Source organism: Vulpes lagopus, chromosome 1, assembly GCF_018345385.1.
Source record: "Vulpes lagopus strain Blue_001 chromosome 1, ASM1834538v1, whole genome shotgun sequence".
Lineage (NCBI taxonomy): Eukaryota > Metazoa > Chordata > Mammalia > Carnivora > Canidae > Vulpes > Vulpes lagopus.
The window spans coordinates 148,610,552-148,754,730 of record NC_054824.1 but is presented as its reverse complement, the minus strand read 5'-3'; the positions used below and the strand labels follow the sequence as shown (position 1 = coordinate 148,754,730).

The window sequence follows — 144,179 nt, the reverse complement described above, 5'->3', positions numbered from 1 at the left end:
CAATCAGAACCAAGCACGGCTTGGTTTAGGGTTTAAATTCAGAGAGTTTGGTGGTTTGGCTGCAGTCCTACCCCTGCAGGGACGCTGCCCTCAGGGCCCCGCGGCTCCCTGGTTGACCGGCTTTCCTCCCGCCGGTCCTCCCGCCGCTGACCCCTTCGTTGGCCAGCAAAGGTCTAAAAGATCACGAGAATACACGGGAAGCCTGCCGCTTTAGTGACGTGGCCCCGGGGCTCCTGACGCTGCAGGTGAGGAAAGCTGTTTCTTTTTTTTTTTTTTTTTTTAATATTTTTTTTATTATTTATTTATGATAGTCACAGAGAGAGAGAGAGAGAGGCAGAGACACAGGCAGAGGGAGAAGCAGGCTCCATGCACCGGGAGCCCGATGTGGGATTCGATCCTGGGACTCCAGGATCACGCCCTGGGCCAAAGGCAGGCGCCAAACCGCTGCGCCACCCAGGGATCCCAGGAAAGCTGTTTCTGATCCCGTTCAGTGACTGCAGTTTATTTCCTTCCCCTTGGAATAAAAATATCTAATGAAAAAAATCCATTTTGTGCCAGCCCCCATTCAAAGGCCCCAAGTCATTGCCAATTAATGTTTTGGTGCAAATGAAACTTAATTTTGAGGGAGCTTGATGAGGACAAGGAGAGAATCACATACAGGTCATAAACATACAGAAAAAAAATTAATGTTTATTCTAAAAAAATAAGTCATACAGCTGCTTTGGCTTCCAGGACTTCTGTGCAGGAAGGGGTTTGCTCGTGTGAAAAAGAATTAGTGGTCTAATGGACCAGCACCAAAGCCAATAGTGATAATGTGACTCTACATGCTAATGACATGATTCAGGCTGCATTAATAAACACTGTATAAAACCAGGATTGTATGCTGAACACAGTGATGTCCTCCTGGGGTCCCCTTTAAGGACAGACCTGGTTTGCCTCTACTGATGGTGTGCTAAAGAGACATGACTCCGGGGCAGCTCCAGCTCTAGTTGGGCTGTGATGACTCCCTTCCTTCCTTCCTTCGTTCCTTCCTTCCTTCCTTCCTTCCTTCTCCTTCCTTCCTTTCTTCCTTTCTTCCCTTTCTTCCCTTTCTTTTCTTCTCTTTCTTTCTTTCTTTCTCTCTTTCTCTTTCTTTCTTTCTTTCTTTCTTTCCTTTCTTTCCTTTCTTTCTTTCTTTCTCTGTGATGACCCTTAAGGATGGTCCCTCAAGATAGCTCTATGAGTCTGTTTCGTAAATAAGTTCTGCGGCAAGCTCACAAAATAGATTCTTTTTTTTTTTTTAAAGATTTTATTTATTCATGAGAGACACAGAGAGAGGCAGAGACATAGGCAGAGGGAAAAGCAGGCTCCCTGTGGGGAGCGGGATGTGGACTTGATCCCAGAACCCCGGGATCATGACCTGAGCTGAACACAGACCCTCAAACACTGAGCCACCAGGTGCCCCCTCAATAAAAAGTTCCAAAGAGGAGATGGGCCTTGACTGAGCACTTGGTCTGCCCATATTCAGTGGTGGATCAAATCCATCTCAGCCCAGAGCAGGACAGCTCAGGAAAGTACCTAGCTCCAGAGAGCCCTGTAGGTTGGCCAGGGCCATCCTTGAGTCTGTCCTAGAGCTCCATTTCTCCTGCCCACTCCTACTTTGATGCCCTCTCTCCCACAGCTGTTGATCTTAAGTTCACTCCTTTCTAAACGTCCTGCCAGCTAGCCAGCACTTCCTGGGGAACCCAGCCTGCAAAGACATCATGCCAGTTCTCTGCTCCATGCTAGTTCGATTTACATTTACAGAGCTGCCTTCAGAATTTGGACAAAGATTTGGTACAATCTACAAAGCTTTCTACCAGTAAAAGCTGCCTGAAATGAAAGAGACATCCCACATCTTCAGAGAGGAGATAGATGCTCAGAGAAAAATGCTATTGGAAAGACGATGGCTAGGTGAAGGACTGGAAATAAAAAATACTCTGGTTGGATGGGGCACCTGGATGCCGCAGTCGGTTAAGCATCAACCAACCTGGTTTTGGCTCAGGTCATGCTCTCAGAGTCCTGGGATTGAGCCTTGTACTGGCTCCATGACCAGCATGGGGTCTGCTTCTCCCTCTCCTTTCCCCTCTGCTCCTCCCCCTCCTTGTGTGCATGTGTGCACATACATGCACATTCTCTCTAAAATAAATCTTAAAAAAAAAAAAAGGAATAGGGTGGATAGACTGGATGTCTTCCAGAGTCCCTTCTTACATCAAGACCTTAATATCCATAATAGGTCACTAAAGCTGCCATCACAAAATACAGCAGATAGGGTAGAAAATACAACAGAAATTCATTTTCTCTGGAAGCTAGAAGTTCATGATCAAGGTGTCAGCAGGTTTGGTTTCTTTTGAGGCCTCTTTCCTTGGCTGTGCTCTCCCTGTCTTCGGATCCTCCTCCTCCTGTATCTCTGTATTAATCTCTTCTTCTGAGGACACCAATCATAATAGGTTAGGGCCCAGCCACATGAACTCCCTTTTCCTTAATTACTAAAGGCCCTATTTCCAAATACAGTCATATTCTGAGGTACTAGGGGCTTCAACATATGATTTTGGAGGGGACACAGTGCAGCCATAACAATATTCCAAGGTCTTATTGTATCCCAGATATTTAATACCTGTTAGCACACATTCAGCCCTATCTTATTATAAAAGACCAAAGTCAGTATTTAACTACATAACACAGGGTTGGCCAAAGTCATGTTTTAAGGAGTAATCCATACTGTAACAGAATTTGAACTGCTAAATGAGTAGTTGGTAGCCTTTTAAAAACAGAGCTACTTTCCTAAATCTAGTTGCTATGAATATCATTATATCCACCCTACTTAATCCAGATAATATGAATATTGGCCAGAGAAGCCAGAGTACACACACATTTATACCAATGTAGGTTCACACACAAACATGGACTCCATACCTAAGGAACAAGGGGACTTTCTAGAGATAATAGGATAACTGAATTTTTCTGGGGATAGTACTGAGTATAGAAGGAGAAAAAGTGGGGCAGCCCATGGGGCTCAGTGGTTTAGCAGCATCTTCGGCCCAGAGCATGATCCTGGAGACCCCGGACTGAGTCCCGCATTGGGCTCTCTGCATGGAGCCTGCTTCTCCCTCTGCCTGTGTCTTTGCCTCTGTGTGTGTGTGTGTGTGTGTGTGTGTGTGTGTCTCTCATGAATAAATAAATAAAATATTTTTTAAAACAAAGAAAGAGAAAATGTACTATGATGGCTTTATCTCTATTTTTTTTTTAGAGAGAGCAAGTAGGAGAGTTTGAGGGGGAGAGAGAAAGCATTTTAAGCAGATTCCATGCCCAGCGCAGAGCCCAACTTCAGGCTTGGGGCTCAATCTCAAGACCCCGAGGTCATGATCTGAGCTGAAATCAAAAGTTGGACACTTAACCAATTCAGCCACCCAGACGTCCCAATGGCTTTATCTCTTGTATTCACTCGATAGTCATTTATTCATCCATTCAAGCAATATGAATAAGGTTCCAATTACATGAAAGCATGTGCTAAAGGATTTGGGAAGAACAACTTTGTAAAAAACCAAGTCCCATAAGCTGTGCTGCAGTAATGATGATGCCATAAAGCATGGGCTTTGTCAACACAGGGATTGGGCTCAAAACCAAGGTCTATCCTGTGTCAGCTATGTGACCTTGGGCAAGTCACTCACCCTTTCTAGGCCTCAGTCTCCTCATGGGTACAATACAGACAATAGTAACACCTTATCTGTTGGTGTCCCTAGTGGTGGCTCGGGGAAGCCTTTGTCCATCCTCCATAACTGTCATCAGCGTCCTCCAAAGCCACCTTGAATAAGTGTGAAATCTAATTAAAACTAGTACCTTTATTTGACACTTGCATCTCCCTCTTGAATAAGATGGCAGTCATGGGGTTGGGTGGCTCAGTTAGCTGGGGACTGACTCTTGATTTCAGCTCAGGTCATAATCTCAGGATCCTGGGATCGAGTCCCGAGTTGGGTTCCACACTCAGTGGGGAATCTGCTGGAGATCCTCTCTCTTTCTCTTCTCTCCCTCTGCCCCTCCCCTTGCTCTCTCTCTCTCACTCTCTCTCTCTCTCTCTCTCTCTCTGGAATAAATAAATAAATCTTAAAAAAAAAAAAAAAGGTGGCAGCCCTGAAGGCTCTCCTATATTGAAATCTTAGAGCTACCATTTGCCTTATGCACTGTGAAAATTAAGTGAGGTAATGCACACAACATGCTTTCTCGTGTAATTGGGTGATAAATGTTAGCCATCATTAAGGCATTATGTGGTAAGTACCGTAAGGATGTGGTGACTGAGTCATCATGATTTCCCCTCATCCATCTCAGGACACCCACCCACCACAACCCCAGGGCCAGACAGACCTCCATGAGGATGTTAAAGGATGTTACATGGAAGTGACATAAGATTCAGAAGGAGAAAGGATCACTTCCAATTTTTTTTTTAAGAATGACGAATACTTTTGTGGAGGGTAGGATTTGATGTGGTCCCTGAAGGATAACAAATCCAAATGAAAAGAATGGCATAAATGAAGATATGTAGATGAGGAAAAGGAAGGCATGTTCATGTAATAGGCAGTGCAGTGAGCGTGAAGGCTAGGAGGGAACATTGGTGCTGAAAATCCAATGAATCCTTCTAGCCTGGAGAAGTTGAGGTTGGGATCAGTAGTCAGTGAGGAACTGTTGAGAAGTCTAAGTGGATATGTGAGATGATCAGAAGTGCTTCAAGGAGGGGCGCCTGGGTGGCTCAGTTGGTTAGGCATCTGCCTTTGGCTTGGGTCATGATCTTGGAGCCCTGGGATCGAGTCCCACATTGGGCTCCCTGCTCAGTGAGGAACCTGGTTCTCCCACTCTCTGCTGCTCCCCCTGCTTGTGAGCTCTCTCTGTGTGTCAAATAAATTCTTAAAAAAAAAAAAAAAAAAGATTTTTTTTCTCTCTCCCCTTCTGCCCCTTTACCTCCTCTTTAAAAATAAAGGATACAATTCAGTGATTTTTTATTTATTATATTCATCTAGTCTTAGGTATCAAATTTCCCCCATAGTTATAATTGTAATATGTAAACATCATCCTGCTCTATCTGCTTAATTTTGCCTAATTTTATCCTCATGTTTCTGTATTTCCATATAGTTGTCACATTTATTTTGAGTTGGAGAGAGTCCATACAACTTCACTTACTGGACCATTTTCTATTCACTGGATGCTTGGCCTTTTTACTTCTTAAAGTATTATGATTGTTAAGCATAGTAATTTATTATATATAATATTATAGCAATTATAATTGGGATAATTTAAATATATAGTATATTATATACTTATTAATTCTAATAATTGATATCACCATAAACATTATTGTACAGATAAATCTTTGTTTTGAATCATCTCCTTAGGAATATTTTTATATCCAGAGGTGTTAGATTATTTAATAAAGGGATGGGATTTTAAGGCTCTTTAATATATTCCTCCAGAAATCAGAAACTCCTCAGTAAACTGAAGGGGACCAGCAATGTTTGCGTGTGTCTGTATCAACACCTGGCCAGCACCGGATCACACCATCTTATTTATTTTTGCCAGTATATGTAAAATGGTGCAATGAAATAATTTTAAATTTCATTTAAAAAAATTAATTACTGGGGAAGAAGCATACTTTCCTGCACAGTGAACAGAAGTATCAAAAATGGTCTTCATGTTGTAGAACTATACTCATCATATCACACCACTGCTCAGAACTCACCTTAGCACCTTATTCCCATTTGTTTCTAATCTAAACATAGCACATAAAGGGAGCTAAAATACCTTCTGGTTGCTTTATGGCTTCTAAATCGAAACTGAAATCAAAATAAATCAAAATAAGCATTTCTGCAATGGAGCATCATTATCGTGGGTATTGCATGGTTTACTGATTTAGTGATTCAGCTCCGAATTATTCACCCTTTTGGATTACAGTGTGAAAATGGATCTGGGCCTTTAAATATTTTTTCAGTGGAGCTGGCACTGAACTTTATCAACAGAGGGTGACAGTGCAGGAAGAAAAGCGGTTTATTTGCCTCCTGGTTCCTGGGTGCACACTCTGCAGGTTCCTGAGCGTGTGGGGGTCCTCTAGTGCCAGGCTTCTAGGACACTCAGAGCACCTCCAGCACCCAGCTTCTGCCGTGGACTACACCCAGCAGCAGGCAACAGGCAGCATCTGCCCTGCACCCTACTGGGTATCCCCTACATCTTGCAACTTTCCGGCAGAGAGCCTGGGGGGCTCAAGATGATTCCCTGTAAACAGCTTTTCTCCACACTCCAGAGGGCACATTTCCACAAACTTCCACTGCATGGCTGGGAGACTGGGAGTCTCCACTAGGGAGACTCCGGGGCTTTTTGTACAATTATGGCTGGAAATCAGGGATCTCTTTTGCAAAGCATTCCTGCTGCTTCTTCCTCCAGAGGTCAGACCTGGATCTAACTTGGATGCAGCCTGAGAAGTTCACTCAGATCTGTGGATGTTCTGCACTGCCCTCAGGGTTTTCTTCCAGAAACAAAGTTTTTCAGTGTCTTCCCTTCAGAGTAAAGTGCAAAGTCCTCTCAAGACCCTCAACACAAGGATCTTTCCCTGGAACCCTACGGCATTACTTTTTCTGTGTCCTGTTGTTTGCAATTGATGAAATTTAAGCTATTTCCAATCTTCTGCTGTTGTAAATATTGCTTTAATAAATATTTTTATATGCAAAAAAAAAAAAAACATCATAGCATCCCTACTATTCAGTGAGTGTGGATCTCAGTCTGGGATGGGAGATCTCAGCTCTGTGGGTAGTAGTGGCTGGTTCTTATATCTGCCAACCCTTGTTGTAGTTAGAAACTTTATATTAAATCTTCCCTGTTTACAGGACTGTGATTTCTTTCTTTTCTTTTCTTTTTTAATTAATTCATTTCAGAAAGAGAGAAAGTGAGTGAGAGCAAGGGAGCAGGGGGAAGGGCAGAGGGAGAGCATCTCAAGCTGACTCGGTGCTGAGCAGAGAGCCTGATGTGGGGCTCCGTCTCAGGACCCTGAGATCATGAGCTGAGCCAAAATCAGGAGTTGACCATCCAACTGACTGAGCCACTCCAGTGCCCTACAGTACTGTGATTTCTCCCTGATTGGACTGACAGAGCTGTTCCTACACAGAATTAGTTTTTTAGATCCATTACAGCACTCAGCTACCTGAGAGCCATTTTGACAAAAAAGTTGATGGGCCTTGGGCAGGGAGTAGCTCTTCCCTTCTCTACTTACACAGTTTGGGGAAGTTTGGGGGGGGCTTCTCCTCTTCCTCATCTCGGGGATGCAGGGTGTATGGTCCTGCCTCACACATGCCTCACAGCAACTGGCCCAGGAGCAGGTGATCCCAGCCCGATCCATTCAAACCCAACCAGGAGGTTTCCTCCATCCTGAAGCCAAGAATCTATCCCTTGAACTGAAATTGGCAGAATGTGAAAAAATGACTTCAGAACTGCTAGCAAACACATCCTTGCCCCGGAGGAGCCTAAAATGAGGTCTACCCACAGATGGACACCACGGTGACAGGTGGCAAAACAGAGAGTTACTCCTAATGCCATCTTGGGGTCTCTGAATAATTTTGAAGACAGCTTTAGTCCTCCCTCCTTGTGCAAGCTAACGAACCTTGCCTCTCCCCATTGTCTGACCTAGCCTCGGTCAACTTAGGTTTCAGCCTCTGACAATTGAGAAGAAACCTTCATGGAACATTTTATAGACTTCCCCGGAACCAGTTCCTGCTGCATTATTAGAGTCTGTGTAACCAGAAAAGATAAACAGAAACAACATTTCAGGCTAAGCAGAGAGAAAACTTGGAGGTCAGCTCATCCAGGTTCAAGACATTTTCTATTTTTTAAAAGCTCCCATCAATCCCTGGGTGGCGCAGCGGTTTGGCGCCTGCCTTTGGCCCGGGGCGCGATCCTGGAGACTCGGGATCGAATCCCACGTCGGGCTCCCGGTGCATGGAGCCTGCTTCTCCCTCTGCCTATGTCTCTGCTTCTCTCTCTCTCACTGTGTGCCTATCATAAAATAAATAAAATTTAAAAAAAAATTAAAAAAAAAAATAAAAGCTCCCATCAGAGTACCTTCAAATCCTCTTCGCAAAGCCATGAGTGCTAGGATTTGACACCCTTGCTGGTTTCCCATGACAACCCTAGGCAGCTATGATAATACCAAAACAAAACCCAGAGGTCTTGGTGCTTTTACCTTTATTTTGTGGTCAGATCATCACCAATTTTATTATTTTTTAAGATTTTATTTATTTACTCATGCGAGACACAGAGAGAGGCAGAGACACAGGCAGAGGGAGAAGCAGACTCCCTGTGGGGAGCCCAATGTGGGACTTGATCCCCCAACCCCAGGATCATGACCTGAGCCAAAGGCAGACACTCAACCACTGAGCCACCCAGGCATCCCAGATTATCACCAATTTTACCAGAAAATGTTCAGTCCCCTTTATTCCCATCTGTCTTATGTCTTCAGTTTTGTCCAGGAATGTGAATGGGTTAACAAGAGGCCTCCTCTCACCATCCTGGGGTTGTGTTCTCCTTCCAGATGCACATCCTCCGACTCTGGCGAGATTACTCTGTGACCTAGTTCCAGTTACACAAGTTGCACTAGAAGGATTCTTGAGCACAGTTGCTCAAAATAGCTCCGTGAATCTGTGTAGTAAATAAGCTCTGTGGCAAGCTCACCTTATTTTTTTCCCAAAGAAGCGATTCCAATGGCCAGCATCTGGGTCAGAGGCTGTTGGTCTCATGGTTGGGACAGAGGACACAGAGCTTCTATCTCTCAGGAACACCCAGCTCAGCTCTCCGATCCTCATGGAGCCCTCCTACCTTCTGTTTGCCTTCCCAGTGCTCCCCTGGGAGGCCAACCTCCCGGGACGGTTGTACCTGCTGATGATGTCATTGCATGAGGCACCAGGTGCTTGGATTCTCACATCTTGTCCCCCTTCCAGCCTCAGCTGGAAGAGCTCCAAGTATCTGAACTTCTCTGCAGCACATTACAGCTTGTGACTGGGATTGGATCACCTTGAGGGCTGAGAGACGGGTTTATACCCAGCCTATTCACTGCTGGAATGGTTTCAACCTAAATTTGATAGATACACCTCTTGATGGAGGGAAGAGAGCCACCTTTTACTTGTGCTGTATGCTGTGTGAGGTGCTCACAGGCTGGGAGGCTGTATGGCAGGGTAGCCATGGGCAAGAGCTCCATCATCAAAAAGACCTGGACTTACACCCTAGCTAGTGCATAGGCCTCATTCGTTCCTTACCCGTCCTCTGCCACCGGTCTCTTATCTGTAAGTGGGAATAATGATAAATCACCCCATAAGGTTGTTATTAATAATATAATAGTAATATAATATTATAATAGTATACTTATCAATTATTGATAATATTAATATTAATCATATAAGCTGATGCATACAAAGCATACTGTCCGGTAGGGTGACAGTAGACATTCAATAAAGGTTAGTTAGTAGTAGGAGTAGTAGTAGAATTCTCTGGGAGCATCTCATGTGACATCATCATAGAGAAAGTTTAAGTCCTTAAAAGGAAAAGTTCCAGAACTTATAAGCCTGAATATACTGGCTTCTGGAACATTGACTGATGTTGGAAGGGCCAACATCTGAGTATCCTGGCATTGGCACTTGGCACAGAGATCTGTTTATTCTTTGCTTACTGTGTGCCCGGTGCTAGGCAACCTGCTCCATGACCTTATGAAGCTCAAAATTTTGTTGTGGAGACAAGGCCAGCAAACATAACATCTGTGAGCAATATATGGCTAAACTGTCTTTCTGGCAGAAGTGCAGCTCTGTGAGCACCCAGCCTGCCCTGGGCCCTGGATTAAAAACATCACCTTAGGGAAGCCCAGGTGGCTCAGCAGTTTGGCACCACCTGCAGCCCAGTCGGGACTCCCTGCATGGAGCCTGCTTCTCCCTCTGCCTGTGTCTCTGCCTCTCTCTCTCTCTCTCTATCATGAATAAATAAATTAAATAATTAAATAAGTAGTTGGCTGAGCTGGGATTTGACTGTGGGTCTGGGTGCCTGGTCCCAGGTGCTCCCTTCACACCTGACAGCCTGTCCAGCACTTCCAGTGATGCCAGAGAAGGGCACAGAGAAGGGCACAGTGAGCAACGCCTCCCAAGGCTCTGGTTGCTGCTGCCCTTACTCAGGGCTGTGAGGCGCCGACTGGGCCTCCTGAGGATTTGACACTGAGGCCCAGGGCAGCTCATTCCAGGCCACTGTCCTCACTTCACTTGCACCCTATGCCTTGGAGAAGCCCACAAGCACCCTCTATTCCCAGTGCTCATAAAACCTACTCATATAAGCTGGGTGGCTCAGCGGTTTAGCGCCTGCCTTTGGCCCAGGGTGTGATCCTGGAGTCCCGGGATCGAGTCCCATGTCAGGTTCCCTGCATGGAGCATGCTTCTCCCTCTGCCTGTATCTCTGCGTCTCTCTCTCTCTCTCTCTCTCTCTCTCTCTCATAAATAAATTAAAAAAAAAAAAAGCCTACTCATCCCTGGGGGCGCATTGGGCATCCCACTCGATCTCGGTTCAGGTCTTGATCTCGGGGTTGTGAGATGGAGCCCCACATCGGGCTTCCTGCGTGGAGCCTGCTTCTCCTTCTGCCTCTCTCTGTGTCTTTCATGAATAAATAAATAAAATCTTAAAAAGAAAGAAAGAAGGAAAGTGTGTGTAAACAGTCAGTGCTCCAAGAGATGGAAAAATCAATCAAAACTCTAGCCAGTGGGGCTGGGCGGGGTGCTTTCAAGAGGTGGGGGGGCCTGGGCTCCGGCGTTGGTGCTCGGCGCGCCACCTGCTGGGCTGCAAGAGGAACTGCGGCAGGTTGGGCTCCCGGGCGCCGCGGGAGCCACCGCGGAGGGAGGAGGCGCGGGTCGGGCCCCGCCCAGCGAGCAGGCCGCGCTGTTTTGCAAACCTCTCCTGGGGTCCCAGCGCCTTGTCTGTTTTCGCCATCTTCTTTATGCAGGTGCCCAGCCTCCCAGGAGGAAGATAACGCTGAGGAGTGACCAGAAGGATTTTCCTGCGCCCACTCGGAATGCAGAGAAGAATCCTGTGGAAAATCCAAATGGCATCCACGGACCAAGAAATTATTCGAGAAACAGATGACCTGCTCTGGACTCATCTTCTCTAGCTGATGGTGTGAGGCTGAAACAAACCCTGACGGCTGTCACCCACGATGAGTAAAGGTGGATCCCAACGCACCTGCAGCGAAGGCGCGCTCCTCGCGCACCTGCTCGCTCCCCTCCCCCACTGCCTTCAGGAATGAGAGAGGAGGCAGCAGGCCCAGGGCGGGAGCTGGGAAGGCAGAGCGTGGCCCTGCAATCGCAGGTGAGGACCTGGCCCAGCAAACACCACGCCTCTTGCCAAGAACCCTGAGGAGCACAGAGGTGACCCAGAGAAGGCCCTTTCTAACCCAGCCTCCAGCTCAGCCTCTCTATTAAATTCTTCATTGCGGTCACTGCGTCCTTCAATTCTAGGATTGCTGCTTGTGTGTGTCTTTTTAATGGTTTCTAGTTCTTTGCTGAGTTTCTCGTTTTGTGCATGCATTGTTTTCCTAAGTTTGCTTGGGTGTCTGCATGTTCTTGCAGTCTGCCGGCTGACCTTCTGTAAGAGAATTATTCTTCATTATTTGTCAGACAGGTCATAGATCTCCATTTCTTCTTCTTTTTCTTTAAGATTTTATTTATTTGAGAGGGAGTGAATGCTTTTGAGAGATAGGGGCCATAGAATGTCCTTCAAGGCTGCCGGGCAACTGTGGCCATGTTTTCCAGAGGGGCAAGACTGGAGGCTATGCCGGGCAGTTGGGTGCGTTGGTGAATTTGCTTTCCTGCCCAGGCAGGATGTAGGATGTGCTCCACATCGGGTTCAGCCCAGCTGAGTGGGGGTCAAAGTCAGACAGAACTCCAAGTCAGTCAGGGTCCCTGGCCAGAAGGGGCCACCAGCTTAGCTCTGCAGATGGGCAGAGCTGCTGCCTGGTATCTGGTCGGGACACTGCTGCCAGCAGTTATGTGGTCCTCCAAAATCTAAGCACTGGTTGCTGTGACCCCTGCCCCCTTGTCCATCTCTCTCTGATCCCCACTGGTGGAGCCCCATGGGTTCCCCTGGTGATCTCCATGAGGCAGTACCCAGTGGGCTTCCCCAGAAGCATCCCAGAACATTGGAGAGCTGGATGTCCGCTTTAGGTTTTCTTTTACTCGCTGGGAAAATGGTGGGCCCAGGGTGCCCCCTTGGAGCTCTGCTGTGTTGGCCAGGGGAAGGAAGGATGCGATCAAAATGGAACCATTCCTCTTGGGCTTCCAACATGGTTGGGTGAGGTCTCAGACTGTGCTCACTCTGACAAGTGGGGCTTCTTCACTATGTTCCAGGGGCTGTTTCAGCCTCCCCTACCCACCCTCCCACCCCGTGTTCTGGGATTTTTAGTGATAATGTCTTGTCCATGTTTAGTTGCTAGTTGGTTTTCTTGTGAGGGAGACTAAGGTCATAAACAACCTATGTCTCCATCTTGATGCTAACCTTCTTCCTCATTTACTTTTATTCTTACTTAATTCACATAGACAACCTAATATGGACAATTTGGGTCTCAAGATACCTAGCAGATGTGTTTTGATGCTGGCTTGCCGAGGTCTTGCCACTAACATCAGTTTCTCTGCCTTGGTTCTGAGGAGTGTGGCTGGAGAGAGAAAGAATTTGAATGAAATGGGTCTGTAGAATTGTGTCAGCCAAGGAAAATGGTCGTCATGCCCCGCTATTACTGTTCCTCTACTCCTGGCAAGGTGCCCAGAACTCATTCCTACCCACTGGTGACCAAAGACACACTCAAGGGCTGGCTGATGGTGCAAATACTTCTCTACTCTTCTTCTTAGGTGACCTTCCACTCTTCAGGTGCTCAGACCACCTGAAGCACCTGCCTCCTCTTCTGCTCCCTCTCCCCATCCTGCCTCACTTCCCATGGCCTCCTTCATTCCAACCATTCTGGAGAACACCTCCCTACTTGCCCCCAGCCATGATACTTCAGAGATGAGCACCAAGATGACAAACCTCCTTCATATTAATGTTTATTGTTAGATATTGGTAAGTGTTTTGATGACGTGTGCCGATGCCAGGAGACCCACACCACTAGAGTGAGGCCAAGGCAGGTCACCTGTGCCCCTCCTGCCACATGTGCATGAGATGACATTAGCAGGTATAAGAGCAATGCCTGTAGTGTGTTCCTCCGTTCCATCATCAGGGTTCCTTCCGTGGCAGCAGGCTTTCAAACATGACAAAGACTAATGAGACTCACATTTGGTAAGTATCTCTGCCAGCCTAAAAATGTTCATTTTTATGTGTGCAAGGATGGTCTCAGAAAGAGAGTGAAACACACATTGGGATTGTCTCCCAAGTGACTCCCAGAAGATTAAAACATGGCTTCGGCTAAGGGCACTGGGGTGCAAGAGCTGCTATTTATAGCCAAAACGGTGGAAAGGGTTACTCTGAGAATGCCCAGGGAAGTTTTTAGGGGAGCACAAAAGCCAATCAAAACAAGCGGCCTCTGGGTGAGAAGAGCACAGGGGTGCACCTGGTGGCCCCTGCACATCCTGTGCCTGGTCAAAGTCTAGGGCAAGGGATCTCGATCTTGATCCCTCTTCTCACAGAAGGTCAGAAAGAAATGCCTTGGAAAGAAAACACAGAGTGCCCAAAGTATCACTTGGTTTGATGTTATAGCATCTTTTTGATTACGGAACACTTATTAATTGAAATATTCCAGTTTGCAATAATTGTGTGGGGGCTTTTCTCTTCCAGAATTTAGGGAAAATCTTATATAAAACAACATCATTGAGTTCAGAGAAAGTGTAAAATGTAGACAAAATTAATAAGAACTATGCTGGAAGGGAAGTTTATGCCTGTGCGTTTGTTTGAATGCCAGTGGAGGAGGGGGAGAGCCCAAAGATACAAGGAATAATACAAAGCAAGACCTAAAAATCAGCAAAACCCACCATCTCCTGGAATGTTCACAACTGTTAGGCAGTCTACATGTATGTTCATGGAACAAAGGCAGGCCTGGGTCTAGATGAGACCAAACCTGGATCCTCATATGTCTGCTGACATTCCTGGAAAGCAGAGATGAGGGCGCCTGGGGGATTCGGTGGGTGAAGCATCTGCATTGGGTTTAGGTCATTATCTCAGGGTCCTGGGATTGAGCCCTCCCCCGCCAGTGTCAGGCTCCCTGCTCAGCCGGGGGTCTGCTTCTCCCTCTCCCTCTGCTGCTCCCTTCACTTGTGTGAGCTCTCTCTCATGCTTGTGCTCTCTCTCTCTCAAATAAATAAAATCCTTAAAACATTTTTTTTTAAATCTTAAAAAATAAAAAGAAAGCAGAGATGAGAAACATCATCAAGCCACCAAACACAGCCCCGCCATGACTCTGCGTCAAATGTTTGGAGGTGTCTCCTTCATGTATGGATAGCAGATGGCAGCACCGAAAAGAGCGTGTCCGACAGCTACATGTGGGAGTGCAATTAGCTGGAGTCAATGCACAGCTAAGTGAGCGTATGTTATTCAATGTAACACGTTAACCTTCCTTCCTCATCTTGAGGATATTTTAATTTTCATGACATATTTATCCAGATTGAAGAAATAACCATTATAGTTGAAATACAAAGATGTTTTAACTCTTGATGTTGATATGTATCCCAGATTATTTTGAAGCCATCCCAGGCATCATATCATTTTTTTCTGTAAAAAATTCACTATATATAAAAAAAATCACTATATATATCTCTAAAAGATAAGAATTTTTAAAAACTAGCAATAATACCATGATTACATTTAAGAAAAATAACATTAATACTTTAATATCATCAAATATTCAGTGTTCAAATTTCCCCCACTCAGCTCATCAATTTGTTCAGATGTCACATTTGTCACAATTTTTATTTTATTTTACTTTTTCAAGTAGGCTCTATGTCCAATGTGGGGCTCCTACCCATGACTCTGAGATCAGGAGTCCCACGCTCCACAGACTGAACTAGCCAGGTGCCCCTACGAATTTTAAAATATACCTATTTATTTCAACAAATGCTGATAGGATCACTGGATATGTGCATGGGGAAAAAAAGTGAATCTTGGCACCCTAATAAAATGTTAAGATGGATCATGGATGAAAATGTGTCAGGTAAAACAATAATGTTTTAGAATAATGTACAGATTTGGAGTTCATAAAGATTTCTTTCTCTCTTCTTTTATTTATTTATTTTTTTAGAGAGGGAGAATGGGGTGGAGGGGCAAAAGGAGAGGGAAAGAGAATCCCAAGCAGGCTCCAGACCCAGAGCAGAGCCCAATATGGAGCTCAATCCCACGACTCTGAGATCATGATGTGAGCTGAAATCCAGTTGGACACATAACTAACTGAGCCACCCAGGCGCCCCCAGGATGTGAAGATTTCTTAAACAGAAAACAAAAGGCGCTAGCCTTAAAAGAAGAAAAGTGACAAATTGAGCTTCATTAGAATGAAGCCATTCTGTTCCATAAAAGATACTATTGGGACAGTGAAAATGTTAGGCACAGACCAGGAGAGACTCCTATCGAGACTGTTCTGATGCTCACCATACAACCACTGCTGTTGCTTATCCAGCAAAGGTCATCAGTGGATGTGAAGTCAGCGAGCCAGATACTCATGTGGTCTCCCAGTCTCTCTCCACAGATCACTTAACTGGGACAAAGGGGAAAGGAGCCTCTAATGTGTGGGAAGTATGTCAGGTTCCACCTTAATCAAGTGATCAAATTTAACATCACCAAGAAGAAACAACCATGGGAGGACAGGGAATTCTTAATAGGTATCTCATAAAAGAGGACATGTAAATGATCAATAAATATGTGAAAAGCCAATCTGTATCATTAGTTACAAGTAAATACAAATTAAAAACAGGATGAGGTACCACTACATACCAACAGCAATGGCTTAAACATGAAAAAGACTGACAATACCAAGTGTTGGTGAGGATACAACTAGAGCTCTCTCTGAAGCCACTGTCTACAGTGTAAATAAAACAGCCACTGTTGAAAACTGCTTAGCAATATCCACAATGGCCAGAGTCCAGTCTTTTTTTTTTTTTTAAGATTTTATTTATGTATTCATGAGAGACACACAGAGAGAGGCAGAGACATAGGCAGAGGAGAAGCAGGCTCCCTGCGGGGAGCCCAATGTGGGACTCTATCCCGGGACCCCAGGATCATGCCCCGAGCTGAAGGCAGACACTCAACCACTGAGCCACCCAGGCGTCCTGAGTCCAATCTTTCAATACAGCAATTTCATTGATAGATACATATCTCAAGACATGAGTCTACACGACAGTAAGAAATATGTACCAGAAAGGTCAGAGCAGCTTTATTCCTAATGGTAAAACTAGAAATGACCTAAAGGTCTATCAGCAGAAGAATAAAAACCAAGATTTGGGTTGATGCATGCAATGTACTATTACACAGCAATAAAAATAAGAAATAATACATTCCTGGTACATGCAGCAGCATGGAAGAGTCGTACAGATATTCTGTGAAAGAAACCAGGTACAGAAGAGTATATACTGAATGGCTCCACTTATATGAAGTTTGAGAAGTCAGAAGAGAGAGTCCCCCTGGAAAGGGTTGTACTGAATGAAAAGGATCTCAGGGAACCCTCTGGGGTACTGGAAACACCCAAGAGCTTGATCTGAGTGATCTGAGTGGTAGTTACTGGATGCATATATGTGTTAAAATTCAACATCTGTATATTTAAGGTTAGTGGAAGTTGACTTTACTATGTTTATTTTATACCTCAATAGAGAAGAAAAAGCATGCATAAGCTAACTCAAAGGGAATCCTACTGTTCAAAAAATGGGACAGTTTGAACATAAAAACAATTTTGACTGTGATGTGTTGAAGCATATTAAATAAAAATCCATGAATTTGTAGGAATTCTAAAAATGTTCATTGGTCACTGTTATTATTCTGAAAAAAATTTTTAAAGATTTTATTTATTTATTCATGAGAGACACAGAGAGAGTGGCAGAGACACAGGCAGAGGGAGAAGCAGGCTCCATGCAGAGAGCCCAGTGTGGGACTCGATCCCAGGACCCTGGGATCATGCCCTGAGCTGAAGGCAGATGCTCAACCATTGAGCCACCCAGCTGCCTCTATTCGGAAAAATTAATGAAGGGAAGGAATCAAGCATTTCTTTCATTTTTAAAAAAAGATTTTATTTATTTATGGGGGGGGGAGAGGGACCAGCAGATCTCAATATGGGGCTCAATCCCAGGACCCTTTTATCAGGACCTGAGCTAAAACCAAGAGTTAGACACATAACTGACTGAGCCACCCAGGTGCCCTTCTTTCTTTCTTTCTTTCTTTCTTTTTTTTTTGACCAACAATATTCCAGGGTAATCATAGTTGATAAGGCATTTTTTTTCTCTATACAACAATTACAGCACAATATTGCAGAAGGAACAACAGAATTCGAACTTTATGGCTTTAAAACACTAGTGAAATAAGAATTATCAATGCCTGCCAATCAGGTGAATGGTGCATGTGGCGTTTTGTAGTGGAGGAATCAAGCTGACCCCACCTCAACCCAACGACTGAACTGATCCCTACAAGTGGGAGAGTCTAATGCTCTGTGCCTCATGATATGATATAATACGGAGCACACAGTGCCAACCACAAAGCATTCTCCTTCAAAGAATTGCCCTGAATGTAATCAAGAGTCTTGGTCTACCTATTCATGTACAGGAAATTGGGGGAATAAAGGAAAATGTCAAATGACATATTGAAGTGCAATCAACCAAATCCAGAATGTGGGTGATTCTACAGGACAAGAGATGTGATTTCAGCAACAAATAAATAGCATGAAAATACATGAGGGTAGAAGGCATCGTTATAGATTAAGAGACTTACAAAGTTTATAAACAAATAATGTATATTGTTTGGAAGCTGATTAAAACTGAACTTACAGTGTGAGGTAATCTTGAAACTTAACCATGAACTGAATATGACATTATATTAAGGAATTATTGTTAATATCAATTGTGGTGAGACTTTGGGGCTTAAGACTTTTTTTTTTAAAGTAGGCCCCGTGCCCACCCATCTCAGGGCTTGAACTCACGACCCTGAGATCAAGATCTGAGCTGAGATCAAGAGTCTGACACTTAACTGACTGAACCACCCAAGTGCCCTGAGGTATAAGATTTTTTTAAAAAGGGGTTGCCAGATCATGACCTCAGGGTCGTGGGATTGAGCCCCTTGTCCAGCTCTGTGCTGGGCATGGAGTCTGCTTGAGGTTCTTTCCCTCTCCCTCGGCCCCTCCCTCTGCTCTCTCTCTCTCAAACAAAGAAATAGATAAATCTTAAAAAAATTTTTTTTAAATTCCTTGTTGATATAGGAGCCAGTGTGAAAACCTCTTCCTGGCTAAATATGGAACGATTTAAATATTAGCATAAATAATGATAGTAAAAGCTTATAAGCCATTGAATAAAATAAAAATGCAGGGCACCTGGGTGGCTCAGTGGTTGAGCATATGCCTTTGCTCAGGTTGTGATCCCCAGGTCGTGGGATCGAGTGCCTCATCATGGTTCTCCCTCTGCCTATGTCTCTGCCTCTCTCTGTGTGTCTCTCATGAACAAATAAATAAAATCTTAAAAAAATTGCACAAGTCCAGGCTGATACCGATAATGTATACAATATACATACATGTGTATTCAGGGCAACGCAGTATCAGGTCGGCTACTTATTTTTGATTGGTTTTGTCATGTTCTTCTAGCTTTTCTCTAAGTGTGTGGTTTCCTGATTCTGTCCATTGAAGGGCAGCCCTGGTGGCCCAGAGGTTTAGCACCACTTTCAGTCCAGGGCCTGATCCTGGAGACCTGGAATCGAATCCCACCTCAGGCTCCCTGCAGGGAGCCTGCTTCTCCCTCTGCCTGTGTCTCTGCCTCTCTCTCTGTGACTCTCATGAATAAGTAAATAAAATCTTTAAAAAAAGAAAAGGCTTAGAAACAATGATATCCCAATAACAATGATAACGTTCAGATCCTAAAGTCTAAATACAACTTCTCATTTAAAGAATAGGGGTCCTTGGAGAAATGGCTGATTCCAGGGCTAGTGTAGAGATAATGTGAGCCAGAAACCTTTTCTTGTGCAAGGAAGGAAGTGCCCAGAAACATGGAGACACATTAAAACGACATGGGAAGAACAAGCAGGATTAATCTCTGTGTAGGAATCAGAATAGGGGATTGACGCCTATTGATGAAAGGATTGATTGACAAAGGGTAATAGGAATGATTCTGGGATGGTAGAAATGTTCTGTATCTTATTTAGGTGCTGGTTATATAAGTCTTTTTTATTTTTAATATTTCAAATTGTGGGGCAGCCCTGGTGGCTCAGCAGTTTAGCGCCACCTTCGGTCCAGAGTGTGGTCCTGGAGACCATGGATCGAGTCCCACGTCGGACTCCCTGCATGGAGCCTGCTTCTCCTTCTACCTGTGTCTCTGCCTCTGTGTGTGTGTGTGTGTGTGTCTCCATGAATAAATAAATAAAATCTTTTAAAAAATAAAAAAATAAAAAATAAGATTTCAAATTGTACACTTAAGATTTATACCTTTCGCTGTCTATAAGATTTGCCCCATTAAAATAAGAAGGCATAGAAGTAGTTTCAAGAGGCTTGCACTGTCATATTTGGGGCAATTTTTTAAAAAGATTTTATTTATTTATTTATTTATTTATTCATGAGAGACAGAGAGAGAGAGAGAGAGAGAGAGAGGAGAGGGAGAGAGGGGCAGAGACAGAGAGAGGGAGAGAGGGGCAGAGGGAGAAACAGGCTCCATGCAGGGAGCCCAACGTGGGACTCGATTCCGGGACCCCAGGATCGTGCCCTGGGCTGAAGGCGACGCTAAACCCCTGAGCCACCCGAACTGCCCTATTTGGGGCAATTTTGTGTTAAAAACAAGATGTTAATGGATTCTACATTTTCAGTGAAAACATAATCCACAAATTTTTAGTAATACTAAAACAAAGTTAAATGAGGGAATGTAAAAAAAAAATGAGGGAATGTATGGCTCTTCTTTTTTTTTAAATTTATTTCTCTGAGAGAGAGAGAGAGAGAGAGAGAGAGAGAGTGTGTGTGTGTGTGTGTGTGTGAAGGGAGAGACAAAGAGAGGACAGAAGCAGACTCCACTAAGCGTGGAGTCCAATGCAGGGCTTGATCTCACGACCCTGAGATCACAACCTGAGCCAAAATCAAGTCCAATGCTTAATTGACTACACTACCTGGGTGCCCCTGCATGGCTCTTCTTTATGAGACAGTTCCAACTAATCAATGTAAAAGGAATGATAGAGTAAAAAAAAAATCTTAAAAAATAATTATTTTTGCAAAAATCCATGTAATAATTGATCCAAGCCAGAATCACCACACTGTTGAGTGAAAGGAAGAAAGTCATTGGGGGCACAGTCTCCAAGTTTTACATGAAAGATTATCTCTTCATTCCAGAAGGAAAAATTTCCTTAACCGAGTCGTAACTCAGCATCACCAGCAATGAGACAAGCTGACATTGTGTTCCTTTGGGGGTGCTGCAGTAGCAGCAAAGAAGTATACAACAGCCAAATGCAATGCATGATTATCAGCTGGGTCCCAGATGTTTAAAAAATCCTGTGAGACATTTTGGGGACAATTTGAAATTTAAATATGTCCCAAATATTAGCTAGCATAACCATAACAGTATAAGATGTCTTGGGTGTGATAACAGTGTATGGTCATGTTGAAGAATGTCTTTGTTCTCTGGAAATAAATGCTGGAAAATTTAAGGGCAAAATTTATTATGTCTGCAACTTGCTTTGAAATGATTCAGCAAAAATACATATATATATATATATATATATATATATATATATATATATATGAGGATAGACAGAAAAAGTGGCAGAGTATTAACAACTTATGAAGAAGATATATGGGTGTTCATTGTATTATTTTTTAGTAGGTTTGAGCAATTTCAAAAATAAATGTTGAGGTTAGAAGAACTTAATATAAAAAATATTTTTAAAAGATTTTATTTATTTATTTGAGAGAGAGAGAGAGCATGAGTGCAGAAGGGGCAGAGACAGAGGGAGAAGAAGGCTCCCCACTGAGTGAGGAGCCCTACACACTTGGGGCTTGATCCCAGGACCCTGAGATCATGACCTGAACTGAAGACAGATGCTTAACCAAGTGAAATAACCATGTGCCCAGAAACATGGAGACACATTAAAACGACATGGGAAGAACAAGCAGGATTAATCTCTCATTAAAAAAAAAAATCTTAATGATATGTTTTTTTATACTCTTGCGAAAATATTATTTAAAATAGTTCTTAAAAATTAAATAAAACAAAATAGCTCTTTCGGGGTGCCTGAGTGGCTCAGTTGATTAAGTGTCTGCCTTCAGCTTAGGTCATGATCCCAGAGTCCTGGGATCAAGTCCCACCTCGGGCTCCCTGCTCAGTGGGGAGTCTGCTTTTAACTTCTTCTTCCTGGAGCTCTCCCTGCTTGTGCTCTCTCTCTGTCAAAAAAATAAATTAAGTCTTTAAAAAATAAAAATAAAATAAAATAGCTCTTTCAATAGTGAGACAGTACTGAAAGAACAGCACATGAGCAGGCACTTTCAAACAATGCCTGTGGGAATCCTTCTCTGCCACATAAAATGGGAGTCAGAATCTTTTTTCTTTTTTTAAAGATTTTATTTATTTATTCATGAGAGAGAGAGAAGCAGAGACATAGGCAGAGGGAGAAGCAGGCTCCCTGCAGGGAGCCCGATGTGGGACTTGATCCCAGGACCTCGGGATCACGCCCTGAGCCAAAGGCAGAAGCTCAACTGCTGAGCCACCCAGGCGTCCCAGTCAGAATCTTTTTAACAAGATTTTGTTTTGGGGCAGGTATCTTGGCAATGGCTATAAAAAGCAGTTCAGGTTTATATAATACTGACAGGTGTAAACAAGTTCAAACCACACCCAGTTAGGAACCTTTGATAAACACAGCACAGTTAGAAAATATATATCAAGAGCTTCGACTCCATAACCTTTGGTTTGGAAATTTATTGTAACAAAATTATGCAAAAGAGTGAAAAGTTTTATCTATGTGAATGCATACAGCAGGATAATTTACAATAGTAAATTGACAGATGAAAATTCTCTCCGTGCACATCTACAGAGGGCTGCTGTACTTAAACCGTGTCTATCAGGGGGCACCTGGGCAGCTCAGTCTTTGAGCATCTGCCTTCAGCTCAGGTCATGATCCTGGGGTCCTGGGATGGAGTTCTGCATCAGGCTTCCCACAGGCAGCCTGCTTCTCCCTCTGCCTATGTCTCTGCCTCTCTCTCTCTGTGTCTCTCATGAGTAAATAAACACAATCTTTAGAAACAAACAAACAAAAAAACTCTATGTCTATCAGTATTATGTGGATTTTTTTTCACAAATTTGAATATAGTATGAAGTCCGAAAAAAATACTCATCAAAAAATGTTAAGAAGGAAAATATAGAGTTTAAAGCTGTGTTCACACTCTGCTTCTGACCATGTACAAGTCATGCACATGTGGATAAAGATTAGAAGGAGTGAGGGATCCCTGGGTGGCGCAGCGGTTTGGCGCCTGCCTTTGGCCCAGGGCGCGATCCTGGAGACCGGGGATCGAATCCCACATCGGGCTCCCGGTGCATGGAGCCTGCTTCTCCCTCTGCCTATGTCTCTGCCCCTCTCTCTCTCTCTCTGTGACTATCATAAAAAAAAAAAAAAAAAGATTAGAAGGAGTGACAAGCAGCTACTTTGAAGGGATTGTAGGCATAATTCTTTTGCTAATTAAAAATGTTAGTATTACCGTTTCCTCTGCTAGACTAGAAATCCTTGAGATCGAGGAAGTCTATCTGCCTTGCTCCTCTTTGTATTCCCAGGGCCTACCACAGGGCTTGAATCATTTATTTAAAGGAAGGAAGGAAGAGGGGGTGAACAAAAGAGGGAGGGAGGGAGAAATACTTTTAAATTAAATAAAATGGTAAAACAGAGGGGCTCTCTTATAGGAGAGTAGGAAATTCCATGAGTTTCAGAACAAGGAAATTACTAGGTTAATATATTGGAAAAGTTTATAAGGTCCCAAATTTTGGTTTTAAAATAAAGATCTTTCGGGGTGCTTGGGTGGCTCAGTTGGTAAGTGTCTGGCTTTGGCTCAGGTCATGATCTCAGGGTCCTAGGATCGAGCCCCACATAGGGCTCCCTGCTCAGTGGGGAGCCTGCCTCTCCCTCTCCCTGCTTGTGCTCACTCTTTCTTGCTCACTCTCTCAAGTAAATAAAATCTTTTAAAAAAGAAAAAATAAAATAAAAACAAGGTTATTTATTTATTTATTTATTTATTTATTTATTTATTCTTTAAAGATTTTATTTATTTGAGACAGAGAGAAAGAGAGAGTTCCAGTCGGGGTGGGGGGGAGAGGAGCAGACTCTGCACTGAGCAGGGAGCCTGACTTGGGACTTGATCCCAGGACCCTGGCTGGGATCATGACCTGAGCCAAAGGGAGATGCTTAACTGACTGAGCCACCTGGGAGCCCCAGGATATAGTTCTTTTTTTTTTTTTTTTAAGATTTTATTTATTTATTTGAGAGAGAGGGAGAAAGAGGTGATGGAAAAAAAAAAAAGAAAGAAAGAAAGAGGTGATGGGAAAGGGGCAGAGGAAAAGAATCTCAAGCAGACTCCCAGGACCCATGAGATCACAACCTGAGGTGAAACCAAGAATTAGATGCTCAGTGACTGAGCAACCCAGGCACCCTCTATTTTAATGTGTTGATGAACCTCCATACTGTCTTCCGCAGTGGCTGCACCAGGTTGCATTCCCACCAACAGTGCACGAATAGTCTTTTTTCTCCACATCCTTGCCAACACTTGTTGTGTCTTGTTTCCTGATGATCAGTGATGAGCATCTTTTCATGTGTTTGTTGGCCATCTGATGTCTTCTTTGAATAAAATGTCCATTCAGGTCTTCTGCCCACTTTAATCAGATTATTGCATATATATATATATATATATATATATATATTTGGTCTTGAGTTATTTAACTTCTTTATATATTTTGGATAGTAACTTCTTATTGGATCTCACATTTAGGTTTTTAATCCATTTTTAGTTTAATTTTGTGTATGGTGTAAGAAAGTGATCCAGATTCACTCTTTTGCATGTGGCTGTCGTTTCCCCAACACCATTTACTGAAGAGATGGTTTTTTCCTTATTGTATATTCTTGCCTCCTTTGTCACAGGTTGACGATATCATTGTGGGTTTGTTTCTACGCCCTCTATTCTGTGCCATTGATCTATGTGTCTATTTTTGTGCCAGCACCATACTGTTTTGGTTAGTACAGCTCTGTAGTATAGCTTGAAATCTGGAATTGTGATACCTCCAGCTTTGTTCTTCTTTTTCAAGATTGCCTTCCCCATTGGGGTCTTTTGTGGTTCCATACAAATTTTCGTATTATTTGTTCTAGTTTCATGAAAAATGCTGTATTGGTATTTGATAGGGATTGCATTGAGTAAGATATTGGTCTTAGTCAGCTGGATGAATGTGTAATGGGCTGATAATTTATGTTAGTGACAGAGAAACCTGATATATAACTTTCTCTTCTCAGCCCAAATTGGGATCCAATTGAGGAATCAGGCGTGGATTAGTTTATATCAGCTTTCTAAAGAGTGCTGGGTGTGTGACCTCAGTGGGCTCCCTAATCCTTCACCCCTGAGTTAGACAGATGTTGTCATCTGGGCACTGACACAGTTAGACATGGTGGAGAGTAAAGCAGAATCAGCTCTGCACACAGACGTCTGAAAAGATAGAGGGAACACCTTTTCCTTCTCCTGACTCACCAATCAGATAAGCATTCTCCTCTACTGGGAGAGAGGTGGGAAAGGAGGCCAGGAGTGTTGTTCTGAGGAGCCCTCTCCACAGGGAAGCTTCAGAGCATGGGAAAGAGGTGCTTCCTTAATGACATGGAGCAAGGTGTGTACAGGGTATCACAGGGCACCTGGGAGTCCTAACCCAGTGGTTCTAGGAAGTCTGAGTTAAGTTCTGAAGTCAGTTTTATTCAGGCAAGAAGAAACAGAAAGGACACTTTTCTCAGAAGGAAGAATATGGACATAATCATGAAGGTATGAAAAACTGTGAGCTTGGGAATTGGAAGCATGTAATGTTATTAAATCATAAAGTGTGAGAAGTCAGGTTATGGAGGGTGGTGTACACCCATTGGGGATCAAATAACAATCCAGATTTCCCTGTCAAGTGAGGAAGGGTAATTAGATGGAGGAGACACAGCTTGTTTTTATATTTTTAATGTACCCTAGCTTGGTGCTTGTATCTAGCTGACACTCAGTAAAGGATCAATGTATTGAAATAATTTAGCACCTTCACATGAGGGGTTCTGGTGAGTGCCAAAGATACCCACCAAATATACAGTCTCTGATCCTGTTCTCTCCAGTGTTTCTTTTGAAGCAATCTTCTCTACCGGTGGTCCTCAAAGTGTGGTCTTAGAGCAGTAGCAGCAGCAGCATTACCTGGGACCTTACTGGAAATGCAGATTCTCAGATTCCCCACCCCACCCCTAATGAATCAGAAGCTGTGGATTGGGCCAGCAGTCTGCTTCAACAAAACCTTCAGGTGGTTCTGATGCATGGTACAGTTTGAGAATCTCTGGTTCTTAAATATGTCCACTCAAATAGCACCACACATGCCCGTCCTGAGAAGCTCTTTATCTGTTATCTGTACATTTTCTATTGAGTCATTAGGATTTCAGGCACCAGCTAGCAGACTGTTCTGAGATTTTTTTAAATAAAGATTTTACTATTTATTTGTTGAGGTAGAGAGAGAGCACGAGTGAGGGCAGGGGTGGGGAATGGAAGGAAAAGGAGAATCAGATTGAATGCTGAGTGTGGAGCCCAACGTGGAGTTTGATTTCACGATCCTGAGATCACAACCTGAGTTGAAAGAGTTGGCCACTTAACTGAGCCACTTAGGTGCCCCTCTGTCTTTCTTTTTAAAGACCTGGAGCCCTACTCTCCTTGTTTTATTTGTGTATATATTTGTATATCATATAAATGTATCAACATATGCCTAATAAGTGTTAATTCTAACTTCAGCAAATTTTGATGTTTTGCCAGGCTCCCAACTAAACAAAAATATAATTTCTCTGTACCTACTGTTTGGAGCAACAGGCAAGAAAAGAAAGCCTCACACCTCCACCCCATCCCATCCCCTCCCCTTTGTGAAGCAGAAGACAAGCACGTGCTTGTGCTCAGAAGCCTGAGATATCTCCTGTTGCTTGGTCACATCCCTGGGCTGGAACCATAATCCTGGCAAGATCCAGCTCCTCTCACTCACCACCACACCTGTGCAGCTGAACTTGGCTGAGGGAAACGAAGGCAGCCTCCGGATGAGGCTTGCTGTAAATGTGTGAGCATTCACTTCCGCAGGCTGGTTGCACTGTCTTACCCCAGATGGTTATGAGCACCCCCTCCCTCCTTTGTTCCTGCTTCTATTTCCTCCAGCTTCACTCCCGGCTGGAGACTTGGCTTCAGACATCACTGCAAAAAAATAAAAAAATAAAAAAATAAAAATCACCTAATCAGATGGGGATTTTCACAGGCTCATTACACCAATCCATCTCCTGCGTCCATGCCCCAGTGCTGTCTCTGACATGCCATCAGGGGTGCTGGGGGCATACTAGCCTCTATCCTATCTTTGATTCAAGGTCATTCCCGGGCACTTCCCCTTTCTCTCCCACATCATCAGTTTCTTTTTGCTGGATTGTCCTACAAACCAACCAACCAACCAACCAACCAACCAAGAAACAAACCAAAAATATCCCTCTGGATCTCCTTTCTCCTTTTTGCTGTTACAGGATTTGGTGTCCCCTTAGTGCCCATGGTTCTTGGTCATGCCACTTTGAAGAATGATGAGGGCAGCAAGGCAGTTTATTGAGCAAGAGTATAAAGCTCCCAGAGAAGGAGGGGGGCCCGAGTGGGTTGCCCTCAGAGTTCCTAAGTTTCGTTCCTAAGTTTTTATGGGGCCTTTTGTGGAACTTTCTTAAGCAATCAGGGTGTGCTGAGTCATGCCAATTGGGGCTTTGGTCACGTACCTGTCTACCTCTTAGGTGAATGTCCATGCGCTTATGGTCCTTTTTTTGATGACATCCAGCGACTTGGGTCTTACCTGTCCCTTGCCCATGATACTGACAAATGCTTTCGTGGTTCATTGTCTTATTTTAGGACATTCTGCAGATGTCATTTCTGCAAAGGCTGCAAAGCAGAATGTCAATGCGGTTCTGTCTCAGCTGCACAATGGGATGCCGGTGCTGTTTGATTTTAGCTGCCTCGACAACATATTTCTGTGTTGGAGACCCTGCCCTGACTCCCTAACTGTCCCACTGACTCCTAGCACAGATCTTGCCCTTGTCCTATTTTCCCCTGGACAATAAAACTGCTTGATTTCACCATGAGATTTCTGCTCCTGCTGTTCCGCACTGTGGAGCCAGCGCTCATTTTCAGTCCCAGCAGCGTTGGGCGCTGTGAAGTGTCTTCTAGAAATATTTTTCCTCCATCGGCTGCCAAGATACCACACTCCCCTGGTTTCCTCTGTACCTTTGCTGATTCCTCTCCCCTTCTTCCCCTCTAAATCAGTGCGGTCCAGAACTTTCTGCACTGATCCAGACGTTCTGTGTCTGCACTCTCCAGTATGGTAGGGACGAGGGAGCAGGAGGCAGCTGAGGACAAAGTAGGAGCTGAAACACCAGCCCTCCCCTGCCCACACACAGGTGGGACATGGGTGACCTTCCTCAGGTAGCCCTAGCTGCCCTAAAGCTAAGGGAAAAGAAAAACAAATGGTTAACTTTCAGGGATCACAGTCCTGCCAGACACCAGTCTCTCTCAGTTCACAAATGTCTTAGTGATTGCTTATCAATAATCTAACTTCCAGAGGGAACCGTAGATTCAATTAAATGTCCTTATAACCTGCAGCCCATTGACAGGTAGGTACAGAGTGTAATGTTCCTCCAGGAAGCTCCCAACCGTCTGAATGTTAATACTTTGCTGGGGAGTGGGGGTGGGGGGTGGGTACGGGGCAACAACCTTACTTTGACAATGGCAAGGCCTCCAGTATCTTGTAGATCCTCTTTAGCCTATGAAAGTTCTCTTGAAAACCCCTCTTTTCCTACCACCCCCAACTCCCAAGTATATAATCAAACACCCCTTACGACCCCGGGCAGCAGCTCTTTCTGCCCACAGGTCCTGTTCTGGTGCTTTAATGAAATCACCTTTTTGTACCATAAATGTCTTAAGAATTCTATCTCGGCCATGGGCTCTGGACCTCACCCCACCAAACCTCACCACATTCCAAACCTACATCAGTAGGCCTGTGCGCTGTTACCCTCTTAAAATGAGGTTAGCGTACTTGAAGAACTGAATTTTAACTTTAGTTTAAAATTTAATTTTATTAACCACATGTGAGCAAAGACTATTGTACCGAACAGTGCAGCTCTAGATATGGGAGCGTCCCCGGGCTCAGTTCTTATGCTAATTAAATCCAAGTTCAGGCACCCATAGCTCTCCAAAGGTCAATGCTCAAGAGAATTTTGGTTGGAAAGCAATATGAACTTTATTAAGGAGGTCAGCCACCTGGGGAGAGCTAATTAAATCCAAGTTCAGGCACCCATAGCTCTCCAAAGGTCAATGCTCAAGAGAATTTTGGTTGGAAAGCAATATGAACTTTATTAAGGAGGTCAGCCACCTGGGGAGAAGGTGGACCCTTGTCCTAACCCAACTCTGACGTTTGTGCCTGGCCCAGACATTTGTAAAGGGCTTTATTTTTTTAAAAAAATATTTATTGATTTGAGAGAGAGAGAGAGCAGGAGCAGGGGAGGAGCAGACAGCAGGGAGAGAATCAATAGCAGACTTCGTGCTGAGTGTGGAGCCCCACCTGGGGGTCGATCTCATGACCCTGAGATCACAATCTGAGTTGAAACCAAGAATTGAATGCTTAACCGACTGCACAACCCAGGCACCCTTAAAGGGCATTGATCAGCTAATGGAGTGTTGTGGTCTGTGTCATTTCTTGATTACGTGCAGACTCAATGATGCCAGCTACAGAGTAAGCTTGGTGCTTGGAAGTTGTGCAAGAAATTCTTATTTCTTAATGCTCAGAGAGGGTTTGTCTGAGAAGATCTGCTTCCTTGGCACCGGGGGGTGGTATAAGAGTAGTCTGTTCTTTTTGCAAAGGAGGAAAAGGTCTACAGGTGTGCAAAGGTTGGTTAATTGTGGAGGCCGAGAAAATTAAGGCCATTCCACCTCAAGTTTAGCATTAGCACAAGTACAGCCACCTTAGGCCCCTGTGAATAAGAGCTGAACTTTACAGGAAAAAACGCAGAATGCCCTTGACAGAGAGTCCCATATCAGAATGAGAACAGAGCTTAATGCCCTTGACAGAAAGTCACATATCAGAATGAAAACAGAGCTTAAGAAATTCCTCCACCCCTTCTGAAAATCCCCTAGACCAGCCCATAAAAACCCCCCTCAGGGTCCAAGTCCCTGCTCCGCTGTGTCGGGTATACTTGAATCCAAGCTCGAGCTTGCTAATAAACCCTCATGTACTTGCATCTGTGTCGGCTCCTTGGTGGTTTTCTCGGATTCGCAATCTTGAGCACAACAAATAAAGTCCTTTGTATGGCCTTAAAAGAGAAAAACATTTTGCTAAAAGATTGCTGGGGTCATCTGAAAGCTAAGGTGGCTTCAAACAGGCTCTGGCCTCTGTGGCCTGGGAACGTTCTGGTCCCTCATTCCCCAAGGCCAGGGATCTGCCAATCTCAAAGGGGATTAGTTCTGTTATGGATTAAGGGCCTTGCATCAGCAAGCAGGGGGTGTGTTATCCTGAAGCATGCTAACCTTTGACACTGGCTGGAGTGCTGTTAAACTTAGACCTTCTCTTTTCTCTGCCTACACCCATGCTCCTGGTAATGTTACTGAGCCACATGGCTGTGATTACTACCTGTAAACCAAGAGCCCCAAAGGTTTAGCTGCAGCCAGATCCTACCTCTGAGCTCCAAGAGAGAAGATCAAATTGTCTACTTGACATTTCCTACTTGTATGTCTTGGACATCCCAAACTTATTGGGTCCAGAATGGTGCCCCCAGTGTCCACCCCAAGCCAGCAAAACCCTGGAGTCCTCCTTGGTCTTTCGAGCATTAGTTAATAACCGTTCAAACTTGCAGCTGCTCAGGCCAAATGTCTTAGAGTCATCTTGGATCCCTCTTTCTCTTTATGTTCCCTTCTCCACCCGATCCACCAGAAAATCCCCTTCACTCCACCTGCAAAGATATCTGAATGCTGACCACTTCCCAGCGCTTTCACTGTCCACATCCTGACACAAACCATCACCCCTCACCTAGATCATTGTGAAATCTCCTAATATGTACCTAAGTCTGAACTTGGTCTCTCTGTAATCTGTTCCCCACAAAGTAGTCAGCATGGGGGTTTAAAAATAGGTCTTGGGGAAAAAAAGAAGTAGGGTGACTTTTCTGCCCCAAAGAGACCCCGGTCTCACTCAGAGGACAGTCGGGGTCCTGACTATGACCTAAAGCTCCTGCACCCTATGCCCTCCTGCCTTCTGCGGGGCCTTGTGTCCTCCCACTGTCTCCTCATCCATCCACTTAAACTAGTCTTCTCAAAGGTGCTCAGATGTACCCAGGGTGTTCCCACCTTAGGGCTCTTGTTGCATTATTTGGTCTGGAATGTTCTCTCAGATATCTGCACAGCCAGTTCTCTTTTCTCCTTCAGGGCTTCTCTCAAAGCCACCTTCTGAGTCAGGTCTTCCCTGACATTTCATCCAAAATCTCACACACAGCACCACCCTGACTATTTACATCTCTCTTCCCACTTTTTCTTCCTCCACTACTTACCTAACATTCTGTATGTTCTTCTTCTTTTCTTTTTTTTAAGATTTTAAAAATTTATTTATTCATGAGAGACCCAGAGAGAAAGGCAGAGACACAGGCAGATAAAGAAGCAGACTCCCTGCAGGGACCCCAATATAGGACTCTATCCCAGGACCCTGGGATCAAGACCTGAGCCAAAGGCAGAGGATCAACCACTGAGCCACCCAGGCATCCCTACCATGCAACAATTGAAAGAGTAGGTATTTTAATGATTTTTTAAAATTTTTACTTGAGAGAGAGAGAGAGAGTATGAGTGGGGGAAGGGCAGAGAGAGAAGGAAAGCAGGACTCCTCACTGAGCAGAAGCCCAATGCAGGGCTCGATCCTGGAGACCGGGGATCGAATCCCACATCGGGCTCCCGGTGCATGGAGCCTGCTTCTCCCTCTGCCTATGTCTCTGCCCCTCTCTCTCTCTCTCTGTGACTATCATAAAAAAAAAAAAAAAGATTAGAAGGAGTGACAAGCAGCTACTTTGAAGGGATTGTAGGCATAATTCTTTTGCTAATTAAAAATGTTAGTATTACCGTTTCCTCTGCTAGACTAGAAATCCTTGAGATCGAGGAAGTCTATCTGCCTTGCTCCTCTTTGTATTCCCAGGGCCTACCACAGGGCTTGAATCATTTATTTAAAGGAAGGAAGGAAGAGGGGGTGAACAAAAGAGGGAGGGAGGGAGAAATACTTTTAAATTAAATAAAATGGTAAAACAGAGGGGCTCTCTTATAGGAGAGTAGGAAATTCCATGAGTTTCAGAACAAGGAAATTACTAGGTTAATATATTGGAAAAGTTTATAAGGTCCCAAATTTTGGTTTTAAAATAAAGATCTTTCGGGGTGCTTGGGTGGCTCAGTTGGTAAGTGTCTGGCTTTGGCTCAGGTCATGATCTCAGGGTCCTAGGATCGAGCCCCACATAGGGCTCCCTGCTCAGTGGGGAGCCTGCCTCTCCCTCTCCCTGCTTGTGCTCACTCTTTCTTGCTCACTCTCTCAAGTAAATAAAATCTTTTAAAAAAGAAAAAATAAAATAAAAACAAGGTTATTTATTTATTTATTTATTTATTTATTTATTTATTCTTTAAAGATTTTATTTATTTGAGACAGAGAGAAAGAGAGAGTTCCAGTCGGGGTGGGGGGGAGAGGAGCAGACTCTGCACTGAGCAGGGAGCCTGACTTGGGACTTGATCCCAGGACCCTGGCTGGGATCATGACCTGAGCCAAAGGGAGATGCTTAACTGACTGAGCCACCTGGGAGCCCCAGGATATAGTTCTTTTTTTTTTTTTTTTTAAGATTTTATTTATTTATTTGAGAGAGAGGGAGAAAGAGGTGATGGAAAAAAAAAAAAGAAAGAAAGAAAGAGGTGATGGGAAAGGGGCAGAGGAAAAGAATCTCAAGCAGACTCCCAGGACCCATGAGATCACAACCTGAGGTGAAACCAAGAATTAGATGCTCAGTGACTGAGCAACCCAGGCACCCTCTATTTTAATGTGTTGATGAACCTCCATACTGTCTTCCGCAGTGGCTGCACCAGGTTGCATTCCCACCAACAGTGCACGAATAGTCTTTTTTCTCCACATCCTTGCCAACACTTGTTGTGTCTTGTTTCCTGATGATCAGTGATGAGCATCTTTTCATGTGTTTGTTGGCCATCTGATGTCTTCTTTGAATAAAATGTCCATTCAGGTCTTCTGCCCACTTTAATCAGATTATTGCATATATATATATATATATATATATATATTTGGTCTTGAGTTATTTAACTTCTTTATATATTTTGGATAGTAACTTCTTATTGGATCTCACATTTAGGTTTTTAATCCATTTTTAGTTTAATTTTGTGTATGGTGTAAGAAAGTGATCCAGATTCACTCTTTTGCATGTGGCTGTCGTTTCCCCAACACCATTTACTGAAGAGATGGTTTTTTCCTTATTGTATATTCTTGCCTCCTTTGTCACAGGTTGACGATATCATTGTGGGTTTGTTTCTACGCCCTCTATTCTGTGCCATTGATCTATGTGTCTATTTTTGTGCCAGCACCATACTGTTTTGGTTAGTACAGCTCTGTAGTATAGCTTGAAATCTGGAATTGTGATACCTCCAGCTTTGTTCTTCTTTTTCAAGATTGCCTTCCCCATTGGGGTCTTTTGTGGTTCCATACAAATTTTCGTATTATTTGTTCTAGTTTCATGAAAAATGCTGTATTGGTATTTGATAGGGATTGCATTGAGTAAGATATTGGTCTTAGTCAGCTGGATGAATGTGTAATGGGCTGATAATTTATGTTAGTGACAGAGAAACCTGATATATAACTTTCTCTTCTCAGCCCAAATTGGGATCCAATTGAGGAATCAGGCGTGGATTAGTTTATATCAGCTTTCTAAAGAGTGCTGGGTGTGTGACCTCAGTGGGCTCCCTAATCCTTCACCCCTGAGTTAGACAGATGTTGTCATCTGGGCACTGACACAGTTAGACATGGTGGAGAGTAAAGCAGAATCAGCTCTGCACACAGACGTCTGAAAAGATAGAGGGAACACCTTTTCCTTCTCCTGACTCACCAATCAGATAAGCATTCTCCTCTACTGGGAGAGAGGTGGGAAAGGAGGCCAGGAGTGTTGTTCTGAGGAGCCCTCTCCACAGGGAAGCTTCAGAGCATGGGAAAGAGGTGCTTCCTTAATGACATGGAGCAAGGTGTGTACAGGGTATCACAGGGCACCTGGGAGTCCTAACCCAGTGGTTCTAGGAAGTCTGAGTTAAGTTCTGAAGTCAGTTTTATTCAGGCAAGAAGAAACAGAAAGGACACTTTTCTCAGAAGGAAGAATATGGACATAATCATGAAGGTATGAAAAACTGTGAGCTTGGGAATTGGAAGCATGTAATGTTATTAAATCATAAAGTGTGAGAAGTCAGGTTATGGAGGGTGGTGTACACCCATTGGGGATCAAATAACAATCCAGATTTCCCTGTCAAGTGAGGAAGGGTAATTAGATGGAGGAGACACAGCTTGTTTTTATATTTTTAATGTACCCTAGCTTGGTGCTTGTATCTAGCTGACACTCAGTAAAGGATCAATGTATTGAAATAATTTAGCACCTTCACATGAGGGGTTCTGGTGAGTGCCAAAGATACCCACCAAATATACAGTCTCTGATCCTGTTCTCTCCAGTGTTTCTTTTGAAGCAATCTTCTCTACCGGTGGTCCTCAAAGTGTGGTCTTAGAGCAGTAGCAGCAGCAGCATTACCTGGGACCTTACTGGAAATGCAGATTCTCAGATTCCCCACCCCACCCCTAATGAATCAGAAGCTGTGGATTGGGCCAGCAGTCTGCTTCAACAAAACCTTCAGGTGGTTCTGATGCATGGTACAGTTTGAGAATCTCTGGTTCTTAAATATGTCCACTCAAATAGCACCACACATGCCCGTCCTGAGAAGCTCTTTATCTGTTATCTGTACATTTTCTATTGAGTCATTAGGATTTCAGGCACCAGCTAGCAGACTGTTCTGAGATTTTTTTAAATAAAGATTTTACTATTTATTTGTTGAGGTAGAGAGAGAGCACGAGTGAGGGCAGGGGTGGGGAATGGAAGGAAAAGGAGAATCAGATTGAATGCTGAGTGTGGAGCCCAACGTGGAGTTTGATTTCACGATCCTGAGATCACAACCTGAGTTGAAAGAGTTGGCCACTTAACTGAGCCACTTAGGTGCCCCTCTGTCTTTCTTTTTAAAGACCTGGAGCCCTACTCTCCTTGTTTTATTTGTGTATATATTTGTATATCATATAAATGTATCAACATATGCCTAATAAGTGTTAATTCTAACTTCAGCAAATTTTGATGTTTTGCCAGGCTCCCAACTAAACAAAAATATAATTTCTCTGTACCTACTGTTTGGAGCAACAGGCAAGAAAAGAAAGCCTCACACCTCCACCCCATCCCATCCCCTCCCCTTTGTGAAGCAGAAGACAAGCACGTGCTTGTGCTCAGAAGCCTGAGATATCTCCTGTTGCTTGGTCACATCCCTGGGCTGGAACCATAATCCTGGCAAGATCCAGCTCCTCTCACTCACCACCACACCTGTGCAGCTGAACTTGGCTGAGGGAAACGAAGGCAGCCTCCGGATGAGGCTTGCTGTAAATGTGTGAGCATTCACTTCCGCAGGCTGGTTGCACTGTCTTACCCCAGATGGTTATGAGCACCCCCTCCCTCCTTTGTTCCTGCTTCTATTTCCTCCAGCTTCACTCCCGGCTGGAGACTTGGCTTCAGACATCACTGCAAAAAAATAAAAAAATAAAAAAATAAAAATCACCTAATCAGATGGGGATTTTCACAGGCTCATTACACCAATCCATCTCCTGCGTCCATGCCCCAGTGCTGTCTCTGACATGCCATCAGGGGTGCTGGGGGCATACTAGCCTCTATCCTATCTTTGATTCAAGGTCATTCCCGGGCACTTCCCCTTTCTCTCCCACATCATCAGTTTCTTTTTGCTGGATTGTCCTACAAACCAACCAACCAACCAACCAACCAACCAAGAAACAAACCAAAAATATCCCTCTGGATCTCCTTTCTCCTTTTTGCTGTTACAGGATTTGGTGTCCCCTTAGTGCCCATGGTTCTTGGTCATGCCACTTTGAAGAATGATGAGGGCAGCAAGGCAGTTTATTGAGCAAGAGTATAAAGCTCCCAGAGAAGGAGGGGGGCCCGAGTGGGTTGCCCTCAGAGTTCCTAAGTTTCGTTCCTAAGTTTTTATGGGGCCTTTTGTGGAACTTTCTTAAGCAATCAGGGTGTGCTGAGTCATGCCAATTGGGGCTTTGGTCACGTACCTGTCTACCTCTTAGGTGAATGTCCATGCGCTTATGGTCCTTTTTTTGATGACATCCAGCGACTTGGGTCTTACCTGTCCCTTGCCCATGATACTGACAAATGCTTTCGTGGTTCATTGTCTTATTTTAGGACATTCTGCAGATGTCATTTCTGCAAAGGCTGCAAAGCAGAATGTCAATGCGGTTCTGTCTCAGCTGCACAATGGGATGCCGGTGCTGTTTGATTTTAGCTGCCTCGACAACATATTTCTGTGTTGGAGACCCTGCCCTGACTCCCTAACTGTCCCACTGACTCCTAGCACAGATCTTGCCCTTGTCCTATTTTCCCCTGGACAATAAAACTGCTTGATTTCACCATGAGATTTCTGCTCCTGCTGTTCCGCACTGTGGAGCCAGCGCTCATTTTCAGTCCCAGCAGCGTTGGGCGCTGTGAAGTGTCTTCTAGAAATATTTTTCCTCCATCGGCTGCCAAGATACCACACTCCCCTGGTTTCCTCTGTACCTTTGCTGATTCCTCTCCCCTTCTTCCCCTCTAAATCAGTGCGGTCCAGAACTTTCTGCACTGATCCAGACGTTCTGTGTCTGCACTCTCCAGTATGGTAGGGACGAGGGAGCAGGAGGCAGCTGAGGACAAAGTAGGAGCTGAAACACCAGCCCTCCCCTGCCCACACACAGGTGGGACATGGGTGACCTTCCTCAGGTAGCCCTAGCTGCCCTAAAGCTAAGGGAAAAGAAAAACAAATGGTTAACTTTCAGGGATCACAGTCCTGCCAGACACCAGTCTCTCTCAGTTCACAAATGTCTTAGTGATTGCTTATCAATAATCTAACTTCCAGAGGGAACCGTAGATTCAATTAAATGTCCTTATAACCTGCAGCCCATTGACAGGTAGGTACAGAGTGTAATGTTCCTCCAGGAAGCTCCCAACCGTCTGAATGTTAATACTTTGCTGGGGAGTGGGGGTGGGGGGTGGGTACGGGGCAACAACCTTACTTTGACAATGGCAAGGCCTCCAGTATCTTGTAGATCCTCTTTAGCCTATGAAAGTTCTCTTGAAAACCCCTCTTTTCCTACCACCCCCAACTCCCAAGTATATAATCAAACACCCCTTACGACCCCGGGCAGCAGCTCTTTCTGCCCACAGGTCCTGTTCTGGTGCTTTAATGAAATCACCTTTTTGTACCATAAATGTCTTAAGAATTCTATCTCGGCCATGGGCTCTGGACCTCACCCCACCAAACCTCACCACATTCCAAACCTACATCAGTAGGCCTGTGCGCTGTTACCCTCTTAAAATGAGGTTAGCGTACTTGAAGAACTGAATTTTAACTTTAGTTTAAAATTTAATTTTATTAACCACATGTGAGCAAAGACTATTGTACCGAACAGTGCAGCTCTAGATATGGGAGCGTCCCCGGGCTCAGTTCTTATGCTAATTAAATCCAAGTTCAGGCACCCATAGCTCTCCAAAGGTCAATGCTCAAGAGAATTTTGGTTAGAAAGCAATATGAACTTTATTAAGGAGGTCAGCCACCTGGGGAGAGCTAATTAAATCCAAGTTCAGGCACCCATAGCTCTCCAAAGGTCAATGCTCAAGAGAATTTTGGTTGGAAAGCAATATGAACTTTATTAAGGAGGTCAGCCACCTGGGGAGAAGGTGGACCCTTGTCCTAACCCAACTCTGACGTTTGTGCCTGGCCCAGACATTTGTAAAGGGCTTTATTTTTTTAAAAAAATATTTATTGATTTGAGAGAGAGAGAGAGCAGGAGCAGGGGAGGAGCAGACAGCAGGGAGAGAATCAATAGCAGACTTCGTGCTGAGTGTGGAGCCCCACCTGGGGGTCGATCTCATGACCCTGAGATCACAATCTGAGTTGAAACCAAGAATTGAATGCTTAACCGACTGCACAACCCAGGCACCCTTAAAGGGCATTGATCAGCTAATGGAGTGTTGTGGTCTGTGTCATTTCTTGATTACGTGCAGACTCAATGATGCCAGCTACAGAGTAAGCTTGGTGCTTGGAAGTTGTGCAAGAAATTCTTATTTCTTAATGCTCAGAGAGGGTTTGTCTGAGAAGATCTGCTTCCTTGGCACCGGGGGGTGGTATAAGAGTAGTCTGTTCTTTTTGCAAAGGAGGAAAAGGTCTACAGGTGTGCAAAGGTTGGTTAATTGTGGAGGCCGAGAAAATTAAGGCCATTCCACCTCAAGTTTAGCATTAGCACAAGTACAGCCACCTTAGGCCCCTGTGAATAAGAGCTGAACTTTACAGGAAAAAACGCAGAATGCCCTTGACAGAGAGTCCCATATCAGAATGAGAACAGAGCTTAATGCCCTTGACAGAAAGTCACATATCAGAATGAAAACAGAGCTTAAGAAATTCCTCCACCCCTTCTGAAAATCCCCTAGACCAGCCCATAAAAACCCCCCTCAGGGTCCAAGTCCCTGCTCCGCTGTGTCGGGTATACTTGAATCCAAGCTCGAGCTTGCTAATAAACCCTCATGTACTTGCATCTGTGTCGGCTCCTTGGTGGTTTTCTCGGATTCGCAATCTTGAGCACAACAAATAAAGTCCTTTGTATGGCCTTAAAAGAGAAAAACATTTTGCTAAAAGATTGCTGGGGTCATCTGAAAGCTAAGGTGGCTTCAAACAGGCTCTGGCCTCTGTGGCCTGGGAACGTTCTGGTCCCTCATTCCCCAAGGCCAGGGATCTGCCAATCTCAAAGGGGATTAGTTCTGTTATGGATTAAGGGCCTTGCATCAGCAAGCAGGGGGTGTGTTATCCTGAAGCATGCTAACCTTTGACACTGGCTGGAGTGCTGTTAAACTTAGACCTTCTCTTTTCTCTGCCTACACCCATGCTCCTGGTAATGTTACTGAGCCACATGGCTGTGATTACTACCTGTAAACCAAGAGCCCCAAAGGTTTAGCTGCAGCCAGATCCTACCTCTGAGCTCCAAGAGAGAAGATCAAATTGTCTACTTGACATTTCCTACTTGTATGTCTTGGACATCCCAAACTTATTGGGTCCAGAATGGTGCCCCCAGTGTCCACCCCAAGCCAGCAAAACCCTGGAGTCCTCCTTGGTCTTTCGAGCATTAGTTAATAACCGTTCAAACTTGCAGCTGCTCAGGCCAAATGTCTTAGAGTCATCTTGGATCCCTCTTTCTCTTTATGTTCCCTTCTCCACCCGATCCACCAGAAAATCCCCTTCACTCCACCTGCAAAGATATCTGAATGCTGACCACTTCCCAGCGCTTTCACTGTCCACATCCTGACACAAACCATCACCCCTCACCTAGATCATTGTGAAATCTCCTAATATGTACCTAAGTCTGAACTTGGTCTCTCTGTAATCTGTTCCCCACAAAGTAGTCAGCATGGGGGTTTAAAAATAGGTCTTGGGGAAAAAAAGAAGTAGGGTGACTTTTCTGCCCCAAAGAGACCCCGGTCTCACTCAGAGGACAGTCGGGGTCCTGACTATGACCTAAAGCTCCTGCACCCTATGCCCTCCTGCCTTCTGCGGGGCCTTGTGTCCTCCCACTGTCTCCTCATCCATCCACTTAAACTAGTCTTCTCAAAGGTGCTCAGATGTACCCAGGGTGTTCCCACCTTAGGGCTCTTGTTGCATTATTTGGTCTGGAATGTTCTCTCAGATATCTGCACAGCCAGTTCTCTTTTCTCCTTCAGGGCTTCTCTCAAAGCCACCTTCTGAGTCAGGTCTTCCCTGACATTTCATCCAAAATCTCACACACAGCACCACCCTGACTATTTACATCTCTCTTCCCACTTTTTCTTCCTCCACTACTTACCTAACATTCTGTATGTTCTTCTTCTTTTCTTTTTTTTTAAGATTTTAAAAATTTATTTATTCATGAGAGACCCAGAGAGAAAGGCAGAGACACAGGCAGATAAAGAAGCAGACTCCCTGCAGGGACCCCAATATAGGACTCTATCCCAGGACCCTGGGATCAAGACCTGAGCCAAAGGCAGAGGATCAACCACTGAGCCACCCAGGCATCCCTACCATGCAACAATTGAAAGAGTAGGTATTTTAATGATTTTTTAAAATTTACTTGAGAGAGAGAGAGAGAGTATGAGTGGGGGGAAGGGCAGAGAGAGAAGGAGAAGCAGACTCCTCACTGAGCAGGAAGCCCAATGCAGGGCTCAATCCCAGGACCCTGGGCTCAATCCCAGATGCTCAACCACTGAGCCACTAGGTGCCCTGGTCCTATCTTTATTTGAAATTTCATATTTTGTTCATCATGGATATCTTGCATTATTTTTTAAAATTATTTTTAATTAATTAATTTATTTTTAAGTAAGCTCTATGCTCAACATGGCCTTGAACTCACAACCCGAGATCAGGAGTCCCATGTTCTACTGACTGAGCCAGCCAGGCACTCGTGTGTTGATTTTTTAAAAAATATTATTTATCAGGATTATTGAGGGGTTTTTTGATGGCTCCTTAAATTTTGCGCTTAAGGCCCAGAGATGCCCCCTAGTCCTGGACGTGGCACTTCAAAGAGTACCTGTGACATGTGATCTTTTGATATAATGAGAAATAATAGTTGGTCTTCATCCCTGGTTCCTGGCACAGAAATGCTAAAAGTCTTATAATTTCCTGAGTGAAAGAAATGAGAGGAGCAGCTTTTGTTATTCATAATAAGTACCTTTCAAGGGTACCTGAGTTTATGCTAATAAGCCAAATCCTGGAAGGTCCTTAGGGAGATGCTGGGTGGGATCTTGTTCCTGCCTCTCTCTGCCCCAGGAAACAACCCTGTCACCAGAGAGCTGGAATTTTTGGTTCTACCACCAATGGCAAATTATTTTATCCATCATGCTTCCAGGTTGGTTGGTGAATGTATCCACATGTTGGGAGTGTGAGACACCCAAGCTCCACAGGAATAGAGGCTCCTGTGCTTGGGACCCTTGGGGACTTCCTTCCATGTACCTCGTCATCTGGATGTTCATTTGTATCCTTTATAATATCCTTTTTTAAGAAAATATTTTATTTATTTATTCATGAGAGACACACAGAGAGAGGCAGAGACACAGGCACAGGGAGAAGCAGGCTCCCCACAGGGAGCCTGATGTGGGACTCGATCCCAGAACTGTGGGATCACTCCCCAAGCCGAAGGCAGACGGTCAACCGGTCAACCGCTGAGCCACCTAGACGTCCCCACCTTTATAATATCCTTGATAATAAACCTGCAATAGGATGTTAAGTGCTTTTTAAGTGCTTCCCTGATATTCTGTGAGCCTTTATAGCAAATTATTAAGCCTGAGAAGGTGGCTTATAGCCAAAAGTATGGATGGCCCAAGGCTTACGACTGGCATCTGGAGTGGGGTGCCATCTCATGGGCTGATTCCTTCACCTGTAGGGTCTGCCCCCCTAAATACTCCCACCACGGGGATTTCAAGTTACCAATGTGATTTCACCTGTCTCGTAAAATTCCTGAAAATCTAACAGTTGACTCTCTTGAGCCAGTATGAATGGCCTCATTGCACCAGTGGATACAGAGTTTATTAAAACTAAAATCATTAACAACAGGGGCGCCGGGGTGGCTCAGTCCAGTTAGATGTCTGCCTTTGGCTCAGGTCATAATCTCAGGGTCCTGGGATCAAGCCCCATGTCAGGCTCACTGCTTGGCAGGGAGTCTGCTTGACCCTCTCCCTCTGCCCAGCCCCCTCCTTGTGCTCACTCTGTCTCTCTCTCAAATAAATAAATACAATCTTTAAAAAATTAAAAATAATAAAGTATAAATGTCTGAGGATTTGTACAGAGACTTTTTAACGAACAAATTTTTAGTTAGGGAAAAAGAGAAAGTGATATGTAAAAGGGAAGGAAAAAGAGATAGCATCTAATTGGTTAAAAAAAAAAAAAAGAACTTAGTTTCTGTTACTTTCCTAAAAGATCAACTCAGATGAATTTCTTTTCACAGAGTCATTATTAGCATGATGGGCGAGACTGGTAGAAACAATGGATATTATCGGATGGGCCTGTGTTGTACTGTTTAGCAATCCCTTATATGCTAAGATCATAATGTGTTCTAAAATGTGGTAGCTTATGAAGGATTTTCTGAGTGTATTGGCTACTTTGCCTGCCTTCTGTTTACATTTGGAAGCATGGCATTATCCACTAGGGATTAACCAGTAATTCTGGCCATTACAACAACGTATAGGTGACTCTCCATTACTTCTTCCCTTCACATTTGGCCATAACTGTCATACTGGTTCTTGAGTGTGGGTCATACCTACATCTGCTTTCTACCTCCAGAGCCCCCTGATTCCTACAGCCCCCACCTTGCAAGCATAGTTCTCTTCTGGAAGAGCCTTAGAACTACCTCTGTGTTCCTTTATTTCTCTCTTCTTTCTGATTCTCTATGCAAAGATAAACAAAGCCAAGGGGTTCCTGGCTGTCTCCGTTGCTAGAACTCAATCCCAGGGTCTTGAGTTCAAGCCCCATGTTGGGCATAGAGCTTACTTTTTAAAAAAAGTAGAAAGCCACACAGTAGATGAAGTGGTAAGAAAAGGTTTTAATTAGTAACACATTATTGCATTAGAGAAAGAGTCCAGTGTGAACTGAACCCAAAAGATGTGATCTGGAAAAGAAGAGGGAGGGGGTATCCAGGAAGTGAAGAATGAACAAGAGTGGAGCAGAAGGGTTGGTCTGTGTGAAAGTCATCAGGGCTTGCTAATTAGAGCTTACTACCCTCCTGCAGAGGCTGGGGAGCTGGGATCCTCTCTTCAGAGTTGAAGAACAAATGGTACGTTCTTTTGGCAGTCTTGAGTTTTCTCCACTCCAAGGAGTCCAGCCTCATCCTAGGAAGGCGGCCTTGAGCTGTGTTATCAGTGTTTGTTCGAGTCTTTATAGGCCAAGGTTGAGGCCTAGTTGAGAAGAGGACTCAGAGGGGCCTGGCTACAGTTGGCCCACAGAGACAAGCTGTGTCACCCAGCAAAACATTTGAGTTGAGATTCTGGGCATTCTCTTCTCTTTTCAGGTTCCAAGTCACAGAGGGCTGAGGCTCCGACTTCATGAAGATGGTGGCCAGCAGCCTCATCTGCAAGCCAACCTTGTCTTTTCTGGTTGGACCAGGGGGCTTTCCTTCTCCTTGGTGCTACCTTGAGAAACCAAATGATCCTCTGTGTTGGTCCCTGGGGAAGAAGGAATCCCTTGTCAATCCTTCAGATGGAGGATTACTTCAGGAAAAGCCTGACCTTCTGGGGCTGCTCAATGCAAAAGCAAATTTTTCCATGACGCCGGTCACCATAGATCCGGCCTGCTTTTGGGCTTGAAATAAATGGACACATACAGATTTACTCTTTCTTTCCAAGATTTTCTCTGCTCACATTAGAGTTTGTGAGATTTATACATATTGTTGTGTGTTAAATGGATCAAAAAATATGCCATGGGGGCAACAGGAACCTGGTCTCGGAGACAGGACTACAGGTGGTGAGGCATGATTCCCACAACTGCCCCTCTACCCCTCCTGCAAAGCCAGCCTCTGCTCCTTTTTAAAAATTATGACACTAGGATGCCTCAGTGGCTCAGTGGTTCAGTATCTGCCTTTGGCTCAGGGTGTGGTCCTGGGGTCCTGGGATTGAGTCCCACATTGGGCTCCCCTCGGGGAGCCTGCTTCTCCCTCTGCCTATATCTCAGCCTCTCTCTGTCTGTCTCATGAATAATTAAAATCTTTAAAACAAAATTGTGATGCTAAAAGGAACATATACTTGTTTTAAAAGACCACAAATTTTAACAATATAGAAAGGTAAACATTTTAAAGTAAAAGTCCCTTTCTGCTTGCATAATTCATACAAATCCACTTCCCAGTAATAATAACCAGCACTGCTAATAATAGCTTACATTTACTGAACAGTTACTACATGTAAGGCATGTTCCCAAGCATTTTACAGCGATTGCTTTATGAAGATTTGTCATGTATTCTTCCCATTGTTTTATATGGATATACGCACATCCTTTTCATATTAAATAAAGGATTTATGCTCTCATATTATTAGTAAACTTGTTCTTTTCACTTACAAAGTATTTTGGACAATTTCTGGATCACAACACATATGTCTTCCTCATTCTTCTTCACTTGCATAGTTGGTATTGAATGGATTTGGGACCATACTTTGTTAAACAAGTCCTCTGGGGGCACCTGGTTGGCTCAGTAGGTTAAGCTTCTATATTCAGCTTGGATTGTGATCCCAGAGTCCTGGGATAGAGCCCCTGTATTGGGCTCCCTGGTCAATGGGGTGTCTGCTTCTCCCTCTCCCTTTGTCCCTCCCCCCTGCTCATGCTCGCTCTCTTTCTGAAGTAAATAAAATCTTTGAAAAAAATTCTTCTGGCACCTCGGTGGCTCAGTGGTTGAGTGTCTGCCTTTGGCTCAGGTTGTGATCCCGGGGTCCTAGGATTGAGTCCCGCTTCAGGCTCCCTGTAGGGAGCCTGCTTCTCTCTCTGCCTCTCTCTCTGTATCTCTCATGAATGAATAAAGTCTTTTTTAAAAAAAGGGTCCTCTGATGAAGGATATTTTAGTCATTTCTAGTTTATTACAAGTAATATTGAAATAAGCATTGTAGCATAAATGTTTTTGTAAACTTGTGCATATCTGTAAGATTATTTTAAAATTGGTTTTCAGGGATTCCTGTGTGGCTCAATGGTTTAGCACCTGCCTTTCACCCAGGGCATGATCCTGGAGTCCTCAGATCGAGTCCCACATCAGGCTCCCTGCATGGAGCCTGCTTCTCCCCCTGCCTCTCTCTATCTCTCATGAATAAGTAAATAAAATCTTTTTTAAAAATTGATTTTCTACCGTATTACAATGTAAATTTTAATGTGCGCAGCAGCCTTGGTTTGTATATTTCAATATCCCCAGTATTTTATTCCTAGAGCCTAGCATATAGTAGGTGCTCAATAAGTACTCAGACACCTACCATTGTGTACCCATTCGAGGGACAAAAATTAGGAGCTTGACAATACCAACTGTAGGCCAGGCACCTGGAAGGTTGAGTCGACTGAGCATCTGACTTCGGCTCAGGTCATGATCTCAGGGTCCTGGGATCATGTCCTGCCTAGAGTGGTGGAGCCCTGCATTGGGCACTGCCCTTATCGGGAGGTCTGCTTCTTCCTCTCCTACTCTCTCTCTCAAATAAATAAATAAATAAATAAATAAATAAATAAAATCTTTAAAAAAATACCAACTGTTGGCATGGACGTGAAGCAACAGAATCCTCATATCCTGCTGAGAGTATAAGTCAGTACTTTGTTTTGGAAAGCAAATTGATAACATCTAATATGTGTGTACTCTAGATCTAACTATTTCATTCTTAGGTATATATTAAGATATACTTTTGTGCATGTGCTCAAGGAGACAGGTGTAAGAATTCCATGATTGCATTCTACAAAAGCAGTGCACAAAATTGTCCCAAATTGTCCAAAAGCCTATAGCATTATATTAGTCACCTTCCACAAATGCATACCACACGTTATTTTTTGTTCTGAGCCACTTAAAAATAAGGTGAAGAGGGACACCTGGGTGGCTCAGTGGTTGAGTGCCTTTGGGGTCCTGGGAGCGGGTCCCACATTGTGCTTCCCCCCACAGGGAGCCTGCTTCTCCTTCTGCCTCTCTCTCTCTCTCTGTTTCTCTCATAAAAATCTTTTTTTTTTTAAAGAATAAAGTGAAGACATCGTTACCAAACAAGAAAGTTGCAAAAGGATTAGCATTCATTAAAAAATCCAAAATATACAGCCTTTCTGCACGTCTATGTCACATTGTTTTGTGTTCCTGTCCTAAATTTAAGGAAAATTTTCACAATGTCCAGAGCTGTTCTGCAAAAGAAGGAGGAGATAAAAAAATCAAAGTATACAAAACAATACTATAATGCTTAGAAATACACATATGTATGGCAGAAACAGAAACATGGGGAATGGAATGATAAACACCAAATTTAGGCATGTGGCTACCTTGAGCATAGGAAAAGAAACATGTTCAGGGATGGATGCTCAAAGCCTTGCTATCTGGGATATTTTTCTTAAGTTGTGTGGTAGGTACACATTTGTTACTTGTTTTCTCTCTTTTGGTATGATCAATACATTTCATAATTTTAAAAAGCAGCAATTTACTCTTACTTAAATGAGAGTTCAGAAAATCAAGACTGCATGTTAAGTCTAATTGGGTGACTTCTTGGTACTTACTAAAATACCACTTTACTTCAAAATCTGGCCCTTGTTTCTTTTTTTTTTTTTTTAAAGATTTTATTTATTTATTCGTGGGAGACACAGAGAGAGAGAGAGAGAAAGAGAGAGAGAGGCAGAGACAGACAGAGGAGAAGCAGGCTCCATCCAGGAAGCCCGATGTGGAATCCATCCCGGGATTCCAGGATCACGCCCTGGGATCCCCTGGCCCTTGTTTCTGCATCTGATGCATATGACACACAATAAATGTTCGTTGAATAAATGAATACCTGACTCTCACAATCTTTCTACATCAAAGCCCTACTATTTGAGTCTGGGCCAAAATCCTCTCGAAGACTCCCTCTTCAAGGGTCCCTGCCATAGTGTTGGGCATGACCAATAGGCTGTAACCAAGGACAAGAGTCTTATTTCTTCAGGATACTTGGGTAGCTCAGTTGGTTAAATGTCTGCCTTTTGCTTGGGTCATGATCCCAGGGTCCTTGGATCAAGTCCTGCTTCAGGCTTCCTGCTCAGTGGGGAGCCTGCTTCTCTCTCTCTCTCCCCCTTTGTCTCTCTCTCCCTCTCTTGTGTGCTTGCTCTCTCTCAAATAAATAAACTCTTAAAGCAAAGAGTCTTATTTCTTCTGTCCCAGAGATAGTTCCTTTCCTCATTTACCACATGTTCTGCAATTAAACTATTTATCTCCCAATTAGGGAGGGCAAGGACCTTGTCTATTAATTGTTGTGTCTATTTGAAGACTTGTCAGATAGCAGGTTGGCTGGAAATGCTTGCTGAACAGCATTACATGAAATAATATATTTCCATGTGTCTGATACAAAGGCATAAAAATGGTTAAATTATTTTTTGTTTTTTTGTTGTTTTGAATAGTTTTAGATTTACAGAAAAGTTGAAAGGATGGTACAGAGTGTTCCCTTTAACCCCTCACTATTTTCCCCCACTGTCATATCTAACACTACTTTGGTACATTCATCACATTTAAGAAACCAGTACGTTATTATTAACTAAATGGTCCACTTTATTCGGATTCCACTAGCTTTTCTCTGATGTCCTTTTTCCGTCCCAGTGTCTCAGCCAGGATACCATATTATATCTTGTCACCATGTCTTTTGAGGCTCCTGTAGTCTGTGATGTCTTCTCAGGCAGTCTTTGTTTTGGATGGCCCTAGAAGTTTGAGGTGTACTGGTCAGGTATTTTGTAGAATATTTATCATGCTCAGACTGCACTTACAGGGTTTGGGGGGGAAGCTCACAGAGATGAAGTATCAGCCCTATCACATGGTAGCAAAAGCATGTGCCATTAACATGCCTCGTCATTGATGGTGTTAACCTTGTTCATTTGGCTGGGGTGGTGTTTACCAGGTTTTTCCATCGTAAAGCTATTCCCTCCCTCCTCTTTCCATATTCTACTCTTTGGAACAAGTGTGAAAATTAATAAAAGGAAGCCACCTTTAGAAGAGAATGGAGAGGCCAGTAGGGGGAGGTCTCACTCCCTGCCACTCTTGTCAATGGCAGACCCAACTGGGACAGGAGGACCTTGAAGGTAGATGCCATTCATGCAGGAGGAAGACAGGTTGCCCTGGCAACAGCCCAGCCAAGGAGAGACTGTCACAGCTCAGCGTAGGAGAAGCTACTACACTCTGAGCTTCCAGTTTTTTGCAAAGCACTTTTTGTTTATGAAATCCTTCCTGATCGCCCCCATTTCATCTACAGATAAGAGCTCTCCTCCTTCGTTCTGGGGACTTGCATCTGATTTTGCCAGAGCTCATTTGTCCAGGATTGCAATTTTCTGCTATTTCCGAATAAACCCATTTTTGCTGCTGAAATAGCTGCGTTATTTTTGAGGTTAACATAAGTCACTAGGCAATTTCCTACATCCAAAGGGGGAGGCGTTAAGCTCCTCTCCTGGAGGAGGTAGTAACTACACCATTATTTGGACTTCTTCCCTGCTAGGAGATGTCTCCGCTCCCCTGTGCATTTACAAATGTACTTTTGTATATTAAAAATGCTTCAGGATAGATGAGTAACAGCTCAAGAAACTTCTTTTGCATTTTGAGGCTCTCCCTAGCTTCCCAGCTGTTTTCCCAGGGAGCCGCAGGGCAGTGACAACCCTGAAGGGGGGCCCCGGGGCGGTGGCGGGGTCGCGGCTTGCGGACTGGGGCCCCAGAGCCCGCTGGCCTCCAGCTGCCCTGGCTTCGCAAACACTCGTGGGGCATCGCGCTCGTAGGACAGTTGTCGGAGGGCGCGGAAGCTCCCGACTCCAGGAAATTTCCGCTGACTCCTTCCAGGTGCAACGCCCTCCCGGGGCGGGGGGGCGCAACAGCTCGCGGCGGGGGCGGGGCGAGTGGGCGCGTGGGCGGGGGCGGGGCCCTTAAGCGGCGGCGCGCGGGGCGTGTCGGGAGCGTGGCTTGCCGGCGGCGGTGGCGGCGGCTGCGGCGGCGGCCGCGACGGAGGCGGTTGCTGCGCCGGGTACTGGGGTCGCCGCGTGAGGCGCAGGCGCGGTGGACTGTGCCCTCTCCGGGCCTCGGCTCGCCGTGGGCTCGTCATGGCGACCCAGGAGAGGCTCTACCGCCTGGTGGTGTTGGGCGCCTCCGGCTTCACCGGCCAGTTCGTGGCCCAGGAGGTGGCCCGGGAGCAGGTGGTCCGGGAGCAGAACCCCCGCCTGCCCTGGGCGGTGGCGGGCCGCTCCCGGGAGAAGCTGCAGCGAGTGCTGGACAGGGCCGCCCTGAAGCTGGGTAAAGGGGCGGGGGGGCGGCTTCGCCCGCAGCGAGTGTGGGTCCTTCGGGGGAGGCGCCCGGGGGCAGGGCGGGCCGGCGCGAGGCGGCGAGGACACCCCCGTGGCTCGGTGCCCAGCAGACCCCCCGCAGACCCGCCGGCGCGGACGCGTGTCCCCTCCGTCGGCGCCTCCTTCAGAGCGTGGCGGGCCCCGCGGGCCTCGGAGCAGGGGGCCCGCGGGGTGGACGCGCCTCCAGCCCTGGGGGCGGGAGAGGAGGGCATTGGTGTCCTCGGATCCGCCGGCCTCGCCCTTCGCCCCGGGGCTGGAAGTGGGCGGGAGGCTCCTCAGGTTTTCGGGACGCCGTGGCCCTCGTGTTTCCGTTTCGTGCTGGCTTCCAGTCGCTGTGCGCGCGCTTGCTCTTAGCACCATTCATTGCGCTTGGTTTTCCGACGCGGTCTTTGGCGTGCGGGGCCCTGCCCTCGGCTCGGCGCGGCGCGGCGCGGCCCGGTCCGCCCCACGGCCCCCAGCACACCCGCGGCACCTGCGTTCTTCTGGGGCCCCTCCATCGCGCTCCTCGCTGCACCCTGAGCCCGGAGGAGAGGATCCCGCTGCTGCCACCGCCAACACACAGAGTCGTGACCAAAGAGCTCCTTGGTGTTTTTAGTTTCTTTTACTTTTTCAAAAGAAAGAAATTTCACTGTTAAAATACACTCTTCCTTTTTTTTTTTTTTTTTTATTTTCCTGCCCAACAAATGCAGCTGACCAGGTGCAGCCTACCTACCTGGCCATTCCTAATGCCCAGACTCAGTTCTTGTGGGGAACACACCTTGACCCATCAAAACCTGCATACCACTAATTCCAGCGATTTACTTATTATAAGCCTAAAATGAGTGTTCTTTCCAGAGACTGTGGTCTCTGCCTTGGAGCTCTTGCTTGTTCTTATGTTGATGTTGACAACCCTGCTGTACCCTGGTATTTTGTCATGTGTAATTGCTTAGTCGTTGATGGGAAACTTTTTATAATGGAATTCTCCATAGAGAGGAAATCAGGACAGTCATCTACTCAGTATCCAAACGATTGTAAAATATTTTACACAGGGTTATTGTTGGCATATTGCTTAAGTTAGATTTTTTTCAAGGTAACTGAGGTTTTTTCTATCAATCTGTAGCATTAACTCCGTTTTTCTCCTAGCCTTTTCTTTTCTTTAACCTGTTTTTTAAAAAAAATTTTATTTATTTATTCATGAGAGACACGCAGAGAGAGAGAGAGAGAGAGAGGGGCAGAGACACAGGCAGAGGGAGAAGCAGGCTCCATGCAGGGAGCCTGACATGGGACTCGATCCTGGGACTCCAGGATCACACCCTGGGCTGAAGGCAGTGCTAAACCACTGCACCACCTGGGCTGCCCTTAACCTAGTTTTAACAAGTTTTAGTTCTTGTCTGTATATTTAGTAAATCTGCCATCCCTAATTACTATACAAAGAAGATCTGGAAGATCTAATACTGTATCAGAATTTGCTTCAGACGATTTATTTCTTATTCCAGGAAGACCGACTCTCCCGTCTGAAGTTGGAATAATAATTTGTGACATCACGAATCCAGCCTCACTAGATGAAATGGCTAAACAGGCAGCGGTTGTCCTCAACTGTGTGGGACCAGTAAGTCATTCACCCTGTTTTGTGTGGGAACAAACAATGTATTCATTTCCAGCAGTATCTGGTATTTGATATTCCAGAGGAACATAAGGACAGGCGACAGAAGAGTTGGTTCAGGGCTTCAACCCCATGTGGGGGAGTTTTCACTGCTTGTGAGGAGCCAGTGGATGTGACCAGAGTCTCCTGAGAGAGACACAGGCTCTCTGTGACACCATCTCAGGGATTGTGTCCTGGTTTGTTAATTGGCAGCTATCATTGGCCAGCCTTTTTTTTTTTTTCTTACTGCACGCTTCTTAAGTAAAAAATGTTGAGCATGTACCCCTGATATGTTTTTATTTATTGATAAATGATATTCCTGTATTCTTTATAAACTAAATACTTATTGAATATTCATTATATGTAAAACTGCTCTGGTGTAGGTACCTGAGACAGAAGGGTGAACCAAACTGAAACTCCCTCACGGAGCTTACCATCCAGTGGGGGAGACAGAAACATAAAGTTTAGTTGTAGGTAGTGAGAAGCGCTTTGAAGAAAAATCAAACCGGATAAGGGGACTGAAGGATTGGCACATCAGTCTCTGTGAGGTGGGTGGCCAGGGAAGGTCTCTGTGAGGACCTCACTTTTGTGTACAGCCCTGAGGGAAGTGAGGAGGCTGAGGTGTGGGAGTATTTGAGGAGCAGGATGTTCCAGGGAAGAGCAGACACGAATGTGAGAGAGGGCAATGTCAGGGTTTGAGTTTTCTTGTAAGTGCAACGGAGTCTTTGAATGGTTGAAAGCAAGAGCCTGAGCTGATTGGCGGTTTTGTAGTTCTTGTCTTCTGACAGAAAGAAGGCAAGAGGGGGCCAGCAGGGGAATGGTCCAGGCAAGCTGAGCACAGGATGGGGGTGGAAGAGGTGGAGAGAAGCAGTTGGGGTGGGGACAGAGGGTGCTTTGAGGCTAGAGTCCCCCTTTTGCTGTTTGTTCTGGATGTGAGGGACACACTCTTGGCCTGTGTCCCAGGGGAATGTCGGTGACATTTACTGACCTGAGGAAGCCATCACAATTGTCAAAACATTTGGAAACTAAGCATCTGGAAGATTGACAATAATGTTTTAAATGAAAGCGGAACGGTTTTTTGATTATCAAGTAAAAATGTATTTAAATTGTTTATTTAGATTAATCTCATTCCTAATTAGCTTTGATTCTGTCTGTGCTCTCTTGCTACAACCATTCTCATGTCCACCCTCGGCCAACCTCCTTGCCCTTCCCACCTCAGTGCTCTGGAAAAATCCAAAACTGGTGTGTGGGTGGGTGGGTAAGTGGGTGTATGGGTGTTATTTATTTATTTGTTTTTCGTTTCAGGGGTAGAGGTCAGTGATTCATGAGTTGCATAGACCACCCCAGTGCTCATTCCATCACGTGCCCTCCTTCATGCCCATCACCCAGTGACCCCATCCCCCCACTCCCTCCCCTGCAGCGACTCTCAGTTTGTTTCTTAGAGTTAAGAGTCTCTTAGGGTTTGTCTCCCTTTCTGTTTTCCTCTTCTTTTGTTTTTCCTTCCCTTCCCTTGTATTCATATGTTTTGTTTCTTAAATTCCACGTATGGGTGAGATCATACAATATTTGTCTCTCTCTGACTTCTTTTTCTTTTATTTTTTTAAAGATGAGGGACACTTATTCATGAGAGACACAGAGAGAGGAGCAGAGACATAGAGGGAGAAGCAGGCTCCCCGAGGGGAGCCCGATGTGGGACTCGATCCCAGAAACTCGGGATCGTGATCTGTGCCAAAGGCAGACATTCAACCACTGAGCACCCAGGTGCCCCTGACTGACTTATTTTGCGCAGCATAACATGTTATCGCAAATGGCAAGATCTCATTCTTTCTGATGGCTGAGTAATATTCCGTTGTGTATCTACCACCTCTTCATCCACTCATCTGTCTCTGGAAATCTGGGCTTTTTCTATAGTTTGGCTATTGTGGATGTTGCTGCTGTAAACAGTGGGTGCAGGTGCCCCTTTGAATCTCCAAAACTGGTTTTTCCGGTTATACCAACCCTGTGTACCTTACCTGAACTTGAACCCCCATTAGCCAGTAATCTAGTAGCCCTGGAGACCTGTGCATCCCCTTGCTGCGGGTCCTGCTTTAAATAGTGGTTTCAGGCCTCAGCACCTCTAGCAGCCCTGCTCTCCCAGACCTGTCTTTCTCTGACTGTCTGAAGCAGCTTTGTGTCTTCTTTTTCTTCATGTTTTCAGTATCCTGTTCCTCTTTCCTCACTGATCTGATAATTTTGCTTTTTTGTTTTGTTTTTTTGCTTTGGCAATGGAAGCTGTCAAGAGAGAATTTCTCCAGTTGCATACTGTATTACCCTGACTCTGCCTTACCTGTTTTGAGAAAAGACTGCCCCTGCTCCTCACAGGTGCAGGATTTGAGGACCTCATGTTGACATTTTTATCACATTCTCCCTCTTTACTGATCTGTTTCTGTGCCCCATTTTTAGCAAAACTCCTTGAAAGTGTTCTTTCTCCTTCCTACGTCCACTTTCTCAGCTCCTATTCCATCCTAAACCACTGTTGCCAGGCCTCTGCACATCTCCCTGGTCTGCTTTGCCCCTCGCCATCTCTTGGTTCTCACCTTGATCCAAGCTCCTGGTATTTACCCTCCTCGATTGCGTCTTCCTGCATGTGGTTTCTGAGGTCTGGCCCTTCCCTGGATTTCCACCTGCCTACCAGCTCTGTCCCTGTCCTTTCTGTTTGGTCTTCTCATCCTCTTCTAAGTACCAGAGGCTCAGAGCTCAAGCCTTACAAACTCTTCTCTGTTTACACTCTCCAAGCTGGTTTTTTAAAAAAATTATTAGTATTGTAATAAAGTGTACATAACCTACATAACCAAAATGACCATTTTAACCATTTCTAAGTGTCCCAATTCGATGGCATTTGGTACATTGGGAGTGTCCTGTAATCCTCACCATCTTATCTTCAGAACTTGGCATCATCCCAGAAAGAAGCTCTTAACTGGGTCAGGTTTGTTTTTGTTTGTGTTTTTTTAAAGAAATCTTTGTGCTTCCTACTTTACCATTTTGGGCCAGCATTTTTTAACAGTATTTAACAATACCAACATTCGGTAGTGTAAATCAGTTTAGTGAGTTGAGGCTCAACATTAAAAAGAAAACAATCAGATGAAACTAAAATAGAAAATAGGCTGAATTACTCATAATATAGATCAGTTAGATATATTTGTATACTGGCTACTATGTGAAATGGATTTCTCAGCAGGGGTTGTGGTCAAAAAAACATTTTGAATGCCATCTGTATGCTGATGATGCCTGTGTTATCTCCAGTGAGGACTGCCCCTGGACTTCAGGTTGGTAGCTCCATTTACCCTCTTAATGTTTCTCCTTGAGTTGTTCACAGGCATCTGAGTCTCTAAGTTTTTGCCCCCAAACCTCCTTCCTAGGCTCTCCTGGGATTGTCATTTTCACTTTGCCAGTTAGGATCGTTACCTGCTTTTTTGTTTGTTCTTAACTATTTGTCCATTTTGTGAAGGTTTGTTTAGTTAAAAACCAAATGATACCTGTAAAACTATCTAGGCATGTGTTAAGCATTAGATTGAAATATACTGGAAATGAATGAGAGTGTCACTGGGGCCCCCTTTGTGTATGGGACTCTCCTAGGCTGCCCTCAGGATCCCTTTTGTAGCTTCCATTCAACACGTGACTACTTCCCATGGCCCAGGGAACATGCTGAGGTCAATTCATGTATTCACTATTAATAAAACTTCCTCTTTTTCTTTGTGTTTCCTATAAAAAGTAACACAAATAAATATACTGATATTTATTTCCACAGCTAACCCCTGGGTTAGAAGCTATAAGTTAATTGGCTTCACTGGGGAGAAATATCTTCTCTGAGATCAAGGATTGTTACTGTTTGCCCATTTATCTCATAAAAGTACAAGAGTAGAAGTAGGAAAAAAAAAAACCAATACGTATTAATATAGGGACGTTAGTGCATTAGTGCAGAAGCCTCAACCTCAGGTTGTCCCGAGGAGAGGCAGGCCAGCTGAGACAGAATACAGTGTGGGCAATGGGAGTACTGTGGCGAATAGGGAAGCGTATACTCTTTCCAGAAGGAGTTGTTATTTCCTAAAGCTCATAATGCTTTACTGCGTGTACCAGTACTTCTAGAAAAGACGAGTAGTGATCAGGCTGTAGCTTACTAGCTGAGCACGAGAAGTTAACCCAAGGCCAGACAGCTGGCACAGGAGGGGCCAGGAGCAAACCCTGCAACCCCAAGCAGGGGAGGGGACTCCACGTAGTGGAGGATGAAGAAACAGCACGTTTAGGAAACGACTAGGAGGTTAGAGCTGCCAGGATATGGGGATTAAGGGGTTGTGGTGTGACCCGATGCTTTTTTGTGAGATACTGAGAGGTTTATACTTTATTATTATTTTTATTTTTAAAAATTTTTATTTATTTATAATAGTCACAGAGAGAGAGAGAGAGAGGGGGGCAGAGACACAGGCAGAGGGAGAAGCAGGCTCCATGCACCGGGAGCCCGACGTGGGACTCGATCCCGGGTCTCTGGGATCGCGCCCTGGGCCAAAGGCAGGCGCCAAACCGCTGCGCCACCCAGGGATCCCTACTTTATTATTATTATTATTATTATTATTATTATTATTATTATTATTATTATTTGGTTTATACTTTATACTGTAGTGAATACAGGCACTGCAGACCTAGTGAAGGATTCTGAGAGAGAGATGTAGATATCTGTGCGTGTGTTATATACACATTATGGAAGCAAAGGTGACATCAGATTTTTATTTTAGGATAATAATTTGGTGTTTCTCTAGAGATGGAGCTACCTAGGCTGCAGTGAAGCCTGTTACTATGTGTAGTAAATCACATGAGCGGCGGTAAGGGTGTGAATTTAGATTTGGATGTGTAGAGGGGAGGAGACTGATTCGGTAAAACTTGGCGACTTCCAGGGTAGGTGGAGTCAAAAACAGCTTCTAGGTTTCTCACTTGAACTTTGTGGAGAGTGATGTCATTTATAGTAACAAAAAACTTTCTTCTCTTCTTGTTTTTGTTTTTTTGGCTAGAAATACCAGTAGCCCCCATGTCCATTGGCCCTCTTGTCTGTCTAATCGGCAAGCCCAGTCATTTCTGCCTCTTTAATAATCTCATCCTTGCTCTAGAGCCATCCCCATCATTTCTTACCAACTATGGGTTTCGTTTTCTAGCATGGCAGGCAGAGTAATGTGTGTTTTTATAAGCCTAACACCACTGTCTTATTTAAAATTCTCTAGGGGAGCCTAGTAACCCAGAAAAGTTCAGTCTTGCTAGCATGATGCTAATGATCCTTCCTGACCTGGCCCCCATGTTGCTTTCCAGGCCCGTCTCCTGTCACTCTCCTTTCAACTATGCTGTGCTTCAGATATCCTTACCCTTTTTCACACCTTTACATATACTTGTACTTTTATTTGGATTTTTCTTTTCCTGGCATATCCTTATTCTGCAGAATTCAATTCAAATGAATTACCTGTTCTATAAAACTTCCTGTTTGGTTTTCAGTTAGAGGTTAGCACACTTTGCTCTGATTCCACTGAGTCTTTGTTTACACCGTGAGAAGTGGCATGGCTCAGTTATGTGATTTTCTCAATTTATCTTTTGACTACTTTATTAATATTTGATTCTTAGTAACCAGGACTATACTTGCAAAACTCAATGGCATTTCATTTGTTTAAACTTGCTAAGTAAGGGGCACCTGGGGGGTTCAGTCAGTTCACTGTCCAACTCTTGATTTCAGCTTAGCTCATGATCTTGGGGTCCTGAGATCGAGCCCCACATTGGGCTCTGCACTCAGCGAACAGTTAGCGTGAAATTCTCTCTCTCCCTTTTGTTCTACCTCCACCCCCGCCATGTGCTCATTTTCTCTCTCTCCTTCTCTCGAATAAATAAATCTTTAAGCTTGCTAAACTATTGGCTTTCTTTATTCCCCCAGTATCGGTTTCATGGAGAACCTGTGATAAAAGCATGTATTGAAAATGGAACCAGCTGTATTGACATCTGTGGAGAACCTCAGGTATGTAAAATGAAAAAGAGAAAATGGAATTAACAAGTCAAATTCTTGTTGAAGTGGAAAATATTTAGTGCAGTCTTACAGACCTGTTTTTCGAAGTTGATGACCCGTTCCTGATGTTAAGAGGTGGTGTTCTGTTGATGGCTTGAAGTAGAGTGTGATGGTCAGGTCTTTTCTTTGGTTTTCTTGAAATTTTTCCTCCTTAGCACCTCATTAACTCCAGGTCTTTTGTATGTAGAATGTGTTGATTTCTATAGCTGCTGCATGTTGTGCATGGAATTAATTAAAATGGTGTGCTATGTATAAATTCTTAGAATCTTACTTTTGTAACTTTTTCATAGCAAAATCCCTTTCTGTAATCACATACTTTACAACATTAGAGAAAAGGCAGTGTAAAATCCTCCAAATTTAAACATTTTAGGTATTCACCCTTGAGGGCTGACTGCATGCCTGACGCTCTACTAATAAAGCATTTTTTGCGATCTGAATGTTCCACATCCCTATAAAGTTAGTATTGTCTTTCCTATTTTGTGGATGAGGAAATTGAAGCTGAGGAAGGTTAAGTCGTGCAGCTCCAGGGCCTGCCACCACTATGTAGAAGAATCAGGTTGCCTGGTCGCAGGAAGTAGAGTTTCAGTAAGCTCCAAGCTACCCCAGCTCCTCAAAAACCACAGTCTCCTCTGTCCCTGCAGTCTCTACTGTTTATCATCACCAATGTGCCAATATAGCATACTGGAAAATGCTAAGGAAGTGTGAATTACCAAAATTGGTTCAAGAAGAGGTAGGAAACTTGAATGAAAGCAAAACCAGTTCCTGTCTTATTTTGGAAAAAAAAAATCCCAGGGCAAAGAAAATGATGAAACATTTCTATGATATCCTGTAAACTACAATAAAAGTGGTATCAAAATCTAATAAAGATCCAGACTACATAAAGAACTCTAACTTGGGAATAGTACAAATTCAAAAAACCCAATTAAAAATGAGCAAGGGGATGAGTAGAGACAAATGTCCTGTGCAAAAGAATTCCAAAGACCTTGTGTAACTCCACCCTTGAGGTGGGGAACATGACTCACCACCATGTTTGTGTGCCAGACGTAGTTACTCCCAGAGAGAACAGTATGGAAGGGAGGGGAAACAGCTTTATAGTGATGGAACCTGGCAAATACTACCTCAGGTAGGTGTTCAGGGCCACCATCAACACTGATAAGTCATGGTGATGGTACATACCCTTGATAGAATGTCATGAAATGGCCTTTACCCCTGTGGTCTCCCCTCCTCAAAGCTGTAACCCCAGTCTAGTCATGAGAAAAATTCCAATAGAGGAGCATGCTACAGAATACCTGATCAAAAGTCCTCAAAATTCTCACAGTCCTCAAAAACAAGGAGAGTCTGGGAGACCATCACAACCAAGAGGAGCCTAGGTATACATGATGGCTAAATGGAATGTGGGATCTTGGGGGAGAAAAAGGACATTAGGTAAAAACTAATGAAATCTGGGTAAACTATGGACTTTAGCTAATGACAGCGTTATCAGTATTAGTTCATTAATTATAACAAATGTTAATGTAAGAGCTTTAACAATAGGAGAAACTGGGTTGGAGTACATGCACACTCCCCACTACTCAAATTTTCTGTGAACCTAAAACTGTTCTAGAAGTAATTTGTGGGACGCCCGGGTAGCTCAGTGGTTTGGCGCAGCTTTCAGCCCAGGGCCTGATCCTGGAGACATGGGATTGGGTCCTACGTCGGGCTCCCTGCATGGAGCCTGCTTCTCCCTCTGCCTGTGTCTCTGCCTCTCTCTGTGTCTCTAATGAATAAATAAAAATCTTTAAAAAAAATAAAAGTAATTTGTAAAGACAGTGGATTTGAACATCCCCTTTCCTACCACTTCTTTATCCTAAATCTGTGTGTGTGTGTGCACACGCATGTGTGCGAAGATCCGTGTGTGTGTGTGTGTGTATGTGCGGAGACCCACTTCTGTAATTCCCTCTGAGTAATACGATTTGGGTTATGTTTTCTCGCTCTCTTTGTATGTTTTTGTATATTTAGGTTTTCATAATAGATATTACTTTTGCATATAAAAGTCATTCTGAAAAAGTTAATAGTGTCATTAAGTCAGATCAGCCTGTGTACCACACTACTTGGCACATTGTAGATACACAGTAAATATTTACCTAATAAGTGAAAAACATTTTCACAGTTACTTTTTCACTATAAAGTCATATTGGTTAGCATTTTCATAATGTAATTGCTTTGTCTTTTAAGGTCTGTCATTTAATGCTGATTTAAATGTTTCTGTGTAGCTCTGATCCAGAATTTTGTCCTGAATCTTTTAGTTTCTGGAGTTAATGTATTGGAAGTATCATGAGAAAGCTGCAGAAAAAGGGGTTTATATCATCGGAAGCAGTGGCTTTGACTCCATTCCAGCAGATCTGGGCGTAATATATACCAAAAATAAGATGAACGGTAATTATCAATCAATAAGCAGTAATTGAATTCATGAAGCATTCTATATTTTTGAAAATATGGGTGTTGGCAAGGATGTGGAGGAAAAGGACCTCTAATGTACACTTGATGAGAATACAAACTGGTGCAGCCACTTGGAAAACAGTAGGGAGGTTCCTCAACAGTTTGAAAATAGAACTAATCTACCATCCAGCAGTTGCACTGCTAAATATTTACCCAGAGAATACAACACTAAATCAAAGAGATACATCCACCCCTATTTACTGCAACATTATCTACAACAGCCAAGATATGGAAGCAGCCCCAGTGTCTGTCAATTGATGAATGGATAAAAAAGTGATATATGTGCACACATATACACACTTCAGCTGTAAAAAAGCATGAGATCTTGCCATTTGCAACAACATGGATGGAGCTGGAGAGTATTATGCTAAGAAGTAAGTTAGAGAAAGACATACCATATGATCTCACTCATGTGAGATTTAAGACACAAAGAGGGGAAAAAGGAGACAAACCAAGAAATAGACACTTAACAACAAAGAACACATTGATGGTCATTAGAGGAGGATCCAGGCAGATGGGTGAAAGAGGTGATGGGGATTAAGGGGTGTACTTGTCATGATGAGTACCAGGTAATTAAAATAAAAACTTAAAAAAAAAAGGAGATAATGGGTAATAGCAATAGATATACAATTTGAAATATTCAGGACTATACTTGCAAAACTCAGGCTAATAATGAGTTTTCAATAATTTGAAAGAAAAGAAAGACATTTGCAGGATTACTAAGCTTCCGGAGTTGAAATGCCAGCTCTACTCTCCACTGAGAAAATGAACAGAGTTCTGTGTCTTAACAGATATTATGCTCTTCTTGAAAGCTTTTTGATGTAAATAATACCAGTTTAGAAATAAAAATCCTTTATCTTAAAAAAATGGAAAAAAAATCAGTGTTATGGTAAACAGTGGAAGTTACTAATGTCATGCATATTTTAAAAGGGTCCATTTAGAAAATGACATGAAACAGGTAACTCCAGTGTCATATAAACTGTTCTAGAGCTTAAAAATATGGGAAGTATTTCAGTTTATATTGAAAAGTTAACTCAAAGTAAAGCCCCAGATAGCACCAGAAAAAAAAGAAAGCTACAAATTGGTTTTGCTTTGTGAAATTAGTAGTCAAAAAGTGCTAAATAAAATTTTAATAAATATTCAATGGAATTTTAAAAGAATAATATATCAAGACCAAGGTTTATTAGGAAATTATATAATCATCAATCAGACTATCAAAGATGAAAAGCTAGATGTTCATCTCAGTACATGATTTGAAAATTTATGCCATTTACTGATTGCAGATTTTTAGGAATTTAGGAATAGAAAACTTTATTAACATAATAGATGCTGGAAAGCAGTAGCCAATATCATACTCAGTGAGGAACACTAGAACCATTCCAAAGAGAACATGAATTGAACATCTTTCTTTTTTTTTTAAGATTTTGTTTATTTATTTATGAGAGACAGAGAGAGGCAGAGACACAGGCAGAGGGAGGAGAAGCAGGCTCCCTCTGGGGAGCCCGATGTGGGACTAGATCCCAGGACCCTGGGATCACACCCTGAGCCAAACAAAGGCAGACGCTCAACCACTGAGCCACCCAGGCATCCCAGAACGTCCTTTTTTTTTTTTTTTTTTTTTTTTTTTAAGGTTTATTTATTTGAGAGAGAGAGTTTGCATGTGCAGTTGCATGCACGCCAAGGGGGGAGGGGTGGAGAGAGAGGGAGAGAGAGTCCCAAGCAAACTCCACGCTAAGTGCGGAGCCCAACTCAGGATTGATCCTAGGACCCTGAGAGGCCTGAGCTGAAACCAAGAGTGAGTTGCTTAACTGACTGAGCCACACAGGTGCCCCCGGAACTGAACATCTTTAAAATATAGTCTTCACGTCATGGACATGGTAGATCCCCATTTATCAAAAAATACTTTTAAGTTTCTAAAGTTCAGCTATTTTCTTCATGATGGTTTTACATATTTCTTACTAAGACTTTTTAAATATTTGGTAGTTTCTTTTACTTTGAATATACCTTCTTTTCAGGGAGAAATATTACTTTAAGACTTGTTTAAAAACTTTGTTTTCAAATACTGAATGCTAAGAGTGAGTGTTTTAGCAAGTGCCCCAACTGATTGGTACAAGTGGCCCACGTCTTATTGTGGTGGTCCACGTTCTTTCTGTGGCTAGGTTAGATCACAGAGCCATAAATCCAGGTTGCATTCTCTGAGAAACTTCAGAATCATCTCAGGGAATTATAGGTCGTGATCTAGGTGTTTGTCAGTGGTCACCTAGTGACATTTAGGTGATTGTGGTTCTCATCATTGCTGATGATGTGATTCTTCATTCTCTTTCTCAGGGTCAGCTTTCTAAGGCCCCATGATTTAGTCGTCTTTTGGAATTAAAACTAGAAACACCAATTCTTAAGAGATCGCTGTACTTTATTTTATCAGATCTTGATAATTTGCCCATATGTTTTTTTTGTCTTACTGCTCTTGAGAAACTCCATGATTAATTAACTACTATGCCTGTGTATTAGTCCTTGTGGTTGATTTCTCTGTTTCTGGCTTTGGTTTTTCTGTTGTTATTTACACTTATTTTTATTTCATTTTAACAGCTTTATTTTAAGTAGTTTATAAGCCATCACAGAGGCCATCTCACTAAGTTTTCTGTATATTCGTTGTAAACAACTACTACTAAGCCTTCTTGAAAGCACTTTTACTGGAAAGCAGAATTCATCCCACAGATGTAATTTTGAGAACTGTGTGCTGATGGCCTTCCAGGGTGAATGAGTGAGCTAAATTGTTGCCTTGTTGGAAGAGATTTATACTATTAGTTTCAATACTAGAAAATATTTTGCCAGTACTAGCACTTAGACTTTATTCTAACCTACTCTTTCTGACAATTTACCTGGCTTTAACTGGTAAAGTTATGTTTCATAAGTCTGTTTTCAGTAATAAAACTATTACCAGTATAGATTTTTCTGACTATATCAGCTGTAGGCTTGGTAAAAACGGTCCCAAGAAATAGGAATAATTTGAGGTGCCTGTGTGGCTTAGTTAGTTAAGCATCTGCCTTCAGCTTAGGTCATGATCTCAGGATCCTGGGATCAAGTCCTGCATTGGCCTTCCTTCTCAACAGGGAGTCTGTTCCTTCCTCTGTCCTTCCCCTACCTGTTCATGCTCTCTCTCTCTCTCTCTCTCTCTCTCTCAAATAAGTAGATAAAATCTTTTTAAAAATGGGAATAATTTATTACTGCATATCTTAGTTACATAGATTTTATTTAATTTTACTTTTACTGTTCTCTTACTCTTTTAGGTACCTTGACTGCTGTGGAAAGTTTCCTGACTATACATTCCGGACCTGAGGTTAGTTTTTCTGTTTCTCAGGTATTTCTTAAAGTTAACAGAAAAAACATTTTGGAAATGATATATGCCTCCTAAAACAGATTAACATGAATTAAATATCACATATATTTGTAATTTTTAAGGTGTGAAAGTCACTATGTTTAATTTTAAAAAGTAAAGATGGTAGATTGCTGGTAATTACTCAGACTTAAAATAGAATTTTGTTAAAAACAACTGCACAATTCACTGTGTCAGATGAGTTACACCAAAATATCTCTCCTTGTTGTGTAATAAATGTTGTCCACCAAGACAATTGTCACCTTAGTGCAAGTCAGGGCACTTGTGTTCTCTCTGTTGCTGTCATGGCCATAAAAGAAATGGATGATGAGTCACTGAATGTGTAGTGTACTTGGGAACATGAGACCTGAGATGGTCGCATTCCTGGAGGCCCATGTTTATGATAGGACTTTCATTGCCAGTTGTATCTGAACCAATTCTATGTCTACATGTGAGCCTCCGCATGTATTTGTTCTCCTTAAAATACATTCATCCAACAACAACAACAACAAGGTAGTGTGACACAGAAATGAAGATGCAAACCTAATGTAGCTTGGCAGGAAATAGAGATTTTAAAGAGATAGGGTGAAATACTGTAGGAAAATCCAGTTGGAAGGCCAGAGGTAAGAGCTGTCAGGAGAAGCTGTCACATGGACTGAGTGTCAGAGGTTGGTGCCTTGGAGCTTGGGAACAGAAGAGGGAGGAGTATGATCAGGATGTAGCTGTTGGATGTTATATGGCATGTTTGGGTAAGAGTAATGGTTCTGGTCATCTAGGTTGTGGTTTTAGGTTAATAAAGAACTATATAAAACAGGGTAAAATTTGTGATTACAGAGAGTGTCCACTGGAGTATGAGAATTAAAGGAACTGATAGTTGGCCTCAGTAATTTGGGAATGTCTCCTAGAGGCCTTGCTGAGTTTAGCCCTGAGAAGGGAAGAGCATTTGGAAGATCAGAGGCAATCACCTCAGCAGAGGCTCAGAAGCAAGAGTGAGAGATATGCTTGGATGTCTGGGGAGCATGCATAAATACCTAGCTCCACCCAGTTTAAACCAGCAACATGCAGAGGAATTTACTGATTTGAATAACCAAATGTCTGCAGGTGAATAAATAGTGTGGCTGGATTTGGATGTTCCAATGGTATTATCAGAGCTTTTTTCCCTGTTTCCTCTATCATTTCTTTCGGGTTCCTCTGTGTAGGCTCAGCACAGCAGGGAAGGTGCTGGCAGTCTCAGGTATACATTGTCCTTATGTTCCCAATTTCCTGGGAACAGGTAGCAGAGTTGTATCAAATGACAAGAAAGATCAGTTAAGTATTAGGCCATGTGGCTATTCTTGAGCCCTGCAGGATGACCTGGTGTGATGGGAGTAGTCAGATTGCCTAGGCCTGGGTTATAGGCCTCTGGGGGGCAGGGGGTCCAGAGAGTCAGGCCTGTGTCCAACATGGAACTAGTTCCAGATAGGAAAGAGTGTTTTATAAGCAGATGTTGCAGTAGAGGATTGCAGGGAATTGGCACAGGACTGACAAAACCCAGATGTCCACAACAGGGAGACCATGAGAAAATTGGTAGAATAGAAAAGAGGCTTCTTTTGAAGAAGCAGCAGGAGATGCAATTGGAAAGATGAGGTGATATAACAAAGGTGTCTTCCCTTTACTAGAGGGATGAAAAAGCCATTGAGTGAATGATTTTTGCCAGGAAGCCTTCCTAGAGTTTTTGTGAGTACAGATTTTGAAGCTGGACTGCCTGGGCTTGAATTCTGGCTCTGTCACTTACCAGTGATGTGACTGTGGGCAAGTATGCTACACTTATCTTCAGGGCACCTCATTTCCTTTATCCGTAAAAGGAGATGGTAATAGTATCTACTTCATATGGTCTCTGTGAGAGTGTGAGGACTAAATTAGTGAATATAAATCAGAACAGTAGTTGGCAGTTAGCAAATTGCTCAGTAAATGTTTTAAATATTATTTTTATTATTTGAGCTTTAAGTTGGGGCTTAGTTCAGGAGAAGAGAGTTGAAGCATCCATACCAGTGCAGCTCCCTCTCTCATTCCTCTTAAAAGCAAAATACACAACCTGAATTTTACAAGGATGGGACAGATTCTGTGTATCCCTAGTCACTGATTGTTCTCCTGCCCCTCCTTATCTTTCTCTTCCCCTAGAGATTTTTTATTTTACATAAAAAATTGTACCATAGACCATATGCTTGGTTATCAAGCAAGACTCACAGAATTTCAAAGGATCAAAATCATATACTGTGAAACAGGCCTGTCTAGTAGGTCTTCCCACAATGATGGAAATGTATGTGTGCTGTGTAGTGGCTTATGTATTGACTGTTGTAGCTCTAGGCAGGTCACCCCATGGCCTTTTATTTATTTAATTTTTTAAAGATTTATTAGAGCAAGTGAGCACACAGTTGGGGAGTCATGCGCCTTTTTGTTTCTGTAAGGTTGGTAGTAATGTTCTTTCTTTCATTCCATATTTTAGTAATTTGAATGCTTTGTCAGTCTGACACCAAGTTTGTCAATTTGGTTGATTTCTTCAAAGAAATTTGATTTCATTGATTTTTGCTATTTTTCTATTCTGTTTCATTTATTTACATTCTAGTCTTTATTATTGCTAGACACAGAATTAATACAAAAATCAGTTGCATTTCTACATACCAGCTACAGTTAGGAAATGAAATTTAAAAAAAATGACCATTCTTATTAGCATAGAAAAAATTAAGTACCTAAGACTGGTAATAGAAAAATGTGCAATATTTCTGTGGATAAAACTATAACACATGATTGGAAACCTTAAGGAAAACAAGTAAGTGGAAGGATCCACTATAATCTTGATTAGGGGGACTCATTTTGTTACAGTGTCAGTTTTCCTCAAATTGTTTTATAATCCCATGTAATTCCAATCAGAATCTGAAACAGGTTTTTGTTTGTTTGTTTTGCTTTGTTATGGTGTGCAAGTTGACAAGCTAATTCTAAAATATTTATGGAAACGCAGAGGGCTGAGAATAATCGAGACATTCTTGAAGTGAAAAAGGTAGAAAGATGCTCTTGGATATCAAGACTTACTTAATTAGCAGTGGGACATCAGGCCTGGAACGGAGGAGAGAGCTCAATGTAGTTCATGCATGTGTGAGCACTTGATTTATGGGAATGGGGCTTTTTAGGAGATGATGCTGGGACCACTCAATATCCAAGTGGAGAGAAATGAAATTGAATTCATGCTTTGCACTATGTACAAAAATCAGGTTTAGGTGAATTACCCACCTACGTGCAAAAGGCAACACAGTGAAGCTTCTAGAAGATGACATGTATTTCATGGCCTCTGGGTTAGGAATTACTTTTTTTCCTCTCACACACACATATATTTTATTGTTTTTTTAATGAGGTATAATTGACATATAATATTTAATTAGTTTGAGGTGTACAACAGAATGATTTGATATTTATGTATACTGCAGTATATTGTAAAACGATTACCACAATAAATCTAGTTAACGTCTATCTCCATACATACTTGGAAATTTGTTTTTCTTGTGATGATTTTTTTTTTTTTTTAGTAGGCCTACCATGCCCAGTGTAGAGTGCAACACAGGGTTTGAACTCACAGCCCTGAAATCAAGCCCTGGAGCTGAGACCAAGAGCCTGATGCTTAACCATCTGAGCCACCCAAGCACCCCCTTGTGATGAAAATTTTTAAGCTTCTCTCTTAGCAACTTTCACATATGCAATATAGTATTAACTATTGTCACCAGGCTGTATTGAATGGTTTGTAAAAGAGACACGAAAGGCATTAGATATAAAGAAAAAGTGATAAATTTCTGTACATTTAAAATTGAGAATATCTGTTTATAAAAAGATACCATTTAGAAAATGGAAAGGCCAGCTGTAGAGCAGGAGTTATTTTTTTCCTTTTTTTTAAGTTTTTAATTTTAATTTCAGTGTAGTTAACATACAGTATTATATTAATTTCAGGTGTATGACATAGTGATTCCACACTTCCATACATTACCTGCTGCTCAACATGACAGGTGCACTCTTTAATCCCCATCATCTGTTTCACCCATCCCCCACCTGCCCGCCTCTGGTGACCAGCAGTATGTTCTCTAGAGTTAAGAGTCTGTTTCTTAGTTCCTCTCTGCCTCTTTTTTCCCTTCACTTGTTTTCTTTCTTAAATTCCACCTGTGAGTGAAATCATTTGCTATTTGTCTTTCTCTGACTGACTTACTTCGCTTAGCATAATACTCTCTAGCTCCATCCATATTGTTGGAAATGGCAAGAGGTTGTTTTGTTTTTTTTTTTTTTTTTTTTTTGGCTAAAGTGTATGAGTATATCCTCTTTATCCACTCATCTATCAGTGGACAATTGGGTTGCTTCCAGTTTTTGGCTATTGTAGATGATGCTGCAATAAACATCAGGTGCATGTATCCCTTTGAATTCATGTTTTTGTATTCTTTGTGTGAATACCCACTAGTGTGATTGCTGGATCATAGGGAAGTTCTATTTTTAACTTTTTAAAAAAGATTTTATTTATTTATTTATGAAAGACACAGAGAGAGGCAGACACAGGCAGAGGGAGAAGCAGGTTCCATGCAGGGAGCCCAACGTGGGACTTGATCCCGGGACTCCAGGATCACGCCCTGGGCCAAAGGCAGGCGCTAAACTGCTGAGACACCCAGAGATCCCCTCTATTTTTGAAGAACCTCCATACTGTTTTCCAAGTGGCTGCACCAGTTTGCATTCCCATCAACAGAGCACAAGGGTTCCTTTTTCTCTGCATCCTTGCCAACACCTATGGCTTCTTGTGTTGTTGATTTTGGCCATTCGGCCAGGTGTGAAATGATATTTCATTGTAGTTTTGATTTGCATTTTCCTGATAATGAGTCTTTTTATGAGTCTGTCTGTTGGCCATCTGTATGTCTTTGGAGAAATGTGTGTTCATGTCTTCTGACCATTTTTAAAAAATTTTTTAAATTTATTTATGATAGTCACACACACAGAGAGAGAGAGAGAGGCAGAGACATAGGCAGAGGGAGAAGCAGGCTCCATGCACCGGGAGCCTGACGTGGGATTTGATCCCGGGTCTCCAGGATCGCGCCCTGGGCCAAAGGCAGGCGCCAAACCGCTGTGCCACCCAGGGATCCCCTTCTGACCATTTTTTAATTGCATTATTTGGGGGTTTTTTTTGGGTATTGTGTCAGTTTTTTGTGTGTATTTTGGATACTAACTCCTATGATATATGTCATTTGCAAATATCTTCTCCCATTCAGTAGGTTGTCTTTTAGTTTTGTTGATTATTTCCTTTGCTGTACAGAAACTTTTTATTTTGATGTAGTCCCAACAGTTTAATTTTGCATTTATTTCCCTTGCCACATATCTAGAAAAACACTGCTACAGCCAATGTCAGAGACATTCCCTGTGCTCTCTTTTAGGGGTTTTGTGGTTTCACATCTCACATTTAGGTCTTTAATCCATTTTGAGGTTTTCTTTTTGTGTATGGTATAAGAAAGTGGTCCAGTTTCATTCCTTTATATGTAGTTGTCCAGTTTTCCCAGCACCATTTGTTCAAGAGACTTTCTCCACTGGATACTGTTCTGGTTTGTCAAAGACTAATTGTCTATATAATTGTGGGTTTATTTCTGAGTTTTCTGTTTTATTCCACTGATCTGTGTCTATTTTTTGTGCCATGCTGTTTTGATTACAATAGCTTTGTCTATATAACTTGAAGTCTGGAATTGTGATACTTCTGGTTTTGTTTTTCTTTTTCAAGATTGCTTTGGCTATTCAGGGTCTTTAGAGATTCCATACAAATTTTATTTTTTAATTTTAACTTTAAGGTTTTCTTTTTAAAAAAATTTTTTTAGATTTTTAAAATTTATTTATTCATGATAGACATAGAGAGAGAGGCAGAGACACAGGCAGAGGGAGAAGCAGGCTCCATGCCGGGAACCTGACATGGGACTCGATCCCAGGACTCCAGGACCACACTCTGGGCCAAAGGCAGATGCCAAACCATTGAGCCACCCAGGGATCCCCAACTTTAAGGTTTTCTTTTGAGAGAGCATGCATGAGCAGGAAGGAACAGAGGGAGAGAGGGAGAGAGAATCTCAAGAGGACTCCGTACTCAGTGTGGAGCCCAGCATGGGGCTAGATCCCACAACCCTGAGATCATGATCTGAGCTGAAACCAAGAGTTGACTGCTTAACCAATTAGCCACCCAGGTGCCTCAGAGATTCCATACAAATTTTAGGATTGTTTCTCTCTGAATGCTACTGGTATTTTGATAGGGATTACATTAAATCTGTAGATTGTTTTGGATAATATAGACATTTTAACAATATTTGTTCTTTGAACCCATTAGCATGGAATGAATGTCTTTCCATTTCTAGGTATCATCTTCAGTTTCTTTCCTTGGTGTTTATAGTTTTCAGAGTACAGGTCTTTAACACTCTTTGGTTAAGCTTGTTCCTAGGTATTTTATTATTTTTGTACAATTATAAATAGGGTTGATTCCTTGATTTCTCTTCTTCATTACTGGTGTATAGAAATGCAACAGATTTCTTTGCATTGATTTTGGGTCCTGTGACTTTAACTGAATTTTTTTCTTTTTAATTAGAGAGTGCATGCATGGGTGAGTGGGGGTAGGGGCAGAGGAAGAGCTCGAATCCTCTTTCAGACTCTGCAGAGCCTGGTGAAGGACTTGATCCCAGGACCCTGAGACCATGACCTGAGCTGAAATCAAGAGCCAACTGCTTACCTGACTGAGCCAGCCAGGTGCCCCTTAACTGAATTTTTTTTTAATCAGTTCCAGCAGTTTTTTGGTGGAGTCTTTCGGGTTTTCTACATAGAGTATCATGTCATCTGTAAATAGTTAAGTGTTTTACTTCTTCCTTACCAGTTGGGATGCTTTTTACTTATTTTTGTTGTCTGATTGCTGTGGCTAGGACTTCTAGTACTGTGTTGAATAAAAGTGGTGAGAATGGACATTCTTGCCTTATTCCAGATCTTAGGGAAAAAACTCTCAACTTTTCCCCATTACAGATGGTGTTAGCTGTGGGTTTTTCATTAGATGATCTTTATTATGCTGAGGTATGTTCACTCTAAACATACTTTGTAATGAATATTGTACTTTATCGTGCTTTTTCTGCATCTGTTGAAATGATCATATGGTTTTTATCCTTTCTCTCATTTATGTGATGTATCATGGTTGATGTGTGGAATACTGAACCATCCTTGCATCCTAGAATAAATCCCGCTTGATTGTAGTGAATGACTTTTTTAATGTATTATTGGATTCAGTTAGCTAGTATTTTATTGAGGATTTTTGTAGCTATGTTTATCAGAGATATTGGCCTGTAGTTCTTTTTTGGGGGGGTAGTATCTGTATCTGGCTTTGGTATCAGGGTAATGCTGGCCTCATAGAATGAATTTGGAAGTTTTCCTTCCTTTTCCACTTTTTGAAATGGTTTGAGAAGAATAGGTGTTTGGTAGAATTCACCTGTGAAGCTGTCTGGTCCTGGACTTTGTTTATTGGGAGTTTTTTTTATAACTGATCAATTTCATTGCTGGTAATCAGTCTGTTCAAATCTTCTGTTTCTTCCTGCCTCAGTTTTGTTAGATCATATGTTTGTAGGAATTTATCCATTTCATCTAGGTTGTCCAATTTGTTAGCATATAGTTTTTCATAATATTCTCTAAAAATTGTATTTCTGTAGTGTTGGTTATTATTTCTCCTCTTTCTTTTGTGATTTTAAATTCTCTCTCTCTCTCTCTCTCTGATTCTGGTTAGAGATTTATCAATTTTGTTGATCTTTTCAAAGAACCATCTCCTGGTTTCAATTGCTTCTATTGCTTTTTAGTTTTCTGTATCATATATTTCTTCTCTAATTTTTATTTCCTTCCTTCTGCTAGTTTTGAGTTTTGTTTGTTCTTTTTCTAGCTCCTTTAGGAGTAAGATTAGGCTGTGTATTTGAGATTTTTCATTCTTCTTGAGGTAGGCCTGTACGGCTATAAACATCCTTTTTAGAACTGCTTTTGCTGTATCCCAGAGGTTTTGGACTGTCATATTTTCATTTTCATTTGTTTCCATGTAATTTTTATTTCCAGAGTAGGAGTTATTTCTAACACATGATGAATTTTAACATCACAGTTTTGGGCATAAAAGGCCAAACTCAAAGAAATATAGGCTGTGTATTTCCATTTCTGTGAAGTTTACAAACAGGCAAAATTCACTGTACTGTTTAGAAATACTTAGGTGGTAAAACTCTAAGGAAAAGCAAGTATTTGTCTTTATTACTATGAAAGTGGGACAGGAGGACCTTCTGAGCTACAGGGTTGTTTGTTTCATAATTTCATTTAATTGTATATTTATGTTTTGTGTACTTTGTTTTTCAGTAAGATAAACAGTTTTTTTTAAGATTTTATTTATTTATTCATGAGAGACACACACAGAGAGAGGCAGAGACACAGGCAGAGGGAGAAGCAGGCTCCATGCAGGGAACCTGACATGGGACTTGATCCCGGGTCTCCAGGATCAGGCCCTGGGCCGAAGGCGGCGCTAAATTGCTGAGCCGCCTGGGCTGCCAAGATAAACAGTTTTTAAAACTGGAATGTAATTTGTCCTTTTTGATGGCTTATTTGTATAAGAGGATATTCTTAGGTTTTCAACAAGCTGTTTTCTTCTGGTATTTGTAAGTCTTTTTTCAATTTTTATTTAAAGATTTTAAGTAATCTCTACAAGGGTCACATGCTCCACCAACTGAGCCAGTGAGGTGCCCCTGGGAATCTCTGTATTTGCAAATCACATTGACTAAACCCAGATTTAGAGTAGTTTCACATAGAACATCTCAGACTTCCAACCCTGTTTGTTTTAACACAACAGAAGATACTAATCTTTATCAAAATGGAAGCTAAGTTTGGTGTCTCTCTGCCTTCTATTGTCATCAAAGTTCTGATATAAACACCTGAATCTTCTGATGCTTTTATTGTTTCTCTTATCCTGCTTATTAACAAGCAACAGTATCTTCACATGAGCTTTACTGATGATACTCCTCCTTCAAAATCTTGTGACCAACTTGGTTTTTTAATATTTCTAATAACTGTTCATTCAAACAAGTTAAACTACATGTAAGGCAGGACTTAAAGTTATAAATGAAGCATAAAATATTTACATAACAGAGAATTAAAAGGCCCACATAGAAGTTAGGTAAAGAAGCCTGGGCACTAATGAGTCCCCAGGTTAGATCCTTGCCTGTACTCTCCTTTCTGTCCCTTGCTTCTAATGGGCATTGGAGGTGAGGGTGGTGGAAGGGTAATTATGTTAGAAAAATGGGAAGCACTGAAAGGTGGGAAATAAGTGAATGAATGAGTCTGGGTAAGATAAGCAAGGATTCTATTCTGGCTACAGTTTCAGAAAGAAATTGAAGTGAAAGAAATTAAAATATAAATCATATTAATAAGCCTTAAAATGAAAAAAAAGTATTTTAACAAGACTTATGTGGAAGATATTTATATAGCTTGGGGTTATAGTAAGGGGTGTTGGGGTTGGTGGGGCACCAAGGACGACAGGGCTAGAATAGGTGTGTACATTATGTATGTGTGCATAAATAGGCTCATGAACACATCTTGAAATTTAGGGAAATCATCACAGGGATAGGAATTAGGTTAATTTTGAAGGAGTATGGTCAGTTGAGTGAAAATGCAGAGTTGCAACTCAGTGCCATACTGAAAGGAGCATAAGTGATGGTGGGAAGAAAGAAGAAAGAGTATACGTGGGTGTAAATATCAAATGTGATCAACCTAGTGTGTGTGAGTCCTGCCTGAAAATTCCTCTCAAGACTGTTAAATAAGAGATTATGGCTTCCTCAAATAGAGGCAAAATGTTCTCTGTAACCATTATAAATTCCTTGGTTTTATATTTCAGTAATTATCCCGTAAGTCGTGTTTTTTTACCTTTTGAATTTTTATTAGGGGTTGTGCATTCATGACGGTACCTGGAAGTCTGCAGTTTATGGTTTTGGAGATCAGAGTAATTTGAAAAAACTGCGAAACGAGTCAAATCTGAAACCTGTCCCAATTGTTGGTCCAAAATTGAAAAGAAGGTATATTAACTCAAAATCTCTTCTTTAGTATATCGAGTCTAAGTATATTGCTGTTAGTGTGGTTATTAATAAAGTATGCCACTTAGAAAAGCCTGAGACTGTTGTAGTGAGTTCAGGATTATCTTCCTAGCTAAATAAAATATAATTAATGTATTATCCTAAGCTTAAGTACTTCATATGTAATAATATATTTGTATTCTGGAATAAAATGGATTTTTGTGCCTTTTTTCACTATCATTTTCAAAATCAAATATCAGTTAAATTTTATGCAGTAAAACTGCCATTTTAAAATGTGATTGTGAAAACTTTTTATGTGAGAACTCTAAACTCATACTAGGGTTTGGCTGTTGAACATTCTTTTTATCAGTACCGTCTAAAGAGATTGATGGGGTAAAATATATTTGTCCTGTGCCCTTGGTGAAGAATACTGCTCTGTCCACTCGTCACTGGTTTGGTGCAGGTGTAGAGAACACAGGATAGATACTGAGAGAAATTTTAATTAAGAGTAGACCTGCCATCGCTTCTTGGCCTTTTGGCTAAGATCAAGTGAAGAGCAGACCTGCCATCTTTGTTGTCATTACTGCCCTGAGAAAAGCTCCATTTTTTATTCAGAAATTTGCCAAGTTAACTGTGAGTAGAGAAAATACAGCATACTCTTCATGGGTCTGTCTTACAGGTGGCCAATTTCTTACTGCAGAGAACTGAATAGCTATTCTATTCCTTTCTTGGGAGCGGATGTGTCTGTTGTGAGGCGGACTCAGCGTTACTTGCATGAGAATTTGGAGCAATCGCCTGTAAGTGCATACAATTTAATTTAAACTTTTTTTTAATTTTTGGGTTTTTTTTTTAAAGATTTTATTTATTTATTCATGAGACAGGCAGAGACATAGGCAGAGGGAGAAGCAAGCTCTCCCTACGGGGAGCCCAGTGCAGAACTTAATCCCAGAACCCTGGAATCACAACCTGAGCTGAAGACAGACCCTCAACTACTGAGCCACCCAGGCATCCCACGATTTAATTTTTAATGAAGAGTATTCTATTCATTATTGCTCCTCCTACCTGTTTAGGATTTTTATGTTTACAAAGCAAAAAAAAGAAGGCTAAATTAATGCAGGTTTTGGTTTCTGGAAGTGTGAGAATCAGTAGTGTATAAAGCATTTTGCATTTTATGGGGGCAGATATAGCCTCCCCCATAATTCAAGTCTGGCCAGCTGCGTACCTTGTTAATGAAACAACAGCAGCAAATTTCGTCCAGGAAATGCTGGTGTCATGAACACCCAGCAACCCACTTGAGGGTTTTAGCTTCAAGGATACTCTGTTGCTTGTGGAGATGTCTGAATTCTTATGTCTTTCAACCTCCAACCTTTGGAGTGACATTCCTTTTGGTGAGGGAAGTGATTGCCCCCATTTCTGAGACTTGAAGAGGAAACCATATCTCAATTTAAAAGATTATTTTCTCTATTTAAAAGATTCTTTAAATCTTTTATTTAAAAATTATATTCTCCATTTAAAAGATTATTTTCTCAATTTAAAAGATTATTTTCTCAAAGAAGTTGTAAGTAGAATCTGTATTTTATAGTAGGTAATCACTAAATTTAGATATGTTCATGTGGTCTTTTTATGTATGGATCATGGGGACTTTTGTGTTCAGGTAGAGGAAGCTAATTATCATTTGCAACCATTTCTACTATAAACAATATGCTACCAGTGTCTGGTTTCTAAACAAGCTTTTAAAGCATAACATGTTCATAAAGTGGAAACTGCTTTTGCTCAGTGTTGATGACTATGGAGTAAGTTATAAATATCTAACATTATTGATTTCCTCAGTCTACAAAAAGTAGGGAGTAACCTTCTGACCTCGCATCATTATCCAGGTTCAGTATGCTGCTTACGTGACTGTGGGAGGCATCACCTCCGTTATTAAGCTGATGTTTGCAGGACTTTTCTTTTTATTCTTTGTGAAGTGTGGCATTGGCAGACAGCTTCTCATAAAAGTAAGTGATACTTTTATGAAATTAGGTCTTTAGAAATATTTTCCATGAGTTTTAAAAAAAAATATCACTGAGGGTTTTGTTTTGTTTTGTTTTTTCCTTTAGTTTCCATGGCTCTTCTCCTTTGGTTATTTTTCAAAACAAGGTCCAACACAAAAACAGGTAACCCTTCCTTTTGTATACAACTCTTTAATAATTTATTTTTTTATTTTTCCTCAATGCGTTTACTATAACAGGTAAGACTTGAGCACTTACTGTGTTTCAGTATGCTTTTATGTTTGTCACATAAATTAGGTGGCTTAGTCTCTTAAAACACCTTAGAGTGGGTATTCTCTCCACTTTACAAATGAGAAGCCTGAGGCACAAAAGCTAGGAAACTTGCCCAGGGTCCTACAGCGAACAAGGCCATGGCCAAGCCGGGGTGGGATCCCAGTCATCTGGCTCTAGAGTCTTACTCTCTTCCTAGAGGCCTCAGAAATGTTTAGTCTTCATTTTTCTCCTCCACACCTCCTCCTTCCCAGTATTTCCCTTCTCTTTCCTCTTCTGTGCACGCCAGGCTCATTCCTGTCATGGTTCACGGACCCCAGGGCAGACCCTGGTCAGGAGCGCGGTCTGCTGGCACCAGGCACCACTGGGGAGGTGCCCTCACTGAGAGGATGGGCATGAGGCCAATGCTTCTTCCTCCTCCCGCTGGAACGGTAGCACCATTGGCTGATCCTATCGCTTATAATTAGCCATCTGTTCATCTCCTGTCCCGGGGTTTTCTCAGCATTCCCCCTCGCCCCAGACCCCCTGTGTCTGCAGTTTCAACTCCTGCTTCACTGATGGAGTTGAGAGCGTGGGTCGTGTGCCCCTCGGCTTCCTGCTCTCAGACTCACACCACTGCTCTCATCTTTACCTTCTCTGTTCCTCTCAGGAAAGGATTCTGTATGAGACAAATCCACCCCGTGGGCTCTTTAAAAATCAAGCACTTCTTGTGTGGCAGGCACAGAGCCAAGTGCTTTACACCATGACCACGTAGGTAGAGGTAATAGCCGCTTTGTATAGCCGAGGACGTAATCAGAGCGGGTGTTCCTGCCAAGTTCCTACAGCTAGAATGTGGCAGCCCTGAGAATCACTCCAGCCTGAGTCTTCACTGCTGACTTCCTCAGTTGATCTTTCACTGCCTCTCCTCATCCTATGCTCATGCCAACCCAGAAAGCAGTCCTTGGCCTTCCCTTACCCTCTACTGTCCCCTTGCTAGAGTCGACATTGGTCTTCATACTGCTGAGTGTTTTGAGTGCTGTGATCTCTGATATTGTTGTCTTTCTTGAAATACTCACTTCCTTTGGCTTCTGAGAACATCACTCTTCCAAGGGTCCACTCTGTTCCTCTCCTCCTCTGCTGTACCCTCACTTCTGAGGGGACTACTCCTTATGTGTTGACCTCCCCCCAGATTCCACCCTCAGCCCACTCACTGTCCCTGAGTCATCTGAGCTGTGTTCTCAGCAAACCTTCTTAGATCTGTAGATCACTTGGATATGTCTCGGGTACTTGAATTGAACGTGTCAAAATCTGAACTTCTTTCCCCCAAACACTCCTCTTCTTTTACTTCCCATCTCTGTTGGGGGCACAGTCATTTGCACCATCACAAACATAGGCATAATTCTATATTTTTCTCCAAATTCATCATACCCACCTTAGCTGAGGCTCTTAGCTGTCTCTTGTTTTATTTGTTTTATTTTTTATTTTTATTTTTTATTCATAGAGACAGAGAGAGAGAGAAAGAGAGAGAGAGAGGCAGAGACACAGGCAGAGGGAGAAGCAGGCTCCATGCAGGGAGCCCGACCCAGGGCTCAATCCCAGGTCCCCAGGATCACACCCTGGACTGAAGGCAGCACTAAACCGCTGAGCCACCTGGACTACCCCACTGAGCCACCCGGGCTACCCTCTCTCTTGTTTTCTTTTCCCTCTCATCCACAGTTGTGGTAAAGTACACAGAACATAAAATTTATCATCTTAACCATTTTTAAGTGCAGTGATATCAATACCGTATTCAAAATACTCATATTATGCAAATCCAAGTTGTTATGCAGCACATTTGTATTATTGTGCAACCATCCCCACTGTCCATTCCAGAACTTTTTCCTCTCCCAGAACTGAAACCTTGTCCCCACTAAACAATAACTTGCCTTTCCTCTCTTCCCCCTGCTCTTGGCAACCACTGTTCTACTCTCTCTTTGAATATGACCACTCTGGGTGCCTCATACAAGTGGTCACACAGTATTTGTCCTTCTGTGACTGGCTTATTTCACTGAGAATGATGTCCTCAAGGTCCATCCTCATGGTAGCAGGTGCCAGACTTCATTCCTTTTTAAGGCTGAATAGTAGTTCATTTTCACACACTTACATACACACGCCACACACGCACAGACACCCCTCAAACACACAGACACAGACCCCCCCACACACACACATAGACATCCCTCCTATAGACACAAACACACACACACACACATACCATATATATGTACCCCATTTCCATTTATCCATCCATGGACACTTGGGTTACTTCCACCATTTGAATATTTTGAATAATGCTGCTTTGATCATGGGTGTGCAAATATATCTTTAGGATCCTCCTTTCAGTTCATTGGGGTAAATATCCTGACATGCAATTGCCGGATCCTGTGGTAATTCTTTTTTTTTTTTTTTTTTTTTTTTTGTAAATTTATTTTTTATTGGAGTTCAATTTGCCAACATATAGAATAACACCTAGTGCTCATCCCATCAAGTGCCCCCCTCAGTGCCTGTCACCCAGTCACCCCCACTCCCTGCCCACCTCCCCTTCCATCACCCCTAGTTTGTTTCCCAGAGTTAGGAGTCTCATGTTTTGTATCCCTTTCTGATATTTCCCACTCATTTTTTCTCCTTTCCCCTTTATTCCCTGTCACTATTTTTTATATTCCCCAAATGAATGAGACCATATAATGTTTGTCCTTCTCCGATTGACTTATTTCACTCAGCATAATACCCTCCAGTTCCATCCACGTCGAAGCAAATGGTGGGTATTTGTCGTTTCTCATGGCTGAGTAATATTCCATTGTACACATAGACCACATCTTCTTTATCCATTCATCTTTCGATGGACACCGAGGCTCCTTCCACAGTTTGGCTATTGTGGCCATTGCTGCTATAAACATCGGGGTACAGGTGTCCCGGTGCTTCATTGCATCTGTATCTTTGGGGTAAATCCCCAGCAGTGCAATTGCTGGGTCGTTGGGCAGGTCTATTTTTAACTCTTTGAGGAACCTCCACACAGTTTTCCAGAGTGGCTGCACCAGTTCACAATCCCACCAACAGTGCAGGAGGGTTCCCCTTTCTCCACATCCTCTCCAGGGCTCCACACCATGTTACATTCCCATCGACAGTTCACGAGTGTGCCCATTGTTTCACATCCTTGCCAACACTTGTTTCCTGGGTTTATTTTAAATTTTTTTTTTAAATTTTTATTTATTTATGATAGTCACAGAGAGAGAGAGAGAGAGAGAGGCAGAGACACAGGCAGAGGGAGAAGCAGGCTCCATGTACCGGGAGCCCGATGTGGGATTCGATCCCGGGTCTCCAGGATCGCGCCCTGGGCCAAAGACAAGCGCCAAACCGCTGCGCCACCCAGGGATCCCTCCTGGGTTTATTTTAAAGTTTATTTTTAGTAATCCCTATACCTAGGGTGGGGTCAAACCCACAGCCCTGAGATCAAGAGTCACACACTTCATCAGCTGAGCCAGCCCAGTGCCCCCGTAGTTATTCTCACAGGTGAGAGGTGGTATCTATCGTGGTTTTGATCTGTACTTCCCCATCATTAGTGGTTGGTGTTGAGCATCTTTTCATGTGCTTATTGGCCATTTGTAGGTCTTCTTTAGAGAATGTCCCTTCAAATTCTTTGCCCATTTTTGAATTGGTTGTTTGTGTTTTTATTGTTGAGTTTTAGGAGTTATCCATATATGGATATGAATCCCTTATCAGTCTTCTCACTGCTAAGATCAAAGACAGATCTGACCTACTTCCCTGACCACTGCATGGTCAATGATTCTTACCTGGGATTGTATGTAGTAGAATGCCCCCGGGAGCTTTCCCAAATACATGTCCTGACCCTGCGTCTGGATCTTCTGATGCAGTAGGTGTGGAATAGGGCCTGGAAGTATAGAACAGTGGTTCTCAACTTTAACAAAGAGCCCAAAACCAATGACAGAGATTTGAGTGTGATTGGTTGGGAATGTGGCCTGAACACTGGGCTTTTTTAAAAAGCCAATTATGTTAATGCGCTGCCAAGGTTGTGGTCTCTAGTGTGGAGGTAGATGGGTTCCAAGTCAGGTTTGGGTGATTTTGATTCAGTTCATCTCTGGAGAAGTAAGGTCCTTGATCATCTAGTCCTGGATGGCAGATAGATTTCATTTTTCATGCCAACTCTGATTAATCGGTAGTAACAGCCTGGAGACTATTGAAAATTGTTCTGAAGCTGAACATATATGCCCATCCTGAGAGGATTGTGCTCAGGGAGGGAAGGAGACAAGTGCTGGCCTGTGTCAGACCTTGTCTGTACCTTTAACAGATGAGCGTCACCCTGTTCCACCATGATGCTGCGTACCTTCTTGTCTTTAAATGGTGGTTTCTCCTTTCTGGTGCCCACCCCACTGTCCTGTGTAGTGCACTTCTGTTAGAGTGTCTGTGTGTACACACTTCAAACCCCGCCCTGTCCTCCCCAACAGATTTAGTAATACCCTCCTTTGAACAAGTCTTGCATCTTTTAATTCATGTCACATGTTGTTATTACATCTATATGTATATATACACACATGAATCCCCTACTGAACTGTCAGCTCCAGAAAAGATAGGAGCCATATTTTAATGATGTCTCAGTAATAAAAATTTGTTGACCACAACTGAATTCTTCATTACCTTATTTCTAAATTTAATGATTGTGAAAGATGACTTCTAGAATTTAATTTTTTGAGTCCCGTTTTTACATCTCCAAGTGGAACAATTCTGTATCGCCTATATTTCCATTGCTTGTTGGCTGTTTTTGTCTGATCTCCTCAAAGAGATATCTGAAACCAGATTACCACATTCGACTACTGCCACCAAACTAAAATAAAAACTACCTCCAGCTTTTCCTCTGAAACTTTGTTCTTGTGGTGCTGTCCTCACGTAGTCCCCAGGCTAAGAACCGTCTGCACCACATCCCTCTTCCTCACCGCCTTCCTCCCCCTCATCAAAACTTGCGTCTTCAAATAATTTATTTTTGCCTCGTGCCTAAAGGATGATAGAGCATTCTGGCAGAATGTTAATGTTTTCATCTATTGAAAATGTCTCCTATTGAGGTAGCATAGTAGGTTTTACTGTGTTCGGGGAGGAAATGACATATTTATTAAGTAAAGCCTTTGCCTGCTTTTTTCTCAGATGGATGCCGCCTCGTTTACAATGACATTCTTTGGTCAAGGATACAGTCAAGGCTTTGGTCCGGAGAAGAACAAACCAAATATGAGAATTTGTACTCAGGTGAAAGGACCAGGTAATTCACATATGACTTAAGAATCCTGGGGAGTTTTACATTGTCTTAAGGTATAAAGCAGTATTACAATGTTTTTTCCTTAAAGCTTAATAATTTTAGAAATAAATTTGCACAAATTATTTAATAATATAAATTATTCTGTTAAGGGAAGGATTGAAATGGTTATAATTTAATTTTATTAGCATAACCCTCCTGGTTTATTTTAGTATGATTTCATAATTCTGTGGCATATTTTAACATGAGTAAGAAAAGGCTGATTGCTATTTATTCTCATACTCATGGATCACTTTTTTTTAAAAGATTTTATTTATTTGAGGGGATCCCTGGGTGGCGCAGCGGTTTAGCGCCTACCTTTGGCCTAGGGCGCGATCCTGGAGACCCGGGATCAAATCCCACGTCAGGCTCCCGGTGCATGGAGCCTGCTTCTCCCTCTGCCTGTGTCTCTGCCTCTCTCTCTCTCTCTCTCTTTGTGACTATCATAAATAAATTAAAAAAATAAAAATAAAAAGATTTTATTTAATTTGAGAGAGAGAGAGAGAGAGCACAAGCAGTGGGGAGGGGGAGAGAGCAGAGGGAAAGGGAGAAACAGACGCTCTGCTGTGCAGGGAGCCCAATGTGGGGCTCGATCCCAGGACCCCAGGATCATGACCCAAGCTGAAGGCAGACACTTCACTCACTGAACCACCTGGGTGTCCCTCAATAGTCACTTTAAAGCAGTGTAGTTATAAAGCTGTGGGCCAAGGTTTCTTTGTACTCTGTAAACACCCTAACATTGTTTGTAAAATGTGTGTGCCCATGCGCATTTTTCTGGGGAGGGTAAAGCTTTTGATGGGTGGTTGAAAGGATCTGTCACCCAAAAAAAGTTCAAGAACTTTTGGCATACATTTGATAGAATCCTACAGAGACAGCCCTACTTGTGAATTCTAGTACAATTATCAGTTTAGATACCATCACCTCTGAGAGATGAGAGGGTGTCTGCTTTGCAGTTTTAGTCAAGCCAGATGGAAAAGGTATCTTTGTGCCTTCCCTTCTTTTCGAACTCCCTGCCAGGCTTTTTAAGATAATTTCACTGTATTTGTATTATTTGGCAGAATTGTAAACGCTAAAGTTCCACTTGTTTATAGACTTCTTTTAAAGCTACTTCTTCTTAAAGTTAGACTTCGTTTAAAGCTACTCAGTTCTTTTAAAGAAATGGAACCTTTTTTTTTTTAAGTGGAGCCTGGTGTGTTACTGGAGAAACAAGTGAGGATCATTGGCTTTGGACGTTTTCAGAGGCAGTGCAGCTCCCCGTGTGTGCCTGGCTTCCAGCCTGTGCCTCAATTGTCCTCATCTGGAAAGTGGGGATAAAAATAGGACTAACTTCATGTAATTGTTAGGAAAATTAAGTGAGGATAATAAAATTAAAGCACTTACTAACACATCCTAACTTAAACTAGTAAAGTACTAGTTAATTATTAGTTTTAGGTGGACAGAGTATTTATTGAGACAATTCTGTATACCTAGAGTTAGAGATAAAATCTACATTTGATTTTTGAGTGTTGTTGAATGCCTACTTCATTAAGAGTTTTCTTTGATCAACTGTGTTCTGCAGAGGCTGGCTACGTGGCTACCCCCATAGCCATGGTCCAGGCAGCCATGACACTTCTAAACGATACCTCTGATCTTCCTAACACGTGAGTCTACTTTCCTTGTGGTTTTCCTTGTTTTTATCTATGTCATATTTTAGCTTATTTTGATTCAGTTTTCAGGCATTGGGTCTACACATAAGCATTTACAGTACCTTTGATCCAAAGATACAGGTAAATTAAACATGTAAGAGGGATAGTTTCTTACTGGCCTAAGGACAGCACAGAGATAAACAAGAGGAGACAGAGATTTGAGACTTAGGTAGGTTGACTTTAGTTCCTCATAAAAATAGCTCAGGGCTGGAGTCAGCTGCTCAGAAAAGGTCCGTGTTGTCAAACGGTATTATCAAGAGCCTCTGGTCAGTCCTGATGATGCCCTGCTGGCAGTGGGGAGCCCAGAGGGCAAGTGTGCATTGATTCATGGCGTCTTGGCTAGATGTTTATCAAGTAGACTCTGTTACTGGAGGATGTAGCCGCTACTGTAAAAGTAGGCCAACTTTAAAAATGAGTCTTGGACCTGCAGGCTTAGGAACAAATAAATATAGATAGGATCTAGAACAGTATGAAGTGAATCCTAATTAAAGTTTTTCAAATAACTCTACAGTTGACCCCCTACATAGTCAAAAACCCACATATGTTGTTGACATATATATTATATACTATAATCTTGTAACAAAGTAAACTAGGAAGAAGAAAATGTTAAAATCGTGAGAGAAAATACATTTATAGTGCTGTATGGTAAAAAAAATCACATGTAAGTGGACCCACGCAGTTCAATCCCATGTTGTTCAAGAGTCAGCTGTACCCAATTAGAAACGACAAATACCCACCATTTGCTTCAACGTGGATAGAACTGGAGGGTATTATGCTGAGTGAAATAAGTCAATCGGAGAAGGACAAACAGTGTATGTTCTCATTCATTTGGGGAATATAAATAATAGTGATAGGGAATATAAAGGAAGGGAAAAGAAATGTTGGGAAATATCAGGAAGGGAGACAGAACATAAAGACTCCTAACTCGGGGAAACGAACTAGGGGTGGTGGAAGGGGAGGAGGGCAGGTGTTGGAGGGGAATGGGTGACGGGCACTGAGGGGGACACTTGACGGGATGAGCACTGGGTGTTTTTCTGTATGTTGGTAAATTGAACACCAATAAAAATTAATTAAAAAAAAAAAGAGTCAGCTGTACCATTTGAAAGCATTTAGCATTTTATAAAATGTCGGTCATTCTGTTTATTTTTTAATTTTTAATTTTTTAATTTTTTTTTAGTCATTCTGTTTAAAGAAACTTCTTTTTCATCCAGTTTAAGTCTTCTTTATGCTCTCATAATGATCTGTTGCCAAAGATGATTTCACCCAGGTCCTTTTTTATCCTCTCAAGTCTGAGCACTGACTTTATCAACAGCAGCATCGATGACCCTTGTGTCCCCTCAAACACACAGCAGTATCATGGGGGCAGTCTCACTAGAAGTGGAAACCCATCGAGATAGTTTGCTGGGCTGCTGGTTTCTTCCTGAGTTATGGCGCCTTGCTCATTTGGCTGAGTTTAAGAATGGAACCCAAACTAGTTTATGGTGGAGTGAAGGTTTTCATGAGTGCTGATGGCTCGATGGCTAGGCCTCCAGCTAATGACACTACAACAGAAGAGGGCCAGAGATGGCTTTGTGCACTGTTTTTATCTTGTTCTTGTCTTACAGGGGCGGGGTCTTCACACCTGGAGCAGCCTTCTGCAGAACAAAGTTGATTGACAGACTCAACCAACGTGGCATTGAATTTAGTGTCATTAGCAGCTCTGAAGTCTAAACATTTGAAGAATTAACTGAAGGCATAGAATGCATGAATTAACGGCTTTTTTTTTAATGTAAAATTTGAAATTCTTCTGTATCCTGACTGTATGTAAAAAAGATTGTCAAATCTAAAATATATACACATTAAAAGCAGGAAATTGTGCTCACTTACCCTAAATTTCAAATCTTAGCTGGCTTTGTGATTTTATTGCTGTGAGAGAACTAATACTGACTTTTTCATTGGAGAATTCATGCTCAGTTCCTCTAAGTGAACTGACAGACCAGAGGTGAGGTGGGTGCCTCTCCGTGCTGCCGACAGGCTGCAGACAAGGCCCGCAGGCTGGTGTTCATGGAGGCAGGGACTGCTGCTCCCCTTGCCTAGATGTTGAATGGGATCTCACCTTCAGATGAATTTCTCTACATACTGTTTGGGCCTTTGCCAAGTGAAACTACATTTTAAATTTTTATTTTAGCTTAGTTTTTCACCCATCTACACTGATTTTTTGACTGTTACCTAAGTTGAATAATAAAGGATTGTCATTTGAACAGTGGCTTTGTGTTTGGACCTGCCCTAGGTATTTGAGGGTAGGGGTCTGACCTGTGTACTGCTCATAACTGGGCCTGTCATTTGTTTTCTCTGGTTCTGTACCTGTGATTGGTTTCAAAGATAGAGCTGGTAAGTTTCTGTTCTTTTCATTGCCTGACCAGAAGTGAATTTCTTTATTTTTTGTATTTTAACTAGGTTTTCCCCTGAAGCCCTAAAATAAGGCAAAGGACTTTTTCCTTTGGTAATAAGCATATGATAAACACATACATAGTGTTCTGTGCCATTTGCTACATAAAGAGGACACAGCCACTGCCTCTATGAAATTTCTACTCTGCATTGAGAAGCATGGCACAGATAAGAACATGAGTTGTCTGGAGGGAGCCTCCTGTGCTGCCTGAGGCTATCAGCAGAGGCTGTCTAACTTGAAGAGGGAGATTTATGGTGTATGCTCTATCCTCTGCCCTGGCCTGGGTTGGGTCCTAATTGGTGGGCTGGTAGAAAAGTTTTTATCCTCTCTAAAATCAGGAAGGTGTTCAGGAGCAACAGAGGCCATGACCAGCCCCGGGACAGAATCCTGACATGACAGTGGGCTCCCCAGTGGCCCCCGCAGCTTGCGGGCGGGAGGTCTGCAGGTTGGAGCTGAGGAATCTGTGGTTCAGGTGTGCACTGGGAGCCTCTGGGTGAGGCTGCCGGTTGTGTTCTTCCCAGCTTGGTGGCGTGTGTTGTGTCCGGCTCTACATGGACACTGATGTACATAGAACCTGTGTGACCTTCCTCCAGCTTGAGATACAGGTGTGTCTCATCCAGATTTCTTTTTAACCCCCAGGGCTCCTCAAGCTGCTTTTTTGCAAAAAGTATATTACTTCTGCAGTTATTTCTGCAGATGGTTAAAGAACTTTGAGGCTCAGCCCAGGAGGTAGAAGAAGCCTTCCTGTCTTCCTGTGGCCTCACAGCTGCTTTGCCTCACTGACAGGCTTTCCAGACCCTGGTTCCTGCTGCCATCACCGCCTGGAGCTCCACCTGTAAGCTGTAAGCTTTTGAGTTATTCTTTAGTTGCATGTACACTAGTCCTGAACCTGAGCTGCAGATAGAACCGAAGCCTCTCTGAGAAGCCTTGGGTCCTGTTATTTTGCAGAAATGACCAGCCCAGATTCCCGCCTTCCTAGGGAGACTCCTTTTGGAAGCCATTGCTAGACTGTCCTGCCAGCAGAGTTTCAGGTTTCTCCTGTTTGATCTCCCTAACTTCATACTCCAGAGAACAAGGACTGGGGTTGTTACTTCTTTTTCCTCCTTCCTGGGTTCTTATGCTTCTGCCTGGGGCCGTTCTGCAGCAGCTGTTGCCATCAGGAATGGCACCTTCAGGGATCCCTGGGTGGCGCAGTGGTTTGGCACCTGCCTTTGGCCCAGGGCGCGATCCTGGAGACCCAGGATCGAATCCCACATCGGGCTCCCTGTGCATGAAGCCTGCTTCTCCCTCTGCCTGTGTCTCTGCCTCTCTCTCTCTGACTATCATAAATAAAAATTAAAAAAAAAAAAGAAATTAAAAAAAAAAAGAGGAATGGCACCTTCAGTCAGCCCAATGCTTGCTCACAGATGCCTGGACAGGCCTTGTTGATTTAATGTTTAAAGCCTCAAAATGGGGGAGATGATTGTGCCAGACTCAGAGAATTGTCATGAATGAGCTACTATGTTTAGCACGTAGTCTAGAGCCCAGCACACAGAATTGCTCGTGGGGCCCCGCCGTCACTGGCAGGCTCCCCACAGCCTTTCCCCCGAGTACCCAGTGCCCGTCTGCCCTCAGCGGAGACCCGTCCGTTCTCCCTGGAACCTGGATCACCCAAGCCCAATTGCCAGCAGATTGCACTGGCAGCCTCTGCCTCTGCCACGTGGCCTGCACCACACAGGCCCCACTGCCGCTGCTCCCCCGCCCCCTATGGTTTCCAGATAAGCTTAGGAAAGCAGAGGAAGTAGAGGTAGAAGATCCAATTTGTCTGGAACAAGGATACAAAATGAGGGGTAAAATAACATTTGTCTCTAGGTCTGACAGCAAATTTTTCAAAACAGCTTTATTTGAACTTTCAAACTGTTGAATATCAATGCTTGTCAGTGGCTTCAATGTGCCAGGCTCTGTTCTAAGGTTTACATTCACTCACCATCTGCACTTGGTACTATTCTCATGTCCCTATAATAAGGAATGGGGGGTTAGCAAGGGGAAGGCATTTGCCTCAAACTGCAGCTGGGAAGTGACCGATTAGATAGGATTTAGCCCCAGACAGATGGGTCTCAACGCCCGGAGGGCTGGCCTCCCACTTCCAGGCCCACCTTCACTCCGGATGTGAATTCATTTTCACATGACTTTAAACCAAATTGCAGAACAGAAACAATGTGAGGAATGGGCTGGGTGCGTGGTGCGCACGGCTCGGCTGGTGGCCAAGTTCATCAAGCTCAGAGCTATGCGCGCTCCTCGCAATCCTGGGGCGACCCATTGGCCTGTGGATGCTGCTGGGGATGCAGTGGGCACGCTCTCTTCTCCTTTGCTATACGAGCAACATCGCTTCTCAGTCTCTGCAAACTGCGATCAAGCAGCTCCCCAACATCCCTCAGCCTCTGTGACTGTTGGTATACAAACGGTCGGAGCATCCTGTCATCTTCCTGAAAATAAAGCAAAGGGAGAAAGCGCCCATCGCCTCCCATCAGTGGAGTGAAAAGCGTGCAGGTGTGAGCAGGGTGCCCGGGATGGTGCCTGGGGCTGGTGTGTTATGCTGAGCTGCCAGCAGAGGCGGTGAGTCCTCCAGCACCGTCAGCCTCAGTTGGTTGCTGTCAGGGAGACACGGGAGCAAATGTGGGCTTTTTGGTTTGGGATAACTTACATTCCTCCGACTGTTGAAGTTCTGAGGTCTGGCACGGACTGGGTTGGGTGGGGATACTCCATGGGTAGGGCAGGGGGACTGCTGTGTCCCCCGCCCCAGGGGAGCAAGTTTCGAGGGTGACGGCCAGCACCCAGCCTGTCCCTGTGGGGCCTGGCTCATCTGCATCACTAACCAAATGGCCACTCAGGTACCCTGGTCATTTTTTTCCCAATTCGTTTTCTATGTCTTTCTCTTAAAATCGTTGCTTATATATTCTAAATACTACTCCACGTAGTATTGATGATAATACAAACGGGCTGTGGCTTATTTTGAGCTTTGTTTATAGTGTCTTTCGCCTAACCAGTTTTTCTTTTGTTGTGACATAAACACAGAAACCAGTACTTGTAATGTGTTAGAGTGAATACACCTCCAGAAAGAGCTCTGCGTCTCCAGCCCCTCCTGGTCACTCCCTCTCTCTCTCCCCGCGGGGAGGCCTGACTCATGGGATAATCATTGCCTTGTCACCTGGAATGCAGCCCTAGACAGTCTCCTGCCTGTTTCTTGACCATTTATGGAGTCCCGTTGGATGGTATCTGCTGTGACTTGCAAGTCAGCATGGTCCGTGCTGAGACTCACCGTGTTGCACGTGGCTAGGGTTCGTTTTCACAGCACTATGGTGTTCCTCAGTATTGTGGGACCCAGGAAATTTAACAAAAATCCCCTACCCCTGGACAAGCAGAGCAGGACTAACTCCATTTTGTGCTGCACCCGCCACCTCCTGTATGACCCCCACATGACCTGCTTATTGCTTAAGGCGCTGCCCCACCCTAGTCAAGCCGCTGGGCACACCCTAATCGGAAATCGGCTCATAACAATGTAACCCTGCTTTGTGCCCACCAAAACTGACCAAAGTAATAGGCCAGTTCAAATGGGTACTATAGGGTAAAATGTAATTCAATTGGCCACCTGAGTGTGGACCGACATGACTGTGCAACTTTCCGTGTATCCCACTGGCCACTGGCCCCTATAAAGCTGCTACGCCTCTTAGTCTCGGGGTCCAAGTCCCTGCTCCGCTGTGTCGGGTATACTTGGACCCAAGCTCGAGCTTGTAAATAAACCCTCGTGTGTTTGCATCGGTGTCGGCTCCTCAGTGGTTTCTCGGATTCGCAACCTTGGGCACAACAGTATGGGGGTGGGTGTGCACTGGGACATTTCCAGTTTGGGGTACTAAAGAGGGTGTTGTTAAGAGCAGCAGCCACTGCATATATAGGCATGGGTTTCTGCAGTTTTTCAGCCCCTTCCTCATTGAACCACAGGACAGGAAATTATCTGAGTGACTATTTCTCAATTCTTTCAAGAATGGCATATAACAAGGGCTGTTCTAGACACATAGGAGAGAAATGAATCCATTATATACATTGAATCCCTAGCAAGGTGGTTCTCAAACTTCAATTTAAGGCAGAGTCCACCTGGGGGGCTTGTTAGGGGACAGATTAATGGGCCTCACACCACAGGTCTGGTTTAGGAGGGTTTGTATTTCTAAAACCACTGATGATCTCTGAGGCTGATGGCCGGGGCCACACTTTGACAACCTCTGCTTCAGAGCGTGAAAGTCTGAATCCTCTGCAGAACCAGCTGACTCTCTGGAGGAGGGTGCAGGCTTCGGGAGTAGGCACATCTTCTACGTTTATTAGGTAAATGGCAAAAAAATGTTTCAAGTGGTGGTTCCAACTTCCACTCTTTCCAGCAGAGCATGAGCTTGTTTCTGTTGCTTCAGACCGTCAGGAAAAAGTGAGAGATGCCAGCAAATTTTATTTCTGTTTGCCATTGTCCATGAGGCTCTAGCCAGTTCAGCAAGGCAAGAAATACAAAGTATAAAGATTGGAAAGGGGAAAAACAAGATCCCATAACATTTCTTTGGGATTACACTGAATCTCAGGGAGACTTGACAAGATTTGTAAGAGCTAATCTTCCAAACCAGGGAGACATGGCATGGTTTGCTCTTTATTTATATCTTCTTCAACATCCCTCAGGCAAGTTTTTAAATTCCCTCCATAGAAGTCCATAGTTTTATGGTAGTTGTAGGCCTAAGTACTTTATTTGATACAATTATAAATGGCATCTTTTATACGAAGCAGTTCTATTTGATACTGTTATATTCAAATGCAGTTAATTTTTAAGTGTTGATTTTTCAGCAACTTTGTGATTCTTTTAATCTATAGATTCTTCTGAATTTTTAATTTGCATTAACATGTCCTCTGGGAATAAAAACAGAGGCAGCATGGAGTGGTATAGACTGTGGAGTGACCTTGCTGGGTTTGGAGGTTGGGCCTGCTGCTTAACCAGGCATGTGTCCTCACACAGGTTACTTACCCCTCTTGTGCCTTAGGCCATGAACTGCAAGATAAGGCTAATAATTCCTACCACATAGGGTTGTTGTAGAATTGAGTTAGTAACGGTAAAGCATTCAATAAATACTGTATAAATATGTGCTATTGCTACTGGGATGTTTTTCCCCTTTTCTTTCTTTTTTTTTTTTTAAATTTATTTATTTATGATAGTCACACAGAGAGAGAGAGAGAGAAGCAGAGACACAGGCAGAGGGAGAAGCAGGCTCCATGCACCGGGAGCCCGACGTGGGATTCGATCCCGGGTCTCCAGGATCGCGCCCTGGGCCAAAGGCAGGCGCCAAACCGCTGCGCCACCCAGGGATCCCTGTTTTTCCTCTTTTCAATCTTTATACTTTGTATTTTTTGCCTTGATGAACTGGCTAGAGCCTCAAGGACAATGGCAAACAGAAATAAAATTTGCTGGCATCTCTCACTTTTTCCTGACGGAAAGGAAAAGCATTCGGTGATTTGCCATGAAGCATCGTGCTTACTCCGAGTTTAAGATTGCCTTTATCAAAGTAAGGAATGCACATTGTATTCCTGATATGCTAAGAGTCTTTATCATGGTAAGATGCTGAATTTTGGGGCGCCTGGGTGGTTTAGTTGGTGTCTGCCTTCGGCTCAGGTCATGATCCCGGGGTGTTGGGATCTGGTCCCGTGTCGGACTTCCTGCTCAGCGAGGAGTATGCTTCTCTCTCTGCCCTTCCCCTCACTTGTGATCTCTCTCTCTCAAATAAATAAAATCTTAAAAAAAAAAAAAATAGATGCTGAATTTTATCACACACATTTTCTGAATCTGAAGTATCTTACTTGGTTTATAACAATAAACCAAATTTGCATTTCTGGGATACTCTGTAAATCACAAAGTAAATGAATGGCCATATTGGGAACCAGCCAGATGTTTATTTGACTAAAAAAGCAAAAGCAAAGACGGATGCGCAAGAGAGCAGGGGACACACTGCTCAGGCCTCCGCCCGCTCTTTTGCTGAGACACACACACCTCCCCAAGCTCAAGAGATGCAGGTCCCTCAAATGCCTAAGTTTAATGCAGAGAGATTCCTTTTGCTTGCAAGATTCTGGTTACTTACAGGAGGTTTATAATGTCTCAGTCTGAGAAACCGTCCTCTTGCCGTGTTCATGCTTTGGTAGAAGACCTTGAGAGCATTGGCTAACTCCCTGTCGGAGCTGGCTGCTGGAGGAGCCAGCCTGTCATTCTCGGCTCTGGCTGCCAGCAGGTGTGCTGTGCTCTGAGTTACCTTCAGGGCATCTGAAGGCTCATGTGCTGCGGAAGTGAGAAAAGATAATATGTATTTAATCCTCTGCTTCTCCAAGCGTCTATGTGTTTATTTTGGCAGTGTTCTACATCAGCATTTATCAAGCACCCATTGAGACGCCTCCAAAAGAAATCTTACCAGGCAGAAGGGGGAGAAAAAAGTCTTTTTTTTTTTTAAAGATTTTATTTATTTATTCATGAGAGACACACAGAGAGAGGCAGAGACACAGGCGGAGGGAGAAGCAGGCTCCCTGCGGGGAGACTGATGCGGGACTCGATCCCTAGACCCCGGGATCATGCCCTGAGCTGAAGGCAGACACTCAACCGCTGAGCCATCCACGTGCCCCTGAATTTTTTTTTTTTTTTTTAAAAACGAGATCCAGATCAACTCATTAAAAAGGAAGTTTCTCAGAAATACAAACACACATCTCAGATGTAGGAGTTTAAAGAAAAAGTAAACCACCAAGACGTGGGCTGCCTCTCACCTTGTTGGGGAGAACCAACTTTCTCAAGTGCTTGTCTGAGAAGCACATTCTCCTCTCTCAAGGCTCTGTTCACGTTCCGGAGCTGTTCCGTCTCCTGTTCTAACTTGAGCAACTTCATATAAAGTTCTGAAGTCTGATCTGAAGTGGTCTACAAAACACATGTCCGTTTAGCCTTTTGCTGGATTATTTGCATACCCTTTGGGACTGGCAATTTTTATTACTGGGAGACAACTAGATGGGGTTGGGGAGCAGGGTGTAAGCTCCTCCAGGAACAGAAAATCAAGAAAACACTTGTTTAGGGAAGGCACATCAATGATCCCTAAGCGGCTATCACCTAGGATTTCTTGGTCCTTTGCCAAAATGTGCACACCTGGCCTGTATCCACCAATGTGGAAATTTTCTTGGTGTCCACCATGACATGGCCTTCACTTGTGACCATGAGGTCTGGTTGAGAGCAGCTCAGTTGGGCGCAGCCTTCTGCAATGTGAGGGAGACATCATCAAGGAAAGAACCTCACCACTATCTGGCCCCATTGTGGTGTGAAGAGATGTAAACCCTATAGTCACCTGTGGACAAGAACCCAGGGACCTGGGAAGATGGCTCATGGCTGTTAGGACCCCCTGACCCCTCCCACTTCCTCCCTCCCTCAGCAGCCCTAGATACCGTGACATGCTAGCCAAGTGGAGTGCATTGTACAAAAGGGGAAGTAACCAGGGTACCTTGAAGACCCCATAAATCGACAATGAGAGCATTTGTTTGTAAATAATTCAGAAAGTCCTGAGATGCATTTAAGGCTGTAAATTGGACTGTTTCTTCTATTTGGGGATTCACAATTTTCCACACAGGCTTGGTATAGAAAGTGCTTGAAAGATCATACATTCTGTAACTGAGAAAAGGACATAAAACACGATTTAAAACCAGAAGGGACACATTTATGAGGAAAAGGATCAGATGAGCCAGAGAAGGATGGCCGGCATTGGTCTGTTGATGCAGGATGACCTGTGATTGCTTCTCGTGAGCACCACCGCAGCATCTCAGCCACGGCCCACAAGTAGCATCACTACGTGGACAGTATTACACGTCTAACAAAAAGGAGATGGGCTTTGATAGATACTTTCTACTTCCATAATCTAAAACTGTCAATTTTCCACGTGAGGTGGTGGTTTGACTTCTGGCCTTCAAAGCTTCCTTTTATCGATTTATCCTTCAAATCTCTTTAGCCCAATTAAGCCTATCTGGTGCTTTTGCCATACTGTGATACAGTCCCTTTGTTTCAAACTCAGAAAAACCTATTCCATTTAGATAATAAGCTTTACTGAATATTCCATCAGGTCATTAAAATTTCTGATTACTGCATCAACCACTCTTCTAAGATCAGCACACACGGCTTACAGCCCAGCAACCCATAGGGATGTGGGACCTCTGTTAAACAGAAGGGGAAATACTCATTTCGGGGTTGAGCAAGGAGGGAAAATTAAGAAAATTTCATAATAGGCTCGTTTTTGATATTTGAGGAAAGACTTCCTCCCACCAGGGCCCAGGGGGTGGGTGGTGTGTGCACACAGTTCAGTGGGACAGGCTGGTACCCCATCTGAATGCCCCGCTCCGCGCCTTCCTTGAGCCACTTGATGCCAAGGCACCGCACAAGGCCAATCTGGAAATCCATCCTCTTGCCCAGCAACTCCGCAGTGTCAATAACCACATCCTCCTCACTGCATGCTCTGCAAACAGAGGAGAACATGGGCCGTGGGTTAGCCTGGGCCCGAGGGAGTTAGCATTGTGTTGTCATAGGCGGTTATTGAGACCTCCTCAAGAGATGGCCACCCTCCCTGAAGGAAAGACAGGGGGTGTTACCAGCTGCAGAATTCATTCATTCAAGAAACATTCAAGGACCTCATAACCCTCTTGAGAAGGAGAGAGTGATATAACCACTTTGTACAATAAATGGGCTAGCATTGGAGACCCAGGTAGGTGCCCAGTGGGAGAGAGGGGCTATCACCCAGGGAGAGCCAGCTGGCTGCCATCTTCCTTGGCGACCTCTTCACAGTCCAGAGTCAACTCCAGGCCTACAAGTTTGCAAACCAATTTGGAGCACTTTCCAACAGCAGCCATCTCACACCAACCTCACATCAAGCTCCCACAGACAAAGCCTATAAACCAGGATGCCACCTGATTAAGTGGCAGCGAGAGATCAACCACCCACAGCCCAGAAGCCCGAGGTGGCCCAGTGATCAGAAGGCTTCGTAGAATCCCCACCAAGATGGCGGGTCAATGGTCAGCTTGGTCCCTGGGGCTCAGGACCTCGCAGTCCCCTTGCCCCCTTCCTGTGCCTGTTGCTTCTTCAGAAAGACAAAATGGCAGCCGTGGGCACCTGAGGGAACTGAGCCTCCAGACCAGAGCCCCTGCCACCTGCCTCTTCGCTTCGTATTGCTAAGAGATTTGGGCTTTTGTGGAAACTGCCCGAACTGCCTACGGCCTGAAAAGAGAAACAGAAGAGGCTCCCTGGAAGGAGGTTGAGAGGCAACACTGCAGAGACAAAGCAAAGCCTGTCCCCACAGAAGGTCAGATAAGCATAGAGAATGAGGCCAGGTCTGGAACAAAGGCACCTCAGTGTCTTACTTGAGAAAAGGAACCAAAAAAATGACCGAAGCCTATACCCAGGATGGAGAAAGGATGAACTGGGAATGAGCTTTCTGCTTCTGGCTCCAGGGCCTCTTCACAAGGCTCTGGAAGATTCCAGGTTGGCCAGCTTGGTCGCCATGGCAAAAATCATTTGATGAAGCCAAATGGTTACTGAATGACCAGCTGACCACCTCCTCCGGGGGAACTCAGGCACCCTACAAGCCCCGGACCAGGCCAGAGGAGAAGGGGACACCCACTGTCCCGCCGGGGAGCAGGGCGTCACGCGGATGTGCAGCATAGCCTCCTCCGTCCCGTCGCAGCTCAGGAACTCCACCTGCTCCTCGAGTTTCATGCAATAGGCCAGCGGCTGGAGCCAGACGTGAGCCGATCCCAGGTGCACGGCCTCGACGGGGTCCCAGAAAGGGTCGTCTTCCTGGGCCACGTGGCTGTCCTCCCCTTCTAGAAAGCGCTGGTAGAGTTCCTCCATCAGGAACTTCCTGTTGATAAACTTGGCTTTTGACCAAATCCACACCTGGAAACACAAAGGCGGGTCACCAGGGTCTGACCCCTGTCTCCGTCCGCATTCACTCTTGGCCCGGCGCCTAGCGCAGCACCCCGGGGACACGGCCACGGCGGCCCAGCAGGGCCCTCGGGCAGCGCAGGCGAGGCCCGCGGTCACCGGGCACCAGCCCCACGTGTCCGCCGCCCGCTCTGCGGCACCTGGCACGCACTGAGGTTGCGGCCGCCTCGTTTGCTAATGAGCTGATGAAGCAGGGAGGTTTGCTGAGGTTAACCCCGGGGCCCAGAGTAATCAGGCGGAAGAGGAGGCGGCGGACGAGGTCGGGGAGACAGTGGCCGAAGCCGGTCTGGGAGATGCCCGGTGGCTGACTTGGGAGATGGCCTGTGATGGCCGTGAGCCTGGGAAAGTGGGGAAAGAGCCTGGGAAGCAGATGGGCCCTCAAGCCTCCGGAAAGCAAAATGGCTCTATGGGCCCCTTGCTTTTGGTGCAGGGAGGCCTGGGCTAGGCCTGTAGGCGGCAGAGCTGTGAGGTGATGGACATGTGAGCTCCCCCCACCCCTTGCCCCCCTGCCCCCCAGAGCCTGCCAAGGGCTGTCCCCTCCCTGAAGCTGCTGAGCTAGAGAACAGAAGCATAAGCTGTGTGTGTGTGGGGGGGGGAGAATGCAAGTGAGATGGAAAGTTCTAGACCATAAACATCATATCCGAAGTGGTTACCATGTAGAATGAGTAACTCCTTCTCTGAACAGCTTCAGACGACACCAGAAACCAACAGATACATCATCTCTCTGTGAGTGTTCTGTGTCCTCAGAAAAAGGAACATCCTCCAGACTAAAAAGACTTCTTCTTCCCTTTTCTGCCTCCAGGACAGCGAAGTGCAGCACGGTCCTCCGAGAGTCCACGCGAGCCTGGCTGTGGCAATGCTATGGCTGGCGAGCCCGGCTTGAGCTCCAGGGAGTGGGCCTTTCAAAGACCTTTAGGCCGTGGGGCCAGGATTGTGGGCAGCCAGATCATCAGCCCCATGCATCCTTCCCCACAGAGAGCGGACGCGGGCCCCGGGACAGGGCAGCCGGGCTCTGCGGGCTGGTGGGGGGGCCTGTGCTGACCCCCCCTCCCCCAGGCAGAGACAGGCAGGGTCCCCTGTACTGACCCTTCACCCCAGGGGGCCTGCGGGGCCAGGCACAGACTCCCTGGCTAGAAGCTTTTGCACAGATGCTCCTGAAAAGTCAGTATGGGTGGCATTTCCAGTGTAGAAAAGCTCCCTGTCCTCCCAGGGACCTGGCTGGCTCCCAAATTGTCAGTGACGTGTGATGATGGTCACACGAAGCAGCCTGTGGGTCTCATCCTCTCCTGGTGACATTCACAGTCTACACAGTCTGCAGTCAACGTTTGCAAGACCAACCACCAAAAAGGTGCTGAGTGTGTCTACACACGCTGCCACCCTGCCCCAGGCTGCTGGCAGGCCCTCAGACCACGCCAGTGTTCTCACAATGGGCTGGTTACCGCCAGCACTGCGAGCAGCTCCCAGGGAAGGGGTCACTTCTTCTGGGGAAAGGTCACTGAAACTTTTAAAAGGGAAAAATGGACAGCCTCGAAGATGACAGATCAGTAAGATTTAGCTCTGAGGAGAAATGAGAAATAGGAACAGAATCACTAAAATCAGCGCAGAGTCCCTTGTAGGAGAGCCCGGCGCGGTTTGCTCAGGAGCAGGCCAAGCTCTCCCACAGGACTTGCTTAACCATCAGAAGTGAAAACACTGGCCGTGGCAGCCTGTGTGGTTGAGGGAACCTTCCTGCTGATCTCAGAAAAGGCTGAATAAAATCTAAGTCCCCTTAAACCATGATAAACAGTCAACAGGGAAACACAGAATCACATGGAAAACAGTTTTTAAAAATTAAAGATCTTAAAACAAGGTCTGGCAAGACAGTAGGAAACTGCTAAGCCAAACTCAGGGCGGGAGTGCCTGGCTCCAGAGAGGCATGTGGAACATGGGATCACCAAAGTTGTCTGTCCTCATGTAATCCTCCAGAAAACACAAACACAATGTCACAATCACAGACACCTCGAGGCTTCAGCTTGTCTGAAGGCCTCATGGGACATGGCACAGACATCCAGGTTGACTCCCAGGGTGGGGGTCTCACCCCGAGAGCCCTGACAGCTGCACTGGGGTGTATGGTGAGCTGGCATCAGGCCCATTGCTCTGGGCTGAGTGTTCTGTCCCCCAGTGCGATGGTGGAGGAGGCAGGGCCTATGGGAGGTAAGTAGGTCATGTGGGTGGAGGCCCCGGAATGGAGTTAGTGCCCTTCTGAGGCCCCTAAGGTCACTTGAGGACTCAGTGAGAAGGTGTCCACTGTGGCCCGCACAGCCAGCCCTCACCAGACACATCTACCTGGTGGTCTCAGGCCGCCGGCCTCCAGAGCTGTGACAAGTACAGGGCTGTTGTTTGAGGCCCCCAGGCTGTGTGACATGAAGGGACTGCCAGGGAAAGACACAGAAAGGACAGGAAGCTGTCTCAGAAGTTGGGGCCCCCAACTGGCCTCACTCAGGGTTGCTCCTGAGGCTTTGTAGCCTAGGGACCAGTTAAACTCGAACCATGACCTTGGGGTCCCAGCATCAGGCAGAAAGGCAATGCACCGAGGCTGAGTGTGGACCTTGCCATTTCTAGTTCTTCCATCTAGTTCTAGTTCTTTCAGGTTATTTCACAATTTTAAGAAGATGTTGGTGACTTCGGGGGAATGAGCAGAAGTGTGACGCTCAGACAAGTGTTGGTGTGTCACTCGGTAGAGCAGATCACCCAGGGATATGCGGTCCCCTTCAGCTGTGGACTGGGGAGGCAGCAGCACACCCTGAGGCCGCCTGAGAAGTAGGGGCTCTTAGAGGACAGGCTAAGGAGTGAGCTTCAGGTCAGGGCCAGAGGGCTGAGTGTGGCTCCGACGGCAAAAATATGGGGGGGACGCCAGAAGAGACCCCCAGTCTTTCCTGTTAGAGGGGAGGGAAAAGAAAGGGGTTTTAGGTTCCCAAGGGGACGTTCCTGACAGTGAGCCTGGGAATGGGTCAACGTGGTTATGGATCGACCAAGGCCTTTTCTGGAATCTTCTTCTTCTTCTTCTTCTTCTTCTTCTTCTTCTTCTTCTTCTTCTTCTTCTTCTTCTTCTTTTTTAAATAGATTTTATTTATTCATGAGAGACACACAGAGAGAGGCAGAGACATAAGCAGGCTCCATGCAGGGAGTCCGACGTGGGACTTGATCCCAGGTCTCCAGGGTCATGCCCTGGGCTGAAGGTGGCACTAAACCACTGAGCCACCAGGCTGCCCCCTTTTCTGGAATCTTAACAAGAGTGTAGATCTTCTCATTGCTCCACATTGGCAGGTCTCTCTGTCTCTCTCTGTCTCTTTGTCTCACTGTCTGTCTGTCTCACTGTCTGTCTGTCTCTCTGTCTGTCACAGACACCACCATCTGCTGGATAAACTCTCAGGCTCCCTTCTGGACTCAAGCCTTCAAGTCATGTTAAAAACAGACAGGAATGGTCAGCGCAGGTGGTGGGGAAGGATCCTGGGGCTTGGTGCTGTGTGGGGAGAGGCCCAGGAGGACACAGAGGAAGGGGTCTCGTGTCTCCATGGTCCCAGCCCCACTTGGAACACACCGTGCCCCTTCACTGGGCGTTTGCAGACTGTCAGGGCTGCACCGACCCTATCTCTGGGAGAGCACTACAGAAGCTCTGTCTGTCCCCAAAGGTGCACTCACCTCCTGAGTCCTCTGGTTTGTCACCTTCACCATGACCTCTTTCTGTAGGTCGTAACCTCTGGAGTCAGATGATGCTAGATTCTTCACCTTCAGTTCCATTCTGAGTCCCTGGTAAGAGAAACACGTTGCACCAGGTCACCCTGCGGTATCAGTTGCACCATCCCCGCCACATCCCCCTCTTTCTCTGATGCTCCCCAGATGTCCTGAGGATTGGCACCCCAGGGCACCAGGGGGCCGACCCCCACTCAGGCATAGAGGGCCTTGGGGTGCTGGGCCCAGAAAAGTCGCTCCGAAGGATGATCTGGGATGGGGTGTGTGCAAGCGAGTCCTGGTCCGGGGTCCTGGGTGGCCATGATGGCCAGAGGTGGCACTGGGGCTGGCGAGGCCTGGGTGTTGACCTGGGGTCTGTCATGGCTCCCAGTGGGGGCCCTGGGTCCCAACCTCCCCAGGTCCCCCTGTCCCCATCTACACCACGAAGCTGGCTGGGGGAGTGGTGTGAGGATCCGTGGACCCTGTTCCCCAAGGCCCTTTCTGGACCCGCGCCGTGATGTCTCCTAGCTCCCACCTTCTCCAGCTCTTCTCCCATTTGATTCGCTTCTGCCACCAGTGGCATCAGTTTGACATAGTCCTGGAACACAGCCAGCACGCTGGGGTCTGCCATTCCATCCCCGTGGCTCACAGCCCCTGGGAAGACGCAGAGAGCCCATGAGCATCGGCCACCTGTCCTGGGATACTGACCAGCCACAAGGAAATTCATATGCTTGCTCATTTGTTTAGCTGTCCATCAAATGTCTGCATTTTAAAATTACAAGCACGTAATTAAAACAAAATAAAAAACCAGGAGCACCTTGGTGGCTCAGTCGGTGAGCATCTGCCTTCATAGAACACGATCTCAGGGTGAGATCGAGCCCCAAGTGGGGCTCCCTGCTCAGCAAAGGTCTGCTGCTCCCTCCGTCCCTCTGCCTCCCTCTACTCCTCCCCCTACTCATGCTCATTCACTCTCTCTTTCTCTCTCTTTCACTCCATCTCTCAAATAAATAAATAAAATCTTTTTAAAAAATAAGGTGACAGGGTATGGAATCCAGAGGATAGATGGAGAAAAATGGGACATAAATATTATAAGGTTTCCCCACCAAAGGAAAACTAGACTAATCCCTGTGGCATTGAGCTGGAATTGGAGGTATCACTGTGAACTCATGGTTTTGTGGATATTGACAAAGTTATACATATGTGTGTGGCATATGTGCGTCTGTCTGTCCATAGAGATGTATCAATATATCAATACCGTGGTCTGCACACCTAGCTCCAGATCTTGACTTATAAATGCTGTTCTCGACCAAAAGGAGTCAGGATGCTTGAGAAATGCCCAACTGCAGAGCTGGGAGTGAGAGTCTGCAGATGAACCTGGAATGTGTTCTTATACCAAAAAGTAAGCTGGTATTCAAAGACCTATGGGGATGTGTCAGAAAGACATGAAAATCAGCTTGAAGGGGCTCCTTCTGGCCATATCTGGGACAGTTTGCAGGTCAAAGTCAACCCCGAAAGCAACAGATTCAAACCTACTGTGTAAAATTGGATTCTATGAGTTCATATTGACATAAATAAGTGAATAAACAAACAGGAGAGATTATTTCTTCCTTACGGTAGATTTTTTTCCCAAATAAATGTAGAGGAAATGGTAGAGCCAGAGATGCACCATTTGGCAAAATCCCCAGCATAATTAATCCAAGCAAAAATGAAAGGATGAAAAAACTAGTGGATGAAACTATGGCAAAGTGTAGGTAGGGTATCCACATATCAAAGACTCTCCTCATAAAGTATTTATTGATCAAAAGATGGAATTAGTAACTGTACAGGAGACAAATCTGACAGCCACCAAAAAGACAAAATAAAGAAAGTTGAACAAAACAACTGGCCTTTACACTTTAAGAATGCCAGGGTCATGAAAGGTTATGAAAGGCAAAGACTGGTGATCATTCCAGGTTTAAGGAGACCAAAGAGACATATGTGGTCCTTACTTGGATGTTGGGCTTGAATTTGTTTTTATTATAAAGGATGCTATTGATACTAACAATTAGTTAAATATGCATAAAATCCATACTGCAACTTATTCTCAAAAGATTCAGAAAAAAATATATTTAAAGTTGATATATACCCATACTTATATACACACACATATGCAGATATATAATAAAGCAAGTGTACTAAATGTTGAAACAGGAACTTAAGTGTGTATGAAAATCCTATGTACTGCTCTTGAAACTTTGCTGTGCATCTCAAGAAATTGCTTCAAAATTGAGAACTAGGGGGGCACTTGACGGGATGAGCACTGGGTGTTATTCTGTATGTTGGCAAATTGAACACCAATAAAAAATAAATTTATTATTAAAAAAAAAACACAAAATTGAGAACTGCACACAAAATGCTTCCCTGTCATAGCAAGAGGCTCCAGGGAACAAGGGTGGAGTGTGTCCAGACAGTGAAGACCAACTGACTGGCCACTGTGGGATTGGTGGCCACGACGCAGGGGGCCCCGTGTCTGAGAGAGCCACTCAGTGACTGTGGAGCACAGGGGAAGCTATCTCAAAAAACCTCCCAAACATGGAAATAAGGCAAAAGGGATGACTGTCCTTTAAATGTCCTAGCAGAGCCTTGTGTAGGGATTCTGATCCCCTGAGGGGTGTACCAGCATACACTCACTAAACTGTTGACTGGGGCCTGCACTCTGAGCTGTGAGATAGAATTTGTAGAAGATTGGCAAATTACAAGGACTTTTGTCCAGTAGAAGATTATCGCCCCGAAGGCCATTAATCAGCTTTGTCTAACTCAGAGCCTTATTGAGTCTAACTTGAGCCTTATTCTCTCATTAGTTATATAGTTGAATCTTGAACACCATGGGGGTTAGAGCTCCAAACACCCATAGAGTCAAAAATCCACTTAACTTTTGACTCCCCCCAAATTTACTCACTAACAGTCTATTGTTGTCCTGAAGACTCACCAGTAAACAGTTGATTAACACACATTTTGTCTGTTCTATGTACTATATACTGTGTTCTTACAATAAGGTACACTACAGAGAAGAAAGTCATAAGAGAAAATACATTTTCAGAGCTATGCTGCATTTATTTAACAAAAAATCCACATGTAAAAAACAAATCCACATGTAAGTGGATCAGAGCAGTTCAAACTCGTGTTGTTCAAGAGTCAACTGGATTACCACTCTCTTCACTACTGTTTATTAAAGTAACAGTTTAATGAATTTAATCTTTGACATGCCCTCATTCTGCATTTACATGGAAATCATGTTAACTTCCTAAACATTGCACTTTTAAAAGATTATTTCCTTAAGGGAAGTGGGAGAGCACACAGTGAAAGCAGTTGCTTTCGGATCAGCGGATCAGCGTGCAGAAGATGCCGGAAAGGCAGGGCCCTGGGCTGCTCACCAAGCTTGTCCATGCTCACTCCCTCCACAGCTGCTCTCTCCAGCTGGAAAAAGTCATAGTCAAACCTGTTCAAGTCTTCGCTGCCTCGCTCCGAAGGAAACCCAATGTAGAGGTAGGCGCTGCTGGATCCCAAGATAACGCGGTCCTAGGGAGGAGACGGGTGACTCAGGGGAAGGACGCTGTGGGGTCAGCCTGCCCCAGGGGAGGCCAAGGGATAAATCACAAGACCTCCATGAGTTCCCCGGACAGGGAAGAGACTTGTGAACAGGGAGGAAGAGGTTGGCATCTTGCTTTTGTGTGTGTGCTTTCATCTGTTTCCTCTGTATCCCACACTGAGCTCCGACTGCATGGGACACTGGGAACCCCAGTGGGGACCAAACAGACCTGGGCCCTCCCATCTAGGACTTTACAGACCAACGGTGTAATAGCCCGAGAGAGATGCTTGATGAAAGGGGGCACTTCTGCAGAAGGGAGGAGGGGGCCTGATTTGCACTGAGGACCAGAGTGGTCCTCTCCCAAGGTGCACTATTTAAGCTAAGACTTCAGGGGTGGGGAGTTTTAGCAACGCTGAGAAGTCTGCTGCCAGACAGAGCCTGGAATGTTCCCAACAATCAGGAGGTCAGTGCAACATTGATGCGGAGCAGTGAGGTTGGAAGCAGTGGAGAGAGGGGCAGCTCACACGGGTGTCCTAACAGGTTGGTCACTGAGAATTTCCAGAAGGGTGTGGTCTAATCCCAGCAGCTTGGCCAACAGGCTCCCTGTGGCTACGGTGTGGGAAATGGGTTGAAGAGGGGATTGGGCCACAGGGAGGCTGAGGGGGGCCCCTTTGGTGCTGGGGGCTCTGGCTGGGGTGTGGGGAGGAGATGGAGAGCCCGGTGTCTGCAAGGGGCTGTAGTTTTGTTTCTCATAAAGTGTTAGAGCTGGAAAGGGTCTTGGTGAAGTCCAGAGATGAAGTCCAGAGAAGTGAAGTGACCTGCCCAAGAACACATAGCATGTTACTATCAGGTCTCCCAGCCCCAGGCTGTGACCATGTCCATCATGACACCGTTCCAGAAGGAAACAGGGTGGTTAGCACCCAGCCCTGCCCAGCCCTCGCCACAGCGCAGATGTTGGGGGTACCTCTTGAGAACCCCCTCTCCCAGCTCTTGGGTAGGACTTAGGGAATTTCAGGCAGGAAATGCTACCAGATGCTGCAGCTTTGTCGTGGTCGTGATGGGCACCCCATTGACAACAACTTTGCATTTGCTGTGTGGAGTGACTGTCACTTTCCCGTCCAGATTTGTGAAGGAAGCATGTTTATCTGAAATTCTAAAAAGACAAGAGTTTGTCTAAGTAGCCAAGATAACAAACAGTTAGCGAACAGTTCCAGTGGTCCTTCAGAAACTCCCAGGCCAGCAGGAGCGAGTGGTGGGGAAACGGAAACAAAGCAAAGATGTTTCAGGAGGGATGCTGGGGCATGTGATTAACGATAACGTACATACCACAGAGAAGTTTAGATCCGTTACTAGGTCTTATAATACAAATCCAGACTTTATATGCTAAGGATCTGGGGATAGATGTCAGAGGTGTCAGAGTGGCTGCCCCCTGGACATTATCTGTGTGCCTGAATGACCAGCTTAACTGTTCTAGAATGTTCCTAGACTCCTTGGTTGTCATGGACTGTTCTGGGTGCTGAAACATGTGTCCATGCATATCCCTGTTTGCTTGGGGCTCAGGGATGCTGTGGGAAAGGTTTTAACCTCAACTCATCTGGAGTTCAGCCATGTACAGATCTGTGTAGGGTACCCACAGGGAGTGGTCTGGAAAGGGAGATGAGAGGGATCCCCAGGATGAGTCAGGAGAAGGGAGCTGGAAGCTGGTGGGGCAGGGTCAACACAGGCCTCCTCCTCTCCTCTCCCTGCACGTTGGCTCAGGAGGGCTGAGGTATGTCAGGGGGACGGGTCAGTCAGGCCTCTGTAAGAGCCAACTGGGCCTCCTGGCTGGGAATCCGTGGGCAGCCAGGAAACTCTGGAATGGGAAGGAGCAGTAGGGAGGCCATAGATGTACAGGACAGTCAGGGCTCATGGGGACCACCATAGGGCACCTCGGGGCCTCCCCTTGCAGAGGGTATCACTTCAGAGGCTGGGCTTCCTCTTGGTCCAGCTGGTGAGAGCTCTGAGCACAGAGATCTGAGGATGCCATTGCTTTGGTGGTTAAGACCCCAAAAGACACGGGCCACTTGTGGCTGGCTCCCTTTTCACTCCCTGGCCTCGTCTGCTTCGTCCCCTTGTACAGAATTATCAAACAGCGTCTAGCACATGGCCTTCCCCTCTGGCCCCACATGAGACCAAGGAGACAAGGTGATTGTGGAGGAGGGTCTGCGGTGAGAGCCTACAAGGCCTTATAGGGGCCTCCTCCCACCCAGCACTGACGTGGGGCTCTGGGGACAGGCTGGGACTCTTTGGTTCTGGGTCATCCAGCAGGGTCTGTGGCCTGACCGGGCAGTGACCAGACAAATGTGGAGCTTCGCAGACCAGGCCTGTGTGAGCTGAGGTCATGGCTCTCGCACGTGGGACACAAATGGCGTACGCACACTTACCCCAAACCTAGAAGAGGGATGGCATTTGAAGCAGCCCGACCAGCGTCACAGGAGCCTTGAAAAGAATGAAGATGATTTATTTTCAAAATTGTCAGAATTTGACCTTGACAAGGGAACGTGTCTCATGTTCAGGCCATGCCATTTCGTCTTGAGGATGATGGGGTGCAGGGATTTTGCCACCTGGATTTTTTAGTCACAAGTGCTTGGACATCACCCTGCCTTAGGGGTGATTATTTTACTCCCCCCCCCCTTTTTTGTGGGATTCTTGGCTTTTTTCAAATTCTACCTGATCAGTGGGAATCCTGGAGGGAGAAACTGTTGAGCCAGGGCCTTGGGAGATGCGTGGAAGCCTGGCCCAGACAAGGTCCTAGTCTGTGAAGCTGTTTCTGTCCTGTCACTGATACCCTGGACACAGCCCAGAGCACCCTCCGGCCCTCCCGGGGGCTGCCCAACTCCCAGGCCCCACCTCCATCCCGCATGAGCCTTCTCCCATTGGGGGCCTGTGTAGCACTCGGATGCAGAAAGTCAGCTGTTGCTACAATATTGAGGCCATTTTCCAAAATTTGAATAGATTAAAAAATGTGGTCTATACATATAATGGAATATGATTCGGACTTAAAAAGGAAGGGAGGAGATCTGTATAACCTGCTACATCAGTGAACCTTGAGGGCATTATGCCGGGTGAATCATGCTAGTCACAGAAGGACAGATACCGCATGATTCCAATTATACAGAGTATCTAGAATAGTTGGTGGTTGCCAGGGGCTGGCGTAGGGGCATGTGGAGTTGTTGCTGAATGTGGACAGTTTCGGTTTGGGAGGGGACAGGTTCTGGAGTTGGATCGAGGTGATAATTCTAATGCCCCTGAACTACATACTGAAAAATCATCAGCATGCTGACCTCTACGTTACATATATTTACCACGAAAAGAGAGATTCAAAAGAGAAATGTGCTTCTGAAAGCAAGACACAGGAGCAGGTGCCGAGTGAGTCAAGATGGGTGAGTACCAGCCTGAATGAAGTACTTGAGGACTCCCGTGAGCTGCGGGTCCTCGTTGACGTTGAGAAGGTGTGGGAAGGTCTCCATCATCTGCCGCTCCTGGAGGAGACACGGAGAGGTCCCAGGGCCCGTGGGTTCAGGACAGCAGTGTTCCTGTCCTGTCCACTTCGTGCCAAAGCCCTTTGTCTATGCATCCTGTCAAATCGCCCAGAGAGGCGAACCTGGATGCGGAAGGCTGGGTAGGGCAGGGGCTCTGCAGAGGTGAGAGCCTTGGCAGGTCGGCCGTTGGGGCCTGAGTTCACTGGGCTAGGAATGCTGCCCAGCATAGCTGGTTTCCCTGACTCTGCTCCCCCTTGCTGGCTGCCCTGTCTCATCCCCTTCTACCCTGAGTTCTACCCCACTATTTTCTGCAGACCTCCATATCCCCAGTCATCCTGATGCCCCAGGGAGGTGCCTAATCTGGCTCGTCCTGCCTTGGGCCTCCACTAAACCTGCTACCCTACATCTCATGCTTCCCACCTCCTGCTGGTGAGCTCACCGGTAATCAGGCACAGAGGACAAAATGTGGCATGTAGTACTCCCTCCTGGTCACCTGACTGTGTCTCCTCCCTGAGTACAGTATTGATTAGTATTGGGCTTATAGAGGATTCGCAGTCAATTAGAACTAGACTACACTGAGCATGCACATGGAAAGCCTTTAAATCTTGAAATTCCGCTAAAGGGTAAGGAGGGTAAGAATCTTTTCCGTTGTTACTGTCTACACTTCTAGAATCTTTGGGCCCTAACTCGACCTAGCCTCCTGGTGCTGCAGACCTGACCCCACTGCACTCCCCCAGCCTGAGGCTCACCTCCATTCCAGGCTTCATAAGCCTTTCAGGAGCCAGACTGGACCTCTGCCACTGCTCCCAAAGTGATCTGAGTCTGGCCCATGACTTGAAGTTTGTGCAGAACCTGTGGCTTCAGGGGGTCAGGTCATGGCGGGAGTGGGCTGTGGATGGGGGCCAAGAGGGTATCTCCCTAACCCACCTACAAAATTCACATCGATCCTATTCACACAATCCAATCCTGGCAGCAAATGCCAAGGAGATACCATGGTTCAGGGGCACACCACACGATCCCCAGAAGACAGTCCTCAAATTCTCCCCAAACTGTAATTATCAACAGCCTTGGATCTACCTTCAGCCTTACTCATCAACCCTCTTGGCTTCCTTCCTTCTCGTCCCTGTCAACAGCAGTGATGGGAGTCATTTGTCACATATCACAAGCCACATCTCACATACTACACACATTCACTGGAAAAAGCAATCCAGGCAGCCATGTGTGTCTGGGAACGGGGTGAGGCTCCCTCCAGGTGTCGGCCTCTGCAGGTGGAGGCAGTGAAGCTCACCTGGGCAATGGCCAGGTACTGCTGCTGCCACTCCTCCCGAGCCTGCTCCAGCTGGTGTGCCCAGGTCACCTGGCCAGTCTGCTGTCCGAGGCTCTGATCTGCCAGGAGGCAGGCCGGCAGCTCTGAAAGGGGGGAGGTACTTAAGCGACGGGTCTGCAGTATCAAGGGTGAGGAGCAGAATAACTATAATAAGACTTGACTCCTTCCTCAGCCCAAACTGGGGACTGAGCAGAGTGGGAAATTGTGCTGTGCTTACGTGTGAAGAAGAAATCCCTTGGCCATTTCTACAAAGAGTGCTATCATCTTAGTTCATAGGGTCCTAGAGCAAGAAGGCCTTGTATTGGAAGATGCAGGAAGCTCAATATTCTATTTTTCATTCATGTAAGCATGTGATTGGGGGGAGGCATGTCCTCCCCCATAGACCATTGTTACAGGGAATTCCTGTAAGGCCAGGGCACTCAGGAAGAATCAGACTCAGGTGGCTTCCTGCATACTTTGTGTCTGTGCTTATGAACAGTGGGCATTTGATGCTATGTTCAGGTCATTATCTGGCACGTCCAGTTCATGATGACGCAAAGATTTGGGACTAAGCAGAATCAGGTGTGTAGCAGCCATAGGCACTGCCTCTAATGTAGGAAGCACTTTGCTGGGAAGTCTCTGTGTGTCGGGACGTGGGAATCTGGACATATGCCAGGTGGAGCACCACCCGCCCTGCTCCCAGGCAGCCCGGTGTGCGCGTGCATGCATGTGCACAGAAGTGCTGGGGTCAGAAACGGCTGTCACTGCCTTCGAGCTGCTCCGGAGCAAGGGAGCCCTGCTGGCGGGGTTGGGTGCCAGGGTGCATGGTGGCTGGAGCTCATACTCCCTTAACAAGCTTTAAACACCAAGGGTTTGGACCATCTGACATTGCTGTTTTCATTGCTAAACACTTTCACCAATTTTATTTCCCCAGTTTTATAATTTGCCTTTTTTGGGGGGGGATCCATCCCATTTTAAGTGATTAATAAGCATAGTTATATATGCCTCCATGCTGCCCCCGGAAATCTGAGACCTTAATTCAAAGCACAGTGGGACACCTTGAGCTCTACTGCTGGCCCTGTGGGTTAATGGGCCTGGTGATGCTCACCAGGTGACGTTACCATGCAGGTAGGGGTGGGCCACTAAGGCTTCTGGAGATGCAAACATCATTGAACTGCATGAGGCCATCAGTAGAACAAATGTCAGATAGCCACCATGCAATTCCGGGAAGATCCTCAAGAGTAGTCTTGGCAGAAACAATGGCTTCGGGATAAAAATGGTAATAAAAATGAGACTAAAGTGATCTTCTAGAAAGAGCAGGGCCATTATTACAACAGCATGTGAATCTGCATTTGCCTCCAAAATAAAGTGTTTTTCCCAAGGCCAGGGCCCAAATGTTCCCAGAGGCTGCCCTGGGCTTGACTAAGACTCCAGTGACTTTAAGCAGGTGTTTTCCCCTCAAGCCCCAGGCTGAGCATGCAGTTGATCCCTCCCTCCATCCCACTGCTGGCCTGGTCCAGGCACTGACTCCAGACTCAGTTTACCTGCCATTCTGGAATTTCCGCATGCAAGCAGCACTTTGTTGTTCTCCGCCTCTGCCTCTCTCATCAGCATTGAGGTGTTGACCACAGCTTTGTTCTGGATCTTTTTAGCCCTTCCATGTTCAAAGAGGAACACATGATCAGGCCCTGGACCCCTTGCAGAGCACTGGCCAGAAACCGGCAGAGTGGGAGCCTTTCAGCTGGGGTGATTTCAGGCTCCACTATGTCGGGTTCCAGCGAACTATTAAGGCCAAAAGGGACTTAAGGGGCATCCATGGCTCAGATAAACATGAGCAGCTCCTCTGGACTCACAGCCCCACACTGATGTGTCCTGGGCCCTGAACGCATGGTCCTAACCCAGCCCTGGAGGTGCTCCTTGCTGCTCTGCATGTGCCTCGAGTGAGCGGGGTCTTGACGGTTAACTCTTGCACTGCCTCTAGTACCCCGCAGGAGATGTGGGACACCCCCAAATATTGCATGGGACGAACTCATGTTCACACACATTACTGACTTGCTCTGCCTCTGAAATCAGAGTTTAACAGGGAACCCTGTGTTGTTGTTTACTATCTCTGACCACCTTCCTCCTTTCCCTGAGGAAGAGAGGGTTTCCAAGCCTTGCTCCCACGTCATACAGCCTATGGCAGATTTGGGATCAGAGCCCAGGACTCTGTGTGCTCCTTCATGTGCATCACGTAGTCTCTCACATGAAATCTCCTGGCCACAGATTTGTATCTGATAAGCAGAGAGATAAAATTGACCTAAAGATCTGATCTTGTGGTCCAGATGCTGGCAGACATCTGCTGGTGTAACACATCTTGAGGCTGTACAGTGTAGGAAGACGCTAGTATGTGTCCCTGAAATGCAAGAGCTCCCTCCCTGAGACGGGGCCAGAGGGAAGTAGTCACTACTTAGTGGCACAGAAACAGCTGTGGATTTGAGCATCCACCATGTGTCAGGCAGTTTGTGCTGATCTCCTGTGTTCTTCACCTTAACTCTGATGAGAAGTCGCCTCTCTCGATATGGGACGTGGCCAAGGGTTGGGGAGGGAGAGTGTCTTGCCCAAGTTTACATGGCTGGTAGGGCCAGGTCCTGACTGACATACAAGCCCATAGGCTGACGAGTGACACATTACAGCAGGCGAAAGAGTTTCATTTCACTTGCCAGCTCCAGCTCCCTGGAACGCGGGCCTGAGAATTCCAAGCTCCCATCTGAACCCGACAGGTGGGTCTCTGTGGTGGATTCTCAGTGTCTGCTGTGTGAAAGGGAAGGAGGAGTGATGGTGGCGTGTGGCTTCTGCCCTGCTTAGAGGTTCCCTTGCCCTGGACCCTCATCTTTTTCAAAAGGGTCAGGAGAAGCAGGATCCAGATGCCTGCCTCCTGCCAGGACTAAGTGTGTGGACTTGCTTCCCTGGCCCCATTGGATAGAAGGAACCTGGTGAGGATGGACCCTCCCTGAGAAGAGAGATACCAGTGACTGTCAAGCCTACTCTGAAGAGTATAATCTGTCTGCGTGGAGGCCTGGAGAAGTGAGAATGAGCTCAGGGAAAGCCGCACCTGCAGAGCTGGAGGGTGGGTGCCAGCCCGGGAGTCACCTCGCACATACTCACCTTCTCCTATTATTAGCATAAAAGTCCCTTGCCTGCTACTACACAATACCCGTGGGCCGTGTGACAAAGGGAGAGATATGTGAAAGGCCATGCTATTTGGAAACACAGGGAGACTGAGGCCAATCACATCAGGATTGGGATCAATTCTCCTCCATTGATCTGAGTCCATGGTGCCTCTCCCATGCAGAGCTGGAGTGACCGAGTGATAGGCCAGAGGGCCCCACGTCCCCAGAAATCATTCTGTTCAGCCTTCTCCTGGACCTCTTCCCCAACCACCAACCCACTGGGTACAAGAGTCCTGGAAGAAGTTGACTTGTTTACAACTGAGAGCCACTAGGGATAGTAAATATTCATAACCGTACCTTTCAGCATATCTTAACGTGGACAACGTTTCTTCATAGCAGATGTCAGCAGGACTTATGGCTGCTATCTGTAAAGAAAAACATTCCTTTTAGGTTGTGTGATTTTATAGGGGTTTGTTGTTGTAGATATTATACAGCTGACGTTCATAGAGTATCTTGTGATTTACAGTATCGTTCAAGCTTTTCAACTCTGAAAACACATACAACACACATTTATAGCCTATACTCATCCCCTCCTCCCCATACACACACACACACACACACACACACACACACACACACACCCTGAGGCTCAAAGAAAAATCACATGCTTGAGGTCACCCACAGGACCATGGGAAGACCTGAGCCTGGAACCAACCCTGACAGGGTTAATTGTTCCGGAATTCAAATGAGAAAGCGAGCTGAGGTGCACTAGAGGGAACACAGCTGCCCTAGTGGCAGTGCGTAATCTATGGAACTGGAGATCACAATCCAGAGCACGAGGGCCCGGGGAATAACCCTTCCCCTTGGTTTAGCCCTGTGGCTTTTAAGGCTCGTTCGTTTTTGTCCTTTGACAGTAACATTTTCAAGGGAATACTGTTAGCATCTTGTCTTTAGAAATAAAGCACAGGAGGTGTTAGGATAATTGTACTGGAAATGGGATTGGAGCCACAGAGCCACATCTAGTGCTTGGATGTTGGCTTTTCAGATTCTCTTCTGAGTCACCCCCAACCTCTTCCCAACTACATCTTTTTCTGTCAAAGTGTTGTAGTGCCCGAGTTAGGACCTTATCCTGCAGACCTGGAAGTCCGGCCCTCTTCAGGCATTTGCACAGACCTGCTCAGACCCGTTACTTGACTTTGTAGTCTAACATTCTGAGCATCTTATGGGCACTTTTTTCCCCAGGTTCTTGGGGGATGTCCCACTGAGACCCACAGGCCCTGACAGACAACCAGAAAAATTTGAAAATATTTGTAAAGGCTTAGGCAAGATTCAGTGATAGAAAGTAAGGACATCTTATGCTGTGAATTTGGGAGACAGTACATAGGACAAGCCCTGAAGTGAGCATTTCTCTCCCAATGGGGACAGCAGATTGGAGGCAGGACGAGTTTACCTGGTTTTGTTCCTTCTCACACCTGCAGCTGAAGAGCCGAGAATTTTAACACATTCTACATTGGACCCACTTGGCAAACATTCAATAGTAAGTCTCAAGTCTTTGCTAAGATGACACAGTTCATCTCCTCTGTAATTAAACACCTGCCTCATGTCTCACACATAGTCAAACTGGTTTCTAGTCTTGCCGTGAAATGACCACTGATTTAGAATAGTACAACATTATCAGTGTTATTTGAAAAGGTGTATGTTTTTTTCTGATAATAATAGTAACATATGTTCCTTGTTGAGAACCTAAAAACTGCAGAAAAGAATAAATTAAAAATTAAAATGAGCAATATTTGAACATCGTAGGAGAAAGAGTTCCAGGAGTCACGAGACATGTAGGAATGTGCTGCTAAATGTAAAATGCGGCACTGTAGTACACCAAGCATAACAATAATAACAATGACAACAGCAGCAACAGCGGAATCAGTCTCACATGTTGTAAGAAAGTCACTTTACCAAAGTAGTTCTGCTGTTGCCGCCCAGAGCTGGCTGCAGCAGTTTGGTCAGAACAGAATCTCTGTAGGGAATGTGCAAGACTTTCTTCCCCATGGCTGCATCAGCTAGAGCACTGAATGAAAAAGAAAATACAAAACAAGAGATTAAAAAAATATATGTTGAGAAGAAATTTGCCTCCCTGGGAATAAGCCAGAAACACCCCCATCCCCTCTTTGGCCCCATAAACCTAACTCATGGCTCTAAAGAATATTCACCAATTGAGACACCTTCTGTACAAAGATGCCAAAGCAAGACAACTAACCACATGAGCCACTGGCTCAGTCTCTGAACTCAGCCCTGGAAAGAGACCATGACAGATAGAGGGAAGCTGATCTGAAGAAGGAACACACTAAACTTTGTGAGGAGACCCAAAGAGCCTGCAGGCTACTGTAAATCTGTGTATTAGAGGAGTTTCTGGAAAGAAGAGGGTGGCCAGCTAGCAGCGTAAAGGCCAGAATGGGGAGTGGTTTTAAGTCCTCTTCTTGCTTTTCTCTCACGCTGCCTTCAGAAGAGCACATAAACTTAGGACCCTGTATGACAACACACCAGAGAAAGCATAAATAACTGTGTCAGTCCCCACCCCACTCCAGCCACTGCAAAGACAGTGGTGTTGTCATTGATGAGAGACTGATGAAAGTGGGGAGGAGGAGGGAAGCAATCCCATCTGTGGGAAATTATAATTACGAACAGTGACAAGAAATCTATAAAGTTATTTTAGCAGATTTGTAAAAGAAACAAAATGATCTTCTAGAAAGAAATACAGTAATTGAAATGAAAAATACAATGGACAGGTTTTTTTTTTAAGATTTATTTATTTATGATAGACAGAGAGAGAGAGAGAGAGAGAGAGAGAGAGAGAGAGGCAGAGACACAGGAGGAGGGAGAAGCAGGCTCCATGCCGGGAGCCCGACGTGGGACTCTATCCCAGGACTCCAGGATCGACTCGATCCCAGGACTCCAGGATCGCGCCCTGGGCCAAAGGCAGGCGCTAAACCACTGAGCCACCCAGGGATCCCCACAATGGACAGGTTTAACAGCAAGTTAGACACTTATAATTGGATTAGTGAGTGATCCCTGGGTGGCTCAGCAGTTTGGTACCTGCCTTTGGCTCATGGCATGATCCTGGAGTCCTGGGATCGAGTCCCGCATCAGGCTCCCTGCATGGAGCCTGCTTCTCCCTCTGTTGTCTCTTCCTCTCTCTCAAATAAATAAAATCTTAAAAAAAAAAAAAAAAAAACCAACCCTGGAATTAGTGAACTAGATGGTTCAAAAGAGATCAACCAGATTGCAGCCTGGAGACACAGAGATGGGAAGCAAGCAAGGAAGGTTGAGTCACAGAGGATAGTGTGAGAAGATTTAAATGGTCTAGTTGAAATTCCAGAAAAGAAGAGGGAAAATGGGCACAGACAGTATATGAGATGTAATGGGTGAGAATTTCCCAATACTGATAAAAATCTTTAATCTATATATATAGAGCTATGGAGGACAGGGAATTCCAAGCAGAATTAATAAATTCACACTCAAATGCTACATAATGAAACTGGAGAACATCAAAACAAAAGAGTTTAGGGATGCCTGGGTGGCTCAGGAGTTGAGTGCCTACCTTCAGTTCAGGGAGTGATCCCAGAGTTCTGGGATTGAGTCCCACATCAGGCTCCCTACAGGGAGCCTGCTTCTCCCTCTACCTATGTCTCTGCCTCTCTGTGTCTCTCATGAATAAATAAAGTTTAAAAACAAAAGAGCTTAAAAGCAGCTGGAGGAGGGCAAGATAAACTATCTTCAAGAAAATAGCAATTAAACCACCAGGAGAAAGCAGGAGACTGTAACCTTAATGAGCTGAAGAAAATACTGCACATCTATAACTTTAAACCCAGCCAAACTGCCTTCTGAGAATGAGGTGAAACAAAAAAATTTCAACCCAAAAACAGAAATTGCCATCAGCAGGTGATCACTGAAGGAAATTCTACAGAATCTACTTCCACCAAGAAGAGACCGATTTTAGCAACTCTGAGGTTTAAGAAGGAGCAAATAAATTAAAAAATGAAAACTGTGTAAAATAGAAATAATAATAATGTCTTTTAGGATTAGAGAAGAATAGAATTAACATACACATCAACAATCACAAATATAGGATGGAAATCCTTGTATTATTCAGGAAGAGGATAAAGCCTTTATTACTAACTAGACTTTGACCAGTTGAACAGATTAAAAAGCTAAATAATAAAATATATTGGATTTTGGTCTATGACAGAGGTAGCATAGAAAATCCGCTGGGGAAAGGAGGCACTATTCAACAAGTCTAACTGGAAAAAGTGGTAATCTGTAAGGAAAAAAAATAAGGAAAATGATGCCTACCTCATACTACACACCGAAGTCAACTCCGGATGGATAGGAAATGAAGCAAAATGTAGGGAGACAGCTTTTTTTTTTTTTTTTTGTATATATTTTTTAATTGGAGTTCTGTATGCCAACATATAGCGTAACACCCAGTGCTCATCCTGTCAAGTGCCCCCGTCAGTGAGGAGACAGCTTTTGGATTCTACTTTTCTTAAACAAGCCATAAAAAATGCAAAACAAAAATCATTATCATGATTTCTGCTCATCAGTAAACACCTTAAAGTGAAAAAACAAGCTACCTTTTGGGAGAAGATATTACTACATACCTGAGAAAGAATAATAAAAAATATGTAAAGGACACCTAAAAATCAATATATACAAAAGTGTTCATAGTAACACTATTCATAATAGTCAAAACCTGGATGCAAATGAAATGTCCATCAATAGGAGAATGGAGGGGCAGCCTGGTTGGCTCAGCGGTTTAGCACCACCTTCCCCCCAGGGTGTGATCCTGGGGACTCGGGATCAAGTCCCACATCGGGGTCTGTGCATGGGGCCTGCTTCTCCCTCTGCTTGTGTCTCTGCCTCTCTCTCTGTGTCTCTCATAAATAAATAAATAAATAAATAAATAAATAAATAAATAAATAAATGGATAAATGAATTGTGGTAAATTCCTACAATGGAATCTTATACAGCAATGAGAAAGAACTAATACACTACATAAGAAACACGGTTTAGTCTCACAGACACAGTCCTTAGTGAATGAAGCCAAATGCAAAAGATAGTGACCTCTTTATAAATGGCCACATTTAGATTAAAATCAATATAGTTAGGCAAAATCAATTATTAGTGGCAAAGATCAATTTCTTTTGATGGGAATAAAAGCTAGGAGGAGGGTACGAGGAAGCTTTCTGGATTTTGGAAATGTTTTGTTATCTTGAACTGGGTAGTAATTACATAGATATATGCATATAAAAATTCACTGAGCTGAACATTTAAGATTTGTGTACTTCACGTAATTTATATTTTGATCACTTAAAAAAGAACAAGATCCAAAAGACAGTATAATATTTACCCTTTTTGTACATTTTCAAAAATGAATGCCACTAACTAATAATATTCACAAGTGATAAGCAAGGGTGAGAGAAGAAAGGAAGTGAGGGACAGAAAGGCGATAAGCAAAATTCAAGATGGCGGTTGCCTCCAAGGGAAGCATAGCAGAGAAATACCAACTGTTTCTTGGGTTGGGTGGTGACTTTACTAGTGCTTTTAGTTTTATTAAAAACTAGTAAGTTTAAAACATATAGGAGGACCAGGCATGAACCAATGATGACAGTGGGTCTTGAACCAAGGGTTTATGATCAATCTGATTTTGTATTTCTGAAATTATTTTTATGGTGGAAATAAATACCCATGCACCAATTATTTACCTGATAACAATTCCTAAATTGGTTAAACTTAAGTTAACTCGTGATCCTTCCCTCAGTCTATCTCCTTCAGATCCTGAAGATTTTTGTCTTTCACTTCCTGCTAAATCCACCAAATTAATACTGGATTGCTTGGTGAGGTCTCTGTCTAGGAAAACCTGTAGAAAAGTGCCATAAATCATGTTATTAGAGTGGTGGTAGGCTACCTATAAAGTTAATCCAGTTCACACTTTAAAATATTTTTTCTAATTGTACTTTACATTCAAAAATATATAATAAAACTTACAAATTAAAAGGCTACCTTGGGGGTGCCTGGGTGGCTCAGTCAGTTAGGTATCTGACGCTTCTTCTTTTTTTAAAATATAGTATTTATTTATTTGACAGAGAGAGAGCACAAGTAGGCAGAGTGGCAGGCAGAGGGAGAGGCAGCAGGCTCCCTGCTGAGCACAGAGCCCGATGTGGGGCTCAATCCCAGGACCCTAGGACCAGGACCCTGAGATCACAACCTGAGCCAAAGGCAGGCACTTAACTGACTGAACCACCCAGATGCCCCAAGTGTCCAACTCTTGATTTTGGTTCAAGTCATGATCTCAGGATCGTGAGATCAAGTCCCTTGTCAGACTATGTGCTGGGCATGGAGCCAGCTTAGGATTCTCTCTCTCTACTTCTGTACTGCCTCCCTCCCCCTGTTCACTCTCTTCTCTCTCCCTCTCTCTGTATATACATAAAAAAAGGCCATCTTCTTTACAACGACATTTCACAATAATACATCGCCAGGCCCAAATGTCTTAGTTGCTCCTTCTCAATTTTGCAAAGCTATTTCCAGTGGTATATTAGATACCAATTAATTCTCTAGTATTTCTGTGATCAAACATTTTAAATAGAAAATACTGGGAAATCTGCAAAATAAGTAACTGTTCAGGACAGTGTGGTCATGCAGGGAAGGGAAAAGAATGTGGATTTTAGAATGTGACAGACCCACTCACTGGTTACATAACCATAATTCTTTGTAGAATTTCAACTATTTCGGTTGGAAAACAGGGATCATAGCATATTATTGGAGTGTTAGGAGGGTAACAGATAAGAGAAGTCATGGTTCCAACCATGGCTGGCATACAGTAACAGGTGTTAATATTATTACTGATAGCAGGAAGCAGAGTGTGACACTAGATCTCTACACACATTTTTCCAGTGGATTTCTTCCCTTGCCTCTAAAACATTAAGTTATAAAAATAGCAAGGCAAACCATATACAAGTTTTATGAGTGTTACTAACATTGTAAAATCATCTGAGTAGTACTTAAAGTTAATAAAGTTCCTTATTTTTTTACTTAAATTATTTATTTATTTATTTATTTATTTATTTATTTATTTATGGGAGAGCGCATGTGCATATACAAGCAGGGTTGAGGGGGCAGAGAGAGTGAAGAAGCAAAGGTAGGGTAAGAGGGAGAGAGAGAGAGAGAGAGAGAGAGAGAGAGAGAGAATCTTAAGCAGACTATCCACGAGTGTGGAGCTGCACATGGGGCTCAATCTCATGACCCTGAAATCATGACCTGAGCTGAAACCAACAATCAGGTGCTTAACTAACTGGGCCACCTGGGTGCCCCTATATTTGTACTTTTAATCAAAGGGCAGTTGACATAAAACATTACATTAGTTTCAGGTGTGGAACACAGTGATTTGGCAATTATATAATTTACAAAATGCTCACCATGATGAGTGGAATTATCATCTGTCACCATACAATGTCATTACCAATATTACTGACTGTATTCCCTATGCTGTACTTTCATCCCTGTGACTTATTTTGTTAACTAGAGGTTTGTACCTCTTAATTGCCTTCACCTGTTTCACCCATCTTTCCAAACTCTCCCTACTGGCAACCACCAGTTCTCTGTATCTGAGTCTGTTTCTATTTGTGTGAGTTTGTTCTTTGTCTTATGTTTTAAGATTCCACATACAAGTGAAGTCATGTGGTATTTTTCTTTCTCTGATTTATTTCACTTAGCATAATACCCTCTCGGCTCTTCCATATTGTACTGAAAGGCAATATTTCATTCTTTTTTAAAGCTAAGTAATATTTCATTGGGTATATATACAATATGGTATTATTGGACACTTAGATTGTTCTTTTTTCTTCTTTCTTTCTTTCTTTTTTAGATTTTATTTATTTATGAGAAAGAGAGAGGTAGGGGGGCTGAGACAGAAAGAGAAGCTGGCTCCTCACAGAGCAGGGAGCCTGATGTGGGACTTGATCCCAGGACCCTGGGATCACAGCTTGAGCCAAAGGCAGATGTTAAATGGACTGAGCTACTCAGGTGCCCCATTTAGGTTGTTTCTATATATTGGCTATGGTAAATAAATAGAGGTGCATGTATCTTTTTGATTTAGTGTTATCATTTTCTATCTATCATTTGGGTAAGTAATTCAGCAGTGGAATTACTGGATCATCATGGTATTTCTATTTTTAACTTTTTGAAGAGCCTCCACACTGTTTTCCATGGTGGCTGCACCAATTTTCATTCCCACCAACGGTGCACAAGGATTTCCTTTTCTCTACATCCTAGCCAACACTCGTTATTTCTTGTGTTTGGATTTTAGCCACTCTGACAGGTGAGAGGTGGTATCTTATGATTTTGATTTGCATTTCCCTGATGATGAGTGATGTTGGGCATCTTTTCATGTGTCTGTATGTCTTCTTTGGGACAATGTCCATTCAGATTCTCTGTCCAATTTTTAAGTCAAATTGTTTTTTATTTTGTTTTTTGATGTTCATAAATTCTTTTCTTTTCTTTTTTTTGATGTTCATAAATTCTTTATGTATCTTGGATACTAACCCCTTATTGGATATGTCATTTGCAAATATCTTCTCCCATTCCGTAGGCTGCCTTTCCATTTTGTGGATGGGTTCCTTTGCTGTGCAAAAGCTTTTTATTTTGATGTAGTCCCAACTGTTTATTTTTGGTTTTGTTTCCCTTGTCTGAGGAGATAGATCCAGAAAAATATTGCTAAGACTGTTATCTGAGTATTTACTGTCTATGTTTTCTTTTTTTAAAACATAGATTCGGTTATCACTTTTAGATCTTTAATCAATTTTGCATTTATTGTTGTGTATGGTGTTAAAAAGTGTTCTGGTTTCATTATTTTGCACATAGCTGGCCAGCTTTCCCAACACCATTTATTGAAGAGACTGTCTTTTCTCCCATTGTATATTATTTCCTTTGTTGTAGATTAATTGACCATAAAAGCATGGGTTTACTTCTGGGATCTCTATTCTGTTCCATTCATCTACATGTCTGTTTCTGTGCCAGTATCATACTTGTTTACTATAGCTTTGTAGTATAGTTTGAAATCTGGGATTACAATTCCTCCAGTTTTATTTCTCTTTCTCAAGGTTGCCTTGGCTATTTGGAGTCTTTTGTGGTTCCATACAAATTCTAGGATTATTTGTTTTACAAAAAAATACTATTGATATTTTGATGGGGGTTGCATTGAATCTGTGGCTCACCTTGGGTACTATAGACATTTTAACAATATTTGTTCTTCCAACCTATGAGCATGGAATGTCTCTCCATTTATTTGTTTCTTCTTCAGTTTCTTTTATCAATGTCATGGTTTTCAGAGGATATTTCTTTTACTACCTTGGTTAAATTTATTCCTGTGTATTTTATTCTTTCTAATAGAATTGTAAATGGAATTATTTTCTTAATTTCTCTTTCTGCTAGTTCATTATTAATGCATAGAAATAGAAATATACAGATTATTGTGTATTAATTTTATATCCTGAAACTTTACTGATTTCATTTATTAGTTCTAATAGTTTTTTTTTGGTAGTCTTTAGAGTATTCTGTGTATAGTATCATTTTACTGCAAATAATGAAATTTTTACTTCTTCTTCACTTATTTGGATGCCTTTTCCATGTCTGATCGCCTCATTATTTTGGTTAGGACTTCCAGTATTGTGTTGGATAAAAGTGGCAAGAATGCACATCCTTGCCTTGTTCCTCATCTTGGAGGAAAAGCTGTTAGTTTTTCACTATCGAGTATGATGCTGGCTGTGAGTTTGGCACATGTGGATTTTTTAAGGCACATTGAGATGTTCCCCTTAAATCTACTTTGTTGAGAGTTTTCATCGTGAACACATGTTTTGTCAAATGCTTTTATCTGCATCTGTTAGGATAATGATATGACATTTTATCCTTCATTTTGTTAATGTGGTGCATCACATTTGATTGATTTGCAAATATTGACCCCTCCTTACATCCCTGCAATAAATCCCAATTGATACATGGGGGAGGATACTTTTAATGTATTGCTGAATTTGGTTTCTTGAAGATTTTTGCATCTATATTCGTCAGGGATATTGATCTGTAATTTTCTTTTTTCATCAGCATATTTCTAGTCTCATAATGTGAATTTGGAAGTTTTCTTCCTCTCCCATTTTTTGGAATAGTTTGAAAGGATATTAACACTTCTTTAAATGTTTGGTAGAGGGACATCTGCGTGGCTCAGTTGGTTGAGTGTTTGACTCTCGATTTCCATTCAGGTCATGATCTCACAGTTGTGAGTTGAAGCCCCATATCAGGCTCCATGCTCAGTAGACAGTATGCTTGAGATTCTCTCCCTCTCCCCCCTTCCCAATCATGTTCTTTCTCACACATGAGCTCTCTCTCTCTCTCTCTCTCTCTCAATCTCAATCTCTCTCTCTCTAAAATAAATAAATAAATCTTTTTAAAAAACAAATAAAATAAATGTTTGGTACAATTCATCTGTGAAGCTATCTGGTCCTGTACTTTTGTTTGTTGGGAGTTCTTTGATTATGAATTCACTTTTGTTACTAATAATTATTCTGATCAGATTTTCTATTTCTTCCTGATTCAGACTTGTAAGATTGTGTTTCTAGGAGTTTATCTATTTCTTCTAGATTCTCCAATTTGTTGGTGTATAATCTTTTCTGGTAGTCTCTTCTAATCCTATTTGCTTTTCTTTCGCTGCCCTTTAGATATTCCTTTTATTATTAATTTTTGACATTTTAATTATTAAGTGTCTTGGTGTAGACCTCCTTGAGTTCTTCTTGTTTGGGGCTCTCTGTGATTCCTGGACCTGGATGTCTGTTTTCTTCCCAAGGGTTAGGGAAGTTTTTAGCTATTATTTCTTCAAAAAAAGTTTTTTACCCCTTTCTCTCTTCTCTTTCTGGGACCCAAAGAATGCAAATGTTAGTATGTTGGATGTTGACCCAAAAGTCTCACAACCTATGCTCATTTTAAAATTCTTGTTTTTTTAAATTGCTCTTCAGCTGGGTACTTTCCACCACCCTGTTTTCCAGATTTCTGATCTGTTGTTCTGTGTCCTCCAATCTGCTGTTGATTCCTCCTAGTGTCTGATTTTTCATTTCAGTTATTGAACTACTCAGCTATGATTGGTTCTTTTTATATTTCTCTTTGTTGGAGTTCTCACTGAGCTCATCCACTCTTCTCTCTAGTCTGCAGAGCACCCTATCATTTGAACTCTTTATCAAGCAGTACTAATCTCCATTTTATTTAGTTCTTTTCCTGACTTTTTGTCTCATTTTTTTGTTTGGAATGTATTTTTTTGTCTCCTCATTTTGTCTGACTCTTCTTTTGTTTCTATGTACTAAGTAGGTTAACTATGTCTCCTGGTCGTGACAGTAGTGGTCTTGTGTAGAAGGCATTATGTGGGTCCAGCAACACAACCCCCCACCCAGTCAGCACAACCAGGCACTTCAGGGATGTCTGTTGTGTGAGCTGTGTGCACCTCCTGTGTAACTGGTATGACCATTGCAGGTGTAGTGCAATGTGGGTAGAGCTGGCCCCCAGGACAACTTGCTGAGAGACCTGACTGTAGCTGCTACAGGTGTGCTGGTAGTCAAGACTGGCTCCCCTCCTCCTTGGGACAGGAATCTCTTTGGAGGGGTGCTTCTAGGGGTGGGTGGGTTTATCCACAGAGAAACACTAAGGCAGGGCAAACAGTGTTAAAAAGATGGATGTAAAGTGTCAGAACTGGCTCCTGCAAGGACTGACTGGTAAGGCTGAAGGAGATCAAGAAAAATAGCACCTGCCAGCACTCTTATTCCTTGAGAAAGTTCCTATAGATCTCTGATCCTCTGGCACATGCCCTAAAATTAGTCAATAAATCTTCTTCATTTTAAGGCACTTTTTAAACTACTGCTTTTCTCCTGAGTCTCATAGTGTATGTAGGAGCATGTAGTATGTTGGCCCTTTGAGGGACTCTCAGTTTCTTATAGCTCTTCATCTCTCCCAGAGTTGAGTCCACTAATTTTCAAAGCCCGACGCAGTAGGGCTTGTCTTCCTGGTGCACAGTCTCCAGGGCAGGGGGTGCCTGATGCAAAGCTTGATATCCTTACTCAAGAAATACCTTGGTACCTGTGATATCCTTCAGGCTTTGAGGGTCACTGTGCCTGTGGTTTGATTTCCAGCTAGCTCTCTGCCCCTCCTACTCTTTTCTGTCTTTAGTTGTGGAAGAGCTGTTCTTTCAGTCTCCAGAATGAGTTGGATCATGTGTAATTGTTGCCTCTGTGTGTCGGTGGAAGGAGGTGAGCTCAGAGCCCTCTCTGCCATCTTCTCAGTCATCCTCCAAAGTTCTTTAAAATGTAGGTTCTTCTCTAAGCTTCCTGGCATTCTTGCAGGATTGCCATTTGTCTTATTTTACAGACTAGGACGCTGAGACTAAGGATGAATAAGTTATTTCCCAAAGTTCCAAAGCTGGTAAACAAAGAGTCAGGTAGAGTTCAGTGTTTTCCCACTATTCCTGGTTAGAGCAGGGTAATCTTCATTTATTACCATTTTACCTATTACTAGGGCTGTGGCTTTGGGAACAGAGATGGTGAAATCATAGTTGTTTTTTTTTTAAAGATTTTATTTATTTATTCATAGAGATGCAGGGAGAGAGAGACAGAGACAGAGACAGAGACAGAGATACAAGCAGGCTCCATGCAGGGAGCCCGACGTGGGACTTGATTCAGGGTCTCCAGATCACGCCCTGGGCTGCAGGCGGCGCTAAACCGCTGCACCACCAGGGCTGCCCGATGGTGAAATCATAGTAAACTGTACTATTTACTCAGGCTTTATAAATACCTCTTTCTGAATCAAACTGGTGATGATCTATAGTTTACTAGTTTACTGATATCTACCAAGAAGTATGGAGGAGAAAAATGTGCTCAGTTTTGTGAAAAAATCTAGTTAATGGAGAGTTATATGGATTAGCTAGTTTCAAAGACTTTATCTTGCTACTTCCAAGTATCAGAAAGGTAGTTCAGTATCTGGTGGTTCTCTAGGCTCGTGGATCTGAAAACTGATCATCATCATCCTGGGGAGCCTGGGTGGAGCAGGGATGTGGGGAGGTAGGAAAAGAGCAAGTACCTCACTTTCTCCTGTTTCTGACTCCATAGCCCATGGTTGGAAGTAGCCACCCTAACCTGTAGGTCAAATCTGAAAGGATTCCATAGTATTCACCAACTCATCATGCCACTGGGAACCCTTCCCATGGACCATGCTTGGTGGGAAACTGAGACAGTGGCCTTCCCACGAGTCTCACCTGCTTGAACTGAATGGTAATGACCATATGAGACCGACTGCTGCTAGCGTTCATGTTGGTCGATGCTGTGGTCCTTATCTTTGTCCCTTGTTCCATCAGCCTTTCAATCTGTGCATAGTTCTCACAGGGCACTGACTTCAGGCCGTCCACATAAAAGCCCAGCTGTTGATCTTCTCTCACTTTTAGTCTCTCAGGTTTCTTGGTTCTAGATAGCAAGTCTCTTATCTATGGAAAAAAGAATAAATAATGTAAACTTCAGAAAGGCAGGGATTTCTTTTTATTTCACTGTTAAATCTCTACCTAGAATATATTAAGTGCTCAACAAAAACTTATTAGATGAATGAATAAATGTTAATTATCTGTAGGTATCAGACAAGCCCATAATTTAGGTAAGAAATGAGGGAAGGGCACTTGGGTGGCTCAGGTCATGATCCCAGGGTCCTGGGATGGAGCCCCATGATGGGTTCCCTGTTCAGCGGGAAGTCTGCCTCTTCCTCTCCCTCTGCCCCTCCCCCTGCTCATGCTCTCTCCGTTGTTCTCAAAATCTTTAAAAAAAATGAAATAGGGGAATGACAAACAAGAGGGAAACCTGTTGTAATTAGTGATGTAAGCATAATTTTTAAAAATTCAGTTCTAGTATTTTCTAGTATCTGGAGCACTAATCAGCCTGTGATCTAATCAGCACTCTAATCCCCCTTTGGGTGGGACCAGGGCTTTTTACTAGTGAATCCTGACATAGTTCCTGACATAGAAGAGGCACTCAGTGAATGATTTTTGACAGGACAGTGTAACCAGAGCTAGGCTAACAAATAATGTTTAGTATGTTGCATGTAGGATGCTGCAGAGCTGCTTCTGCAGCATGATAAAATATTGGAATAGGTATGCATAGGTGTCTGGCTTTCAAAAGGTGTTTCTAAAACATTTGTGCTTGAAACCCTTATTCTCTCCTTTTTTAAAAAAATGTTATTTATTCATTCATGAGAATACACAGAGAGGAGAGAGAGAGAGACAGGGACACAGGCAGAGGGAGAAGCAGGCTCCATGCAGGGAGCCCAACATGGGACTCCATCCCGGGTCCCCAGGATCACGCCCCAGGCCAAAGGCAGCACTAAACCGCTGAGCCACCCGGGCTGCCCCCTTATTCTCTTCTTGACATAAACATTTGCCTAGGAATCTTGCTAACCGTTTTATTTGATTACCAATTCCTTTGTGGATATTATAAAAATACATTATTCTAGCCCCTCTCTGAATTATAACAAATTCAACAAATTATAACAAATTCAACAAGTTATAACAAATTATAACTTCATTATAAATGAAGTCTTATTTTACTGAAAACAGTGATAAATGAAAATAAAAATAAATATTAGATAGTAACATTCTAAGTACCTAATATAAGCAGAAGGCATGATCTGCCTAGATGAGATCATGCTCCCATAAATGCCACCATCTTGAACTCTACAGTTTCCAAGGGAAACTGATTAAATCCAAACAGTATTTGCTATAGTCAAACCTAACAAGAGAATATGGGTGATTCTTTGGATCTCATTATCAGAGATTTGTGAGATGTCCCACCTAGACCTTGGCTTTGGGTGATAGCCCATGTTGCCTCTCACCCAAGAAAAGCTACTTCTGACAAGGCCAAGTAGATCCTACTGTGGGATTCTGTAGAGTCATAGACCCCAGAGGGGCGTTTGGTGTTATATGGTGCAGAGATATCTAAACTGGGAGCCTGAAAACCTGGATTCTCAGTCCTGGTTCTGCCTCTAACCTGGGAGTGCTTTGGAAAATCTCTTACTTTTCCAGTGCTCATAATAGGAGGGGGTGGATTCAATTATCTCTGAGATTTCCCCCAGCTCTGGTATTCTATGGCCTTACATCCTAGAGCCAAGGCAAGATCACAGATTGAAACTCGGTCAAGCCAAACTAAGACAGTGGACAGACGGTGCCAGAGATAAGGAGACATCAAAACAGAGACAACTTTTGACATAAATAGGAAGCCTTTCCTCTAATGTAGAGAGTGTGGGAGGGGGCACCTAAGGCTGAAGATGGGACTGGATATGGCTTATCAGAAAAAGCTAAGTAGATTTACTGGGATAGAGTAGAAGTGTGGGGGCCCAGAGACAAGGTTGGATCCTGGTGCCAGGACCCTCCAGGTTGTGCCTGGAGATCAAAATTTGTGACTGTCACAAGACTTTCTTCACTCACTAGGGCTTTGCTGAGAATCCCCTAACTCTGCCTCTATTTGGTACACCTTCAAATCCAACTTCACTCTGCTGCTAGAGAACTCTTCTAGAATCCCAATCTGATTATTTGATTTCCCTGTAAAACGCTCCACTGATTCTCCACTGCCTCCAGGACAAAGGCCTGTTACTTTTTGGTAGAACTTATCTTGAGCTTCATCTCCTGACATCCCTGCCATGTATACAACTCTGGCTACACAGCATACTGACTATTGCTTTAAATGCCATGCACTTTTCTGTACTTTTGGACTGGTCAAAATGAATCCTGCCCAAAGTGCCCCTAGGTGTGCCTCCAGCCCTCCTGCTGCCTCACCAAACTCATATATATTTCTTGAGGTCCAGTCTAAGTCCAGCATTGACCAATGTGGCCCAACATTCCAGGTAGTCATGGGTTCCCTCCTCTCCCTTGCTCTTCACCATTCATGCCACACATGTAATACATCACTGTCTGGGGAGGGTGTTGTAGTGCCCACAAGACTCCTCCATGGTAGGAATTAAGTCTTGGGATTAACCCATTCTCAGAGTCTGGTATGATGTCTAAAACATTATAAATACCTGATAAGCTACACTTCAGTTGACTGTTGAAATACCTACTGGGAAAATACCAAAGACTCAAGGAATATGAGAAATGGAAAGTTTCTTAGAATGTCAGGTGTTCTTATTTTAGGGATGAAGAAACAGAGTTCAGACAGAGTATCATCATAAACAGATATGAGTAGGAGGACCACACTGAGATGTCCACCAGAACTTGGTAACAAAGGAAATTAAATTGTCCTCGTAAAGTTATTGGTATGAGATAAAGGAGCCATACTGTCTTCTGACCTTTAGCAACTTGAAAGAAATAGAAACTTAATCAGTGACCTTAGCATAAGAACTCATTTGGAACTCACAACTATATGGTCAATTAATCTTCAACAAAGCAGGAAAGAATATCCAGTCAGAAAAAGACTGTCTCTTCAACAAATAGTGTTGGGAAAATTGGACAGCAGCATGCAGAAGAATGAAACTGGACCACTTTCTTACATGATACTCAAAAATAAATTCAAGATGGATTAAAGAAATAAGTGTGAGAAAGGAAGCCATCAAAATCCTAGAGGAGAACACAGGCAATAACCTCTTTGACATAGGCCATAGCAACTTCTTTCTAGATATGTCTCCCGAGGCAAGGGAAACAAAAGCAAAAATAAATGACTGGGACTTCATCAAAATAAAAAGCTTCTGTATGTCAAAGGAAACAATAAAATTAAAAAGCAACCTACATAATGGGAGAAGATATTTACAAATGACATATCAGAGGGTTAGTATCCAAAATATATGAAGAACTTATAAAACTCAACAACTCAAAAACAATCCAATTTTTAAAGGGACAGAAGACATGAACAGACATTTCTCCAAAGAAGACATGCAGATAGCCAACAGACACATGAAAAAATGCTCAACTTCACTCATCATCAGAGAAATGCAAATTGAAACCACAATGAGAGTGGCTAACATCCAAAACACAAAAAATAACAAGTGTTGATGAGGATGTGGAGGAAGGGGAGCCCTCTGAACCTGTTGGTGGGAAGGCAAACTGGTGCAGCCACTCTGGAGAACAGTAGGGAGGTTCCTCAAAAGTTAAAAATAGAGCTACCCTATGATCCAGCAATCACACTATGGGATATTCACCCAAAGAATATGACAACACTAATTCAAAGGGATACATGCACCCTGATGATTATTGCAGTATTATCTGCAACAGCCAAATTAGGGAAGCAGTGCAAGTTTCCATCAACTGATGAATGGGTAAAGAGGATGTAGTATGTATACACAATGGAATATTACTCAGTCATAAAAAAGAATGAAATCTTGCCATTTGCAATGGTGTGGATAGAGCTAGAAAGTATTATGCCAAGCGAAATAAGCCATTCAGAGAAAGACAAACACCATATGATTTCACTCATATGTTGAACTTAAGAAACAAAACAAAAGAGCAAAGCAAGAAGAAAGAGAGAAATCAAGAAAAGAGACTCTTAACTCTAGGAACACTCTGCTGGTCACCAGAGGGGAGGTGGGTGGGGGGATGGAGGAAAGAGGGATTAAGGAGTGCACCTGTTGTAATGAGCATTGGGTGATGTAGGGAAGGGTTAAATCACTATATTATACACCTGAAGCTAATATAACACTATATGGTAACTAATTGGAATTTAAATAAAAACCTAAAAAATTTGAATTTACTATCAACCTACAATGGTAATAAATGACACATGAAAGAACCTAAGAAACAAAATGGATATATTTTTTTCAAAATGGATATTTTATTTCCTTGATATAAAGAGAAAAACACTGACAGATTTATTCCTTTAATAATATTTATTTAAGAATGATTAAGCGCGGAATGCCTGGGTGGCTCAGTGGTTGAGCATCTGCCTTTGGCTCAGGTTGTGATCCTTGGGTCCTGGGATCCAGTCCTGCATCGGGCTCCCTGTAGGGAGTCTGCTTCTCCCTCTGCCTATATCTCTGCCTCTCTCTTTATGTCTCTCATGAATAAATAAATAAAATCTTTTTTAAAAAAGAGGAATGATTAAGTGCAAGGCTTTGGATAGTGTTTGGGTTTACACAAAAACTATTAGGATATGTCTTTTATAAGAAATTTACGGTTTTAGATACCTTTGTTATTTTTTTAAAATTTTTATTTATTTATGATAGTCACACAGAGAAAGAGAGAGAGGCAGAGACATAGGCAGAGGGAGAAGCAGGCTCCATGCACCGGGAGCCCGACGTGGGATTCGATCCCGGGTCTCCAGGATCGTGCCCTGGGCCGAAGGCAGGCGCCAAACCGCTGCGCCACCAAGGGATCCCTAGATACCTTTGTTAATTCATACACTCAGTGAATATTCGGGAGCACCTTCTAAACCTACACGTGTGTTGAGTATTGAGAGGGTATTTCCTATAGAAATGTGTTCACAAGGACAGGCAAATTGTGGCATGAGTGCTCACTTCAGCCAGCCCCCTGTTTTTGTATGATCCTTGACATAAGAACATTCTCCACATTTTTCAATGACTGCAAAAAATCAAAAATAAGAATATTTTGTGACATGGGAAAATGGATAAGAAGAATAAGGGAAGAGAAATGCAGCTGAAATTAAATTTCCTGACAACTTGCAACCCACTGATAAACCCCGAGGCATGCAGAGTGTGGCAATCCCCAGGGAACCATGGCCACCTTACTGGTGATGTTTCATTAGAGACCAAAAGCAACCTTGACAATAGCCAGCCCTCCAAGGTCCTGAAGGCCTTATTTCTAACAGGCACCAATTCCTTAGAGACCTACACTGTCCCTAACCCCTTGGTCCCACGTCAAAAATGATGTGAAATTGAAGTTTCAGTGTCCTAGAAGAGTTTCACTGGTGCACCACCACATCCATCACTCATGCATCATTTGTGCCATGAGGGCAGAAGTGAATAGTTGCATCAGAAACCGTCTGGCCATGGGATGCCTGGGTGGTTCAGTGGTTAAGCATCTGCCTTCCGCTCAGGGTGTGATCCCAGGGTTGTAGGATCAAGCCCCACATTGGGCTCCCCACAGGGAGCCTGCTTCTCTCTCTGCCTATGTCTCTGCCTCTCTCTCTGTATCTCTCATGAATGAATAAATAAAATAAAATCTTAAAAAAAGAAAGAAACCATCTGGCTCTTTAAAAATAAAGTTGGCCACCTCCTCTACTCTACTGGCAGACCAAGGTCAACTGCCTCAAGATGGATAGGGTAGCTGACCCTGGAGCTGCCCTTGCAAGGGCAGAGAAGGGTAGATGTGGGAAAGAATGACATGTTCTGGAAAGGAAGGAGTTTCTGGGGCTGAAGGATAGTACGGAGATAAAGGGACAAGGAAAATAAATAAATAAACAAATAAATAAAATAAAATAAAATAAAATAAAAAATAAAATAAAATAAAATAAAATAAATAAAAATAAAGGAACAAGGAAGGGAGCTGGAGAGACAGATTAGGGCTGTAGTCAATGCCAGGCTACAGAGTTTTGACTCTATCTATAGGTGGGTCGGGGGTAGCCCTGGTGGTTAATAAGCTGCAGAGTCCCTTAGATGTATGTGTCAGAGGGTTAGAATCACTGTTACAGGGGGGCACCTGGGTGGCTCAGCAGTTGAGCATCTGCCTTCGGCTCAGGTCATGATCACAGGGGTCCTGGAAACAAGTTCCACATCAGGCTCCCCATAGGGAGCCTGCCTGCTTCTCCCTCTGCCTGTGTCTCTACTCTCTCTGTGTCTCTCATGAATAAATACATAAAATTAAAAAAAAAGAATTGGTTACCTGTTCATTGTAAATTTCCAGCATACTGAATGTAACCTGTGTAGAAAAGAACATAAAGTAAATATTCTCTGGAACCTCATCTCTGGGGAGAAAAGTAATATAGGACCAACATAAATTTCCAACAGAGGGAGAAGCTAATGTTAAATATGGTGATGTCACATGCAATAAGTGATTCTCACATAATTTTAATGATATGATGGAAGTTCCTAAAGTAAATTAAAAACATACACAACTCTGTGTGTGTATTTTGGTCTCAATTGGCAACAGAAAAAGATTAGTGTTTATTGCTCACCCCTAATATGAACATATGTAGAAAAAAAAGACTGGTCTTTACCCTACTGTGTTTTTGGAATATTTCTGGACAAGCTGATATCCCATAAGCATAGACTGGAGGAATCTGAATGCATGTAGCATAGAGAAAGGTCCTAAGATACTGATATTTGCCACCCCCACCCATGAGAAGGTGGGCTTATGCAATTCATCGCCCTGTGGTGGGTTTTGCCAGTCACATCTCATGTCCCAAGAGCTTCCAATAAGCTTGAGTGTTACATGTTTTAAACAAATGGCCTAGGATTAGCAGACAAGGAAAGCCACCAATATGAGAAATTAAACAAACAGTAGAAAAAAGGAACTCCAAGAAAGCAGACAATGTATGGGGTAGAAGAAAGTGTTCTTTTAAGTCCTTTGTTCATAGCTTCAGAGAGAGATAGAATGCTATTCATGAAAAACAGGATGTCATGGGGCACCTGGGTGACTCAGTAGGTTAAGCATCCAACTCTTGATCTCAGCTCAGGTCTCGATCTCAGATTTGAGCCCTGCACTGGGCTCCATGGACATGGAGCCTACGAGAGAGAGAGAGAGAGAGAGAGAGAGAGAGAGAGAGAAAAGAAAGAAAGAGAGAAAGAAAGAAAGAAAGAAAGAAAGAAAGAAAGAAAAGAAAGAAGAAAGAAAGGAAGAAGAAAGAAAGAAAGAAAGAAAGAAAGAAAGAAAGAAGAAAGAAAGAAAGAAAGAAAGAAAGAAAGAAAGAAAGAAAGAAAGAACATGAGACTCCTAACTCTGGGAAACGAACTAGGGGTGGTGGAAGGGGAGGAGGGCGGGGGGTGGGGGTGAATGGGTGATGGGCACTGAGGGGGGCACTTGACAGGATGAGCACTGGGTGTTATTCTGTATGTTGGCAAATTGAACACCAATAAAAAATAAATTTATTTTTAAAAAAATTTTAAAGAAAGAAAGAAAGAAAGAAAGAAAAGAAAAGAAAAAAAGAAAAGAAAAGAAAAGAAAAGAAAAGAAAAGAAAAGAAAAGAAAGAAAAATGAGGACACATCCATAGCCTTGGTAGAAGAGGGGGGATCAATGAGAGTCTTGTTGGATCAGCCTCAACAACAATCCCTTGTATTAACTTTTAAGTCATCTGCTTCTAGGGTACTCAGAGTACCTTTTAAAAATATTTCCTTGGGTTTGCCTTCATAGAACAAAAATATTCACATTCTAGTTAGCTACAACTTGATTTTGCAATCCTGAGATTTTGGTGTGGAAAATTAACATTATCCTGAAAGAGAGATGCTGATAATTTGGAGCTGGAAATTTCCAAACAAGAAATTCCTTAAAGAAGGGATTTTAGGATATCACATACCTGGTATTCTTGATTTCCCTCCCACTTCTCAATTGCTTGAAAGAGCTCTTCACACACATTTGGAATGATACCCTTGTTTGCACCAAACCCAACCATGGAATAGCTTTTTCCAGAGCCAGTCTGGCCATAGGCTAAGAGGGTGGCATTATAACCTTGCCAAGCGCTGTCCAGAATTCCCCTACCAAGATCGTGGAAAATATCTTTCTGGAAAGAAGATCACAGGCACCGCCTTCAGCACAGGGTTTTCACAAAACCTTTACATATAATAAATATTCTGGTTTTGATGAATTGCTTAATTAATACAATACGACCTATTTGATATAAAACTCTGATGCTGTCTTAAAACCAATGGAATAAAGCTGGAGACCAAAAAGGGATTTGGCAATTTGGAAAACCAAATCACCACGATCAGCATGGATCTTTAAGTAGCTGGTATCCAATAGCAAATCTGGATATCTTGCAGCCTTGCTCAAACCTAGCCTGGCTAGGTCTTAAAATCCAGCAATTAGACAAAAATTCCAAGGTGCCAGGAGATAGAGACCAGTCAAAGCATCTTCTACTTTCTCATTGTTCTTGACTCCAAGCAATAACATCACAAAATGCCCACAGTAGTTGTAGTCCTCTGCTGGTAAACTGTTTTTTTTTTTTTTTTCCCGGCCACAAGACCCAGTGGTTCTGGAGCATTTCTACAACATGCACACATACATGTTCACCTCCACCCCTGCCTTTTTAAGTAGGAGACACAGATGCCTGTGCCCACAACTGCTTGAAAGAAGGGATGTGGTCTGGCTGTTTTAGAATCTGGGCCATGGCCACAGCCAGCAATATTCTCTTATCTGAGTACATTCTTCTCTGATCTCTAATATCAATAAAATAGTAAGTAAGATTTACACAATCCCTCCATTGCAATGTGAACATTTTTAAAAAGATTTTATTTACTTATTTATTTGAAAGAGAGAGAGAGCACAAGCAGGAGGAGCAGCAGAGGGAGAATGAGAAGCAGGGTTATGGGGCTCAATCTCAGGACCCTGAGATCATGACCTGAGCTGAAGGCAGACACTTAACTGACCAAGTCACCCAGGGGCCTTGGTAATAGATACATTTGTAAATTTATATAATTTTTACTCCTGGGAAAGATGCACATACTAACATAGTATGATTTCAGACAGTAAACAATCTTCTCATACAGTTCATTTCTCATAAGAAAGGAATAAAAATTATTACACTTACAAGGGTTAAGGGAGCTTTAGGCCAAAAATGTAGTTTGACCAGTAGTTTCTGAAAACATTGGGACCATACTAATCCCAGAAAAATTCTCTCTTGCTGTGTGTTAAAACTATCTTTTAAGTAATTGGGATGTGGGGCATCTGGGTGGCTCAGTTGGTTAAAGTTTTGGCTCTTGGTTTCAGCTCAGGTCATGAGCTCATGGGTCATGGACCTCCATGCTCAGTGGGGAGTCTGCTTGAGATTCTCTCCCTCTGCCCCTCCCCCCACTCATGCATGCATGCTCAAGCTGTCTCTCTAAAATAGATAAATCTTTTTTAAAAATTGAAATGTAATTGGCATACCATATTATATTAGGTTCAGGTGAAAAACATAATGATTTGATATTTGTATATATTGTGAAATGATCACCAGAATTAGTCTTTTTGATAAGTCATTCTAACTTATGTGAGGGGATGTCTCATTGTGGTTTTGATTTGCATTTCACTGGTGATGACTGATGTTGAGTGCCTTTACATATACCTGTTGGCTATTTGCGTATCTTTGGAAAAACTGCCTATTCAGTTCCTCTGCCCATTGGCTCATTGGATTTTTGTGTGTGTGTTTGCTTTGGGTTTTTTTTTTTTAAGATTTTATTTATTCATGAGAGAGAGAGAGAGAGAGAGAGAGAGGCAGAGACAAAGGCAGAGGGAGAAGCAGGCTCCAAGCAGGGAGTCTGATGTGGGACTCAATCCCAGAACCCCAGGATCACGCCTTGGGCTGAAGGCAGCGCTAAACCGCTGAGCCACCCGGGCTGCCCTTGGGTTTGGTTTTTGATTTTTTGCTTTTGTTTGTTTGTTTGCTATTGACTTGTATGAGTTCTTCATCATTTTAGATATTAACCCTTTACTAGATACATGATGTGCAAACATTCTCTATTTCTTATGTTTCCATTTCATATTGTTGATGATTTCCTTTATGTGCAGAAGTTTTTTGTTTTGATATAGTCCTACTTATTTACTTTTGGTTTTGGTGTCAAATCCAAAACATCATTATTGAGAACGATGTGTGGAAGCTTACCACCTTTGTTTGTTTCTAGAACTTTTATGGTTTCAGCCATTGTGTTCAGGTTTTTAATACATTTCAAGTTAATTTTTGTGAGTGGTTGAGGTTGGGGTCCAGTTTCATTTGTCACATTTCATGTGGTTGTTCAGTTTCCCCAACACCATTTACTGAAAACATGATCCTTTCCCCATTGCCTATTTGTGGCTCCTTTGTCATAGATTATTGACCATATACACATGGGTTTATTTCTGGGCTCCCTATTCTGTTCCACTGATTTAGGTAGGTTGTCTTTCTATGTTCTTGATTATTTCCTTTGCTATGCAAAAGCTTTTTAGTTTGATGTAGTTCTAATTGTTTTTGCCTTGGTTTCCCTTGTTTGAGGCCACAAATCCATAAAAATATTGCTAAGACCATTATCTCAGAGTTTACTGCCTATGTTTTCTTTTAGGATTTCTATAGATTCAGTTATCACTTTTAGGTCTGCAACCCATTTCAACTTAATTTTTCTGTATAGTGTAAGAAAATGGTTCACTTTCATTCTTTTTCATGTAATTGTCAGTTTCTCAGTGCCATTTACTGAAGAGATTGTGTTTTCCCCTATTGTATAGTCTTGCCTCCTTTGTCATAGATGAACTGACCATTTAAGCATGGGTTTATTTCTGGCTCTGTAGTCTGTGCTTTTGATCTTTGTGTATTTATAATTTGAGAAGAATGGATATTAACTCTTCTTCAAATATTTGGTAGAATTCACCTGGGAAGCCATTTGGTTGTATACTTTTTTCCTTGTTCTTTAATTACCAATTCACTTTTGTTACCAGTGGTCAGTCTGTTCCGATTTTTTCTTTCTGATTCAGTCTGGAAGGTTGTGTTTCTACAGATATATTCATTTCTTATAGGTTGTCCAATTTGTTGGCTTGCAATTTCTTGTAATAGTCTCCTGTAATTCTTTGTATTTCTCTGATATCTGTTGTAAGTTCCGTCTTTCTGATTTTACATATTTGAGCTCTCTCCTTCTTCCTGATGAGTCTGGCTAAAGATCTATTAATTTGTCTATCTTTTCAAAGAACCAGCTCTTAGTTGCACAGACATTTTCTATTTTTTAAGTCTTTATTTCATTTATTTTGCCTCTGATCTTTATTATTTCCTTCCTTCTACTAAATTTGGCTTTTGTTTGTTCTTTTTCTAGTTCCTTTAGGAGTAAGGTTAGGTTGTTTATTTAATATTTTTCTTGTTCCTTGACTTAGGCCTGTGTCACTATAATCTTCCCTCTTAGAACTGCTTTTGCCGCATCCCAAAAATTTTGACCCTTTGTGTTTCCATTTTCATTTGTCTCCATGTATTTTTTTATTTCCTCTCTGATGTTGGTCCATTGGCTGTTTAGTAACATGTTGTTTAGCACCCACCTGTTTATGGTTTTTCCAGTTTTATTCTTGTAGTTGATTTCTGGTTTCATACCATTGTGGTCAGAAAAGATGCTTGATATGATTTCAAACTTCTTAAGTTTCTTGAGGTTTGTTTTGTGGGCTAACATGAAATCTATCCTGGAGAATGTCCCACGTGTGCTTGAGAAGAATGCGTATTCTGCTTCTTTAGGATGAAATGTTCTGAATATAGCTGTTAAGTCCCTCTTGTTATGCGTCATTCAAAGCCACACTTTCCTTGTTGATCTTCTGTCTGAATGATCTGTCTACTGACATAATTGGGGTGTTAACGTCCCCTTTTATAATTGCATTACTGTCAGTTTCTCCCTTTATGTCTCTTAATATTGGCTTTATATAGTTAGGTGCTCCTATATTGGGTGCATAGAGATTTACAATTGTTATATCCTCTTGTTGGACTGTTTGCTTTATTATTATATAGTGCCCTTCTTTGTCTCTTCTTACAGTATTTGTTTTAAAGTCTATTTTGTCTGGGGTGCCTGGGTGGCTCAGTCAGTTGAGCATCTGACTCTTGATTTCAGCTCAGGTGATAATCTCAGGGTGCTGGGATGGAACACCAAATAGGGCTCTGTGCTCAGTGGGGAGTCTGCTTGAGGATTTTCTCTCTCCCTCTGCTCCTTCCCTTCTTGCATGTTCTCTCTCTCTCTCTCAAATAAATAAATCTTAAGAAAAAATAAAGTCTATTTTGTTTGATAGAACTACTGTTACTCTAGCTTTATTTCCCCCCCACTTCCATTCACCTAGAATATTTTTTCCATCTTTGTGCTTTCCATCTATAGGTGTCTTTGGATCTACAGTGGAGTCCCTTGTAGGCAGCATATACATGGGTCTCGTTTTTTTCACCCATCTAGTTACACCATGTGTCTTTTGATTGGAGTATTTAGTCCATTTACATTTAAAGTAATTATTGATTGGTATGTACTTCTTGTTATTCAGAGATTGTTTTCTAATTCTTCTCTGTTCCTTTCTTGTTTTTATTTTCTTGTGATTTGATAACTTCCTTTAGCATTGTGCTTGGATTCCTTTCTCTTTATTTTTTGTGTATCTATCATAGGACTTGGGTTTGTGGTTACATGAGAATCACATGTAATATTTGATGTATATAGCAGTCTATATTAAAGAGATGATTGCTTATGTTTAAGCACATTCTGAAAGCTCTCAATTTTACTCCCTCTCCATGTTTTATGTACATGACATCCTATTTCATATTTTTAAAAAGATTTTATTTATTTATTCACGAAAGACACACACACACACACACACACACAGAGAGAGAGAGGCAGAGACATATGCAGAGGGAGAAGTAGGCTCCATGCAGGAAGCCCGTTGTGGGATTTGATCATGGGACTCGGGGACTTAAGTCCTGAGCCAAAGGTAGACGCTCAACCGCTGAGCCACCCAGGCATCCCCATATTTCACATTTTTTAAGTTTTGTGTTTCCCTTAACTCATTTCTTAAAATATAAATTACTTTACTACTTTTTTTTTACCTTTTTAAAGATTGATTACTTATTTATTTATTTATTTATCTGAGAGAGAGAGTACAATCAGGGGGAGGGGCAGAGGGAGAGGTAGCAGCAGACCCCCCCACAGAGCAGGGAGCTCAACACAGGACTTGGTCCCAAGACCCTGGAATTGTGACCTGAGCTGAAGGCAGGTGCTTAACCAACTGAGCCACCAGGTGCCCTATTTTTATTTTTTAACGTTTATACTGGCTTTATTATAAGTAATTGATCTACTACATTTATTATATATTTGCCTTTGCCAGTGAAAATTTTCCCTTTATTAATTTCTTCTATTTATGGTGTTTTCTTTTCCACTTAAAGAATCCTTTTAACATTTCTTATAAGGCTGGTTAAGTGGTGATCAACTTTTTCATTTTTAATTTTTGTCTGGAAAACTCTCTCTCCAGTTCTAAATAATAATCTTGCCAGGTATAAAATTCTTGGTTGTAGGGTTTTTCCTTTCTGGCATCATTATGCCACTCACTTCTGGTTTGCAGTTTCTGCTGAAAAAATAAACTGATAGCATTTTGGGGTTTACTTTGTATAAAACATTTTGCTTTCTTCTTGCTCTTCTTTAGATTATCATTAATTTTTGATATTTTAATTATTAAATGCCTTGGTATGGGCCTCCTTGGGTTCATCTTGTTTGGGGCTCTCTATGCTTCCTAGACCTGGATGTCTGTTTTCTTCCCAGGGGTTAGGGAAGTTTTTAGCTATTATTTCTTCAAATAACTTTTTTGCCCCTTCCTCTCTCTCTTCTCTTTCTGGGACCCCAATAATGCAAATGTTAGTATGCTGAATGTTGTCCCAGAGGTCTCACAACCTATGCTCATATTTAAATTTTTTTTTTTGTTATAATTGCTGTTCAACTGGGTGGTGGAAAGGATCTTCTGCATCCTCTGATCTGCTGTTGATCCCTCCTAATATCTTTTTCATTTGCTATTGTATTCTTCTCTTCAGCTATAATTGGTTTTAAAAGATATTTTCTGTCTCTTTTTTGACATTCTCCCTGTGTTCATCCATTCTCCTGAGTTTGGTGAGCATCTGAGGAATAATACGTTGAACTCTTTATCAGGTGTATTGCTTATCACCATTTCATTTTTTTCCTGAGGTTTTATCTCATTCTTTCATTTGAAACATATATATGTATGTCCCCATTTGTCTTACCCTTTGTGTTCCTTTTTGTTTATTACGTAGTCAGTTATGTCACTTGGTCTTGAAAATAGTGACTTTATGTATAGGATGTCCTGCAGGGCCCAGTAGCACAATCTCCCCTGGTTGGCGAAACCAGGTGGTCTAGGGATGGCTGTTGGATAACATTCCTACAGATCCCTGACTCTCTAACACATCATCTAAAACTAGTCAATAAACCTTCACATATAGTGCTTTTCAAACTACTGCTTCTGTGCAGGGTCTCAAATTGTGTTCTATGGTGTGCTGGATCTTTAAGAGGGGAGCCTCAGTTTCTTATAACCCTCAGGCTCTCCCAGAGTTAAGGCATGCTGATTTTCAAAGCCAGGTGTTATGGGGGCTCATTCTTGCCATTCAAGTCTCCAGGGCTAGGGATGCCCACTGTGGAACTCCATCCTTTCAATCATTGGGAAGAACTTCTGTACCTGTGATATCCTTCTTATCTGAGGGTTTCTGTACCCGAGGCTTGTTTCCCTAATGTGCCTCTGTCCCTCTTTCTCAGTGTGAGTTTCTAGTTTGGGACTATTATATATAAAGTTGCGAAAGACACTTGCAGATGGTTGTTTGTTAGGGCATATGTTTGTTTCTCTCAGAATTGCTGGATTATATGGTCAAGTGTATGCATAACTTTTGAAGAACATGCTTATTTTCCAAGATAACTCAACATTTTTACAATGCCCTAAGTACTATATTAGAGTTCCAATTGGTCCACGTGTATAGCAATACTTCATATTGTCAATTTTTAATTTTTGTCATTCTTATTGACGTGTAGTAGTATTTCATTTTGGTGTTAACTTGCATTTCCCTAACTGAAAAAGTCTGATACTTTTTCATTGTTTTTTCACATATACTTTAATGAAGCCTCTGATCAAATCTTTTCCCTTAAAAAATTCACTTTTCTTTTTTTTTAAATATTATTTATTAGTGAGAGACATAGAGAGATAGAGGCAGAGACACAGGCAGAGGGAGAAGCAGGTTCCCTGTGGGAGGAGCCCAATGTGGGACTCCATCTAGGACCCCAGGATCACACCCTGAGCCTAAGACAGACACTCAACCACTGAGCCACCCAGGTGCCCCTGACTTGTTTTTCTTTTTTAATATTAAGTTGTAAGAATTCATTAAATATTTTGGTAATTTATCTGTTTTATAAATATTTTCTTTCTTTGTGGCTAGCCTTTTCATGCTATTGTTGGGATGCTGTAAAGAGCAAAAGTTTGTTTTTTCACCAGTCTCATTTATTATTTTCTTTTATTACAATTGAACTTAAAACATAAATATTTTTTTAAGGTTTGTGTCCTACCTAAGATATCTTTCAAATCTGATACCACAGAAACTTTCTCCTTTCTTTTAGAGGTTTTATAATTTTAGCTCTGTTAGGTCTATGTTCCATTCTGAGTCCATTTTCATATGCTATGAGGAAAAGATGAAAGGTCATACTTTTCCACATGGATGTCTAATATCATTTGTTGAAAGGCTTTAGTTTTGAAGAACAATGTCACCTCTATTAGTTTGCTAGGGTTGCCATAGCAAATTGCCACAAAATGGGTGACTAAAAACAAAAGAAAATTATTTTCTTGATTCCGAAGGCTGAAAGTCCGAAATCAAGGTGCTGGCAAGGCCATGCTGTCTGAAGGATCTAGGGAAGAATCCTTCCTTAACTCTTCCCAGCTTCTGGTGACTCCCAGCATTCTTTGGCATTCCTTGGCTCATTACCATATAATTCCAATCTCTACCTTCATAATCACATGGCATTCTCCCTGTGTGTATGTCCAGATTTCCCTCATCTTACAAAAATTAGATTTTTAAAAAAAGATTTTATTTATTTACTCATGAGAGACACAGGGAGAGGCAGAGGGAGAAGCAGGCTCCATGCAGGGATCCCGATGCGGGACTTGATCCTGGGTCTCCAGGATCAGGCCCTGGGTTGAAGGCAGGTACTAAACCGCTGAGCCACCCGGGCTGCCCCCCAAAATTAGATTTTGAGCTCACTCTAATCTAGTATGGCCTAATTCTTACCTAATCACTTCTGCCAATATCTTATTTCCACTTAAGGTTACATAATAAGGTATTGAGTAGATACAGATTTTGGGGAAACACTATTCGACCCATTACAGCACCATCACAAAAAGAATGACAATATATGAGGATCTATTTCTGAATACTTTATTCTATTCCATTGATCTATATTTCTATCTTTTAGCCAATACCACTCTGTCTTAACTACTGAAGCTCTCTAGTGGGTTTTAAGTTCTTCAGGTTTCAGGGTCTTTCAAAATAATTTTCACTATCAGGGCACCTGGGTGGCTCAGTCAGTTGAGTCTCTGACTCTTGATTTTGGCTTGAGTCATGATCTCAGGGTTGTGGGATAGAGCCTCACATTGGGCTCTGTACTCAGTGTGTGGAGTTTGTCCTCTCCTTCTGTTTGTCCACCCCCCAAAAAAATGAATGGATGAATGAATGAATGAATGAATGAATAACTAAAATCTTAAAAAATAATTTGGCTATTCTAGGTCTTTTACAATCTCATGTAAATTATTGAAATAACTTATCAATTGTTTAAAAAACTCCTGGGATTCTGGTTGAATTGCTTTGAATCAATCAATCATCAATTTGAATTCTTAATAATATTGAACCTTCTAATGCATTTATGTCTTCCTTTCGGTAATGTTTTATAGTGGGTAGCTTTTGCATGTATTTTGTTAGATTTATTCTTAAAGTATTTCTTTTTTAATCTGCATATCATTCATCTTCTATTCATTATCTTCTTGCCCTGGCCAGGACTTGCAGTAAATGCTGTTTACCTCTTGCCTCGTCCCCAGTCTTAGGGGAAACACATTCAGTGCTTCACTATCAAATAGGATGTTACCTATGTGCTTCAGGGAAGGTTTATTTCCAGGAAGTTTCCTCCTATTTTAATTTTGCTGAGAGTTTTAATTTTGATTGGGTATTGAATTTTGTAAAATGTTTTTTCTGCATCTGACCATATATGCTCCCCCCATTCTGATCATATGATGAATTACATTGATACTCAAATATTAAACCAATCTTACATTCCCAGGAAAAGTCTATTTGATAGAAATATAATCTAAGAAAATAATAAATGAGACTTTAAAAAAATATTTTATTTATTTATTTGACACACAGAGAGAGCACAAGCAGAGGGAGGAGCAGAGGGAGAGGGAGAAGCAGGCTCCCTGCTCAGTGGCTCAATCCCAGGACCCTGAGATCATGACCTGAGCCAAAGGCAGACATCTAACTGGACAGAATCACCCAGGCACCCCATACATAAAGTCTTTAAAAAAATGTATGGATAAAAAAAAAAGTATGGATATTGTTGGATTCTATTTGTTGAAATTTTGTTAATTTTTGTGTCTCCTGATGGATATTGACCTGTGGTGTTTTTGTAATCTTTGGCGGGTTTTGGTGTAATACTGGCCTCAAAAAAATGAATTTTCTTCTGTCAGGTCTAAGATTTCTTTCTTTTTTTTAAGATTTCTTTTTTTTTTTTAAAGAATTCTTATTATTTCTTCCTTTGGTAGAATTCATAGCAAAGGCATCTGGGCCTAGAGTTTTTTTCTAAGGAGGTTTTTAAATATAAATTCAATTTTTTTAGGGCTACTTGAATTATCTGTTTTTGTGTGAACTTCAGTAGCTTGTGTCATTTCATCTAACTTGTTGAATGTATTGGCAATAAGTTTTTCATAATATTCTCCTCTTTTTTAAATGTCTATAAAATCTGCCTTGATGATTCTCTTTCATTTCTCATCTTGGTACTGATGACTGGTTTGGCCAGAAGTTCAATTTCATTGATATTTTGAAAGGATTAGCTTTGAGTTTCATCCATTTTCTTATTATTTTATTTTGTATTAATTATTGTCCTTATTTCTTCCTCTGCTTGCTTTGTGTTTAATTTGCTCTTCTTTTTCTAAATTATTAGATGGAAGACTAGAATGTTGACCTGAGATTGTGCTTCTCTAATAACAGTGCTATATAATTACTCTAAGCCTTCCTTTAGTTATGTCCCACAAATTTTGATAAAGCTTAAAATTTTTCTTTTAAAAATATTTATTTATTTGAGAGAGAGAGAGAGAAACATGGTGGGGGGAGGAGCAGAGGGAGAGGGATAAGCAGACTCCCCATTGAGCGGGGAGCCTGAGGTGGGGATCAATCCCAGGATTCTGAGATCATGACACAAACCAAAGATAGGCACTTAACCTACTGAACCATCCAGTAGGTTCCACCCAGTGCCTCTAAATTTCTTATTCAAAGTACTTGCTAATTTTGCTTGTGGTTTATTCCTTGACCTATGGATTATTTAGAAGTCCATTATTTTCTGATTATTTGTGGATTTTCCTAATATCTCTTATTTCTTTCTAGTTTGGTGGCCTGAGAACATACTCTGTGTTATTTCAGTTATCTTACATTATTGAGAGTAGTTTTATGACCTGGAATATGGTTTATTGTAATGGAGGTTTTGTGTTCACGTGAAAGAATGTGTAGTACTGTGGTTGGGTGGAGGATAGCACCAAGTGTTCTCTGACACAGTGGTCAGTTAGGCTGATGGTGTTGATCTGGTCTTCAATTTATTACTGATTTTTGGTTATTTGTTCTATCCATTACTCAGAGAGGAGCAATGAAATCACTAATGACAGTTATAGATTTGTCTGTTCCTCAATTTCTAGCGGTTTCTGCTTCATGTACTTTGAAGTTCTATTATTACATACATACCTTTTTAGGATGGTATATTTCCTCAATGAATTAATTATCATTACAGAATGTTTCTTGTTCTGAAGCCTACTTTATGTGATGTAAATATGTCCTCTATAGTTTTCTTTCATAGCATTTATATGGTAGTGTCCATATTTAAATTGGGTTCCTATAGAGAGATATAGTAGGATCCCTCTTTTCCTATCAAATCTGATAATTTCTGACTTTTAGTTGGCACATTTATTTACATCTGCTATAATAACTGTGATATGGCTGGCATTAAGCCTATCATCTTCCTATTTGTATCCTACTTCTTTTCTAGCTCCATTTTATATTTCCCCTCTTTTCCTGCTATATTTTAGATTGAGTGCTTCATAATCCCATTTCCCCACAATTGATTGGTGGTGAGGGAAGATGTTTGAAAAAAATGATAGTTGAAATTTTTTCAAATTTGATCAAAGCTATACACACCCAGATCCAAGAAACTCAATGAGCTTTGCTTTGTCCAGATTGGAATGACCTCCTCTCCATTTGTACCCCATTGTATCCCATATTCTTATCCCAGAACATGTAACATTTCTGAATGAACTTATTTGCTTGTCACTCTGTACCAATTTGTGGGCAACTTTAAGATGGAATAATACATGGCACGTGATAAATACTTAATAAAGCAAGACATCTCAAATGCTGAGCACATCACAAATTTTGCTTATTTCAAACAGGCAAAATATAATTGACTAAACTGACACTTCTTTTTCAAACTATGTCAATACATTGGCAAATCAATTGATTTGAGTTCCTAAAAATTATTTACACAATAGCTGTCCTTTTGGACCTCATGTTTAACATGAACAAGGAATAAATTTAAAATCAAACTCTCAAATGGAAGTATATATCATAGCATGCTTGCATTAAAAAAATTACACCGTTCTACTGTTACATTTCATTAAAAAACAAAAAAAAAAAACCCCAAAAAACCCAACCACCTTCCTTTAAAGTTGTGCTTTAAAGCAATTTACCTGGCTTGCAAATTGACTGCTAGGATCAGCTGAAATAAACACGCCATCTTTATCCTTCTGAAATCCATCGTGAGACCAATATGCCAGGTCAAAAGTAAATGTCTTCCTGTGTTCTGGATTCTTAGGGTCTTGTATGGTGGTGGTAGTCCTGGAATGCATGGAAATCACACATTTGCTCCCAGAATTCTTCTCTCTCTATAGTCAAATTACAAATTCACAGTCAGTCATTGTAGTTTTGTCATTCGAATTGTTTTTGCAAGTCTTTATACATATCTCATAAGAAATTGAGCCAGGCACTCACCATTTATTCATTTTATTCTCTGTTATTCTTAGCAGTTGTTATATAAGCAGCAGCTCTTAAACTTCCTCAGAATTTCTGAAAGCCTTGTCTCTAGTGATAATAATTTCCTGAAAATAGCCTAACACCCAGCTATGCTAAAAATAATAACTATAGCAACCAAGAGCTTCCCCTTTTTATCCCCAGTGAAACTGGTGAAAATTATTCATGAAAAAAAGATATGGAAAAACAGCCATTTCAAGACACTGGAAATGGTCCTCAGGGCAGACAACCGATGACAAAATATCTATTCAAGGAAACATACCACAATTGTTAAGAAAGCGACAAAATATCTATTCAAGGAAACATACCACAAATTGTTAAGAAAGTTGCGTCTGGTATTTGAAGCAAGACCATTCCCTTTGTCTCCCCTGACAGCTCGGCTAGGTGGAGACTCTACCCCAGACTCCTGGAGCCAATACCACAAGGAATATCCCCAGATATTCCAGCTGGAGGGTTTTTTTTCTTGGCAGGGGCAGGATATCAGATTTCATATCCCACTCCCATCTGCCTGTTGCCAAGGCAAAGTCCTGGGAGAGACTTGGTGAGAGGTAGCATTCCTTCTTCTAACCAATGCCCATGCCTGCAATGGAGGCTCTACTTTGGATGCATCATGCTGAGAATACTACGGTGCTGGCTGTCCTTGCCCCCACCTCCGAGCTGGGGAGTCCACGCCAGGACAGGTAAGCTGGGAGGATCTCCAGCTGCTGTTTCACATTCATGTGCTGGGCTTCTAAAACAGGGAGCAGCTTGCCATTGTCTCCACTCCCAAATCCA

The 144,179-nt window shown here is 43.2% G+C and overlaps 2 protein-coding genes and 2 long non-coding RNA genes across 5 annotated transcripts in view; 3 read left to right on the top strand and 1 right to left on the bottom strand.

Annotated features, from left to right (window-relative positions):
- Window positions 1–11,512, top strand: part of LOC121472125 — a 14,769-nt gene extending 3,257 nt beyond the window's left edge. Inside the window, exons 1-2 of one of the 2 annotated variants that reach the window (XR_005982780.1) lie at window positions 10,383–10,434; window positions 11,021–11,512. This is a non-coding gene — a long non-coding RNA (uncharacterized LOC121472125). Of the gene's footprint in view, window positions 1–10,382; window positions 10,435–11,020 lie in introns of those variants that run through there. The other variant, XR_005982779.1, reaches the window with a different exon arrangement.
- A 28,835-nt stretch (window positions 11,513–40,347) lies between these two features.
- On the top strand, window positions 40,348–43,429 carry LOC121472130. The gene is made up of 3 exons (XR_005982781.1): window positions 40,348–40,817; window positions 41,769–42,611; window positions 42,846–43,429. It is a non-coding gene; the product is annotated as an uncharacterized LOC121472130 (long non-coding RNA).
- Window positions 43,430–48,437: 5,008 nt separating this feature from the next.
- SCCPDH (saccharopine dehydrogenase (putative)) lies at window positions 48,438–83,968 on the top strand. Its single transcript, XM_041766035.1, has 12 exons — window positions 48,438–48,773; window positions 50,299–50,411; window positions 56,389–56,469; window positions 58,803–58,932; window positions 62,283–62,332; window positions 72,338–72,468; window positions 73,145–73,262; window positions 74,343–74,462; window positions 74,565–74,621; window positions 79,899–80,010; window positions 81,602–81,683; window positions 83,333–83,968. Exons 1-12 carry the CDS (start codon window positions 48,584–48,586, stop codon window positions 83,436–83,438), a joined length of 1,290 nt encoding a protein of 429 aa, XP_041621969.1. The 5' UTR covers window positions 48,438–48,583; the 3' UTR covers window positions 83,439–83,968.
- A 2,452-nt stretch (window positions 83,969–86,420) lies between these two features.
- Window positions 86,421–143,390, bottom strand: LOC121487625 (kinesin-like protein KIF28P). The gene is made up of 23 exons (XM_041749527.1): window positions 143,367–143,390; window positions 143,066–143,260; window positions 130,938–131,141; window positions 129,306–129,341; window positions 122,760–122,984; window positions 115,186–115,340; window positions 111,380–111,491; window positions 109,784–109,851; window positions 107,819–107,928; window positions 106,257–106,378; window positions 104,878–104,968; window positions 103,871–103,925; window positions 102,477–102,600; window positions 101,293–101,437; window positions 98,415–98,533; window positions 97,850–97,957; window positions 93,846–94,120; window positions 92,553–92,687; window positions 91,686–91,852; window positions 91,337–91,443; window positions 90,951–91,114; window positions 90,297–90,453; window positions 86,421–86,621 (listed from the first exon to the last, which is right to left on the bottom strand). Exons 1-23 carry the CDS (start codon window positions 143,367–143,369, stop codon window positions 86,421–86,423), a joined length of 3,078 nt encoding a protein of 1,025 aa, XP_041605461.1. The 5' UTR covers window positions 143,370–143,390.
- Window positions 143,391–144,179: the final 789 nt, after the last annotated feature.

Coding starts and splice junctions, on each gene's coding strand:
- SCCPDH (XM_041766035.1), top strand. CDS start 48,584: ATGGCGACCCAGGAGAGGCTCTACCGCCTGGTGGTGTTGGGCGCCTCC. Junction 74,463..74,564: donor GCAGACAGCTTCTCATAAAA/GTAAGTGATACT, acceptor TTTTTCCTTTAG/TTTCCATGGCTCTTCTCCTT. Junction 80,011..81,601: donor TACTCAGGTGAAAGGACCAG/GTAATTCACATA, acceptor TGTGTTCTGCAG/AGGCTGGCTACGTGGCTACC.
- LOC121487625 (XM_041749527.1), bottom strand. Junction 94,121..97,849: donor CAAACCAGAGGACTCAGGAG/GTGAGTGCACCT, acceptor TTGTGTTTCCAG/GTGTGGATTTGGTCAAAAGC. Junction 86,622..90,296: donor TGAGACATTATAAACCTCCT/GTAAGTAACCAG, acceptor CTTTATTTTCAG/GAAGATGACAGGATGCTCCG.